Below are 144,179 nucleotides of genomic sequence, written 5' to 3'. Positions count from 1 at the left end.
TCCTCCTCCACACTCCATATCCCAATATACCACTGATCCTCCGCCACACTCCATATCCCAATATACCACTGATCCTCCTCCACCACACTCCATATTCCAATATACCACTGAACCTCCTCCACCACACTCCATATCCCAATATACCACTGATCCTCCGCCACACTCCATTTCCCAATATACCACTGATCCTCCTCCACCACACTCCATATCCCAATCTACCTCTGAACCTCCTCCACCACACTCCATATCCCAATATACCACTGATCCTCCGCCACACTCCATATCCCAATATACCACTGATCCTCCTCCACCACACTCCATTCCCAATATACCACTGATCCTCCGCCACACTCCATATCCCAATGTACCACTGATCCTCCTCCTCCACACTCCATTTCCCAATATACCACTGAACCTCCTCCTCCACACTCCATATCCCAATATACCACTGATCCTCCTCCTCCACACTCCATATCCGAATATACCACTGAACCTCCTCCTCCACACTCCATATCCCAATATACCACTGATCCTCCTCCTCCACACTCCATATCCCAATATACCACTGAACCTCCTCCTGCACACTCCATTTCCCAATATACCACTGATCCTCCTCCACCACACTCCATTTCCCAATATACCACTGATCCCCCTCCTCTACACTCCATATCCCAATATTCCACTGATCCTCCTCCACACTCCATATCCCAATATACCACTGATCCTCCGCCACACTCCATATCCCAATATACCACTGATCCTCCTCCACCACACTCCATATTCCAATATACCACTGAACCTCCTCCACCACACTCCATATCCCAATATACCACTGATCCTCCGCCACACTCCATTTCCCAATATACCACTGATCCTACTCCACCACACTCCATATCCCAATCTACCACTGATCCTCCTCCACCACACTCCATATCCCAATATACCACTGATCCTCCGCCACACTTCATATCCCAATATACCACTGATCCTCCTCCACCACACTCCATATTCCTATATACCACTGATCCTCCTCCACACTCCATATCCCAATATACCACTGATCCTCCTCCTCCACACTCCATATCCCAATATACCACTGATCCTCCTCCACCACACTCCATATCCCAATATACCACTGATCCTCCGCCACACTCCATATCCCAATGTACCACTGATCCTCCTCCTCCACACTCCATATCCCAATATACCACTGATCCTCCTCCTCCACACTCCATATCCCAATATACCACTGAACCTCCTCCTCCACACTCCATATCCCAATATACCACTGATCCTCCTCCTGCACTCTCCATATCCCAATATACCACTGAACCTCCTCCTCCACACTCCATATCCCAATATACAACTGATCCTCCTCCTCCACACTCCATATCCCAATATACCACTGAACCTCCTCCTCCACACACCATTTCCCAATATACCACTGATCCTCCTCCACCACACTCCATTTCCCAATATAACACTGATCCCCCTCCTCTACACTCCATATCCCAATATACCACTGATCCTCCTCCACACTCCATATCCCAATATACCACTGATCCTCCGCCACACTCCATATTCCAATATACCACTGATCCTCCTCCACCACACTCCATATTCCAATATACCATGAACCTCCTCCACCACACTCCATATCCCAATATACCACTGATCCTCCGCCACACTCCATATCCCAATGTACCACTGATCCTCCTCCTCCACACTCCATTTCCCAATATACCACTGATCCTCCTCCACCACACTCCATATCCCAATCTACCACTGAACCTCCTCCACCACACTCCATATCCCAATATACCACTGATCCTCCCCCACCACACTCCATATTCCAATATACCACTGATCCTCCTCCACACTCCATATCCCAATATACCACTGATCCTCCTCCACCACACTCCATATTCCAATATACCACTGATCCTCCACCACACTCCATATCCCAATATACCACTGATCCTCTGCCACACTCCATATCCCAATATACCACTGATCCTCCACCACACTCCATATCCCAATATACCACTGAACCTCCTCCTCCACACTCCATATCCCAATATTCCACTGATTCTCCTCCTCCACACTCCATATCCCAATACACCACTGATCCTCCGCCACACTCCATATCCCAATATACCACTGATCCTCCTCCACCACACTCCATATCCCAATATACCACTGAACATTCTCCTCCACACTCAATATCCCAATACACTACTGATCCTCCTCCACCACACTCCATATCCCAATATACCACTGAACCTCCTCCTCCACACTCCATATCCCAATATACCACTGAACCTCCTCCTCCACACACCATATTCCAATATACCACTTATCCTCCTCCACACTCCATATCCCAATATACCACTGATCCTCCTCCACCACACTCCATATCCCAATATACCACTGAACCTCCTCCACACTCCATATCCCAATATACCACTGATCCTCCTCCACCACACTCCATATCCCAATATACCACTGATCCTCCGCCACACTCCATATCCCAATATACCACTGATCCTCCTCCACCACACTCCATATTCCAATATACCACTGATCCTCCACCACACTCCATATCCCAATATACCACTGATCCTCCGCCACACTCCATATCCCAATATACCACTGATCCTCCACCACACTCCATATCCCAATATACCACTGAACCTCCTCCTCCACACTCCATATCCCAATATTCCACTGATTCTCCTGCTCCACTCTCCATATCCCAATATACCACTGATCCTCCGCCACACTCCATATCCCAATATACCACTGATTCTCCTCCTCCACACTCCATATCCCAATATACCACTGATCCTCCTCCTCCACACTCCATATCCCAATATACCACTGATCCTCCTCCACCACACTCCATATCCCAATATACCACTGATCCTCCGCCACACTCCATATCCCAATGTACCACTGATCCACCTCCTCCACACTCCATATCCCAATATACCACTGATCCTCCTCCTCCACACTCCATATCCCAATATACCACTGAACCTCCTCCTCCACACTCCATATCCCAATATACCACTGATCCTCCTCCTGCACTCTCCATATCCCAATATACCACTGAACCTCCTCCTCCACACTCCATATCCCAATATACAACTGATCCTCCTCCTCCACACTCCATATCCCAATATACCACTGAACCTCCTCCTCCACACACCATTTCCCAATATACCACTGATCCTCCTCCACCACACTCCATTTCCCAATATAACACTGATCCCCCTCCTCTACACTCCATATCCCAATATACCACTGATCCTCCTCCACACTCCATATCCCAATATACCACTGATCCTCCGCCACACTCCATATTCCAATATACCACTGATCCTCCTCCACCACACTCCATAGCCCAATATACCACTGAACCTCCTCCTCCACACTCCATATCCCAATATACCACTGAACCTCCTCCTCCACACACCATATTCCAATATACCACTTATCCTACTCCACACTCCATATCCCAATATACCACTGATCCTCCTCCACCACACTCCATATCCCAATATACCACTGAACCTCCTCCACACTCCATATCCCAATATACCACTGATCCTCCTCCACACTCCATATCCCAATATACCACTGATCCTCCGCCACACTCCATATCCCAATATACCACTGAACCTCCTCCTCCACACTCCATATCCCAATATATCACTGATTCTCCTCCTCCACACTCAATATCCCAATATACCACTGAACCTCCTCCTCCACACTCCATATCCCAATATACCACTGATCCTCCTCCACACTCCATATCCCAATATACCACTGATCCTCCGCCACACTCCATATCCCAATGTACCACTGATCCTCCTCCTCCACACTCCATTTCCCAATATACCACTGATCCTCCTCCACCACACTCCATATCCCAATCTACCACTGAACCTCCTCCACCACACTCCATATCCCAATATACCACTGATCCTCCCCCACCACACTCCATATTCCAATATACCACTGATCCTCCTCCACACTCCATATCCCAATATATCACTGATTCTCCTCCTCCACACTCAATATCCCAATATACCACTGAACCTCCTCCTCCACACTCCATATCCCAATATACCACTGATCCTCCTCCACACTCCATATCCCAATATACCACTGATCCTCCGCCACACTCCATATCCCAATGTACCACTGATCCTCCTCCTCCACACTCCATTTCCCAATATACCACTGATCCTCCTCCACCACACTCCATATCCCAATCTACCACTGAACCTCCTCCACCACACTCCATATCCCAATATACCACTGATCCTCCCCCACCACACTCCATATTCCAATATACCACTGATCCTCCTCCACACTCCATATCCCAATATACCACTGATCCTCCTCCTCCACACTCCATATCCCAATATACCACTGATCCTCCGCCGCACTCCATATCCCAATATACCACTGATCCTCCGCCACACTCCATATCCCAATGTACCACTGATCCTCCTCCTCCACACTCCATTTCCCAATATACCACTGATCCTCCTCCACCACACTCCATATCCCAATCTACCACTGAACCTCCTCCACCACACTCCCTATCCCAATATACCACTGATCCTCCCCCAGCACACTCCATATTCCAATATACCACTGATCCTCCGCCACACTCCATATCCCAATATACCACTGATCCTCCTCCACCACACTCCATATTCCAATATACCACTGATCCTCCACCACAATCCATATCCCAATATACCACTGATCCTCCGCCACACTCCATATCCCAATATACCACTGATCCTCCACCACACTCCATATCCCAATATACCACTGAACCTCCTCCTCCACACTCCATATCCCAATATTCCACTGATTCTCCTCCTCCACACTCCATATCCCAATATACCACTGATCCTCCGCCACACTCCATATCCCAATATACCACTGATCCTCCTCCACCACACTCCATATCCCAATATACCACTGATCCTCCGCCACACTCCATATCCCAATATACCACTGATCCTCCACCACACTCCATATCCCAATATACCACTGAACCTCCTCCTCCACACTCCATATCCCAATATACCACTGATTCTCCTGCTCCACTCTCCATATCCCAATATACCACTGATCCTCCGCCACACTCCATATCCCAATATACCACTGATTCTCCTCCTCCACACTCCATATCCCAATATACCACTGATCCTCCTCCTCCACACTCCATATCCCAATATACCACTGATCCTCCTCCACCACACTCCATATCCCAATATACCACTGATCCTCCGCCACACTCCATATCCCAATGTACCACTGATCCACCTCCTCCACACTCCATATCCCAATATACCACTGATCCTCCTCCTCCACACTCCATATCCCAATATACCACTGAACCTCCTCCTCCACACTCCATATCCCAATATACCACTGATCCTCCTCCTGCACTCTCCATATCCCAATATACCACTGATCCTCCTCCTCCACACTCCATATCCCAATATACAACTGATCCTCCTCCTCCACACTCCATATCCCAATATACCACTGAACCTCCTCCTCCACACACCATTTCCCAATATACCACTGATCCTCCTCCACCACACTCCATTTCCCAATATAACACTGATCCCCCTCCTCTACACTCCATATCCCAATATACCACTGATCCTCCTCCACACTCCATATCCCAATATACCACTGATCCTCCGCCACACTCCATATTCCAATATACCACTGATCCTCCTCCACCACACTCCATAGCCCAATATACCACTGAACCTCCTCCTCCACACTCCATATCCCAATATACCACTGAACCTCCTCCTCCACACACCATATTCCAATATACCACTTATCCTACTCCACACTCCATATCCCAATATACCACTGATCCTCCTCCACCACACTCCATATCCCAATATACCACTGAACCTCCTCCACACTCCATATCCCAATATACCACTGATCCTCCTCCACACTCCATATCCCAATATACCACTGATCCTCCGCCACACTCCATATCCCAATATACCACTGAACCTCCTCCTCCACACTCCATATCCCAATATATCACTGATTCTCCTCCTCCACACTCAATATCCCAATATACCACTGAACCTCCTCCTCCACACTCCATATCCCAATATACCACTGATCCTCCTCCACACTCCATATCCCAATATACCACTGATCCTCCGCCACACTCCATATCCCAATGTACCACTGATCCTCCTCCTCCACACTCCATTTCCCAATATACCACTGATCCTCCTCCACCACACTCCATATCCCAATCTACCACTGAACCTCCTCCACCACACTCCATATCCCAATATACCACTGATCCTCCCCCACCACACTCCATATTCCAATATACCACTGATCCTCCTCCACACTCCATATCCCAATATATCACTGATTCTCCTCCTCCACACTCAATATCCCAATATACCACTGAACCTCCTCCTCCACACTCCATATCCCAATATACCACTGATCCTCCTCCACACTCCATATCCCAATATACCACTGATCCTCCGCCACACTCCATATCCCAATGTACCACTGATCCTCCTCCTCCACACTCCATTTCCCAATATACCACTGATCCTCCTCCACCACACTCCATATCCCAATCTACCACTGAACCTCCTCCACCACACTCCATATCCCAATATACCACTGATCCTCCCCCACCACACTCCATATTCCAATATACCACTGATCCTCCTCCACACTCCATATCCCAATATACCACTGAACCTCCTCCTCCACACTCCATATCCCAATGTACCACTGATCCTCCTCCTCCACACTCCATATCCCAATATACCACTGAACCTCCTCCTGCATACTCCATTTCCCAATATACCACTGATCCTCCTCCACCACACTCCATTTCCCAATATACCACTGATCCCCCTCCTCTACACTCCATATCCCAATATACCACTGATCCTCCTCCACACTCCATATCCCAATATACCACTGATCCTCCTCCACACTCCATATCCCAATATACCACAGATCCTCCGCCACACTCCATATCCCAATATACCACTGATCCTCCTCCACCACACTCCATATTCCAATATACCACTGAACCTCCTCCACCACACTCCATATCCCAATATACCACTGATCCTCCGCCACACTCCATATCCCAATGTACCACTGATCCTCCTCCTCCACACTCCATTTCCCAACATACCACTGATCCTCCTCCACCACACTCCATATCCCAATCTACCACTGAACCTCCTCCACCACACTCCATATCCCAATATACCACTGATCCTCCCCCACCACACTCCATATTCCAATATACCACTGATCCTCCTCCACACTCCATATCCCAATATACCACTGATCCTCCTCCTCCACACTCCATATCCCAATATACCACTGATCCTCCGCCGCACTCCATATCCCAATATACCACTGATCCTACGCCACACTCCATATCCCAATGTACCACTGATCCTCCTCCTCCACGCTCCATTTCCCAATATACCACTGATCCTCCTCCACCACACTCCATATCCCAATCTACCACTGAACCTCCTCCACCACACTCCCTATCCCAATATACCACTGATCCTCCCCCAGCACACTCCATATTCCAATATACCACTGATCCTCCGCCACACTCCATATCCCAATATACCACTGATCCTCCACCACACTCCATATCGCAATATACCACTGATCCTCCTGCACCACACTCCATATCCCAATATACCACTGAACCTCCTCCACCACACTCCATATCCCAATATACCACTGATTCTCCTCCACACTCCATTTCCCAATATACCACTGATCCTCCACCACACTCCATATCGCAATATACCACTGATCCTCCTCCACCACACTCCATATCCCAATATACCACTGAACCTCCTCCACCACACTCCATATCCCAATATACCACTGATCCTCCTCCATACTTCATATCCCAATATACCACTGATCTTCCACCACACTCCATATCCCAATATACCACTGATCCTCCGCCACACTCCATATCCCAATTTACCACTGATCCTCCGTCACACTCCATATCCCAATATACCACTGATCCTCCTCCACACTCCATTTCCAAATATACCACCGATCCTCCTCCACCACACTCCATTTCCCAATATACCACTGATCCTCCTCCACCACACTCCATTTCCCAATATACCACTGATCCTCCTCCACCACACTCCATTTCCCAATACACCACTGATCCTCCACCACACTCCATATCCCAATATACCACTGATCCTCCTCCACCACACTCCATATCCCAATATACCACTGATCCTCCTCCTCCACACTCCATATCCCAATATACCACTGATCCTCCTCCACCACACTCCATATTCCAATATACCACTGATCCTCCTCCACACTCCATTTCCCAATATACCACTGATACTCCTCCACACTCCATATCCCAATATACCACTGATCCTCCTCCACACTCCATATCCCAATATACCACTGATCCTCCGCCACACTCCATATCCCAATATACCACTGATCCTCCTCCACACTCCATATCCCAATATACCACTGAACCTCCTCCACACTCCATATCCCGATATACCACTGATCCTCCTCCACACTCCATATACCAATATACCACTGAACCTCCTCCACCACACTCCATTTCCCAATATACCACTGAACCTCCTCCTCCACACTCCATATCCCAATATACCACTGATCCTCCTCCACACTCCATATCCCAATATACCACTGATCCTCCTCCACCACACTCCATTTCCCAATATACCACTGATCCTCCTCCACAATCCATATCCCAATATACCACTGATCCTCCTCCACCACATTCCATTTCCCAATATACCACTGAACCTCCTCCTCCACACTCCATATCCCAATATACCACTGATCCTCCGCCACACTCCATATCCCAATGTACCACTGTCCTCCTCCTCCACACTCCATTTCCCAATATACCACTGAACCTCCTCCTCCACACTCCATATCCCAATATACCACTGATCCTCCTCCTCCACACTCCATATCCCAATATACCACTGAACCTCCTCCTCCACACTCCATATCCCAATATACCACTGATCCTCCTCCTCCACACTCCATATCCCAATATACCACTGAACCTCCTCCTGCACACTCCATTTCCCAATATACCACTGATCCTCCTCCACCACACTCCATTTCCCAATATACCACTGATCCCCCTCCTCTACACTCCATATCCCAATATACCACTGATCCTCCTCCACACTCCATATCCCAATATACCACTGATCCTCCTCCACACTCCATATCCCAATATACCACTGATCCTCCGCCACACTCCATATCCCAATATACCACTGATCCTCCTCCACCACACTCCATATTCCAATATACCACTGAACCTCCTCCACCACACTCCATATCCCAATATACCACTGATCCTCCGCCACACTCCATATCCCAATGTACCACTGATCCTCCTCCTCCACACTCCATTTCCCAATATACCACTGATCCTCCTCCACCACACTCCATATCCCAATCTACCACTGAACCTCCTCCACCACACTCCATATCCCAATATACCACTGATCCTCCCCCACCACACTCCATATTCCAATATACCACTGATCCTCCTCCACACTCCATATCCCAATATACCACTGATCCTCCTCCTCCACACTCCATATCCCAATATACCACTGATCCTCCGCCGCACTCCATATCCCAATATACCACTGATCCACCGCCACACTCCATATCCCAATGTACCACTGATCCTCCTCCTCCACACTCCATTTCCCAATATACCACTGATCCTCCTCCACCACACTCCATATCCCAATCTACCACTGAACCTCCTCCACCACACTCCCTATCCCAATATACCACTGATCCTCCCCCAGCACACTCCATATTCCAATATACCACTGATCCTCCGCCACACTCCATATCCCAATATACCACTGATCCTCCTCCACCACACTCCATATTCCAATATACCACTGATCCTCCACCACAATCCATATCCCAATATACCACTGGTCCTCCGCCACACTCCATATCCCAATATACCACTGATCCTCCACCACACTCCATATCCCAATATACCACTGAACCTCCTCCTCCACACTCCATATCCCAATATTCCACTGATTCTCCTCCTCCACACTCCATATCCCAATATACCACTGATCCTCCGCCACACTCCATATCCCAATATACCACTGATCCTCCTCCACCACACTCCATATCCCAATATACAACTGAACCTTCTCCTCCACACTCAATATCCCAATATACTACTGATCCTCCTCCACCACACTCCATATCCCAATATACCACTGAACCTCCTCCTCCACACTCCATATCCCAATATACCACTGAACCTCCTCCTCCACACACCATATTCCAATATACCACTGATCCTCCTCCACACTCCATATCCCAATATACCACTGATCCTCCTCCACCACACTCCATATCCCAATACACCACTGAACCTCCTCCACACTCCATATCCCAATATACCACTGATCCTCCTCCACACTCCATATCCCAATATACCACTGATCCTCCGCCACACTCCATATCCCAATATACCACTGAACCTCCTCCTCCACACTCCATATCCCAATATACCACTGATTCTCCTCCTCCACACTCCATATCCCAATATACCACTGAACCTCCTCCTCCACACTCCATATCCCAATATACCACTGATCCTCCTCCACCACACTCGATATCCCAATATACCACTGATCCTCCTCCTCCACACTCCATATCCCAATGTACCACTGATCCTCCACCACACTCCATATCGCAATATACCACTGATCCTCCTCCACCAAACTCCATATCCCAATATACCACTGAACCTCCTCCACCACACTCCATATCCCAATATACCACTGATCCTCCTCCATACTTCATATCCCAATATACCACTGATCTTCCACCACACTCCATATCCCAATATACCACTGATCCTCCGCCACACTCCATATCCCAATTTACCACTGATCCTCCGCCACACTCCATATCCCAATATACCACTGATCCTCCTCCACACTCCATTTCCCAATATACCACCGATCCTCCTCCACCACACTCCATTTCCCAATATACCACTGATCCTCCTCCACCACACTCCATTTCCCAATATACCACTGATCCTCCTCCACCACACTCCATTTCCCAATACACCACTGATCCTCCACCACACTCCATATCCCAATATACCACTGATCCTCCTCCACCACACTCCATATCCCAATATACCACTGATCCTCCTCCTCCACACTCCATATCCCAATATACCACTGATCCTCCTCCACCACACTCCATATTCCAATATACCACTGATCCTCCTCCACACTCCATTTCCCAATATACCACTGATCCTCCTCCACACTCCATATCCCAATATACCACTGATCCTCCTCCACACTCCATATCCCAATATACCACTGATCCTCCGCCACACTCCATATCCCAATATACCACTGATCCTCCTCCAAACTCCATATCCCAATATACCACTGAACCTCCTCCACACTCCATATCCCGATATACCACTGATCCTCCTCCACAATCCATATACCAATATACCACTGAACCTCCTCCACCACACTCCATTTCCCAATATACCACTGAACCTCCTCCTCCACACTCCATATCCCAATATACCACTGATCCTCCTCCACACTCCATATCCCAATATACCACTGATCCTCCTCCACCACACTCCATTTCCCAATATACCACTGATCCCCCTCCTCTACACTCCATATCCCAATATTCCACTGATCCTCCTCCACACTCCATATCCCAATATACCACTGATCCTCCGCCGCACTCCATATCCCAATATACCACTGATCCTCCTCCACCACACTCCATATTCCAATATACCACTGAACCTCCTCCACCACTCTCCATATCCCAATATACCACTGATCCTCCGCCACACTCCATTTCCCAATATACCACTGATCCTCCTCCACCACACTCCATTTCCAAATACACCACTGATCCTCCACCACACTCCATATCCCAATATACCACTGATCCTCCTCCACCACACTCCATATCCCAATATACCACTGATCCTCCTCCTCCACACTCCATATCCCAATATACCACTGATCCTCCTCCACCACACTCCATATTCCAATATACCACTGATCCTCCTCCACACTCCATTTCCCAATATACCACTGATCCTCCTCCACACTCCATATCCCAATATACCACTGAACCTCCTCCACACTCCATATCCCGATATACCACTGATCCTCCTCCACAATCCATATACCAATATACCACTGAACCTCCTCCACCACACTCCATTTCCCAATATACCACTGAACCTCCTCCTCCACACTCCATATCCCAATATACCACTGATCCTCCTCCACACTCCATATCCCAATATACCACTGATCCTCCTCCACCACACTCCATTTCCCAATATACCACTGATCCTCCTCCACACTCCATATCCCAATATACCACTGATCCTCCTCCACCACATTCCATTTCCCAATATACCACTGAACCTCCTCCTCCACACTCCATATCCCAATATACCACTGATCCTCCGCCACACTCCATATCCCAATGTACCACTGATCCTCCTCCTCCACACTCCATTTCCCAATATACCACTGAACCTCCTCCTCCACACTCCATATCCCAATATACCACTGATCCTCCTCCTCCACACTCCATATCCCAATATACCACTGATCCTCCTCCACCACACTCCATATTCCAATATACCACTGATCCTCCTCCACACTCCATTTCCCAATATACCACTGATCCTCCTCCACACTCCATATCCCAATATACCACTGATCCTCCTCCACACTCCATATCCCAATATACCACTGATCCTCCGCCACACTCCATATCCCAATGTACCACTGATCCTCCTCCTCCACACTCCATTTCCCAATATACCACTGATCCTCCTCCACCACACTCCATATCCCAATCTACCACAGAACCTCCTCCACCACACTCCATATCCCAATATACCACTGATCCTCCCCCACCACACTCCATATCCCAATATACCACTGATCCTCCTCCACACTCCATATCCCAATATACCACTGATCCTCCGCCACACTCCATATCCCAATATACCACTGATCCTCCTCCACACTCCATATCCCAATATACCACTGAACCTCCTCCACACTCCATATCCCGATATACCACTGATCCTCCTCCACAATCCATATACCAATATACCACTGAACCTCCTCCACCACACTCCATTTCCCAATATACCACTGAACCTCCTCCTCCACACTCCATATCCCAATATACCACTGATCCTCCTCCACACTCCATATCCCAATATACCACTGATCCTCCTCCACCACACTCCATTTCCCAATATACCACTGATCCTCCTCCACACTCCATATCCCAATATACCACTGATCCTCCTCCACCACATTCCATTTCCCAATATACCACTGAACCTCCTCCTCCACACTCCATATCCCAATATACCACTGATCCTCCGCCACACTCCATATCCCAATGTACCACTGATCCTCCTCCTCCACACTCCATTTCCCAATATACCACTGAACCTCCTCCTCCACACTCCATATCCCAATATACCACTGATCCTCCTCCTCCACACTCCATATCCCAATATACCACTGAACCTCCTCCTCCACACTCCATATCCCAATATACCACTGATCCTCCTCCTCCACACTCCATATCCCAATATACCACTGAACCTCCTCCTGCGCACTCCATTTCCCAATATACCACTGATCCTCCTCCACCACACTCCATTTCCCAATATACCACTGATCCCCCTCCTCTACACTCCATATCCCAATATACCACTGATCCTCCTCCACACTCCATATCCCAATATACCACTGATCCTCCGCCACACTCCATATCCCAATATACCACTGATCCTCCTCCACCACACTCCATATTCCAATATACCACTGAACCTCCTCCACCACACTCCATATCCCAATATACCACTGATCCTCCGCCACACTCCATTTCCCAATATACTACTGATCCTCCTCCACCACACTCCATATCCCAATCTACCACTGAACCTCCTCCACCACACTCAATATCCCAATATACCACTGATCCTCCGCCACACTCCATATCCCAATATACCACTGATCCTCCTCCACCACACTCCATATCCCAATATACCACTGATCCTCCGCCACACTCCATATCCCAATGTACCACTGATCCTCCTCCTCCACACTCCATTTCCCAATATACCACTGAACCTCCTCCTCCACACTCCATATCCCAATATACCACTGATCCTCCTCCTCCACACTCCATATCCGAATATACCACTGAACCTCCTCCTCCACACTCCATATCCCAATATACCACTGATCCTCCTCCTCCACACTCCATATCCCAATATACCACTGAACCTCCTCCTGCACACTCCATTTCCCAATATACCACTGATCCTCCTCCACCACACTCCATTTCCCAATATACCACTGATCCCCCTCCTCTACACTCCATATCCCAATATTCCACTGATCCTCCTCCACACTCCATATCCCAATATACCACTGATCCTCCGCCGCACTCCATATCCCAATATACCACTGATCCTCCTCCACCACACTCCATATTCCAATATACCACTGAACCTCCTCCACCACTCTCCATATCCCAATATACCACTGATCCTCCGCCACACTCCATTTCCCAATATACCACTGATCCTCCTCCACCACACTCCATTTCCAAATACACCACTGATCCTCCACCACACTCCATATCCCAATATACCACTGATCCTCCTCCACCACACTCCATATCCCAATATACCACTGATCCTCCTCCTCCACACTCCATATCCCAATATACCACTGATCCTCCTCCACCACACTCCATATTCCAATATACCACTGATCCTCCTCCACACTCCATTTCCCAATATACCACTGATCCTCCTCCACACTCCATATCCCAATATACCACTGAACCTCCTCCACACTCCATATCCCGATATACCACTGATCCTCCTCCACAATCCATATACCAATATACCACTGAACCTCCTCCACCACACTCCATTTCCCAATATACCACTGAACCTCCTCCACCACACTCCATATCCCAATATACCACTGATCCTCCTCCACACTCCATATCCCAATATACCACTGATCCTCCTCCACCACACTCCATTTCCCAATATACCACTGATCCTCCTCCACACTCCATATCCCAATATACCACTGATCCTCCTCCACCACATTCCATTTCCCAATATACCACTGAACCTCCTCCTCCACACTCCATATCCCAATATACCACTGATCCTCCGCCACACTCCATATCCCAATGTACCACTGATCCTCCTCCTCCACACTCCATTTCCCAATATACCACTGAACCTCCTCCTCCACACTCCATATCCCAATATACCACTGATCCTCCTCCTCCACACTCCATATCCCAATATACCACTGAACCTCCTCCTCCACACTCCATATCCCAATATACCACTGATCCTCCTCCTCCACACTCCATATTCCAATATACCACTGAACCTCCTCCTGCACACTCCATTTCCCAATATACCACTGATCCTCCTCCACCACACTCCATTTCCCAATATACCACTGATCCCCCTCCTCTACACTCCATATTCCAATATACCACTGATCCTCCTCCACACTCCATATCCCAATATACCACTGATCCTCCGCCACACTCCATATCCCAATATACCACTGATCCTCCTCCACCACACTCCATATTCCAATATACCACTGAACCTCCTCCACCACACTCCATATCCCAATATACCACTGATCCTCCGCCACACTCCATTTCCCAATATACTACTGATCCTCCGCCACCACACTCCATATCCCAATCTACCACTGAACCTCCTCCACCACACTCCATATCCCAATATACCACTGATCCTCCGCCACACTCCATATCCCAATATACCACTGATCCTCCTCCACCACACTCCATATCCCAATATACCACTGATCCTCCGCCAGACTCCATATCCCAATGTACCACTGATCCTCCTCCTCCACACTCCATTTCCCAATATACCACTGAACCTCCTCCTCCACACTCCATATCCCAATATACCACTGAACCTCCTCCACCACACTCCATTTCCCAATATACCACTGAACCTCCTCCACCACACTCCATATCCCAATATACCACTGATCCTCCTCCACACTCCATATCCCAATATACCACTGATCCTCCTCCACCACACTCCATTTCCCAATATACCACTGATCCTCCTCCACACTCCATATCCCAATATACCACTGATCCTCCTCCACCACATTCCATTTCCCAATATACCACTGAACCTCCTCCTCCACACTCCATATCCCAATATACCACTGATCCTCCGCCACACTCCATATCCCAATGTACCACTGATCCTCCTCCTCCACACTCCATTTCCCAATATACCACTGAACCTCCTCCTCCACACTCCATATCCCAATATACCACTGATCCTCCTCCTCCACACTCCATATCCCAATATACCACTGAACCTCCTCCTCCACACTCCATATCCCAATATACCACTGATCCTCCTCCTCCACACTCCATATCCCAATATACCACTGAACCTCCTCCTGCACACTCCATTTCCCAATATACCACTGATCCTCCTCCACCACACTCCATTTCCCAATATACCACTGATCCCCCTCCTCTACACTCCATATTCCAATATACCACTGATCCTCCTCCACACTCCATATCCCAATATACCACTGATCCTCCGCCACACTCCATATCCCAATATACCACTGATCCTCCTCCACCACACTCCATATTCCAATATACCACTGAACCTCCTCCACCACACTCCATATCCCAATATACCACTGATCCTCCGCCACACTCCATTTCCCAATATACTACTGATCCTCCGCCACCACACTCCATATCCCAATCTACCACTGAACCTCCTCCACCACACTCCATATCCCAATATACCACTGATCCTCCGCCACACTCCATATCCCAATATACCACTGATCCTCCTCCACCACACTCCATATCCCAATATACCACTGATCCTCCGCCACACTCCATATCCCAATGTACCACTGATCCTCCTCCTCCACACTCCATTTCCCAATATACCACTGAACCTCCTCCTCCACACTCCATATCCCAATATACCACTGATCCTCCTCCTCCACACTCCATATCCGAATATACCACTGAACCTCCTCCTCCACACTCCATATCCCAATATACCACTGATCCTCCTCCTCCACACTCCATATCCCAATATACCACTGAACCTCCTCCTGCACACTCCATTTCCCAATATACCACTGATCCTCCTCCACCACACTCCATTTCCCAATATACCACTGATCCCCCTCCTCTACACTCCATATCCCAATATTCCACTGATCCTCCTCCACACTCCATATCCCAATATACCACTGATCCTCCGCCACACTCCATATCCCAATATACCACTGATCCTCCTCCACCACACTCCATTTCCCAATATACCACTGATCCTCCTCCACCACACTCCATTTCCCAATACACCACTGATCCTCCACCACACTCCATATCCCAATATACCACTGATCCTCCTCCACCACACTCCATATCCCAATATACCACTGATCCTCCTCCTCCACACTCCATATCCCAATATACCACTGATCCTCCTCCACCACACTCCATATTCCAATATACCACTGATCCTCCTCCACACTCCATTTCCCAATATACCACTGATCCTCCTCCACACTCCATATCCCAATATACCACTGATCCTCCTCCTCCACACTCCATATCCCAATATACCACTGATCCTCCGCCACACTCCATATCCCAATATACCACTGATCCTCCTCCACACTCCATATCCCAATATACCACTGAACCTCCTCCACACTCCATATCCCGATATACCACTGATCCTCCTCCACACTCCATATACCAATATACCACTGAACCTCCTCCACCACACTCCATTTCCAAATATACCACTAAACCTCCTCCTCCACACTCCATATCCCAATATACCACTGATCCTCCTCCACACTCCATATCCCAATATACCACTGATCCTCCTCCACCACACTCCATTTCCCAATATACCACTGAACCTCCTCCTCCACACTCCATATCCCAATATACCACTGATCCTCCTCCTCCACACTCCATATCCCAATATACAACTGAACCTCCTCCTCCACACTCCATGTCCCAATATACCACTGATCCTCCTCCTCCACACTCCATATCCCAATATACCACTGAACCTCCTCCTGCACACTCCATTTCCCAATATACCACTGATCCTCCTCCACCACACTCCATTTCCCAATATACCACTGATCCCCCTCCTCTACACTCCATATCCCAATATACCACTGATCCTCCTCCACACTCCATATCCCAATATACCACTGATCCTCCGCCACACTCCATATCCCAATATACCACTGATCCTCCTCCACCACACTCCATATTCCAATATACCACTGAACCTCCTCCACCACACTCCATATCCCAATATACCACTGATCCTCCGCCACACTCCATTTCCCAATATACCACTGATCCTCCTCCACCACACTCCATATCCCAATCTACCACTGAACCTCCTCCACCACACTCCATATCCCAATATACCACTGATCCTCCGCCACACTCCATATCCCAATATACCACTGATCCTCCTCCACCACACTCCATATCCCAATATACCACTGATCCTCCGCCACACTCCATATCCCAATGTACCACTGATCCTCCTCCTCCACACTCCATTTCCCAATATACCACTGAACCTCCTCCTCCACACTCCATATCCCAATATACCACTGATCCTCCTCCTCCACACTCCATATCCGAATATACCACTGAACCTCCTCCTCCACACTCCATATCCCAATATACCACTGATCCTCCTCCTCCACACTCCATATCCCAATATACCACTGAACCTCCTCCTGCACACTCCATTTCCCAATATACCACTGATCCTCCTCCACCACACTCCATTTCCCAATATACCACTGATCCCCCTCCTCTACACTCCATATCCCAATATTCCACTGATCCTCCTCCACACTCCATATCCCAATATACCACTGATCCTCCGCCACACTCCATATCCCAATATACCACTGATCCTCCTCCACCACACTCCATATTCCAATATACCACTGAACCTCCTCCACAACACTCCATATCCCAATATACCACTGATCCTCCGCCACACTCCATTTCCCAATATACCACTGATCCTCCTCCACCACACTCCATATCCCAATCTACCACTGAACCTCCTCCACCACACTCCATATCCCAATATACCACTGATCCTCCGCCACACTCCATATCCCAATATACCACTGATCCTCCTCCACCACACTCCATATTCCAATATACCACTGATCCTCCACCACACTCCATATCCCAATATACCACTGATCCTCCGCCACACTCCATATCCCAATATACCACTGATCCTCCACCACACTCCATATCCCAATATACCACTGAACCGCCTCCTCCACACTCCATATCCCAATATTCCACTGATTCTCCTCCTCCACTCTCCATATCCCAATATACTACTGATCCTCCGCCACACTCCATATCCCAATATACCACTGATTCTCCTCCTCCACACTCCATATCCCAATATACCACTGATCCTCCTCCTCCACACTCCATATCCCCATATACCACTGATCCTCCTCCACCACACTCCATTTCCCAATATACCACTGAACCTCCTCCTCCACACTCCATATCCCAATATACCACTGAACCTCCTCCTCCACACTCCATATCCCAATATACCACTGATCCTCCTCCTACACACTCCATATACCAATATACCACTGATCCTCCTCCACCACACTCTTTTTCCCAATATACCACTGAACCTCCTCCTCCACACTCCATATCCCAATATACCACTGATCCTCCTCCTCCACTCTCCATTTCCCATTATATCACTGATCCTCCTCCTCCACACTCCATATCCCAATATACCACTGAACCTCCTCCTCCACAATCCATATCCCAATATACCACTGATCCTCCTCCTCCACACTCCATATCCCAATATACCACTGATCCTCCTCCACACTGCATATCCCAATATACCACTGATCCTCCTCAACACTCCATATCCCAATATACCACTGATCCTCCTCCACCACACTCCATATCCCAATATACCACTGATCCTCCTCCACACTCCATATCCCAATATACCACTGATCCTCCTCCACACTGCATATCCCAATGTACCACAGATCCTCCTCCTCCACACTCCATCCCAATATACCACTGATCCTCCTCCACCACACTCCATTTCCCAATATACCACTGAACCTCCTCCTCCACACTCCATATCCCAATATACCACTGATCCTCCTCCTCCACACTCCATATCCCAATATACCACTGATCCTCCTCCTCCACACTCCATATCCCAATATACACTGAACTTCCTCCTCCACACTCCATATCCCAATATACCACTGATCCTCCTCCTCCACACTCCATATCCCAATATATCACTGATCCTCCTCCTCCACACTCCATATCCCAATATACCACTGAACCTCCTCCTCCACACTCCATATCCCAATATACCACTGAACCTCCTCCTCCACACTCCATATCCCAAGATACCACTGATCCTCCTCCTCCACACTCCATATCCCAATATACCACTGAACCTCCTCCTGCACACTCCATTTCCCAATATACCACTGATCCTCCTCCACCACACTCCATTTCCCAATATACCACTGATCCCCCTTCTCTACACTCCATATCCCAATATTCCACTGATCCTCCTCCACACTCCATATCCCAATATACCACTGATCCTCCGCCACACTCCATATCCCAATATACCACTGATCCTCCACCACACTCCATATCCCAATATACCAGAACCGCCTCCTCCACACTCCATATCCCAATATTCCACTGATTCTCCTCCTCCACTCTCCATATCCCAATATACCACTGATCCTCCGCCACACTCCATATCCCAATATACCACTGATTCTCCTCCTCCACACTCCATATCCCAATATACCACTGATCCTCCTCCTCCACACTCCATATCCCCATATACCACTGATCCTCCTCCACCACACTCCATTTCCCAATATACCACTGAACCTCTTCCTCCACACTCCATATCCCAATATACCACTGAACCTCCTCCTCCACACTCCATATCCCAATATACCACTGATCCTCCTCCTCCACACTCCATATACCAATATACCACTGATCCTCCTCCACCACACTCTTTTTCCCAATATACCACTGAACCTCCTCCTCCACACTCCATATCCCAATATACCACTGATCCTCCTCCTCCACACTCCATTTCCCATTATATCACTGATCCTCCTCCTCCACACTCCATATCCCAATATACCACTGAACCTCCTCCTCCACAATCCATATCCCAATATACCACTGATCCTCCTCCTCCACACTCCATATCCCAATATACCACTGATCCTCCTCCACACTGCATATCCCAATATACCACTGATCCTCCTCAACACTCCATATCCCAATATACCACTGATCCTCCTCCACCACACTCCATATCCCAATATACCACTGATCCTCCTCCACACTCCATATCCGAATATACCACTGATCCTCCTCCTCCACACTCCATAACCCAATGTACCACTGATCCTCCTCCTCCACACTCCATCCCAATATACCACTGATCCTCCTCCACCACACTCCATTTCCCAATATACCACTGAACCTCCTCCTCCACACTCCATATCCCAATATACCACTGATCCTCCTCCTCCACACTCCATATCCCAATATACCACTGATCCTCCTCCACCACACTCCATTTCCCAATATACCACTGAACCTCCTCCTCCACACTCCATATCCCAATATACCACTGAACCTCCTCCTCCACACTCCATATCCCAATATACCACTGATCCTCCTCCTCCACACTCCATATCCCAATATACCGCTGATCCTCCTCCACACTCCATATCCCAATATACCACTGATCCTCCTCCACACTCCATATCCCAATATACCACTGATCCTCCTCCACCACACTCCATATCCCAATATACCACTGATCCTCCTCCACACTCCATATCCCAATATACCACTGATCCTCCTCCCCCACACTCCATATCCCAATATACCGCAGATCCTCCTCCACACTCCATATCCCAATATACCACTGATCCTCCTCCACCACACTGCATATCCCAATATACCACTGATCCTCCTCCTCCACACTCCATATCCCAATATACCACTGATCCTCCTCCACCACACTCCATATTCCAATATACCACTGATCCTCCTCCACACTCCATTTCCCAATATACCACTGATCCTCCTCCACACTCCATATCCCAATATACCACTGATCCTCCACCACACTCCATATCCCAATATACCACTGATCCTCCGCCACACTCCATATCCCAATATACCACTGATCCTCCACCACACTCCATATCCCAATATACCACTGAACCTCCTCCTCCACACTCCATATCCCAATATACCACTGATCCTCCTCCACACTCCATATCCCAATATACCACTGATCCTCCTCCACCACACTCCATTTCCCAATATACCAGTGATCCTCCTCCACCACACTCCATTTCCCAATATACCACTGAACCTCCTCCTCCACACTCCATATCCCAATATACCACTGAACCTCCTCCTCCACACTCCATATCCCAATATACCACTGATCCTCCTCCTCCACACTCCATATCCCAATATACCACTGATCCTCCTCCTCCACACTCCATATCCCAATATACCACTGAACCTCCTCCTCCACACTCCATATCCCAATATACCACTGATCCTCCTCCTGCACTCTCCATATCCCAATATACCACTGAACCTCCTCCTCCACACTCCATTTCCCAATATACCACTGATCCTCCTCCACCACACCCCATTTCCCAATATACCACTGATCCCCCTCCTCTACACTCCATATCCCAATATACCACTGATACTCCTCCACACTCCATATCCCAATATACCACTGATCTTCCGCCACACTCCATATTCCAATATACCACTGATCCTCCTCCACCACACTCCATATTCCAATATACCACTGATCCTCCTCCTCCACACTCCATTTCCCAATATACCACTGATCCTCCTCCACCACACTCCATATCCCAATCTACCACTGAACCTCCTCCACCACACTCCATATCCCAATATACCACTGATCCTCCCCCACCACACTCCATATTCCAATATATCACTGATCCTCCGCCACACTCCATATCCCAATATACCACTGATCCTCCTCCACCACACTCCATATTCCAATATGCCACTGATCCTCCACCACACTCCATATCCCAATATACCACTGATCCTCCGCCACACTCCATATCCCAATATACCACTGATCCTCCACCACACTCCATATCCCAATATACCACTGAACCTCCTCCTCCACACTCCATATCCCAATATTCCACTGATTCTCCTCCTCCACACTCCATATCCCAATATACCACTGATCCTCCGCCACACTCCATATCCCAATATACCACTGATTCTCCTCCTCCACACTCCATATCCCAATATACCACTGATCCTCCTCCACCACACTCCATTTCCCAATATACCACTGAACCTCCTCCTCCACACTCCATATCCCAATATACCACTGATCCTCCTCCACACTCCATATCCCAATATACCACTGATCCTCCTCCACCACACTCCATTTCCCAATATACCACTGATCCTCCTGCACACTCCATATCCCAATATACCACTGATCCTCCTCCACACTCCATATCCCAATATACCACTGATCCTCCTCCACCACACTCCATTTCCCAATATACCACTGATCCTCCTCCACCACACTCCATTTCCCAATATACCACTGATCCCCCTTCTCTACACTCCATATCCCAATATTCCACTGATCCTCCTCCACACTCCATATCCCAATATACCACTGATCCTCCGCCACACTCCATATCCCAATATACCACTGATCCTCCTCCACCACACTCCATATTCCAATATACCACTGAACCTCCTCCACCACACTCCATATCCCAATATACCACTGATCCTCCGCCACACTCCATTTCCCAATATACCACTGATCCTCCTCCACCACACTCCATATCCCAATCTACCACTGAACCTCCTCCACCACACTCCATATCCCAATATACCACTGATCCTCCGCCACACTCCATATCCCAATATACCACTGATCCTCCTCCACCACACTCCATATTCCAATATACCACTGATCCTCCACCACACTCCATATCCCAATATACCACTGATCCTCCGCCACACTCCATATCCCAATATACCACTGATCCTCCACCACACTCCATATCCCAATATACCAGAACCGCCTCCTCCACACTCCATATCCCAATATTCCACTGATTCTCCTCCTCCACTCTCCATATCCCAATATACCACTGATCCTCCGCCACACTCCATATCCCAATATACCACTGATTCTCCTCCTCCACACTCCATATCCCAATATACCACTGATCCTCCTCCTCCACACTCCATATCCCCATATACCACTGATCCTCCTCCACCACACTCCATTTCCCAATATACCACTGAACCTCCTCCTCCACACTCCATATCCCAATATACCACTGAACCTCCTCCTCCACACTCCATATCCCAATATACCACTGATCCTCCTCCTCCACACTCCATATACCAATATACCACTGATCCTCCTCCACCACACTCTTTTTCCCAATATACCACTGAACCTCCTCCTCCACACTCCATATCCCAATATACCACTGATCCTCCTCCTCCACACTCCATTTCTCATTATATCACTGATCCTCCTCCTCCACACTCCATATCCCAATATACCACTGAACCTCCTCCTCCACAATCCATATCCCAATATACCACTGATCCTCCTCCTCCACACTCCATATCCCAATATACCACTGATCCTCCTCCACACTGCATATCCCAATATACCACTGATCCTCCTCAACACTCCATATCCCAATATACCACTGATCCTCCTCCACCACACTCCATATCCCAATATACCACTGATCCTCCTCCACACTCCATATCCGAATATACCACTGATCCTCCTCCTCCACACTCCATAACCCAATGTACCACTGATCCTCCTCCTCCACACTCCATCCCAATATACCACTGATCCTCCTCCACCACACTCCATTTCCCAATATACCACTGAACCTCCTCCTCCACACTCCATATCCCAATATACCACTGATCCTCCTCCTCCACACTCCATATCCCAATATATCACTGATCCTCCTCCACCACACTCCATTTCCCAATATACCACTGAACCTCCTCCTCCACACTCCATATCCCAATATACCACTGAACCTCCTCCTCCACACTCCATATCCCAATATACCACTGATCCTCCTCCTCCACACTCCATATCCCAATATACCGCTGATCCTCCTCCACACTCCATATCCCAATATACCACTGATCCTCCTCCACACTCCATATCCCAATATACCACTGATCCTCCTCCACCACACTCCATATCCCAATATACCACTGATCCTCCTCCACACTCCATATCCCAATATACCACTGATCCTCCTCCCCCACACTCCATATCCCAATATACCGCTGATCCTCCTCCACACTCCATATCCCAATATACCACTGATCCTCCTCCACCACACTGCATATCCCAATATACCACTGATCCTCCTCCTCCACACTCCATATCCCAATATACCACTGATCCTCCTCCACCACACTCCATATTCCAATATACCACTGATCCTCCTCCACACTCCATTTCCCAATATACCACTGATCCTCCTCCACACTCCATATCCCAATATACCACTGATCCTCCTCCACACTCCATATCCCAATATACCACTGAACCTCCTCCACACTCCATATCCTGATATACCACTGATCCTCCTCCACACTCCATATCCCAATATACCACTGATCCTCCTCCACCACACTCCATTTCCCAATATACCACTGAACCTCCTCCTCCACACTCCATATCCCAATATACCACTGATCCTCCTCCACACTCCATATCCCAATATACCACTGATCCTCCTCCACCACACTCCATTTCCCAATATACCACTGATCCTCCTCCACACTCCATATCCCAATATACCACTGATCCTCCTCCACACTCCATATCCCAATATACCACTGATCCCCCTCCTCTACACTCCATATCCCAATATACCACTGATACTCCTCCACACTCCATATCCCAATATACCACTGATCTTCCGCCACACTCCATATTCCAATATACCACTGATCCTCCTCCACCACACTCCATATTCCAATATACCACTGATCCTCCTCCTCCACACTCCATTTCCCAATATACCACTGATCCTCCTCCACCACACTCCATATCCCAATCTACCACTGAACCTCCTCCACCACACTCCATATCCCAATATACCACTGATCCTCCCCCACCACACTCCATATTCCAATATACCACTGATCCTCCGCCACACTCCATATCCCAATATACCACTGATCCTCCTCCACCACACTCCATATTCCAATATACCACTGATCCTCCACCACACTCCATATCCCAATATACCACTGATCCTCCGCCACACTCCATATCCCAATATACCACTGATCCTCCACCACACTCCATATCCCAATATACCACTGAACCTCCTCCTCCACACTCCATATCCCAATATTCCACTGATTCTCCTCCTCCACACTCCATATCCCAATATACCACTGATCCTCCGCCACACTCCATATCCCAATATACCACTGATTCTCCTCCTCCACACTCCATATCCCAATATACCACTGATCCTCCTCCACCACACTCCATTTCCCAATATACCACTGAACCTCCTCCTCCACACTCCATATCCCAATATACCACTGATCCTCCTCCACACTCCATATCCCAATATACCACTGATCCTCCTCCACCACACTCCATTTCCCAATATACCACTGATCCTCCTCCACACTCCATATCCCAATATACCACTGATCCTCCTCCACACTCCATATCCCAATATACCACTGATCCTCCTCCACCACACTCCATTTCCCAATATACCAGTGATCCTCCTCCACCACACTCCATTTCCCAATATACCACTGAACCTCCTCCTCCACTCTCCATATCCCAATATACCACTGAACCTCCTCCTCCACACTCCATATCCCAATATACCACTGATCCTCCTCCTCCACACTCCATATCCCAATATACCACTGATCCTCCTCCTCCACACTCCATATCCCAATATACCACTGAACCTCCTCCTCCACACTCCATATCCCAATATACCACTGATCCTCCTCCTGCACTCTCCATATCCCAATATACCACTGAACCTCCTCCTCCACACTCCATTTCCCAATATACCACTGATCCTCCACCACCACACTCCATTTCCCAATATACCACTGATCCCCCTCCTCTACACTCCATATCCCAATATACCACTGATACTCCTCCACACTCCATATCCCAATATACCACTGATCTTCCGCCACACTCCATATTCCAATATACCACTGATCCTCCTCCACCACACTCCATATTCCAATATACCACTGATCCTCCTCCTCCACACTCCATTTCCCAATATACCACTGATCCTCCTCCACCGCACTCCATATCCCAATCTACCACTGAACCTCCTCCACCACACTCCATATCCCAATATACCACTGATCCTCCCCCACCACACTCCATATTCCAATATACCACTGATCCTCCGCCACACTCCATATCCCAATATACCACTGATCCTCCTCCACCACACTCCATATTCCAATATACCACTGATCCTCCACCACACTCCATATCCCAATATACCACTGATCCTCCGCCACACTCCATATCCCAATATACCACTGATCCTCCACCACACTCCATATCCCAATATACCACTGAACCTCCTCCTCCACACTCCATATCCCAATATTCCACTGATTCTCCTCCTCCACACTCCATATCCCAATATACCACTGATCCTCCGCCACACTCCATATCCCAATATACCACTGATTCTCCTCCTCCACACTCCATATCCCAATATACCACTGATCCTCCTCCTCCACACTCCATATCCCAATATACCACTGATCCTCCTCCACCACACTCCATTTCCCAATATACCACTGAACCTCCTCCTCCACACTCCATATTCCAATATACCACTGATCCTCCTCCTCCACACTCCATTTCCCAATATACCACTGAACCTCCTCCTCCACACTCCATAGCCCAATATACCACTGAACCTCCTCCTCCACACTCCATATCCCAATATACCACTGATCCTCCTCCTCCACACTCCATTTCCCTTTATATCACTGATCCTCCTCCTCCACACTCCATATCCCAATATACCACTGAACCTCCTCCACACTCCATATCCCAATATACCACTGATCCTCCTCCACACTCCATATCCCAATATACCACTGATCCTCCTCCACCACACTCCATATCCCAATATACCACTGATCCTCCTCCACACTCCATATCCCAATATACCACTGATCCTCCTCCTCCACACTCCATATCCCAATATACCACTGATCCTCCTCCTCCACACTCCATCCCAATATACCACTGATCCTCCTCCACCACACTCCATTTCCAAATATACCACTGAACCTCCTCCTCCACACTCCATATCCCAATATACCACTGATCCTCCTCCTCCACACTCCATATCCCAATATACCACTGATCCTCCTCCTCCACACACCATATCCCAATATACACTGAACCTCCTCCTCCACACTCCATATCCCAATATACCACTGATCCTCCTCCTCCACACTCCATATCCCAATATATCACTGATCCTCCTCCTCCACACTCCATATCCCAATATACCACTGAACCTCCTCCTCCACACTCCATATCCCAATATACCACTGATCCTCCTCCACACTCCATATCCCAATATACCACTGATCTTCCTCCACCACACTCCATATCCCAATATACCACTAATCCTCCTCCACACTCCATATCCCAATATACCACTGATCCTCCTCCTCCACACTCCATATCCCAATATACCGCTGATCCTCCTCCACCACACTCCATTTCCCAATATACCACTGATCCTCCTCCTCCACACTCCATTTCCCATTATATCACTGATCCTCCTCCTCCACACTCCATATCCCAATACACCACTGAACCTCCTCCTCCACAATCCATATCCCAATATACCACTGATCCTCCTCCTCCACACTCCATATCCCAATATACCACTGATCCTCCTCCACACTCCACATCCCAATATACCACTGATCCTCCTCCACACTCCATATCCCAATATACCACTGATCCTCCTCCACCACACTCCATATCCCAATATACCACTGATCCTCCTCCACACTCCATATCCCAATATACCACTGATCCTCCTCCTCCACACTCCATATCCCAATATACCACTGATCCTCCTCCTCCACACTCCATCCCAATATACCACTGATCCTCCTCCACCACACTCCATTTCCAAATATACCACTGAACCTCCTCCTCCACACTCCATATCCCAATATACCACTGATCCTCCTCCTCCACACTCCATATCCCAATATACACTGAACCTCCTCCTCCACACTCCATATCCCAATATACCACTGATCCTCCTCCTCCACACTCCATATCCCAATATACCGCTGATCCTCCTCCACACTCCATATCCCAATATACCACTGATCCTCCTCCACACTCCATATCCCAAAATACCACTGATCCTCCTCCACCACACTCCATATCCCAATATACCACTGATCCTCCTCCACCCTCCATATCCCAATATACCACTGATCCTCCTCCTCCACACTCCATATCCCAATATACCGCTGATCCTCCTCCACACTCCATATCCCAATATATCACTGATCCTCCTCCTCCACACTCCATATCCCAATATACCACTGAACCTCCACCACACTCCATATCCCAATATACCACTGATCCTCCTCCTCCACACTCCATATCCCAATATACCACTGATCCTCCTCCACCACACTCCATTTCCCAATATACCACTGATCCTCCTCCTCCACACTCCATTTCCCATTATATCACTGATCCTCCTCCTCCACACTCCATATCCCAATATACCACTGAACCTCCTCCTCCACAATCCATATCCCAATATACCACTGATCCTCCTCCTCCTCCACACTCCATATCCCAATATACCACTGATCCTCCTCCACACTCCATATCCCAATATACCACTGATCCTCCTCCACACTCCATATCCCAATATACCACTGATCCTCCTCCACCACACTCCATATCCCAATATACCACTGATCCTCCTCCACACTCCATATCCCAATATACCACTGATCCTCCTCCTCCACACTCCATATCCCAATATACCACTGATCCTCCTCCTCCACACTCCATCCCAATATACCACTGATCCTCCTCCACCACACTCCATTTCCAAATATACCACTGAACCTCCTCCTCCACACTCCATATCCCAATATACCACTGATCCTCCTCCTCCACACTCCATATCCCAATATACCACTGATCCTCCTCCTCCACACCATATCCCAATATACACTGAACCTCCTCCTCCACACTCCATATCCCAATATACCACTGATCCTCCTCCTCCACACTCCATATCCCAATATATCACTGATCCTCCTCCTCCACACTCCATATCCCAATATACCACTGAACCTCCTCCTCCACACTCCATATCCCAATATACCACTGATCCTCCTCCACGCTCCATATCCCAATATACCGCTGATCCTCCTCCACACTCCATATCCCAATATACCACTGATCCTCCTCCACACTCCATATCCCAATATACCACTGATCCTCCTCCACCACACTCCATATCCCAATATACCACTGATCCTCCTCCACACTCCATATCCCAATATACCACTGATCCTCCTCCTCCACACTCCATATCCCAATATACCGCTGATCCTCCTCCACACTCCATATCCCAATATACCACTGATCCTCCTCCACCACACTCCATATCCCAATATACCACTGATCCTCCTCCACACTCCATATCCCAATATATCACTGATCCTCCTCCTCCACACTCCATATCCCAATATACCACTGAACCTCCACCACACTCCATATCCCAATATACCACTGATCCTCCTCCTCCACACTCCATATCCCAATATACCACTGATCCTCCTCCACCACACTGCATTTCCCAATATACCACTGATCCTCCTCCACCACACTCCATATCCCAATATACCACTGATCCTCCTCCTCCACACTCCATATCCCAATATACCACTGATCTTCCTCCACCACACTCCATATCCCAATATACCACTGAACCTCCTCCTCCACACTCCATATCCCAATATACCACTGATCCTCCTCCTCCACACTCCATATCCCAATATACCACTGATCCTCCTCCACACTCCATATCCCAATATACCACTGAACCTCCTCCTCCACTCTCCATATCCCAATATACCACTGATCCTCCTCCACCACACTCCATATCCCAATATACCACTGATCCTCCTCCACATTCCATATCCCAATATACCACTGATCCTCCTCCACACTCCATATCCCAATATACCACTGATCCTCCTCCACACTCCATATCCCAATATACCACTGATCCTCCTCCACACTCCATATCCCAATATACCACTGATCCTCCTCCACACTCCATATCCCAATATACCACTGATCCTCCTCCACACTCCATATCCCAATATACCACTGATCCTCCTCCACACTCCATATCCCAATATACCACTGATCCTCCTCCACACTCCACATCCCAACATTCCTTTGTTCCTCCATATCCTGCCATTTACTATGCATTTCTTTGTCCAAATACATCACCCCACACTGTCAGGGATGAAATCCCGGTGACCACTCACTGTCCAGCTGAACAGACCTTCTGTATCTTGCTAACACACACAAAATGCTGGAGGGTCTCAGCATGTCAGGCAGCGTCTATGGAGGGGAATCTCCTGATATTTGTCCTGATGAAGGGTCTCAGCACAGGATGTAGGCTGCATCGATGCTACCTGACCTGCTGAGTTCCTCCAGCATTTTGTGACAGTTGCTCTAGATTTCTCGCAACTGCCAAATCTCGTTTATTATCCGTCTGAACCTGTCCAGGAACAGCACCCTGGCTGCCAAGTTTTCCATCGCCTGCCTCTAGATCAAGAGATGCTGGGAATCTCGCTGACACACTCAAAATGCTGGAGGAACACTACTTAGGTGCTGCCTGGCATACCGAGTTCCTCCTCTGATCTCTATGTGTCACTGGTCTTTTGCCCATTGCTGACTTACGAACAGATAGCCCACACAGAGGCGTCAGGACCAGAAACCTGCTGTGACCTGGGATTGCCCCGAACAGGAGCAAAACATCGCCAGTGTTGAAAATCCAACTTAAACTGCAAGGGGCTGGAAATCATCAAGTTTTGAGATTGTTTCATGTCACTTCCAGTGCACAGGTGCAAAGGAGGATGAAACCATTGTCACTCCCAATCCAACACAGCAGAAAAACACAACAAGTTAAAGAACATAATAATAAAACAGCACAATAAATATAGATACAGGAGACAGCTTATATATAACAATTACAGCACGGAAACAAGCCATCTCGGCCCATCTAGTCCGTGCCAAATGCTTACTCTCACTTAGTCCCACTGACCTGCACTCAGCCCTTAACCCTCCATTCCTTTCCTGTCCATATACCTATCAATTTTTGTTTTAAGTGATAATATCGAACCTGCCTCTACCACTTCTACTGGAAGCTCGTTCCACACAGCTCCCACTCTCTGAGTAAAGAAGTTCCCCCTTATGTTACCCCTAAACCTTTGCCCCCTAACTCTCAATTCATGTCCTCTTGTTTGAATCTCCCCTACTCTCAATGGAAAAAGCCTATCCACATCAACTCTATCTATCTCCCTCACAATTTTAAATACCTCTATCAAGTCCCCCCTCAACCTTCTACGCTCCAATGAATAGAGACCTAACTTGTTCAGCCTTTCTCTGTAACTTAGGTGCTGAAACCCAGGTAACATTCTAGTAAATCTTCTCTGTACTCTCTCTATTGTGTTGACATCTTTCCTATAATTCAGTAACCAGAACTGTACACAATACTCCAAATTTGGCCTCACCAATGCCTTGTACAATTTTAACATTACATCCCAACTCCTATACTCAATGCTCTGATTTATAAAGGCCAGCATACCAAAAGCTTTCTTCACCACCCTATCCACATGAAATTCCACCTTCAGGGAACTATGCACCATTATTCCTGGATCACTCTGTTCTACTGCATTCCTCAATGCCCTACCATTTACCATGTAGGTCCTATTTTGATTAGTCTTACCAAAATGTAGCACCTCACATTTATCAGCATTAAACTCCATCTGCCATCTTTCAGTCCACTCTTCTAACTGACCTAAATCTCTTTGCAAGCTTTGAAAACCTACTTCATTATCCACAATGCGACCTACCTTAGTATCATCTGCATACTTACTAACCCAATTTACCACCCCATCATCCAGATCATTAATGTATATGACAAACAACATTGGATCCAGTACAGATCCCTGAGGCACACCACTGGTCACCGGCCTCCAACCTGACAAACAGTAATCCACCACTACTCTCTGGCATCTTCCATCTAGCCACTGTTGAATCCATTTTACTACTTCAATATTAATACCTAATGACTGAACCTTCCTGACTAACGTTCCATGTGGAACCTTGTCAAAGGCCTTACTGAAGTCCATATAGACAACATCCACTGCCTTACTCTCGTCAACTTTCCTAGAAACCGCTTCAAAAAATTCAATAAGATTTGTCAAACATGACCTTCCATGCACAAATCCATGGTGACTGTCCCTAATCAGACCCTGTCTATCCAGATAATTATATATATCATCTCTAAGAATACTTTCCATTAATTTACCCACCACTAATGTCAAACTTACAGGCTGATAATTGCTAAGTTTACTCTTAGAACCCTTTTTAAACAATGGAACCACATGAGCAATATGCCAATCCTCCGGCACCATCCCCATTTCTAATGACATTTGGAATATTTCTGTCAGAGCCCCTGCTATTTCTACACTAACTTCCCTCAAGGTCCTAGGGAATATCTTGTCAGGACCCGGAGACTTATCCACTTTTATATGCTTTAAAAGTGCCAGTACTTCCTCTTCTTAAATCGTCCTAGTTTCCATAACTGCCCTACTTTTTTCCCTTACCTTACACAATTCAATAACCTTCTCCTTAGTGAATACCAAAGAAAATAAATCGTTCAAAATCTCCCCCATCTCTTTTGGCTCCACACATAGCTGTCCACTCTGATTCCCTAAGGGACCAATTTTATCCCTCACTATCCTTTTGCTATTAATATAACTGTAGAAACCCAAAGATTGGGTATCTACGAAAACTGTAGATATACAGAGATTAATTGTATGTCAAGGCTCTACATAAGGTGATTCTGACAGGAAATGATAAAGTAGTGGTGGTTGGGGGTGTGGAAGGTAGGGTTAGTGGGTGGAGATGTTGATCAGCCTTACTGCTTGGGGAAAGTAACTGTTTTTGAGTCTGGTGGTCCTGGTGTGGATGCTACGTAGCTTCCTCCCTGATGGGAGTGGGACAAACAGTCCGGAGCAGAGTGGGTGGGATCATTCACAATGTTACTGGTCTGATGATATGGTTACTGACTTCACTGTAAATTTCAATGTACTTTCAAGATTCAAGATTGTTTCATTTCACTTCCTGTACACAAATGTAAAGGAGAACGAAATCATTGTTACTCTAGATCTGAAAAAAAAAGATAAAGAACACAATAATTGTTCTTAAAAACTCAAAAAATATGAATACATAAGATAGCTTACATAAGTAGATTTATTGTATGTCCATAAAGTGACTCTGGGCTTTACATAAGGTGTCTGATGAAAAATAATAAAGTAGTGGTGGGTTAGTGGGTGGAGGTGTTGATCAGCCTTACTGCTTGAGGGAAGTAACAAGTGACTCACTCATGGCTGGTCTATTCCCCTTCTAAAGAATCTGCATTTTGTATCTGCTGTCTTCTCTATTCCCGGTCAGACCATCAATCCTCATTGGAGCAGGAAAGTGGATTCAACCAGTGGAAAGCAGCTAAAAGGATTAGCGTTCATGGAAATGCCAAGAATCATTGGGATTGCTTCACACAGTGGAAAGAAATGGAAAGAAATTTAGCTGGAAACAGAGGAGTTATTGACACGGTGTTTCAGTCACAGATTGAGAAGGAAAAGCAGAAGTGACGTGATATCTTGACAAGAATCCTTCACTGCATAAAATTCCTTGTGACTCAGAACCTGGCTTTGTGAGGACACAGGGAGTCACTTCAGCTAGACGATGATTCCAATGTGGGAAATTTCCTTGGCTTACTGTAACTACTGGCCATCTTTGACCCTGTCATAAAAGAACACCTGACTCATTTGGAAAGTCATCCTGGATCCACACCTTATCTTTCACCGGGTGTCCAGAACAAATTCATCCACATGATGGCATCCACTGTTCGCCAGAGTTTACTGAGAAGCATTTGTAAAGCCAAGTACTATGGTCTCATGTTCAACTGGACTCCTGATCAGGCACACCGTGAGCAGATGTCAGAGGTAGTGAGGTATGTGGAAGCTGATTTTGAGAGGAAAACAGTCCGTGTTAGAGAGTCTTTCCTTGGTTTATCCAGGTAAGCCAGAAGATGCTGAGAGCTTGGTTGAAGACATCTTGAAACAGCTAGAGAAGGACAAAATGAAGCTACAAGGTTGTTGGTCACAGCGCTATGACATCGCTGCTGTGATGGCTGGATACAGAAGTGGTGTTTATCAAAGAATAAGTGAGAAAAACAACCTGGCAGTGTTTGTGAATTGCGACAATCACTCACTCAACTTGCTGGGTGTACATGCAGCCAAGCAGGATACAATGATGGTCACGTTTTTTTGGAACCATCAAAGCTCTCTATGTGTTTTTCTCTCGTTCTACACAGCGCTGGGAAAAACTTGAAATCGCTGTGCCTGTGGTTGTTAAGTCAGAGTCCGAAACCAGGTGGAGTGCAAGGACAGAAACTGTGAAGCCCGTCAACAAGTACCTTGAGGAGATGCTTCAAGTTCTCCAGGACATGATAGAAAATGAAAACGAGACCAGTGAAACAAGAAGTGATGGAAGGCAGCTGTACAACCGCATGTTGAGTTAGGATTTTCTGATTTTGCTAGGATTTTGGAACAAAGTACTCATTTGCATTGACCGTATTCAAAAGAGGCTGCAGGATCCTAGCATGAACTTCCACGATGCTGTCCTGGATTTGAAAGACCTCCAAGATCATTCTTATGATGAAAGAAAAGTGTTGGTCAGTGAGTCACTCGAAGAAGGAGTCGGTCTCTGTCAAGAATGGAATATTGAAGTTGAAAGACGCCAGAAACGAAAGAAATGAATGGCGTGATGAGAACTCGAGAGACGCTGGGTTAACAGCTAAGGTGGAAATGGAAAGAGTTATGAAGAGAACACTCGACCGTCTTCACAGAGAAATGAACGAAAGGTTCACTCGTTTGCACGACACTGACACCACGTTTAGGTTCCTTCTCGATGTCGAGGGACTGTGTTACGGCGCCAACAGTAACCACCTAAAGAAGAAGTGTGAAAATGTGGGCGAATTGTACAGCTCTGATGTTGATGGACAGCAGCTGTATGAAGAAATTCTGGATTGCAGAATGTTGCTAACAAGGCGGGTCAACATGAAAATATTAAGACCTGAAGAGCTTCTTGAATTTATTGTTCAGTATGAAGATGAGAGCGTCTTCCCCAATCTTCACATTGCTGTTCAGATAATGCTCACCATCGCAGTTTCCATCACCAGCTGTGAGAGATCATTCAGCAAGTTAAAACTAATATTTTCGTATTTGAGAGCCTCCGTGGGTCAAGGCAGACTCTGTGATCTTGCTCTGCCAAGTGTAGAAAGAGGAGAAACTGAAAAAGCTGATTTTGTTCACATCATAGACCAATTTGCATCAGTGAAAGCAGGGAAGGTGCAGTTATAATTTTCATGTAGTGCTATAATTTGTTAATTAAAAGATCAATGAGCTTGACTTGTATTTTTGAGCTGATACTATGTAAAGTTATCTAAAAGATGGGTGTCAGATGTTTGGACAGGGGCGTAATTTCAGTGCTTGCCGTAGGCGCTATTTTCTGTAGATACGCCCCTGGTTGTCACAGTGCAGTTTCGGTACCACACAGTAATGCAGCTTGTTAGGGTGTTGGCTACTCTACATCTGTAGAATGGCGTGAGCATAGACGTGCAAAGTCCAGCTCAGAAAGTAGAGGCACTGGTGAGTGCCCTTGACTGTGTAGGATGTGATCTGGGACACGTGTGATGTGTACTCCCAGGTCAGGCAGCATCTGTGGGAATCCGGATCAGATTTAACACCTCTGGCACATCTCATGAAATTTGTTGTTTTGCAGCAGCAGTACATTGCAGTAATGACAGCTCTCGGCCTGAAACATCCTCTGCAAAGACTCTGCCTGCCTGCTGAGCTTCTCCAGCATCTTGTGTGTGACGCTCTGGGTTTCCTGCATCTGCAGAACCTTGTGTTTATAAATAAAAAGTCACTATAACTAATAATGAGAAATATTTTTAAAAATGGGTGGTGCAAAAAGTGACCAATATATTGGGGCGTTGTTCGCGGAGGAGGGGAAGAAGCTGCCCCTGAAGTGTTGAGTGTGTGTCTTCAGGCTCCCTGACGGTGGCAATGAGAAGAGGGCACGTCCGGGGCGTTGGCTCCCCGGTGACGGATGTTACCGTTTGAGGCATCACTTGTGCACACTTGATCAGATCTGAGAGCTGAGAAGCCACGAGTGATCTCAGTTGCAGAGAAGGAGGTGTGGAGAGAATGCTCATCATATCATGGTTGTTATGGCAACAATTACTTTAGAAACCAGCATTTGGAGGTGGAAGAGGAAAGACAGAATCACAAGCCCTTAGCCCAGAAAGAGGCCCTTCGGGCCAACCAGTCCATGTTTGCATTTGGCCCATTCCCCTCTGAACCCTTCCTGTCCATGGACCTGTCGAATGCTGGTATCATACCTGCCTCGACCTCTTTCTCATTCCATTGAGCCTTCTCCCACTGTGTGAAAAATTGCCCCTTAGGTTCAAAGTAAATTTATTATCCAAGTACACGTACGTCTCCATATACGATCCAAGATTCGCTTTCTTGTGGGAATTCACAGTAAATTCAAGAACCATAATAAAATCAGTGGAAGCCTACACCAAACAGGATGGAAAAAAATCACAACATGCAACAAAAGATAACAGACAGACAAAATATAAAAGAAATAATAAATAAATAAATAAACAAACAGATACATAGATAGATAAATAAGCAATAACTAGAGAACATGAGATACAGAACCTTTGGAAGTGAGTCCATAAATTGTAGGAGCAGTTCAGGATGAGTGAAGTTGAATGAAGTTATTCCCTCTGGTTCAAGAGCCTGATGCTTGAGGTGTAATAGCTGTTCCTGAACCTGGTGGTGTGGGACCTGATGCTTGAGGTGTAATAGCTGTTCCTGAACCTGGTGGTGTGGGACCTGATGCTTGAGGTGTAATAACTGTTCCTGAACCTGGTGGTGTGGGACCTGATGCTTGAGGTGTAATAACTGTTCCTGAACCTGGTGGTGTGGGACCTGATGCTTGAGGTGTAATAACTGTTCCTGAACCTGGTGGTGTGGGACCTGATGGGTGAGGGGTAATAACTGCTCCTGAACCTGGTGGTGTGGGACCTGAAGCTTGAGGTGTAATAACTGCTCCTGTACCTGGTGGTGTGGGACCTGAAGCTTGAGGTGTAATAACTGCTCCTGAACCTGGTGGTGTGGGACCTGATGGGTGAGGGGTAATAACTGCTCCTGAACCTGGTGGTGTGGGACCTGATGGGTGAGGGGTAATAACTGCTCCTGAACCTGGTGGTGTGGGACCTGATGGGTGAGGGGTAATAACTGCTCCTGAACCTGGTGGTGTGGGACCTGAAGCTTGAGGTGTAATAACTGCTCCTGAACCTGGTGGTGTGGGACCTGATGCTTGAGGTGTAATAACTGCTCCTGAACCTGGTGGTGTGGGACCTGATGGTTGAGGGGTAATAACTGCTCCTGAACCTGGTGGTGTGGGACCTGAAGCTTGAGGTGTAATAACTGTTCCTGAACCTGGTGGTGTGGGACCTGATGCTTGAGGTGTAATAACTGCTCCTGAACCTGGTGGTGTGGGACCTGATGGTTGAGGGGTAATAACTGCTCCTGAACCTGGTGGTGTGGGACCTGATGCTTGAGGGGTAATAACTGCTCCTGAACCTGGTGGTGTGGGACCTGATGGGTGAGGGGTAATAACTGCTCCTGAACCTGGTGGTGTGGGACCTGATGGGTGAGGGGTAATAACTGCTCCTGAACCTGGTGGTGTGGGACCTGATGGGTGAGGGGTAATAACTGCTCCTGAACCTGGTGGTGTGGGACCTGAAGCTTGAGGTGTAATAACTGCTCCTGAACCTGGTGGTGTGGGACCTGATGCTTGAGGTGTAATAACTGCTCCTGAACCTGGTGGTGTGGGACCTGATGGTTGAGGGGTAATAACTGCTCCTGAACCTGGTGGTGTGGGACCTGAAGCTTGAGGTGTAATAACTGTTCCTGAACCTGGTGGTGTGGGACCTGATGCTTGAGGGGTAATAACTGTTCCTGAACCTGGTGGTGTGGGACCTGATGCTTGAGGGGTAATAACTGTTCCTGAACCTGGTGGTGTGGGACCCGATGCTTGAGGGGTAATAACTGTTCCTGAACCTGGTGGTGTGGGACCCGATGCTTGAGGGGTAATAACTGTTCCTGGACCCGGTGGTGTGGGACCTGATGCTTGAGGGGTAATAACTGTTCCTGGACCCGGTGGTGTGGGACCTGATGCTTGAGGGGTAATAACTGTTCCTGAACCTGGTGGTGTGGGACCTGATGCTTGAGGTGTAATAACTGTTCCTGAACCTGGTGGTGTGGGACCTGATGCTTGAGGTGTAATAACTGTTCCTGAACCTGGTGGTGTGGGACCTGATGGGTGAGGGGTAATAACTGCTCCTGAACCTGGTGGTGTGGGACCTGAAGCTTGAGGTGTAATAACTGCTCCTGAACCTGGTGGTGTGGGACCTGATGCTTGAGGTGTAATAACTGCTCCTGAACCTGGTGGTGTGGGACCTGATGGGTGAGGGGTAATAACTGCTCCTGAACCTGGTGGTGTGGGACCTGATGGGTGAGGGGTAATAACTGCTCCTGAACCTGGTGGTGTGGGACCTGATGGGTGAGGGGTAATAACTGCTCCTGAACCTGGTGGTGTGGGACCTGAAGCTTGAGGTGTAATAACTGCTCCTGAACCTGGTGGTGTGGGACCTGATGCTTGAGGTGTAATAACTGCTCCTGAACCTGGTGGTGTGGGACCTGATGCTTGAGGGGTAATAACTGCTCCTGAACCTGGTGGTGTGGGACCTGATGCTTGAGGGGTAATAACTGCTCCTGAACCTGGTGGTGTGGGACCTGATGGGTGAGGGGTAATAACTGCTCCTGAACCTGGTGGTGTGGGACCTGATGGGTGAGGGGTAATAACTGCTCCTGAACCTGGTGGTGTGGGACCTGATGGGTGAGGGGTAATAACTGTTCCTGAACCTGGTGGTGTGGGACCTGAAGCTTGAGGTGTAATAACTGCTCCTGAACCTGGTGGTGTGGGACCTGATGCTTGAGGGGTAATAACTGTTCCTGAACCTGGTGGTGTGGGACCTGATGCTTGAGGGGTAATAACTGTTCCTGAACCTGGTGGTGTGGGACCCGATGCTTGAGGGGTAATAACTGTTCCTGAACCTGGTGGTGTGGGACCCGATGCTTGAGGGGTAATAACTGTTCCTGGACCCGGTGGTGTGGGACCTGATGCTTGAGGGGTAATAACTGTTCCTGGACCCGGTGGTGTGGGACCTGATGCTTGAGGGGTAATAACTGTTCCTGAACCTGGTGGTGTGGGACCTGATGCTTGAGGTGTAATAACTGTTCCTGAACCTGGTGGTGTGGGACCTGATGCTTGAGGTGTAATAACTGTTCCTGAACCTGGTGGTGTGGGACCTGATGGGTGAGGGGTAATAACTGCTCCTGAACCTGGTGGTGTGGGACCTGAAGCTTGAGGTGTAATAACTGCTCCTGAACCTGGTGGTGTGGGACCTGATGCTTGAGGTGTAATAACTGCTCCTGAACCTGGTGGTGTGGGACCTGATGGGTGAGGGGTAATAACTGCTCCTGAACCTGGTGGTGTGGGACCTGATGGGTGAGGGGTAATAACTGCTCCTGAACCTGGTGGTGTGGGACCTGATGGGTGAGGGGTAATAACTGCTCCTGAACCTGGTGGTGTGGGACCTGAAGCTTGAGGTGTAATAACTGCTCCTGAACCTGGTGGTGTGGGACCTGATGCTTGAGGTGTAATAACTGCTCCTGAACCTGGTGGTGTGGGACCTGATGCTTGAGGGGTAATAACTGCTCCTGAACCTGGTGGTGTGGGACCTGATGCTTGAGGGGTAATAACTGCTCCTGAACCTGGTGGTGTGGGACCTGATGGGTGAGGGGTAATAACTGCTCCTGAACCTGGTGGTGTGGGACCTGATGGGTGAGGGGTAATAACTGCTCCTGAACCTGGTGGTGTGGGACCTGATGGGTGAGGGGTAATAACTGTTCCTGAACCTGGTGGTGTGGGACCTGAAGCTTGAGGTGTAATAACTGCTCCTGAACCTGGTGGTGTGGGACCTGATGCTTGAGGTGTAATAACTGCTCCTGAACCTGGTGGTGTGGGACCTGATGGTTGAGGGGTAATAACTGCTCCTGAACCTGGTGGTGTGGGACCTGAAGCTTGAGGTGTAATAACTGTTCCTGAACCTGGTGGTGTGGGACCTGATGCTTGAGGGGTAATAACTGTTCCTGAACCTGGTGGTGTGGGACCTGATGCTTGAGGGGTAATAACTGTTCCTGAACCTGGTGGTGTGGGACCCGATGCTTGAGGGGTAATAACTGTTCCTGAACCTGGTGGTGTGGGACCCGATGCTTGAGGGGTAATAACTGTTCCTGGACCCGGTGGTGTGGGACCTGATGCTTGAGGGGTAATAACTGTTCCTGGACCCGGTGGTGTGGGACCTGATGCTTGAGGGGTAATAACTGTTCCTGAACCTGGTGGTGTGGGACCTGATGATTGAGGTGTAATAACTGCTCCTGAACCTGGTGGTGTGGGACCTGATGGGTGAGGGGTAATAACTGTTCCTGAACCTGGTGGTGTGGGACCTGATGGGTGAGGGGTAATAACTGCTCCTGAACCTGGTGGTGTGGGACCTGAAGCTTGAGGTGTAATAACTGCTCCTGAACCTGGTGGTGTGGGACCTGATGCTTGAGGTGTAATAACTGCTCCTGAACCTGGTGGTGTGGGACCTGATGGGTGAGGGGTAATAACTGCTCCTGAACCTGGTGGTGTGGGACCTGATGGGTGAGGGGTAATAACTGCTCCTGAACCTGGTGGTGTGGGACCTGATGGGTGAGGGGTAATAACTGCTCCTGAACCTGGTGGTGTGGGACCTGAAGCTTGAGGTGTAATAACTGCTCCTGAACCTGGTGGTGTGGGACCTGATGCTTGAGGTGTAATAACTGCTCCTGAACCTGGTGGTGTGGGACCTGATGGTTGAGGGGTAATAACTGCTCCTGAACCTGGTGGTGTGGGACCTGATGCTTGAGGGGTAATAACTGCTCCTGAACCTGGTGGTGTGGGACCTGATGGGTGAGGGGTAATAACTGCTCCTGAACCTGGTGGTGTGGGACCTGATGGGTGAGGGGTAATAAATGCTCCTGAACCTGGTGGTGTGGGACCTGATGGGTGAGGGGTAATAACTGCTCCTGAACCTGGTGGTGTGGGACCTGAAGCTTGAGGTGTAATAACTGCTCCTGAACCTGGTGGTGTGGGACCTGATGCTTGAGGTGTAATAACTGCTCCTGAACCTGGTGGTGTGGGACCTGATGGTTGAGGGGTAATAACTGCTCCTGAACCTGGTGGTGTGGGACCTGATGGTTGAGGGGTAATAACTGCTCCTGAACCTGGTGGTGTGGGACCTGATGCTTGAGGGGTAATAACTGCTCCTGAACCTGGTGGTGTGGGACCTGATGGGTGAGGGGTAATAACTGCTCCTGAACCTGGTGGTGTGGGACCTGAAGCTTGAGGTGTAATAACTGCTCCTGAACCTGGTGGTGTGGGACCTGATGCTTGAGGTGTAATAACTGCTCCTGAACCTGGTGGTGTGGGACCTGATGGTTGAGGGGTAATAACTGCTCCTGAACCTGGTGGTGTGGGACCTGAAGCTTGAGGTGTAATAACTGTTCCTGAACCTGGTGGTGTGGGACCTGATGCTTGAGGGGTAATAACTGTTCCGGAACCTGGTGGTGTGGGACCTGATGCTTGAGGGGTAATAACTGTTCCTGAACCTGGTGGTGTGGGACCCGATGCTTGAGGGGTAATAACTGTTCCTGAACCTGGTGGTGTGGGACCCGATGCTTGAGGGGTAATAACTGTTCCTGGACCCGGTGGTGTGGGACCTGATGCTTGAGGGGTAATAACTGTTCCTGGACCCGGTGGTGTGGGACCTGATGCTTGAGGGGTAATAACTGTTCCTGAACCTGGTGGTGTGGGACCTGATGCTTGAGGTGTAATAACTGTTCCTGAACCTGGTGGTGTGGGACCTGATGCTTGAGGTGTAATAACTGTTCCTGAACCTGGTGGTGTGGGACCTGATGGGTGAGGGGTAATAACTGCTCCTGAACCTGGTGGTGTGGGACCTGAAGCTTGAGGTGTAATAACTGCTCCTGAACCTGGTGGTGTGGGACCTGATGCTTGAGGTGTAATAACTGCTCCTGAACCTGGTGGTGTGGGACCTGATGGGTGAGGGGTAATAACTGCTCCTGAACCTGGTGGTGTGGGACCTGATGGGTGAGGGGTAATAACTGCTCCTGAACCTGGTGGTGTGGGACCTGATGGGTGAGGGGTGATAACTGCTCCTGAACCTGGTGGTGTGGGACCTGAAGCTTGAGGTGTAATAACTGCTCCTGAACCTGGTGGTGTGGGACCTGATGCTTGAGGTGTAATAACTGCTCCTGAACCTGGTGGTGTGGGACCTGATGGTTGAGGGGTAATAACTGCTCCTGAACCTGGTGGTGTGGGACCTGATGCTTGAGGGGTAATAACTGCTCCTGAACCTGGTGGTGTGGGACCTGATGGGTGAGGGGTAATAACTGCTCCTGAACCTGGTGGTGTGGGACCTGATGGGTGAGGGGTAATAACTGCTCCTGAACCTGGTGGTGTGGGACCTGATGGGTGAGGGGTAATAACTGTTCCTGAACCTGGTGGTGTGGGACCTGAAGCTTGAGGTGTAATAACTGCTCCTGAACCTGGTGGTGTGGGACCTGATGCTTGAGGTGTAATAACTGCTCCTGAACCTGGTGGTGTGGGACCTGATGGTTGAGGGGTAATAACTGCTCCTGAACCTGGTGGTGTGGGACCTGAAGCTTGAGGTGTAATAACTGTTCCTGAACCTGGTGGTGTGGGACCTGATGCTTGAGGGGTAATAACTGTTCCTGAACCTGGTGGTGTGGGACCTGATGCTTGAGGGGTAATAACTGTTCCTGAACCTGGTGGTGTGGGACCCGATGCTTGAGGGGTAATAACTGTTCCTGAACCTGGTGGTGTGGGACCCGATGCTTGAGGGGTAATAACTGTTCCTGGACCCGGTGGTGTGGGACCTGATGCTTGAGGGGTAATAACTGTTCCTGGACCCGGTGGTGTGGGACCTGATGCTTGAGGGGTAATAACTGTTCCTGAACCTGGTGGTGTGGGACCTGATGATTGAGGTGTAATAACTGCTCCTGAACCTGGTGGTGTGGGACCTGATGGGTGAGGGGTAATAACTGTTCCTGAACCTGGTGGTGTGGGACCTGATGGGTGAGGGGTAATAACTGCTCCTGAACCTGGTGGTGTGGGACCTGAAGCTTGAGGTGTAATAACTGCTCCTGAACCTGGTGGTGTGGGACCTGATGCTTGAGGTGTAATAACTGCTCCTGAACCTGGTGGTGTGGGACCTGATGGGTGAGGGGTAATAACTGCTCCTGAACCTGGTGGTGTGGGACCTGATGGGTGAGGGGTAATAACTGCTCCTGAACCTGGTGGTGTGGGACCTGATGGGTGAGGGGTAATAACTGCTCCTGAACCTGGTGGTGTGGGACCTGAAGCTTGAGGTGTAATAACTGCTCCTGAACCTGGTGGTGTGGGACCTGATGCTTGAGGTGTAATAACTGCTCCTGAACCTGGTGGTGTGGGACCTGATGGTTGAGGGGTAATAACTGCTCCTGAACCTGGTGGTGTGGGACCTGATGTTTGAGGGGTAATAACTGCTCCTGAACCTGGTGGTGTGGGACCTGATGGGTGAGGGGTAATAACTGCTCCTGAACCTGGTGGTGTGGGACCTGATGGGTGAGGGGTAATAAATGCTCCTGAACCTGGTGGTGTGGGACCTGATGGGTGAGGGGTAATAACTGCTCCTGAACCTGGTGGTGTGGGACCTGAAGCTTGAGGTGTAATAACTGCTCCTGAACCTGGTGGTGTGGGACCTGATGCTTGAGGTGTAATAACTGCTCCTGAACCTGGTGGTGTGGGACCTGATGGTTGAGGGGTAATAACTGCTCCTGAACCTGGTGGTGTGGGACCTGATGGTTGAGGGGTAATAACTGCTCCTGAACCTGGTGGTGTGGGACCTGATGCTTGAGGGGTAATAACTGCTCCTGAACCTGGTGGTGTGGGACCTGATGGGTGAGGGGTAATAACTGCTCCTGAACCTGGTGGTGTGGGACCTGATGGGTGAGGGGTAATAACTGCTCCTGAACCTGGTGGTGTGGGACCTGATGGGTGAGGGGTAATAACTGCTCCTGAACCTGGTGGTGTGGGACCTGATGGGTGAGGGGTAATAACTGCTCCTGAACCTGGTGGTGTGGGACCTGATGGGTGAGGGGTAATAACTGCTCCTGAACCTGGTGGTGTGGGACCTGAAGCTTGAGGTGTAATAACTGCTCCTGAACCTGGTGGTGTGGGACCTGATGCTTGAGGTGTAATAACTGTTCCTGAACCTGGTGGTGTGGGACCTGATGCTTGAGGGGTAATAACTGTTCCTGAACCTGGTGGTGTGGGACCTGATGCTTGAGGAGTAATAACTGTTCCTGAACCTGGTGGTGTGGGACCCGATGCTTGAGGGGTAATAACTGTTCCTGAACCTGGTGGTGTGGGACCCGATGCTTGAGGGGTAATAACTGCTCCTGGACCCGGTGGTGTGGGACCTGATGCTTGAGGGGTAATAACTGTTCCTGGACCCAGTGGTGTGGGACCTGATGCTTGAGGGGTAATAACTGTTCCAGAACCTGGTGGTGTGGGACCTGATGCTTGAGGTGTAATAACTGCTCCTGAACCTGGTGGTGTGGGACCTGATGGGTGAGGGGTAATAACTGTTCCTGAACCTGGTGGTGTGGGACCTGATGGGTGAGGGGTAATAACTGCTCCTGAACCTGGTGGTGTGGGACCTGAAGCTTGAGGTGTAATAACTGCTCCTGAACCTGGTGGTGTGGGACCTGATGCTTGAGGGGTAATAACTGTTCCTGAACCTGGTGGTGTGGGACCTGATGCTTGAGGTGTAATAACTGCTCCTGAACCTGGTGGTGTGGGACCTGATGGGTGAGGGGTAATAACTGTTCCTGAACCTGGTGGTGTGGGACCCGATGCTTGAGGGGTAATAACTGTTCCTGAATCTGGTGGTGTGGGACCTGATGGTTGAGGGTAATTACTGTTCCTGAACCTGGTGGTGTGGGACCTGATGCTTGAGGGGTAATAACTGTTCCTGGACCCGGTGGTGTGGGACCTGATGCTTGAGGGGTAATAACTGTTCCTGAACCTGGTGGTGTGGGACCTGATGCTTGAGGTGTAATAACTGTTCCTGAACCTGGTGGTGTGGGACCTGATGCTTGAGGTGTAATAACTGTTCCTGAACCTGGTGGTGTGGGACCTGATGGGTGAGGGGTAATAACTGCTCCTGAACCTGGTGGTGTGGGACCTGAAGCTTGAGGTGTAATAACTGCTCCTGAACCTGGTGGTGTGGGACCTGATGCTTGAGGGGTAATAACTGTTCCTGAACCTGGTGGTGTGGGACCTGATGCTTGAGGTGTAATAACTGCTCCTGAACCTGGTGGTGTGGGACCTGATGGGTGAGGGGTAATAACTGTTCCTGAACCTGGTGGTGTGGGACCCGATGCTTGAGGGGTAATAACTGTTCCTGAACCTGGTGGTGTGGGACCCGATGCTTGAGGGGTAATAACTGTTCCTGGACCCGGTGGTGTGGGACCTGATGCTTGAGGGGTAATAACTGTTCCTGGACCCGGTGGTGTGGGACCTGATGCTTGAGGGGTAATAACTGTTCCTGAACCTGGTGGTGTGGGACCTGATGCTTGAGGTGTAATAACTGTTCCTGAACCTGGTGGTGTGGGACCTGATGCTTGAGGTGTAATAACTGTTCCTGAACCTGGTGGTGTGGGACCTGATGGGTGAGGGGTAATAACTGCTCCTGAACCTGGTGGTGTGGGACCTGAAGCTTGAGGTGTAATAACTGCTCCTGAACCTGGTGGTGTGGGACCTGATGCTTGAGGTGTAATAACTGCTCCTGAACCTGGTGGTGTGGGACCTGATGGGTGAGGGGTAATAACTGCTCCTGAACCTGGTGGTGTGGGACCTGATGGGTGAGGGGTAATAACTGCTCCTGAACCTGGTGGTGTGGGACCTGATGGGTGAGGGGTAATAACTGCTCCTGAACCTGGTGGTGTGGGACCTGAAGCTTGAGGTGTAATAACTGCTCCTGAACCTGGTGGTGTGGGACCTGATGCTTGAGGTGTAATAACTGCTCCTGAACCTGGTGGTGTGGGACCTGATGGTTGAGGGGTAATAACTGCTCCTGAACCTGGTGGTGTGGGACCTGATGCTTGAGGGGTAATAACTGCTCCTGAACCTGGTGGTGTGGGACCTGATGGGTGAGGGGTAATAACTGCTCCTGAACCTGGTGGTGTGGGACCTGATGGGTGAGGGGTAATAACTGCTCCTGAACCTGGTGGTGTGGGACCTGATGGGTGAGGGGTAATAACTGTTCCTGAATCTGGTGGTGTGGGACCTGAAGCTTGAGGTGTAATAACTGCTCCTGAACCTGGTGATGTGGGACCTGATGCTTGAGGTGTAATAACTGCTCCTGAACCTGGTGGTGTGGGACCTGATGGTTGAGGGGTAATAACTGCTCCTGAACCTGGTGGTGTGGGACCTGAAGCTTGAGGTGTAATAACTGTTCCTGAACCTGGTGGTGTGGGACCTGATGCTTGAGGGGTAATAACTGTTCCTGAACCTGGTGGTGTGGGACCTGATGCTTGAGGGGTAATAACTGTTCCTGAACCTGGTGGTGTGGGACCCGATGCTTGAGGGGTAATAACTGTTCCTGAACCTGGTGGTGTGGGACCCGATGCTTGAGGGGTAATAACTGTTCCTGGACCCGGTGGTGTGGGACCTGATGCTTGAGGGGTAATAACTGTTCCTGGACCCGGTGGTGTGGGACCTGATGCTTGAGGGGTAATAACTGTTCCTGAACCTGGTGGTGTGGGACCTGATGATTGAGGTGTAATAACTGCTCCTGAACCTGGTGGTGTGGGACCTGATGGGTGAGGGGTAATAACTGTTCCTGAACCTGGTGGTGTGGGACCTGATGGGTGAGGGGTAATAACTGCTCCTGAACCTGGTGGTGTGGGACCTGAAGCTTGAGGTGTAATAACTGCTCCTGAACCTGGTGGTGTGGGACCTGATGCTTGAGGTGTAATAACTGCTCCTGAACCTGGTGGTGTGGGACCTGATGGGTGAGGGGTAATAACTGCTCCTGAACCTGGTGGTGTGGGACCTGATGGGTGAGGGGTAATAACTGCTCCTGAACCTGGTGGTGTGGGACCTGATGGGTGAGGGGTAATAACTGCTCCTGAACCTGGTGGTGTGGGACCTGATGGGTGAGGGGTAATAACTGCTCCTGAACCTGGTGGTGTGGGACCTGATGGGTGAGGGGTAATAACTGCTCCTGAACCTGGTGGTGTGGGACCTGAAGCTTGAGGTGTAATAACTGCTCCTGAACCTGGTGGTGTGGGACCTGATGCTTGAGGTGTAATAACTGTTCCTGAACCTGGTGGTGTGGGACCTGATGCTTGAGGGGTAATAACTGTTCCTGAACCTGGTGGTGTGGGACCTGATGCTTGAGGAGTAATAACTGTTCCTGAACCTGGTGGTGTGGGACCCGATGCTTGAGGGGTAATAACTGTTCCTGAACCTGGTGGTGTGGGACCCGATGCTTGAGGGGTAATAACTGTTCCTGGACCCGGTGGTGTGGGACCTGATGCTTGAGGGGTAATAACTGTTCCTGGACCCAGTGGTGTGGGACCTGATGCTTGAGGTGTAATAACTGCTCCTGAACCTGGTGGTGTGGGACCTGATGGGTGAGGGGTAATAACTGTTCCTGAACCTGGTGGTGTGGGACCTGATGGGTGAGGGGTAATAACTGCTCCTGAACCTGGTGGTGTGGGACCTGAAGCTTGAGGTGTAATAACTGCTCCTGAACCTGGTGGTGTGGGACCTGATGCTTGAGGGGTAATAACTGTTCCTGGACCCAGTGGTGTGGGACCTGATGCTTGAGGGGTAATAACTGTTCCTGAACCTGGTGGTGTGGGACCTGATGCTTGAGGTGTAATAACTGCTCCTGAACCTGGTGGTGTGGGACCTGATGGGTGAGGGGTAATAACTGTTCCTGAACCTGGTGGTGTGTGACCTGATGGGTGAGGGGTAATAACTGCTCCTGAACCTGGTGGTGTGGGACCTGAAGCTTGAGGTGTAATAACTGCTCCTGAACCTGGTGGTGTGGGACCTGATGCTTGAGGTGTAATAACTGCTCCTGAACCTGGTGGTGTGGGACCTGATGGGTGAGGGGTAATAACTGCTCCTGAACCTGGTGGTGTGGGACCTGATGGGTGAGGGGTAATAACTGCTCCTGAACCTGGTGGTGTGGGACCTGATGGGTGAGGGGTAATAACTGCTCCTGAACCTGGTGGTGTGGGACCTGAAGCTTGAGGTGTAATAACTGCTCCTGAACCTGGTGGTGTGGGACCTGATGCTTGAGGTGTAATAACTGCTCCTGAACCTGGTGGTGTGGGACCTGATGGTTGAGGGGTAATAACTGCTCCTGAACCTGGTGGTGTGGGACCTGATGCTTGAGGGGTAATAACTGCTCCTGAACCTGGTGGTGTGGGACCTGATGGGTGAGGGGTAATAACTGCTCCTGAACCTGGTGGTGTGGGACCTGATGGGTGAGGGGTAATAACTGCTCCTGAACCTGGTGGTGTGGGACCTGATGGGTGAGGGGTAATAACTGTTCCTGAACCTGGTGGTGTGGGACCTGATGCTTGAGGTGTAATAACTGCTCCTGAACCTGGTGGTGTGGGACCTGATGCTTGAGGTGTAATAACTGCTCCTGAACCTGGTGGTGTGGGACCTGATGGTTGAGGGGTAATAACTGCTCCTGAACCTGGTGGTGTGGGACCTGATGCTTGAGGGGTAATAACTGCTCCTGAACCTGGTGGTGTGGGACCTGATGGGTGAGGGGTAATAACTGCTCCTGAACCTGGTGGTGTGGGACCTGATGGGTGAGGGGTAATAACTGCTCCTGAACCTGGTGGTGTGGGACCTGATGGGTGAGGGGTAATAACTGTTCCTGAACCTGGTGGTGTGGGACCTGAAGCTTGAGGTGTAATAACTGCTCCTGAACCTGGTGGTGTGGGACCTGATGGGTGAGGGGTAATAACTGCTCCTGAACCTGGTGGTGTGGGACCTGATGGGTGAGGGGTAATAACTGCTCCTGAACCTGGTGGTGTGGGACCTGATGGGTGAGGGGTAATAACTGCTCCTGAACCTGGTGCTGTGGGACCTGAAGCTTGAGGTGTAATAACTGCTCCTGAACCTGGTGGTGTGGGACCTGATGCTTGAGGTGTAATAACTGCTCCTGAACCCGGTGGTGTGGGACCTGATGCTTGAGGGGTAATAACTGTTCCTGGACCCGGTGGTGTGGGACCTGATGGTTGAGGGGTAATAACTGTTCCTGAACCCGGTGGTGTGGGACCTGATGCTTGAGGGGTAATAACTGTTCCTGAATCTGGTGGTGTGGGACCTGATGCTTGTGGGGTAATAACTGTTCCTGGACCCGGTGGTGTGGGACCTGATGCTTGAGGGGTAATAACTGTTCCTGAACCTGGTGGTGTGGGACCTGATGCTTGAGGGGTAATAACTGTTCCTGAACCTGGTGGTGTGAGTCCTGAGGCTCCTGATGGCAGCAGTGAGAAGAGCGCATGTCCTGGGAGCTGGGATCCCTGATAACGGATGCTGCTTTCCTGTGGATGCGCTCAGTGGTGGGGAGGGCTTTACCCATGATGGACTGGGCCATATCTATTACTTTTTGAGAACGTTTAAAAGTGTTTTTTAAACCTTTCCCCTCTCACTTTAATTGTGCCTTCTATTTCTTGGTTTCCTTTCCCGGGGAAAAAGACTGACGAGTCAGCCCATCAATGCCATCACTCGCCATGATCCTGTAAGTGACCTGGGCAATTTCAGCATTGTTCTCCTTGTTGCAGAATCAGTTTTATCACACCGTTTGATACGGTGTGAAACTTGTTTTACAGCAGCAGTACAGGACAAAGACACAACCACTACAAATTCCAAAATAAATCAATAACACAAAAATAAGGAAGTGTTCATGGACTGTGCAGAAATCTGATGGGGGACGGGAAGAAGCTGTTCTTGAATCACTGAGTGTGTGTCTTCAGACTCCTCTACCCTGATGGTGGCAATGAGAGGAGGACATGGCCTGGGTGATGGGGTCTCAGTGACGGATGCTGCCTTTTTGAGGCATCAGCTTTCGACGATGTCCTTGTTGCCGAGCTGGCTGAATTCACGACCCTCCTCAGCTTTTCCCAGTCCTGTGCACTGGAGCCTGCGATTGACAGTGATGCAGTCAGTCACAATGTTCTCCACAGTACGTCTGTAGAAATTTGCTCGAGGTGTAATGTTTAAGAGGAACATGAGGGGAAACTTCTTCACTCAGAGGGTGGTGAGAGTGTTGAACAAGCTGCCTGCTCAATTGGTGGATGCCGGTTGAATTTCAGCATTTAAGAAAAGTTTGGATGTGTACGTGGATGGGAGGGGTATGGTCCAGGTGCAAATTTGCAGAATGCGTTTGGCAGACACTAGATAGGCCGAAAGGCCTGATTCAGGGCTGTAGTGCTCTATGACTCAGTGTTTGGTGACTTATCAAACCTCCTCAAACTCTGAGTGAGGTATTGCTGCTGTCTTCAGGATTTCGTCAATATGTTGGGCCCAGGGTCGATCCTCTGAAGCCTCACCGGAATGGGCAATGACATCGACACTTGTGGGCTGCCCCTGCGGTTGTGTTGGTTGTTAACACAAATGAGCATTTCTCTGTGTGTTTCAATGTCCACATGGTAAATAAATCTGAAATGACCTGAAGAGGTGATCAGAATTGAACTCAGTACCCCAGCTGAGGCTAGACTAATGTTTTATAAACGTTCAGTGTGACCGCTTGCATCCCGGCCTCTGTTGGTAAAGCCCAGAATTAAGTACAGCTGATTAACTGTTTTCACAACCTGGCCTGCCATTATTATTGATTTTTACACACACATTTTACCCCCGAGGTCTGTCTGTTCCTGCACCCCTTCATTCTGTATCGCCTCTTCTCATTCCTCTTGCCAAAGTGCATCAGTCTGAATTCATCTGCAGTTACTTTATTTTCCACACGACTGTCTGTTTCTGTTAATAACCTGCTGCAGTTTATCAGTCTGTCACAGTTCATAGTGCGACACGATTAGAAACTGTGGTGTGCTCACCGTCTTGGTCAGTAATACGGAGTGCAAGAAACAATTTCTCTAATCGCGAACAGCAGACAGCACCAGCACTCACCTTCCTCTGGTCTGGAAACAAACCACTCACCCTCAACAGCACAGCCTCGGAACAAAGGGACGTCCCTTCAGAATAGAGACGAGAGGAATTCCTTTAGCCAGAGGGTGGTGAATCTGTGGAATTCATCGCCACAGACCACTGTGGAGGCCAAATCATTGGGTATATTTAAAGCAGAGATTGAGAGGTTCCTGATTGATAAGGGGGCTTAAGGGTAACAGGGAAAATGAGATTGAAAAATCCATCAATCACGATTGAATGATAGAGCAAAGTCGATGGGTTGAACGAACTAATTCTGCTGCCTGTTACTGAGTCAATGCATTGAATATCCTTTCTACACCACACAGACCAACCCTTACAGCTTACCCTGTCATGTGGCATTTTATCAGCCTCCACTCTATTACCCCCATCAGCTCGATCAGTATCTCACCAACAAACCACATGCCAGCAACCTCGAACCGCATCTACATGCTGCATCCTGGGGACCACGCATACAGATCCCCAAAGCTGCCTGCACGATGGCATGGTGTTCCTTTCACACAGAGGCGAGGCCGACGCTGCGCTGAACTTCGTTAGTCAGGGTCTGAGTCCAAGACCACACGGTAATGTTGCAGCCCTGGGTTAGACCACATGGAGTATTGTGTTCAGTTCTGGTCACCTCATTATAGGAAGCACGTGGAAGCTTTAGAGAGGGTGCAGAGGAGATTCACAAGGATGCTGCCTGGATTAGAGAGGGTGCAGAGGAGATTTACCAGGATGCTGCCTGGATTAGAGAGGGTGCAGAGGAGATTCACCAGGATGCTGCCTGGATTAGAGAGGGTGCAGAGGAGATTCACCAGGATGCTGTCTGGATTAGAGAGGGTGCAGAGGAGATTCACCAGGATGCTGCCTGGATTAGAGAGGGTGCAGAGGAGATTCACCAGGATGCTGTCTGGATTAGAGAGGGTGCAGAGGAGATTCACCAGGATGCTGCCTGGATTAAAGAGGGTGCAGAGGAGATTTACCAGGATGCTGCCTGGATTAGAGAGGGTGCAGAGGAGATTCACCAGGATGCTGCCTGGATTAGAGAGGGTGCAGAGGAGATTCACCAGGATGCTGCCTGGATTAGAGAGGGTGCAGAGGAGATTCACCAGGATGCTGCCCGGATTAGAGAGGGTGCAGAGGAGATTCACCAGGATGCTGCCCGGATTAGAGAGGGTGCAGAGGAGATTCACCAGGATGCTGCCCGGATTAGAGAGGGTGCAGAGGAGATTCACCAGGATGCTGCCTGGATTAGAGAGGGTGCAGAGGAGATTCACCAGGATGCTGCCTGGATTAGAGAGGGTGCAGAGGAGATTCACCAGGATGCTGCCCGGATTAGAGAGGGTGCAGAGGAGATTCACCAGGATGCTGCCCGGATTAGAGAGGGTGCAGAGGAGATTCACCAGGATGCTGCCCGGATTCGAGAGGGTGCAGAGGAGATTCACCAGGATGCTGCCTGGATTAGAGAGGGTGCAGAGGAGATTCACCAGGATGCTGCCTGGATTAGAGAGGGGGCAGAGGAGATTCACCAGGATGCTGCCTGGATTAGACAGGGTGCAGAGGAGATTCACCAGGATGCTGCCTGGATTAGAGAGGGTGCAGAGGAGATTCACCTGGATGCTGCCTGGATTAGAGAGGGTGCAGAGGAGATTCACCTGGATGCTGCCCGGATTCGAGATGGTGCAGAGGAGATTCACCAGGATGCTGTCTGGATTAGAGAGGGTGCAGAAGAGATTCACCAGGATGCTGCCTGGATCAGAGAGGGTGCAGAGGAGATTCACCAGGATGCTGCCTGGATTAGAGAGGGTGCAGAGGAGATTCACAAGGATGCTGCCTGGATTAGAGAGGGTGCAGAGGAGATTCACCAGGATGCTGTCTGGATCAGAGAGGGTGCAGAGGAGATTCACCAGGATGCTGCCTGGATTAGAGAGGGTGCAGAGGAGATTCACCAGGATGCTGTCTGGATTAGAGAGGGTGCAGAGGAGATTCACCAGGATGCTGCCCGGATTAGAGAGGGTGCAGAGGAGATTCACCAGGATGCTGTCTGGATTAGAGAGGGTGCAGAGGAGATTCACCAGGATGCTGCCCGGATTAGAGAGGGTGCAGAGGAGATTCACCAGGATGCTGCCCGGATTAGAGAGGGTGCAGAGGAGATTCGCCAGGATGCTGTCTGGATTAGAGAGGGTGCAGAGGAGATTCACCAGGATGCTGCCTGGATTAGAGAGGGTGCAGAGGAGATTCACCAGGATTAGAGAGGGTGCAGAGGAAATTCACCAGGATGCTGCCCGGATTAGAGAGGGTGCAGAGGAGATTCACCAGGATGCTGCCTGGATTAGAGAGGGTGCAGAGGAGATTCACCAGGATGCTGCCTGGATTAGAGAGGGTGCAGAGGAGATTCACCAGGATGCTGCCCGGATTTGAGAGGGTGCAGAGGAGATTCACCAGGATGCTGTCTGGATTAGAGAGGGTGCAGAGGAGATTCACCAGGATGCTGCCTGGATTAGAGAGGGTGCAGAGGAGATTCACCAGGATGCTGTCTGGATTAGAGAGGGTGCAGAGGAGATTCACCAGGATGCTGCCTGGATTAGAGAGGGTGCAGAGGAGATTCACCAGGATGCTGTCTGGATTAGAGAGGGTGCAGAGGAGATTCACCAGGATGCTGCCTGGATTAGAGAGGGTGCAGAGGAGATTCACCAGGATGCTGTCTGGATTAGAGAGGGTGCAGAGGAGATTCACCAGGATGCTGCCCGGATTAGAGAGGGTGCAGAGGAGATTCACCAGGATGCTGTCTGGATTAGAGAGGGTGCAGAGGAGATTCACCACGATGCTGTCTGGATTAGAGAGGGTGCAGAGGAGATTCACCAGGACGCTGCCTGGATTAGAGAGGGTGCAGAGGAGATTCACCAGGATGCTGTCTGGATTAGAGAGGGTGCAGAGGAGATTCACCAGGATGCTGCCCGGATTAGAGAGGGTGCAGAGGAGATTCACCAGGATGCTGTCTGGATTAGAGAGGGTGCAGAGGAGATTCACCAGGATGCTGCCCGGATTAGAGAGGGTGCAGAGGAGATTCACCAGGATGCTGTCTGGATTAGAGAGGGTGCAGAGGAGATTCACCAGGATGCTGCCTGGATTAGAGAGGGTGCAGAGGAGATTCACCAGGATGCTGTCTGGATTAGAGAGGGTGCAGAGGAGATTCACCAGGATGCTGTCTGGATTGGAGAGGGTGCAGAGGAGATTCACCAGGATGCTGCCTGGATTGGAGAGGGTGCAGAGGAGATTCACCAGGATGCCGCCTGGATTAGAGAGGGTGCAGAGGAGATTCACCAGGATTAGAGAGGGTGCAGAGGAAATTCACCAGGATGCTGCCCGGATTAGAGAGGGTGCAGAGGAGATTCACCAGGATGCTGCCTGGATTAGAGAGGGTGCAGAGGAGATTCACCAGGATGCTGCCTGGATTAGAGAGGGTGCAGAGGAGATTCACCAGGATGCTGCCCGGATTCGAGAGGGTGCAGAGGAGATTCACCAGGATGCTGTCTGGATTAGAGAGGGTGCAGAGGAGATTCACCAGGATGCTGCCTGGATTAGAGAGGGTGCAGAGGAGATTCACCAGGATGCTGCCTGGATTAGAGAGGGTGCAGAGGAGATTCACCAGGATGCTGCCCGGATTCGAGAGGGTGCAGAGGAGATTCACCAGGATGCTGTCTGGATTGGAGAGGGTGCAGAGGAGATTCACCAGGATGCTGTCTGGATTGGAGAGGGTGCAGAGGAGATTCACCAGGATGCTGCCTGGATTAGAGAGGGTGCAGAGGAGATTCACCAGGATGCTGCCCGGATTAGAGAGGGTGCAGAGGAGATTCACCAGGAAGCTGTCTGGATTAGAGAGGGTGCAGAGGAGATTTACCAGGATGCTGCCTGGATTAGAGAGGGTGCAGAGGAGATTTATCAGGATACTGCCTGGATTAGAGAGGGTGCAGAGGAGATTCACCAGGATACTGCCTGGATTAGAGAGGGTGCAGAGGAGATTCACCAGGATGCTGCCTGGATCAGAGAGGGTGCAGAGGAGATTCACCAGGATGCTGCCGGGTGAGAGAGGGTGCAGAGGAGATTCACCAGGATGCTGCCTGGATTAGAGAGGGTGCAGAAGAGATTTACCAGGATGCTGCCTGGATCAGAGAGGGTGCAGAGGAGATTCACCAGGATGCGGCCGGGTTAGAGAGGGTGCAGAGGAGATTCACCAGGATGCTGCCTGGATTAGAGAGGGTGCAGAGGAGATTCACCAGGATGCTGCCGGGATTAGAGAGGGTGCAAAGGAGATTCACCAAGATGCTGCCTGGATTAGAGAGGGTGCAGAGGAGATTCACCAGGATGCTGCCTGGATTAGAGAGGGTGCAGAGGAGATTCACCAGGATGCTGCCTGGATTAGAGAGGGTGCAGAGGAGATTCACCAGGATGCTGCCCGGATTCGAGAGGGTGCAGAGGAGATTCACCAGGATGCTGTCTGGATTGGAGAGGGTGCAGAGGAGATTCACCAGGATGCTGTCTGGATTGGAGAGGGTGCAGAGGAAATTCACCAGGATGCTGCCTGGATTAGAGAGGGTGCAGAGGAGATTCACCAGGATGCTGCCTGGATTAGAGAGGGTGCAGAGGAGATTCACCAGGATGCTGCCTGGATTAGAGAGGGTGCAGAGGAGATTCACCAGGATGCTGCCTGGATTAGAGAGGGTGCAGAGGAGATTCGCCAGGATGCTGCCTGGATTAGAGAGAGTGCAGAGGAGATTCGCCAGGATGCTGCCTGGATTAGAGAGGGTGCAGAGGAGATTCACCACGATGCTGCCCGGATTAGAGAGGGTGCAGAGGAGATTCACCAGGATGCTGTCTGGATTAGAGAGGGTGCAGAGGAGATTCACCAGGATGCTGCCCGGATTAGAGAGGGTGCAGAGGAGATTCACCAGGATGCTGTCTGGATTAGAGAGGGTGCAGAGGAGATTCACCAGGATGCTGCCTGGATTAGAGAGGGTGCAGAGGAGATTCACCAGGATGCTGTCTGGATTAGAGAGGGTGCAGAGGAGATTCACCAGGATGCTGTCTGGATTGGAGAGGGTGCAGAGGAGATTCACCAGGATGCTGCCTGGATTGGAGAGGGTGCAGAGGAGATTCACCAGGATGCTGCCTGGATTAGAGAGGGTGCAGAGGAGATTCACCAGGAAACTGCCTGGATTAGAGAGGGTGCAGAGGAGATTCACCAGGATGCTGCCTGGATTAGAGAGGGTGCAGAGGAGATTCACCAGGATGCTGCCTGGATTAGAGAGGGTGCAGAGGAGATTTACCAGGATGTTGTCTGGATTAGAGAGGGTGCAGAGGAGATTCACCAGGATGCTGCCTGGATTAGAGAGGGTGCAGAGGAGATTCACCAGGATGCTGCCTGGATTAGAGAGGGTGCAGAGGAGATTCACCGGGATGCTGCCTGGATTAGAGAGGGTGCAGAGGAGATTCACCGGGATGCTGCCTGGATTAGAGAGGGTGCAGAGGAGATTCGCCAGGATGCTGCCTGGATTAGAGAGAGTGCAGAGGAGATTCGCCAGGATGCTGCGTGGATTAGAGAGGGTGCAGAGGAGATTCGCCAGGATGCTGCCTGGATTAGAGAGGGTGCAGAGGAGATTCGCCAGGATGCTGCCTGGATTAGAGAGGGTGCAGAGGATATTCACCAGGACGCTGCCTGGATTAGAGAGGGTGCAGAGGAGATTCACCAGGACGCTGTCTGGATTAGAGAGGGTGCAGAGGAGATTCACCAGGATGCTGCCTGGATTAGAGAGGGTGCAGAGGAGATTTACCAGGATGCTGCCTGGATTAGAGAGGGTGCAGAGGAGATTTATCAGGATACTGCCTGGATTAGAGAGGGTGCAGAGGAGATTCACCAGGATGCTGCCGGGTGAGAGAGGGTGCAGAGGAGATTCACCAGGATGCTGCCTGGATTAGAGAGGGTGCAGAGGAGATTCACCAGGATGCTGCCTGGATTAGAGAGGGTGCAAAGGAGATTCACCAAGATGCTGCCTGGATTAGAGAGGGTGCAGAGGAGATTCACCAGGATGCTGCCTGGATTAGAGAGGGTGCAGAGGAGATTCAACAGGATGCTGCCCGGATTCGAGAGGGTGCAGAGGAGATTCACCAGGATGCTGTCTGGATTGGAGAGGGTGCAGAGGAGATTCACCAGGATGCTGTCTGGATTGGAGAGGGTGCAGAGGAGATTCACCAGGATGCTGCCTGGATTAGAGAGGGTGCAGAGGAGATTCACCAGGATGCTGCCTGGATTAGAGAGGGTGCAGAGGAGATTCACCAGGATGCTGCCTGGATTAGAGAGGGTGCAGAGGAGATTCACCAGGATGCTGCCTGGATTAGAGAGGGTGCAGAGGAGATTCGCCAGGATGCTGCCTGGAATAGAGAGGGTGCAGAGGAGATTCGCCAGGATGCTGCCTGGATTATTGAGGGTGCAGAGGAGATTCACCAGGATGCTGCTTGGAATAGAGAGGGTGCAGAGGAGATTCACCAGGACGCTGCCTGGATTAGAGAGGGTGCAGAGGAGATTTACCGGGATGCTGCCTGGATTAGAGAGGGTGCAGAGGAGATTTATCAGGATACTGCCTGGATTAGGGAGGGTGCAGAGGAGATTCACCAGGATGCTGCCTGGATTAGAGAGGGTGCAGAGGAGATTCACCAGGATGCTGCCGGGCTAGAGAGGGTGCAGAGGAGATTCACCAGGATGCTGCCTGTATTAGAGAGGGTGCAGAAGAGATTTACCAGGATGCTGCCTGGATTAGAGAGGGTGCAGAGGAGATTCACCAGGATGCTGCCTGGATCAGAGAGGGTGCAGAGGAGATTCGCCAGGATGCTGCCTGGATTAGAGAGGGTGCAGAGGATATTCACCAGGACGCTGCCTGGATTAGAGAGGGTGCAGAGGAGATTCACCAGGACGCTGTCTGGATTAGAGAGGGTGCAGAGGAGATTCACCAGGATGCTGCCTGGATTAGAGAGGGTGCAGAGGAGATTTACCAGGATCCTGCCTGGATTAGAGAGGGTGCAGAGGAGATTTATCAGGATACTGCCTGGATTAGAGAGGGTGCAGAGGAGATTCACCAGGATGCTGCCGGGTGAGAGAGGGTGCAGAGGCGATTCACCAGGATGCTGCCTGGATTAGAGAGGGTGCAGAAGAGATTTACCAGGATGCTGCCTGGATCAGAGAGGGTGCAGAGGAGATTCACCAGGATGCGGCCGGGTTAGAGAGGGTGCAGAGGAGATTCACCAGGATGCTGCCTGGATTAGAGAGGGTGCAGAGGAGATTCACCAGGATGCTGCCTGGATTAGAGAGGGTGCAAAGGAGATTCACCAAGATGCTGCCTGGATTAGAGAGGGTGCAGAGGAGATTCACCAGGACGCTGTCTGGATTAGAGAGGGTGCAGAGGAGATTCACCAGGATGCTGCCTGGATTAGAGAGGGTGCAGAGGAGATTCACCAGGATGCTGCCTGGATTAGAGAGGGTGCAGAGGAGATTCACCAGGATGCTGCCTGGATTAGAGAGGGTGCAGAGGAGATTCACCAGGATGCTGCCGGGCTAGAGAGGGTGCAGAGGAGATTCACCAGGATGCTGCCTGGATTAGAGAGGGTGCAGAAGAGATTTACCAGGATGCTGCCTGGATTAGAGAGGGTGCAGAGGAGATTCACCAGGATGCTGCCTGGATCAGAGAGGGTGCAGAGGAGATTCGCCAGGATGCTGCCTGGATTAGAGAGGGTGCAGAGGATATTCACCAGGACGCTGCCTGGATTAGAGAGGGTGCAGAGGAGATTCACCAGGACGCTGTCTGGATTAGAGAGGGTGCAGAGGAGATTCACCAGGATGCTGCCTGGATTAGAGAGGGTGCAGAGGAGATTTACCAGGATGCTGCCTGGATTAGAGAGGGTGCAGAGGAGATTTATCAGGATACTGCCTGGATTAGAGAGGGTGCAGAGGAGATTCACCAGGATGCTGCCGGGTGAGAGAGGGTGCAGAGGAGATTCACCAGGATGCTGCCTGGATTAGAGAGGGTGCAGAGGAGATTCACCAGGATGCTGCCTGGATTAGAGAGGGTGCAAAGGAGATTCACCAAGATGCTGCCTGGATTAGAGAGGGTGCAGAGGAGATTCACCAGGATGCTGCCTGGATTAGAGAGGGTGCAGAGGAGATTCAACAGGATGCTGCCCGGATTCGAGAGGGTGCAGAGGAGATTCACCAGGATGCTGTCTGGATTGGAGAGGGTGCAGAGGAGATTCACCAGGATGCTGTCTGGATTGGAGAGGGTGCAGAGGAGATTCACCAGGATGCTGCCTGGATTAGAGAGGGTGCAGAGGAGATTCACCAGGATGCTGCCTGGATTAGAGAGGGTGCAGAGGAGATTCACCAGGATGCTGCCTTGATTAGAGAGGGTGCAGAGGAGATTCACCAGGATGCTGCCTGGATTAGAGAGGGTGCAGAGGAGATTCGCCAGGATGCTGCCTGGAATAGAGAGGGTGCAGAGGAGATTCGCCAGGATGCTGCCTGGATTATTGAGGGTGCAGAGGAGATTCACCAGGATGCTGCCTGGAATAGAGAGGGTGCAGAGGAGATTCACCAGGACGCTGCCTGGATTAGAGAGGGTGCAGAGGAGATTTACCGGGATGCTGCCTGGATTAGAGAGGGTGCAGAGGAGATTTATCAGGATACTGCCTGGATTAGGGAGGGTGCAGAGGAGATTCACCAGGATGCTGCCTGGATTAGAGAGGGTGCAGAGGAGATTCACCAGGATGCTGCCGGGCTAGAGAGGGTGCAGAGGAGATTCACCAGGATGCTGCCTGGATTAGAGAGGGTGCAGAAGAGATTTACCAGGATGCTGCCTGGATTAGAGAGGGTGCAGAGGAGATTCACCAGGATGCTGCCTGGATCAGAGAGGGTGCAGAGGAGATTCGCCAGGATGCTGCCTGGATTAGAGAGGGTGCAGAGGATATTCACCAGGATGCTGCCGGGTGAGAGAGGGTGCAGAGGCGATTCACCAGGATGCTGCCTGGATTAGAGAGGGTGCAGAAGAGATTTACCAGGATGCTGCCTGGATCAGAGAGGGTGCAGAGGAGATTCACCAGGATGCGGCCGGGTTAGAGAGGGTGCAGAGGAGATTCACCAGGATGCTGCCTGGATTAGAGAGGGTGCAGAGGAGATTCACCAGGATGCTGCCTGGATTAGAGAGGGTGCAAAGGAGATTCACCAAGATGCTGCCTGGATTAGAGAGGGTGCAGAGGAGATTCACCAGGATGCTGTCTGGATTGGAGAGGGTGCAGAGGAGATTCACCAGGATGCTGCCTGGATTAGAGAGGGTGCAGAGGAGATTCACCAGGATGCTGCCTGGATTAGAGAGGGTGCAGAGGAGATTCACCAGGATGCTGCCTGGATTAGAGAGGGTGCAGAGGAGATTCACCAGGATGCTGCCTGGATTAGAGAGGGTGCAGAGGAGATTCGCCAGGATGCTGCCTGGAATAGAGAGGGTGCAGAGGAGATTCGCCAGGATGCTGCCTGGATTAGAGAGGGTGCAGAGGAGATTCACCAGGATGCTGCCTGGAATAGAGAGGGTGCAGAGGAGATTCACCAGGACGCTGCCTGGATTAGAGAGGGTGCAGAGGAGATTTACCAGGATGCTGCCTGGATTAGAGAGGGTGCAGAGGAGATTTACCGGGATGCTGCCTGGATTAGAGAGGGTGCAGAGGAGATTTATCAGGATACTGCCTGGATTAGGGAGAGTGCAGAGGAGATTCACCAGGATGCTGCCTGGATTAGAGAGGGTGCAGAGGAGATTCACCAGGATGCTGCCGGGCTAGAGAGGGTGCAGAGGAGATTCACCAGGATGCTGCCTGGATTAGAGAGGGTGCAGAAGAGATTTACCAGGATGCTGCCTGGATTAGAGAGGGTGCAGAGGAGATTCACCAGGATGCTGCCTGGATCAGAGAGGGTGCAGAGGAGATTCACCAGGATGCTGCCGGGTTAGAGAGGGTGCAGAGGAGATTCACCAGGATGCTGCCTGGATTAGAGAGGGTGCAGAGGAGATTCACCAGGATGCTGCCTGGATCAGAGAGGATGCAAAGGAGATTCACCAAGATGCTGCCTGGATTAGAGAGGGTGCAGAGGAGATTCACCAGGATGCTGCCTGGATCAGAGAGGATGCAAAGGAGATTCACCAGGATGCTGCATGGATTAGAGAGGGTGCAGGGGAGATTAGCCGGGATGCTGCCTGGATTAGAGAGGGTGCAGAGGAGATTCACCAGGATGCTGCCTGGATTAGAGAGGGTGCAAAGGAGATTCACCAAGATGCTGCCTGGATTAGAGAGGGTGCAGAGGAGATTCACCAGGATGCTGCCTGGATTAGAGAGGGTGCAGAGGAGATTCACCAGGAGGCTGCCTGGATTAGAGAGGGTGCAGAGGAGATTCACCAGGATGCTGCCCGGATTCGAGAGGGTGCAGAGGAGATTCACCAGGATGCTGTCTGGATTGGAGAGGGTGCAGAGGAGATTCACCAGGATGCTGTCTGGATTGGAGAGGGTGCAGAGGAGATTCACCAGGATGCTGCCTGGATTAGAGAGGGTGCAGAGGAGATTCACCAGGATGCTGCCTGGATTAGAGAGGGTGCAGAGGAGATTCACCAGGATGCTGCCTGGATTAGAGAGGGTGCAGAGGAGATTCACCAGGATGCTGCCTGGATTAGAGAGGGTGCAGAGGAGATTCGCCAGGATGCTGCCTGGATTAGAGAGAGTGCAGAGGAGATTCGCCAGGATGCTGCCTGGATTAGAGAGGGTGCAGAGGAGATTCACCAGGATGCTGCCCGGATTAGAGAGGGTGCAGAGGAGATTCACCAGGATGCTGCCTGGATTAGAGAGGGTGCAGAGGAGATTCACCAGGATGCTGCCCGGATTAGAGAGGGTGCAGAGGAGATTCACCAGGATGCTGTCTGGATTAGAGAGGGTGCAGAGGTGATTCACCAGGATGCTGCCCGGATTAGAGAGGGTGCAGAGGAGATTCACCAGGATGCTGTCTGGATTAGAGAGGGTGCAGAGGAGATTCACCAGGATGCTGCCTGGATTAGAGAGGGTGCAGAGGAGATTCACCAGGATGCTGTCTGGATTAGAGAGGGTGCAGAGGAGATTCACCAGGATGCTGTCTGGATTGGAGAGGGTGCAGAGGAGATTCACCAGGATGCTGCCTGGATTGGAGAGGGTGCAGAGGAGATTCACCAGGATGCTGCCTGGATTAGAGAGGGTGCAGAGGAGATTCACCAGGACACTGCCTGGATTAGAGAGGGTGCAGAGGAGATTCACCAGGATGCTGCCTGGATTAGAGAGGGTGCAGAGGAGATTCACCAGGATGCTGCCTGGATTAGAGAGGGTGCAGAGGAGATTTACCAGGATGTTGTCTGGATTAGAGAGGGTGCAGAGGAGATTCACCGGGATGCTGCCTGGATTAGAGAGGGTGCAGAGGAGATTCACCAGGATGCTGCCTGGATTAGAGAGGGTGCAGAGGAGATTCACCGGGATGCTGCCTGGATTAGAGAGGGTGCAGAGGAGATTCACCGGGATGCTGCCTGGATTAGAGAGGGTGCAGAGGAGATTCGCCAGGATGCTGCCTGGATTAGAGAGAGTGCAGAGGAGATTCGCCAGGATGCTGCGTGGATTAGAGAGGGTGCAGAGGAGATTCGCCAGGATGCTGCCTGGATTAGAGAGGGTGCAGAGGAGATTCGCCAGGATGCTGCCTGGATTAGAGAGGGTGCAGAGGATATTCACCAGGACGCTGCCTGGATTGGAGAGGGTGCAGAGGAGATTCACCAGGACGCTGTCTGGATTAGAGAGGGTGCAGAGGAGATTCACCAGGATGCTGCCTGGATTAGAGAGGGTGCAGAGGAGATTTACCAGGATGCTGCCTGGATTAGAGAGGGTGCAGAGGAGATTTATCAGGATACTGCCTGGATTAGAGAGGGTGCAGAGGAGATTCACCAGGATACTGCCTGGATTAGAGAGGGTGCAGAGGAGATTCACCAGGATGCTGCCTGGATCAGAGAGGGTGCAGAGGAGATTCACCAGGATGCTGCCGGGTGAGAGAGGGTGCAGAGGAGATTCACCAGGACGCTGCCTGGATTAGAGAGGGTGCAGAGGAGATTTACCAGGATGCTGCCTGGATTAGAGAGGGTGCAGAGGAGATTTACCGGGATGCTGCCTGGATTAGAGAGGGTGCAGAGGAGATTTATCAGGATACTGCCTGGATTAGGGAGAGTGCAGAGGAGATTCACCAGGATGCTGCCTGGATTAGAGAGGGTGCAGAGGAGATTCACCAGGATGCTGCCGGGCTAGAGAGGGTGCAGAGGAGATTCACCAGGATGCTGCCTGGATTAGAGAGGGTGCAGAAGAGATTTACCAGGATGCTGCCTGGATTAGAGAGGGTGCAGAGGAGATTCACCAGGATGCTGCCTGGATCAGAGAGGGTGCAGAGGAGATTCACCAGGATGCTGCCGGGTTAGAGAGGGTGCAGAGGAGATTCACCAGGATGCTGCCTGGATTAGAGAGGGTGCAGAGGAGATTCACCAGGATGCTGCCTGGATCAGAGAGGATGCAAAGGAGATTCACCAAGATGCTGCCTGGATTAGAGAGGGTGCAGAGGAGATTCACCAGGATGCTGCCTGGATCAGAGAGGATGCAAAGGAGATTCACCAGGATGCTGCATGGATTAGAGAGGGTGCAGGGGAGATTAGCCGGGATGCTGCCTGGATTAGAGAGGGTGCAGAGGAGATTCACCAGGATGCTGCCTGGATTAGAGAGGGTGCAAAGGAGATTCACCAAGATGCTGCCTGGATTAGAGAGGGTGCAGAGGAGATTCACCAGGATGCTGCCTGGATTAGAGAGGGTGCAGAGGAGATTCACCAGGAGGCTGCCTGGATTAGAGAGGGTGCAGAGGAGATTCACCAGGATGCTGCCCGGATTCGAGAGGGTGCAGAGGAGATTCACCAGGATGCTGTCTGGATTGGAGAGGGTGCAGAGGAGATTCACCAGGATGCTGTCTGGATTGGAGAGGGTGCAGAGGAGATTCACCAGGATGCTGCCTGGATTAGAGAGGGTGCAGAGGAGATTCACCAGGATGCTGCCTGGATTAGAGAGGGTGCAGAGGAGATTCACCAGGATGCTGCCTGGATTAGAGAGGGTGCAGAGGAGATTCACCAGGATGCTGCCTGGATTAGAGAGGGTGCAGAGGAGATTCGCCAGGATGCTGCCTGGATTAGAGAGAGTGCAGAGGAGATTCGCCAGGATGCTGCCTGGATTAGAGAGGGTGCAGAGGAGATTCACCAGGATGCTGCCCGGATTAGAGAGGGTGCAGAGGAGATTCACCAGGATGCTGCCTGGATTAGAGAGGGTGCAGAGGAGATTCACCAGGATGCTGCCCGGATTAGAGAGGGTGCAGAGGAGATTCACCAGGATGCTGTCTGGATTAGAGAGGGTGCAGAGGAGATTCGCCAGGATGCTGCCTGGATTAGAGAGGGTGCAGAGGATATTCACCAGGACGCTGCCTGGATTGGAGAGGGTGCAGAGGAGATTCACCAGGACGCTGTCTGGATTAGAGAGGGTGCAGAGGAGATTCACCAGGATGCTGCCTGGATTAGAGAGGGTGCAGAGGAGATTTACCAGGATGCTGCCTGGATTAGAGAGGGTGCAGAGGAGATTTATCAGGATACTGCCTGGATTAGAGAGGGTGCAGAGGAGATTCACCAGGATACTGCCTGGATTAGAGAGGGTGCAGAGGAGATTCACCAGGATGCTGCCTGGATCAGAGAGGGTGCAGAGGAGATTCACCAGGATGCTGCCGGGTGAGAGAGGGTGCAGAGGAGATTCACCAGGATGCTGCCTGGATTAGAGAGGGTGCAGAAGAGATTTACCAGGATGCTGCCTGGATCAGAGAGGGTGCAGAGGAGATTCACCAGGATGCGGCCGGGTTAGAGAGGGTGCAGAGGAGATTCACCAGGATGCTGCCTGGATTAGAGAGGGTGCAGAGGAGATTCACCAGGATGCTGCCTGGATTAGAGAGGGTGCAAAGGAGATTCACCAAGATGCTGCCTGGATTAGAGAGGGTGCAGAGGAGATTCACCAGGATGCTGCCTGGATTAGAGAGGGTGCAGAGGAGATTCACCAGGATGCTGCCCGGATTCGAGAGGGTGCAGAGGAGATTCACCAGGATGCTGTCTGGATTGGAGAGGGTGCAGAGGAGATTCACCAGGATGCTGTCTGGATTGGAGAGGGTGCAGAGGAGATTCACCAGGATGCTGCCTGGATTAGAGAGGGTGCAGAGGAGATTCACCAGGATGCTGCCTGGATTAGAGAGGGTGCAGAGGAGATTCACCAGGATGCTGCCTGGATTAGAGAGGGTGCAGAGGAGATTCACCAGGATGCTGCCTGGATTAGAGAGGGTGCAGAGGAGATTCGCCAGGATGCTGCCTGGATTAGAGAGAGTGCAGAGGAGATTCGCCAGGATGCTGCCTGGATTAGAGAGGGTGCAGAGGAGATTCGCCAGGATGCTGCCTGGATTAGAGAGGGTGCAGAGGAGATTCGCCAGGATGCTGCCTGGATTAGAGAGGGTGCAGAGGAGATTCACCAGGACGCTGCCTGGATTAGAGAGGGTGCAGAGGAGATTCACCAGGACGCTGCCTGGATTAGAGAGGGTGCAGAGGAGATTTACCAGGATGCTGCCTGGATTAGAGAGGGTGCAGAGGAGATTTACCGGGATGCTGCCTGGATTAGAGAGGGTGCAGAGGAGATTTATCAGGATACTGCCTGGATTAGGGAGGGTGCAGAGGAGATTCACCAGGATGCTGCCTGGATTAGAGAGGGTGCAGAGGAGATTCACCAGGATGCTGCCGGGCTAGAGAGGGTGCAGAGGAGATTCACCAGGATGCTGCCTGGATTAGAGAGGGTGCAGAAGAGATTTACCAGGATGCTGCCTGGATTAGAGAGGGTGCAGAGGAGATTCACCAGGATGCTGCCTGGATCAGAGAGGGTGCAGAGGAGATTCACCAGGATGCTGCCGGGTTAGAGAGGGTGCAGAGGAGATTCACCAGGATGCTGCCTGGATTAGAGAGGGTGCAGAGGAGATTCACCAGGATGCTGCCTGGATCAGAGAGGATGCAAAGGAGATTCACCAAGATGCTGCCTGGATTAGAGAGGGTGCAGAGGAGATTCACCAGGATGCTGCCTGGATCAGAGAGGATGCAAAGGAGATTCACCAGGATGCTGCATGGATTAGAGAGGGTGCAGAGGAGATTCGCCGGGATGCTGCCTGGATTAGAGAGGGTGCAGAGGAGATTCACCAGGATGCTGCCTGGATTAGAGAGGGTGCAGAGGAGATTTACCAGGATGCTGCCGGGTTAGAGAGGGTGCAGAGGAGATTCACCGGGATGCTGCCTGGATTAGAGAGGGTGTCTTATGAGGAGAGGTTGAGCGAGCTGGGGCTTTTCTCTTTGGAGTGAAGGAGCATGAGAGGTGACTTGATAAAGTGTACAAGATGATATATAGATCATGGACAGCCAGGGACATTTTCCCAGGGCAGAAATGGCTAATAGAAGGGGGCATGATTTTGAGGTGACTGGAGGAAAGAATAGAGAGGATGTCAGAGATAGGATTTTACCAAGAGGGTGGTGAATGTGTGGAACACCTTGTTGGGGTGGTGGTACAGACAGATACTTTAGGGACATTTAAGAGACTCTTAGATAGGCACATGTATGATAGGAAAATGGAGGTTTTTGAGAGAAGGGTTAGACTGATCTTGGAGTAGGTTAAAGGGTTGGCACAACATTGTGGGCCGAAGGGCCTGCTCTCTGCTGTAGATTCAGATTTATTTATCACGTGCGCATTGAAACGCAAAGTGACAGGCATCGTTTGTGTCAACAACCAACACAACCTAAGGATGTGCTGGGGGCAGCCCACAAGCGTCTCCACACATTCCAATGCCAGATATGCTCCCTTCACCGCACCGTGGGAGCACCTTCACCGTTTGGCCTGTAATGTTGTAGTAAGACAATCCAATCCCTGTGCCCCAAGGCTACACCCACGTGGTTTGTTGCCTCCCGGGTTCCAGGGTCTGGGACTCTGACTGGGTGCATGACATCCTGGTACGAGAGGGAAAGCAACCAGAAGTCGTGATACATGTTGGGACCAACGGCATAGGCAGGAAGAGGGATGAGGTCCTGAAGTGTGAGTTTTGGGAACTAGGCAGAAGGCTGAAGAACAGGACCTCAAGGGTGGCGTTCTCAGGATTGCTGCCAGTGCTACGTGATAGTGATGGTAAGAATTGGAGGAAATGGCAGTTGAATGCGTGGCTGAGGAGTTGGTGCAGGGGGCAGGGTTTTAGATTTTTGGATCATTGGGATCTCTTCTGGGGAAGGTGGGACCTGTACAGATTGGATGGGTTGCACCTGAACTCAAAGGGGAGCAATATCCTTGCAGGTAGGTTTGCTAGCATGGTTCAGGAGGGTTTAAACTAATTTGCAAGGGGGATGGGACCCGGAGCGATAGAGCAGTGGAAGAATTGCATGGAGTAAAGCCAAATCTAACATATAGAGAGGCTTTGAGGAAAGAGAAGCAGAATAAGGGGCATAAAGGTAGTAAGGTAGAAGGGCTAATGTGTGTGTACTTCAATGCAAGAAGCATCAGGAACAAAGGTGATGAACTGAGAGCTTGGATACATACATGGAATTATGATGAGATGATTTACTAGGATGTTACCTGGGTTTCAGCACTTAAGTTACAGAGAAAGGTTGAACAAGTTAGGTCTCTATTCATTGGAGCGTAGAAGGTTGAGGGGGATTTGATCGAGGTATTTAAAATTTTGAGAGGGATAGATAGAGTTGACGTGAATAGGCTGTTTCCATTGAGAGTAGGGGAGATTCAAATGAGAGGACATGATTTGAGAGTTAGGGGGCAGAAGTTTAAGGGAAACACGAGGGGGTATTTCTTTACTCAGAGAGTGATAGCTGTGTGGAATGAGCTTCCTGTAGAAGTAGTAGAGGCCAGTTCAGTTGTGTCATTTAAGGTAAAATTGGATAGGTATATGGACAGGAAAGGAGTGAAGGGTTATGGGCTGAGTGCGGGTAGGTGGGACTAGGTGAGATTAAGAGTTCGGCACGGACTAGGAAGGCCGAGATGGCCTGTTTCCATGCTGTGATTGTTATATGGTTATATGATGTAGTGGCCATTACAGAGACTTGGATGGCACCAGGGCAGGAATGGATTCTCAATATTCCTGGATTTCAGTGCTTTAAAAGGGATAGAGGGGGGGGGAGCGGAGGTGGAGTGGCATTACTGGTCAGGGATACTATTACAGCTGCAGAAAGGGTGGGTAATGCAGCAGGATCCTCTTTTGATTCAGTATGGGTGGAAGTCAGGAACAGGAAGGGAGCAGTTACTCTATTGGGGGGTATTCTATAGGCCCCCTAGTAGCAGCAGAGATACCGAGGAGCAGATTGGGAGGCAGATTTTGGAAAGGTGCAAAAATAACAGGGTTGTTATCATGGGTGACTTTAACTTCCCTAATATTGATTGACACCTGATTAGTCACAATGGTTTAGTTGGGGCAGAGTTTGTTAAGTGTGTCACAGATCTGTCAGTGGGTGAGCATCTGGGGGACAGTGATCACCGCTCTCTGACCTTTAACATTATGATGGAAAAGGATAGAATCAGAAAGGACAGGAAAATTTTTAATTGGGGAAGGACAAATTATGAAGTTATAAGGCTAGAACTTGTGGGTGTGAATTGGGATGATGTTTTTGCAGGGAAATGTACTATGGACATGTGCTTAATGTTTAGGGATCTCTTACAGGATGTTAGGGATAAATTTGTCCCAATAGGAAGATAAAGAATGGTAGGGTGAAGGAACCATGGGTGACAAGTGAGGTGGAAAATCTAGTCAGGTGGAAGAAGGCAGCATACATGAGGTTTAGGAAGCAAGGATCAGATGGGTCTATTGAGGAATATAGGGTAGCAAGAAAGAAGCTTAAGAAGGGGCTGAGAAGAGTAAGAAGGGGGCATGAGAAGGCCTTGGTGAGTAGGGTAAAGGAAAACCCCAAGGCATTCTTCAATTATGTGAAGAACAAAACGATGACAGGAGGAAGATAGGACTGATTAGAGATAAAGGTGGGAAAATGTACCTGGAGGCTGTGGAAATGAGTGAGGTCCTCAATGAATACTTCACTTCGGTATTCACCAATGAGAGGGAACTTGATGACGGTGAGGACAATATGAGTGAGGTTGATGTTCTGGAGCATGTTGATATTAAGAGAGAGGAGGTGTTGGAGTTGTTAAAATACATTAGGATGGATAAGTCCCTGGGGCCTGACAGAATATTCCCCAGGCTGCTCCACAAGGCGAGGGAAGAGATTGCTGAGCCTCTGGCTAGGATCTTTATGTCCTCGTTGTCCATGGGAATGGTACCGGAGGATTGGACGGAGGCGAATGTTGACCCCTTGTTCAAAAAAGGTAGTAGGGATAGTCTGGGTAATTATAGACCAGTGAGCCTTACGTCTGTGTTGGGAAAGCTGTTGGAAAAGATTCTTAGAGATAGGATCTATGGGCATTTAGAGAATCATGGTCTGATCAGGGACAAGCAGCATGGCTCTGTGAAGGGCAGATCGTGTCTAACAAGCCTGATAGAGTTCTTTGAGGAGGTGACTGTGTGCAGTTTTGGGCTCCTTATTTAAGACAGGATGTGCTGACATTGGAGAGGGTTCAGAGAAGACTCACTAGAATGATTCCAGGAATGAGAGGGTTGACATATGAGGAACGTTTGACCGCTCTTGGACTGTACTCCTTGGAGTTTAGAAGAATGAGGGGGGACCTCATAGAAACATTACGAATGTTGAAAGGCATGGACAGAGTGGATGTGGCAAAGTTGTTTCCCATGGTGGGGGAGTCTAGTACGAGAGGACATGACTTGAGGATTGCAGGGCGCCCATTCAGAACAGAGATGCAAAAAAAATTTTTTAGCCAGAGGCTGGTGAATCTGTGGAATTTGTTGCCACGAGTGGCAGTGCAGGCCAAGTCACTGGGTGTATTTAAGGCAGAGATTGATAGGTATCTGAGTAGTCAGGGCATCAAAGGATATGGTGAGAAGGTGGGGGAATGGGACTAACGTGAAGATTGGATCAGCTCATGATGAAATGGTGGAGCAGACTTGATGGGCCAAATGGCCGACTTCTGCTCCTTTGTCTTATGGTGACCAGGTATATAGATGAGGGTAGTGCAGTTGATGTGATCTACATGAATTTTAGTAAGGCATTTGACAAGGTTCCACATGGTAGGCTTATTCAGAAAGTCAAAATCATGGAATTCCCTCCCAAACAGCACTGTGGGTGTACCTACACCTCAGGGACTGCAGCGGTTCAAGAAGGCAGCACATCACCACCTTCTCAAGGGCAAATGATGAGGGTAGTGCAGTGGATGTAATCTACATGGATTTTAGTAAGGCATTTGACAAGGTTCCACACAGTAGGCTTTTTCAGAAAGTCAGAAGGCATGGGATCCAGGGAAGTTTGGCCAGGTGGATTCAGAATTGGCTTGCCTGCAGAAGGCAGAGGGTTGTGGTGGAGGGAGTACATTCAGATTGGAGGGTTGTGACTAGTGGTGTCCCACAAGGATCTGTTCTGGGACCTCTACTTTTTGTGATTTTTATTAACGACCTGGATGTGGGAGTAGAAGGGTGGGTTGGCAAGTTTGCAGATGACATAAAGGTTGGTGGTGTTGTAGATAGTGTAGAGGATTTTCGAAGATTGCAGAGAGACATTGATAGGATGTAGAAGTGGGCTAAGAAGTGGCAGATGGAGTTCAACCCAGAGAAGTGTGAGGTGGTACATTTTGGTAGGACAAACTCCAAGGCAGAGTACAAAGTAAATGGCAGGATACTTAGTAGTGTGGAGGAGCAGAGGGATCTGGGGGTACATGTCCATAGATATCTGAAAGTTGCCTCACAGGTAGATAGGGTAGTTAAGAAAGCTTATGGGGTGTTAGCTTTCATAAGTCGAGCGATAGAGTTTCAGAGTCGCAAAGTAATGATGCAGCTTTATAAAATTCTGGTTAAGCCATACTTGGAGTACTGTGTCCAGTTCTGGTTGCCTCTCTATAGGAAGGATGTGGAAGCATTGGAAAGGGTATAGAGGAGATTTACCAGGATGCTGCCTGGTTCAGAGAGTATGGATTATGATCAGAGACTAAGGGAGCTAGGGCTTTACTCTTTGGAGAGAAGGAGGATGAGAGGAGACATGATAGAGGTGTACAAGATATTAAGAGGAATAGACAGAGTGGACAGCCAGCGCCTCTTCCCCAGGGCACCACTGCTCAGTACAAGAGGGCATGGATTTAAGGTAAGGGGAGGGAAGTTCAAGGGGGATATTAGAGGAAGGTTTTTTACTCAGAGAGTGGTTGGTGCGTGGAATGCACTGCCTGAGTCAGTGGTGGAGGCAGATACACTAGTGAAGTTTAAGAGACTACTAGACAGGTATATAGAGGAACTTAAGGTGGGGGGGGTTATATGGGAGGCAGGGTTTAAGGGTCAGCACATTTTGGGCTGGAGGGCCTGTACTATGCTGTACTATTCTATGTTCTATGTACTTAATAATGGGGAACAAACGAGGGGATGTTGCTGCCCTGTGGTGGAGTTCATTCTGCTGGGCTGTACTGGACTGTATTCACATCCATTGAATCAGAATCAGAATCAGGCTTGAGTTTTATATTGAGGTACAGGCCTTTCAAACTGAATCTCCTAGCAACCCGACAACCCCAATTTAACCCCAGCTTACAATTTACAACAACCAATTAACCCTCCGATACATCTTTGGACTGTGGAAGGAAACTCGATCCCTGGGGGAAACCCACACATTCCATGGGGAGGACATACAGACTCCTAACAGAGAATTCCAGGATTGAACTCCGAATTCCAACATCCCGTGCTAAACGCTACGCTACCGTAGTGCCGGAGTTTAATACCACCAGCAAGTGTTGTGAAATTTGTTGTTTTGCTGTATGACATCACCATTAAGTGTCGTGTCATATGACATCATCAATATGTGCGGTGTCATATGACACCTTTGAGGATATAACGAGCGCAGTGGATAGAGGGGAAGAGATGGACGTTATTTACCGGGATTTCCAGAAGGTGTTCGACAAGGTGCCACATAAAAGATTTATCCATAATATAAGGATGGATAGAGTTGGGGTGATGTATTATCATGGATAGGGGATTGGTTAACCCGTAGAAAGCAGAGAGTTGGGATACATGGCTGTTACTCTGGTTGGCAATTAGTGGTGAGCGGTGTATTGCAGGGGTCAGTGTGGGGCCCGCAACTGAACACAATATACATTAACGATCTGGAAGAGGGGACCGAGTGCGGTGTATCGAAGTTTGCTGATGACACTAAATTGAGCAGAAAAGCAGAACGTGCAGAAGATGCGGAGAGTCTGCAGAGAGATATAGATAGGTTAGGTGAGTGGGCAAGGCTCTGGCAGCTGGAATACAATGTTGGTCAATGTGAGATCATCCACTTTGGAAGAGTAGATTATTACTTAAATGGTAAAAAGATTGCAGCCTACTGCTGTGCAGAGGGATTTGGGAGTGTTTCTGCATGAATCACAAAAGGTTGTTTTATAGGTACAGTAGGCTACTAAATAGGCAGATGGGATGTTGCCTTCATTGCTAGAGGGATTGAATTTAACAGCAGGGAGGTTATGCTGCAACTGTACAGGGTTTTGGTGAGGCTGCACCTGGAGTACTGTGTGCAGTTCTGGTCTCATTACTTGAGGAAGGATATACTGGCTTTGGAGGCAGTGCAGAGGAGGTTCACCAGGTTGATTCCAGAGACGCAGGGGTTAGACTATGAGGAGAGATTGAGTCGCCTGGGACAGTACTCACTGGAATTCAGGAGAATGAGAGGAGATCTTCTAGAAACATATAAAATTATGAAAGGGATAGATAAGATAGAGGCAGGAAAATTGTATCCACTGGTAGGTGAGACTAGAACTAGGGAACATTGTCTCAAGATTCAGCGGAGTAGATTTAGGATGGAGATGAGGAGGAACTGCTTTTCCCAGAGTGGTGAATCTGTGGAATTCTCTGCCAGTGGAGGCTGCCTCAGTAAATAGATTTAAGTCAAAGCTGGAAAGATTCTTGCATAGTTGGGGATTTAAGGGTTATGGGAAAAAGGCAGGTAGATGGAGCTGAGTTATGGACAGATCAGCCATGATCTTATTGAATGGCAGAGCAGGTTCGATGGGCCAGATGGTCGACTCCTGCTCCCATTTCTTATGTTATCATCACCATTCTGTGCTGTGTAGTCTGAAATCGCACACCCCTCCCCTGGCACTCTTTCTCTGCCACCTGTCCCACACCCCTCCCACGGTGCTCCACCCTCACCACACCCAGCACCCTGTGCTCCCACCAGATTTACAAACTTGCTCTCCGCTGCACGTTGGGAGAAGTGGGAGTGGAGAGGGGAGAGGGGAGAGGAGAGATTTAGATAAGTAACATAAATATTCAGGTAGTGTACATGGGTTCAATGTCCATTCAGAAATCTGATGGTGGAAGGGCAGGAGCTGTGGGTCTTCAGGATCCCTACAGACTGGCTGACTTTACAACGGAGTGAGTTTTGCAGTGTGCTGTTTACTAATGCAATCCTGTCTGGATGGTATCAGCTTCTCCCTCAGCAGAACACACACTCACACTCTCACACACACACACTCTCACACACACACACACATACTCACACACACACACACACACAGTCACACACACACACACACACACACACACACACACACTCACACTCTCTCACACACACACACTCTCACACACACACACACATACTCACACACACACACTCACACACAGTCACACACACACACACACACACACACACACACACACACACACACACACACACACACACACACACACGTTGTAGAAGTGAGCAGCAGGTGATAATTACACTCATTATGAATCTGGAGAGGTTTAATTAGGCTTGAAGCTTGGCTTCTGGACATCTCAGCCCACCGCTACCAAACAATTTATCCACTGGACTTACAGACTCAAACAGCAGAGAAACAAGCCCAACTCACCCACTGGTGTGCGTTTGGTCCACATCTCTCTAAACCTTTCCTTTAAACACTGGCAGTTGGCTACGTGCCCATAGCAGGGCAGGGCAATGTAACACTCTACAGTACTGGCAATTGCGGTTCGATTCCCAATGCTGACTGTAAGGACTGGGTACAGTCTCCCTGTGACCGCGGGGTGTTCCGGTTTCCTCCCACGTTCCAAAGACATAGGGATGAACGTTGGTAAGTTGTGGGCATGCTATGTGGCACCAGACACAGAGAGCATGGCAATCCCATCACATCCTCGGACTGTGCTGGTCATTGACACAAACAAAATCTTTCACTGTGTGTTTCGATGTACAAACATTTGTACATGTGACAAATAATGCTGATCTTTCACCACCTTTCGTGTGGAAAAACACTCCCTCCGATCCAACTTAAATCTTTCTCCTCTCAGCTTAATGTCTTCTAGTTTTAGACTCTCCTACCCTGGGGGAAGGACTCCGACCGGCTTCTTTATTTATGCCCCTCATGATGTTATAAACCCCTTTATTGTCACCCCTCAGCCTCCAGAGGAAACGATCCACGCCAGTCCAGCCTCTCCTGATAACTCAGGCCCTGCAGTCCGCTGCCATGGTAACACAGTGGTTAGCATGGCACTATTACAGTTCGTGGGGTCAGAGTTCAGAGTTCAATCCCGGCATCCTGTACATCCTCCCTGTGCTCCGGTTTCCTCCCGCAGAAACAGTAGGTCAACTGGTCAGTGTAAATTGTCCTGTGATTAGGCTGGGTTTAAACTGGAGGTTGCTGGGCTGGAAAGGCCCGTTCTGTGCTGTATCCCTGTCCACCCTCCTCACCTTCTCAGTAAACCCGGCAGCATAATGAAAGCCCCCACCCACCCCAGACATTCTCTCGTCTCCCCCCTCCCATCCAGCAGGAGATAGAAAGCCTGAAGGCACGTCCCACCAGGCTCAAGGACACTGATTATCGAATTTCCCCGAGAATGATAAGATGGAGTCTTGACCTCACCTTCTACCTCTTTATGATCTTGCACCTTATTGTCTGCCTGCGCTGGACTTTCTCTATAACACTTTATCCTGCATTCTGCACTCCTGTAAAACTGTCATCCCCTTGATCTCAGTTCCCAGGATGAGGCTTTCCTTTCCAGGACAGCAGCAATGTCCTCCTCCTTCGAGGAACTGCGTTTCCCCTTCCTCCACCGCTGACGCTGTCCTCACCCACATCGCCTCCATTTCCAGAAGATCCGCCCTCATCCCATCTTCCCGCTGCCTTTACAGGGATAGAGTTCCTTTTGGCCTCACCTTGCCTCCCCATCTAACACACCCTCTGCAACTTCCTCCATCTCAAACTGGATCCTACCACCAAACATATCTTTACCTCCTCCACCACCCAACTCTCTAGTTTATTCTACAGTATGCTTTTCACTTCATCTCGGTACCTGAGGCAATAATGAACCAATTCCAACCTTCCCCTCTCATTCCTGAGCCAGGGTCTCAGGCATCATCCATCTACACACACTGCTCGGCCTCCAGTGGGTCTGAAGAAACAGTGTGAAATAGGATCTTCCAGCCTCAGTAACCCCCCCGACACCACCCAGATTTTACCCCCTTCTAACCACGGGACAAATTACTAACTGTGTGGAAAGGGAGCGGGTGGAGAAACCCCTTGCATTTCACAGGGAGGGTGCACAAGCTCCTCGGGGACGGTGCTGGGACTGGACTCTGAAGTCCGATGCCCTGAGCTGTAATGACATTGCTAATCACTTCGCTCCCGTGGCAACAGGCCCGCAGAGGCTGGACAGTCATGGGCTGGTTCCTCTGGAACAAAGGCACCGGCGGGGTTTATAAAATCCTGGGGGACACAGATAGGGTGAATGGTCACGGCTTTTCCCCCCGGGTCATCATCGGCATTCCCATGACGTGGGTGATCATGGTCTTCCATTGTCTGTAGTACTTTATTCCCTGAGCGGAGGAGAATGAAGAGAGATTTGATAGGGGTATACAACATCATGAGGGGTATAGGTAGGGGAAATACAAGCAGGCTTTTCCCACTGAGGGTGGAAGCGATGAGAACTCAAGGTCAGGGTTAAGGGTGAAAGGTGAAACATTTAAAGGGAACACGAGGGGGAACTTCTTCACTCAGAGGGAGGTGTGAGTGTGGAACGAGCTGCCAGTGGAAGTGGTGGATTTTAGAGAAATTTGGACAGGTATGGAGGGTACAAGGTGATGGGATTGGGTGGATTAACAGTTCGGCATGGACGAGGTAGACAGAAAGCCCTGTTCCTGTGCTGTAGTGGTCTATGACTCCTGTGTTTCTGTGCAGTGTTGGGGGTTAGACTAAGTCTACAACTGGCTCAGGTGCAGAGGCTGCAGAGGCCAGTGGGTCCCAGCACAGCATTAACCATCGCCAACTGGAGAGATTCTATTTATTACACAGCCCTGAGGAGGTGAGCCAACTTCGCAGAACACTGCCCTCCTGGTGAGTGTTCCCAGGGAGCTGGTGGGGACAGGGTCTCTGCCAGTGATGGAGGCGATACCCAGCTGCAGCCTGCCAGTGGGAGGGGATGTTGTCGGGAAGGAACAGATGTTCAGGGACAATCTCTTCACATCTGTCTCACCTTTCCCTCATCAGTTCTGGCTCCTGTGTCAACTGCCCCCTGCAGTTTTCAGACCTCCCCCCAACAAGGGGAATAGCTCCTTCCCATCTGCAGCTGTTAGACCACTCACACCTCTGCTGTCCAGAGAACCAGAGACACCCCCCCGCCCCCAATTCAATCACAGATCTAATGCTTCTCAACCCTTCGGTAATTCTGGAAAATCTCTTCATTATCCTGTCCAGAGCCTCACTATATTTCCCAAACTGTGACCTAGAGTGGGAAACATCTCCAGCTGTGGCCCACAGTGGGAAACATCTCCAGCTGTGACCAAGAGTGGGAAACTTCTCCAGCTGTGACCCTGAGTGGGAAACATCTTCAGCTGTGGCCCAGTGGGAAACATCTCCAGCTGTGACCCAGAGTGGGAAACATCTCCAGCTGTGACCCAGTGGGAAACATCTCCAGCTGTGGCCCAGAGTGGGAAACATCTCCAGCTGTGACCCAGAGTGGGAAACATCTCCAGCTGTGGCCCAGAGTGGGAAACATCTCCAGCTGTGACTCAGAGTGGGAAACATCTCCAGCTGTGACCCAGTGGGAAACATCTCCAGCTGTGGCCCAGAGTGGGAAACATCTCCAGCTGTGACCCAGAGTGGGAAACATCTCCAGCTGTGGCCCAGAGTGGGAAACATCTCCAGCTGTGACCCAGAGTGGGAAACATCTCCAGCTGTGACCCAGAGTGGGAAACATCTCCAGCTGTGGCCCAGTGGGAAACATCTCCAGCTGTGACCCAGAGTGGGAAACATCTCCAGCTGTGACCCAGTGGGAAACCTCTCCAGCTGTGACCCAGAGTGGGAAACATCTCCAGCTGTGACCCAGAGTGGGAAACATCTCCAGCTGTGACCCAGTGGGAAACAACTCCAGCTGTGACCCAGAGTGGGAAACATCTCCAGCTGTGGCCCAGAGTGGGAAACATCTCCAGCTGTGACCCAGTGGGAAACATCTCCAGCTGTGGCCCAGAGTGGGAAACATCTCCAGCTGTGGCCCAGAGTGGGAAACATCTCCAGCTGAGACCCAGAGGGTGAAACATCTCCAGCTGTGGCCCAGAGTGGGAAACATCTCCAGCTGTGACCCAGTGGGAAACATCTCCAGCTGTGGCCCAGAGTGGGAAACATCTCCAGCTGTGACCCAGAGTGGGAAACATCTCCAGCTGTGACCCAGAGTGGGGAAACATCTCCAGCTGTGGCCCAGAGTGGGAAACATCTCCAGCTGTGACCCAGAGTGGGGAAACATCTCCAGCTGTGGCCCAGAGTGGGAAACATCTCCAGCTGTGACCCAGAGTGGGAAACATCTCCAGCTGTGACCCAGAGTGGGAAACATCTCCAGCTGTGACCCAGAGTGGGAAACATCTCCAGCTGTGACCCAGAGTGGGAAACATCTCCAGCTGTGACCCAGAGTGGGGAAACATCTCCAGCTGTGGCCCAGAGTGGGAAACATCTCCAGCTGTGACCCAGAGTGGGAAACATCTCCAGCTGTGACCCAGAGTGGGAAACATCTCCAGCTGTGACCCAGAGTGGGAAACATCTCCAGCTGTGACCCAGAGTGGGAAACATCTCCAGCTGTGGCCCAGAGTGGGAAACATCTCCAGCTGTGGCCCAGAGTGGGAAACATCTCCAGCTGTGACCCAGTGGGAAACATCTCCAGCTGTGGCCCAGAGTGGGAAACATCTCCAGCTGTGGCCCAGAGTGGGAAACATCTCCAGCTGAGACCCAGAGGGTGAAACATCTCCAGCTGTGACCCAGAGTGGGAAACATCTCCAGCTGTGACCCAGAGTGGGGAAACATCTCCAGCTGTGACCCAGAGTGGGAAACATCTCCAGCTGTGGCCCAGAGTGGGAAACATCTCCAGCTGTGGCCCAGAGTGGGAAACATCTCCAGCTGTGGCCCAGAGTGGGAAACATCTCCAGCTGTGACCCAGACTGGGAAACATCTCCAGCTGTGGCCCAGAGTGGGAAACATCTCCAGCTGTGACCCAGAGTGGGAAACATCTCCAGCTGTGACCCAGAGTGGGAAACATCTCCAGCTGTGACCCAGTGGGAAACATCTCCAGCTGTGGCCCAGAGTGGGAAACATCTCCAGCTGTGACCCAGAGTGGGAAACATCTCCAGCTGTGGCCCAGAGTGGGAATCATCTCCAGCTGTGACCCAGAGTGGGAAACATCTCCAGCTGTGACCCAGAGTGGGAAACATCTCCAGCTGTGGCCCAGAGTGGGAAACATCTCCAGCTTTGGCCCAGTGGGAAACATCTCCAGCTGTGACCCAGCGTGGGAAACATCTCCAGCTGTGACCCAGTGGGAAACATCTCCAGCTGTGGCCCAGAGTGGGAAACTTCTCCAGCTGTGACCCAGTGGGAAACATCTCCAGCTGTGGCCCAGTGGGAAACATATCCAGCTGTGGCCCAGAGTGGGAAACTTCTCCAGCTGTGGCCCAGAGTGGGAAACATCTCCAGCTGAGACCCAGAGGGTGAAACATCTCCAGCTGTGGCCCAGAGTGGGAAACATCTCCTGATGTGGCCCAGTGGGAAACATCTCCAGCTGTGGCCCAGAGTGGGAAACATCTCCTGATGTGGCCCAGAGTGGGAAACATCTCCAGCTGTGGCCCAGAGTGGGAAACATCTCCAGCTGTGACTCAGAGTGGGAAACATCTCCAGCTGTGACCCAGTGGGAAACATCTCCAGCTGTGGCCCAGAGTGGGAAACATCTCCAGCTGTGACCCAGAGTGGGAAACATCTCCAGCTGTGGCCCAGAGTGGGAAACATCTCCAGCTGTGACCCAGAGTGGGAAACATCTCCAGCTGTGGCCCAGAGTGGGAAACATCTCCAGCTGTGACCCAGAGTGGGAAACATCTCCAGCTGTGGCCCAGAGTGGGAAACATCTCCAGCTGTGACCCAGAGTGGGAAACATCTCCAGCTGTGACCCAGCGTGGGAAACATCTCCAGCTGTGACCCAGTGGGAAACATCTCCAGCTGTGGCCCAGAGTGGGAAACTTCTCCAGCTGTGACCCAGTGGGAAACATCTCCAGCTGTGGCCCAGTGGGAAACATCTCCAGCTGTGGCCCAGAGTGGGAAACTTCTCCAGCTGTGGCCCAGAGTGGGAAACATCTCCAGCTGAGACCCAGAGGGTGAAACATCTCCAGCTGTGGCCCAGAGTGGGAAACATCTCCTGATGTGGCCCAGTGGGAAACATCTCCAGCTGTGGCCCAGAGTGGGAAACATCTCCTGATGTGGCCCAGAGTGGGAAACATCTCCAGCTGTGGCCCAGAGTGGGAAACATCTCCAGCTGTGGCCCAGAGTGGGAAACATCTCCAGCTGTGACCCAGTGGGAAACATCTCCAGCTGTGACCCAGAGTGGGAAACATCTCCAGCTGTGGCCCAGAGTGGGAAACATCTCCAGCTGTGGCCCAGAGTGGGAAACATCTCCAGCTGTGGCCCAGAGTGGGAAACATCTCCAGCTGTGGCCCAGAGTGGGAAACATCTCCAGCTGTGGCCCAGAGTGGGAAACATCTCCAGCTGTGACCCAGAGTGGGAAACATCTCCAGCTGTGGCCCAGAGTGGGAAACATCTCCAGCTGTGACCCAGAGTGGGAAACATCTCCAGCTGTGACCCAGAGTGGGAAACATCTCCAGCTGTGACCCAGTGGGAAACATCTCCAGCTGTGGCCCAGAGTGGGAAACATCTCCAGCTGTGACCCAGAGTGGGAAACATCTCCAGCTGTGGCCCAGAGTGGGAATCATCTCCAGCTGTGACCCAGAGTGGGAAACATCTCCAGCTGTGACCCAGAGTGGGAAACATCTCCAGCTGTGGCCCAGAGTGGGAAACATCTCCAGCTTTGGCCCAGTGGGAAACATCTCCAGCTGTGACCCAGCGTGGGAAACATCTCCAGCTGTGACCCAGTGGGAAACATCTCCAGCTGTGGCCCAGAGTGGGAAACTTCTCCAGCTGTGACCCAGTGGGAAACATCTCCAGCTGTGGCCCAGTGGGAAACATCTCCAGCTGTGGCCCAGAGTGGGAAACATCTCCAGCTGTGACCCAGTGGGAAACATCTCCAGCTGTGGCCCAGAGTGGGAAACATCTCCAGCTGTGACCCACCTAGTTCCAGGAACAGTCCCCCTGACTGCTTTGCCCCAGGCCTCTGTGCCTTGGTTCGAGTACCTCACGTCCCATGGTTTTTACTCACTCTGTCCCCACTCTGCCCAGACACCCATACTGAGCTCAGGATGTCCACCCAGTTCTCTTTGAATTTGTCCCTGTGGATGCATCACCCCTCCCAACCCCCTGCCTTGCCTGTCAGCAGAATATCTCTGTGCCACTCGTACCCCTCCCTGTCCACCAGGTATCCCATCTCCTGGAAGTTCCCCAAATGTCAGTATCATCTGTACATTTGGGCGTAATAGAGCTGTCATTAATAATAGCCATGGTCCTGGGCCCTCCTTCCAGTCTCAGGCACGATCTCCAGACTGATTAATTCTGCTGCTGTCTTCTGCTTAACGAATTCCACAGATTCACCGTCCTCAGGCTAAAGAAATCCTCATCTCTGTCCCTGCTGGAAAACTGCCACAAAACCAATTTCACAACAGATTGCAGTGATAATAAATCTGATTCTGAATCGTCTGAACACGTTATTCTGCAATTGGCTTCCTATGTGCTACCTCAATGCACTGTATGACAACACTATCCATCACCCGTGCCTGTGGTAATCCCACACGGGTACACATTTGTTCCTGCGCGTTGGAATATGTGACAAGGAGAGGGGAGACAGAGAGACAGAGGGAGAGGGAGAGAGAGAGAGAGTGAGAGAACAAGAGAAACAGGGAGGGAAGAGGTAGAGAGCTAGATGGTTATAGAGGGAGAGGCAGAGAGCTAGAAAATGAATCTCTCGGGTATCTGTGCATGGCTACGACAGGACACGGGAGGCTGCTCCCTGTACATCACAGTGACTGTGTTAACAACCAATCCCCTCCACCCCTTCCTCCTCCTAACCTGCTCCCTTGTATACTCAAGGCACGGCTCAACAAGCAGCAGGCTTATTCTGCTCCCGAGACAGAGTTTGCAGGAATTTCACTGAGAACTGACCACGGCTTGCTCACTCTGTTGAGGCAGGAAGTATGTGAGGGTAACACTTTTCGGTCCCCGATCACTGATTCCTGCCGCTGTCTGTAAGGAGGTGGTACAGTAATTCTCCCTGTGACCACGTGGGTTACCTCCAGATGCCCTCATTTCCTCCCACATTCCACAGCCGTTTCGGCTGGGTTAGTGAGTTGTGGGCTTGCTGTTTTAGCGGCACTTCCAGGTTCCCCCCAGCACATCCGTGGTGTTGGTGGCTGATGCAAACGATACATTTCACTGTGTTTCCATGGATTTGTGACAATAAAACTCATCTGTAAGATCATTATCTCTTTAATAAAATGCAGCCAATGCCTCACAACTTCCATAAGCACAGCGACAGCACACGGATACCATGCAGAGTGGAGGCCATGCAGACGGACCTTTCTGCCCCCACCCCACCCACAATCCCTCCCATAGCACCAGGACGAAGCTGCCAAAGCAGCAACGGTGTGCAGGATGTCACCGTAAAGAGGCCGTTCCACTATCCGGGTAGGTTTGCTGAACAGACGCTGGGAGTGGGCAGAGCAGAGGGGAGGGTGACCCAGAGGGGGTTTCTGCCGAACCGCTGTCGCCGTCTGACACCAGCAAGGATTGAACTTATCTCGGGCCATGAACAATGTCCCGTCTCGACCTGTGAACCCCAGCTCCTGAAAGGGAGCACATTATCTCCCCCTTCACACCCTCATCCCTCCCTGGCACCTCAGAAACCCGGCACAGCCCCCTGGAGGGGCGAGTGGGCATTGAGGGATGACTTTTAGCCTGGATCACTGCCCAGTGGTCAGTGGGGAGCTGAGCGGGTCGGACAGTGTATGTGGGGGGAGTGGGGGTGTGGATAGGAAGTCGACAGCTCGGGTGGAGGCTCTCTCTTCAAGAGGACGTGTAGTGTCGAGAAGCCACTGACCACTGAGCCCTGGCACCAGAATGAGTGGACACCCAGCACTCTGCCGGTCAGTGATGGAAAGGTCACAGGTCACCCAATGTTTTGATGTATCTGTGATAAATAAGTCCAGGTTTGAATTTCTCCCCACAGACGCTGCCTGGCCCACAGGTCGGGTGGTCTGCCCACTGACCAGTGGGGACCATCGACAGCCGAGACTCTGTCTGGGGCAGGAAAGCAACCCGCGAGGCAGTACGATGCTGCCTGGATGGCGGTGCCCCTGCTGGATCACCGGGTGTGCACCGTCACCCTGGTCAGGTGACAACAAATCCGGGGCCTGCACGTCCGTGTCATGGGGGAGTGCAGAGCAGTCTGGGGGCTCCTGGTGTTGGGAACCTGGGGACACACCCTGTGGTGGGTCGCAGTCAAAGGACCCACAATCCAGCCAAGTACAAGGACTGTCAGCCTCTCCCTCATCCTGGCCATTCAACCCACTCTCATCCACAGCGCTGAGAACCCGCGGCACAGGACCTGGATGGAGGCTGATCCCTGCGATCGCCACGAGGCGCAGGGAACAGGCCTGCAGTAGCCACGAAAGATAGCATAGCAACCGTACACCAATCAGAGAGCACAACACCGTCACCAGGGAAACGACAAATGCAAAAGCCGGGTTTGGCCTGGTGCTGTCAGTAAGCGGACAAGCTTGTCAGGGTATAACAGCTACAGTCAGCAGGAGACCCAGGAACAGGCGGAACCAGTTACAGTGAACTTCCACTACAATTAGCCTGTTACAGTCAGCCTTTGGTTACAAATGATATCAATTACAGTTAGTCCCAGCCACAGTCAGCTCTAGCTACAGGCAGACCCATCTAGTGAACCAAAGCTGCAAATGAGCGCAGCTACAGTCAAACCTCCATTACAGTCAACCCCAGCCACAGTGGTTCTTGGTTACAATCGTTATCAATTACGCTTATTCCCAGCCAGTCAGTTCGTGGTACAGTCAGCCCTGGGTACAGGCAAACCCATCTAGCCACATCTGACCCAGCTACAGTCAGAACCAGCAACGGTCAGAATCTGGCAACAGCAAGCAGGAATCGTACTCTGACAACGTCACTGAGGCGGGACCCCGAGGTAACAGTGGCACTGTGAGTGGTGGTCAGTTGCTGGCCATGCTGACCCAAGGGGCAGTGTCCCAGTAAGGTGGGAGTTGGGGCAGGGGCAAGGAGCAGTCAATGGGACCCCCTCACCACCCCCATGCACAGGATTGTGGAGATCTCTAAACTACAGTGTTCACAAACCCAGCATGCCACACCCACCCAGAGTCCATCACCCCAACTTGCCAAGGACGGGAGAGACTCAACCCATCTGATCAGCTGAGATCTCCTGACTGAGAAACACTGGGAGTGAGGGAGAGAGAGTCACACTGTGGGAGGGGGGTACAGAGGGAGGGTCACACTGTGGGAGGGGAGGTACTGAGGGAGGGTCACACTGTGGGAGGGGTGGTACTGAGGGAGAGTCACACTGTGGGAGGGGTGGTACTGAGGGAGGGTCACATTCTGGGTGGGGCGGTACTGAGGGAGGGTCACACTGTGGGGGTGGTGGTACCAACGGAGGGTCGCACTGTGGGAGGGGTGTACCAAGGGAGGGTCACACTGTGGGAGGTGTGGTACTGAGGGAGGGTCACACTGTGGAGGGGAGGTACTGAGGGAGGGTCACACTGTGGGAGGGGTGGTACTGAGGGAGAGTCACACTGTGGGAGGGGTGGTACTGAGGGAGGGTCACATTCTGGGTGGGGCGGTACTGAGGGAGGGTCACACTGTGGGGGTGGTGGTACCAACGGAGGGTCGCACTGTGGGAGGGGTGTACCAAGGGAGGGTCACACTGTGGGAGGTGTGGTACTGAGGGAGGGTCACACTGTGGAGGGGCGATACTGAGGGAGGGTCACACTGTAGGAGGAGTGGTGCTGAGGGAGGGTCACACTGTGGGAGGAGTGGTACTGAGGGTGGGACATAGTGTGGGAGGAGTGGGACTGAGTGAGGGACACACTGTGGGAGGGGTAGTTACTGAGTGGGAGGTGGTAATGAGGGAGAGTCACAGTGTGGGAGGGGTGGTTACTGAGTGGGAGGTGGTACTGAGGGAGGGTCACACTGTGGGAGGGGTGTACCGAGGGAGGGTCACAATGTGGGAGGGGTGGTACTGAGGGAGAGTCACACTGTGGGAGGGGCGGTACTGAGGGAGGGTCACACTGTGGGAGGGGGCCGTGAGAGGGTCACACTGTGGGAGGGGCAATACTGAGGGAGGGTCACACTGTGGGAGGTGTGATACTGAGGGAGAGTCATACTGAGGGAAGGTCACAGTGTGGGAGGGGTGGTACTGAGGGAGTGTCACTGGGAGGGGTGGTACTGAGGGAGGGTCACACTGTGGAGGGGTGATACTGAGGGAGGGTCACACTGTAGGAGGAGTGGTGCTCAGGGAGGGCCACACTGTGGGAGGGGTCGAGCTGAGGGAGGGTCACACTGTGGAGGGGTGATACTGAGGGAGGGTCACTGTAGGAGGGGTGGTGCTGAGGGAGGGTCACACTGTAGGAGGAGTGGTGCTGAGGGAGGTTCACACTGTGGGAGGGGTCGTGCTGAGGGAGGGTCACACTGTGGAGGGGTGGTACTGAGGGAGGGTCACACTGTGGGAGGGTGGTACTGAGGGAGGGTCACACTGTGGGAGGGTGGTACTGAGGGAGGGTCACACTGTGGGGGGGTGGTACTGAGGGAGGGTCACATTGTGGGAGGGGTGGTACCGAGGGAGGGTCACACTGTGCGATGGGTGGTACTGAGGGTGTGTCACACTGTTGGAGGAGTGGTACTGAGTGAGGGTCACACTGTGGGAGGGGTGGTACTGAGGGAGGGTCACACTGTGGGAGGGGCGGTACTGAGGGAGGGTCACTGTGGGAGTGGTGGTACTGAGGGGGGTCACTGTGGGAGGGGTGGTACTGAGGGAGGGTCACACTGTGGGAGGGGTGGTGCTCAGGGAGGGTCACACTGTGGGAGGGGTCGTGCTGAGGGAGGGTCACACTGTGGAGGGGTGATACTGAGGGAGGGTCACTGTAGGAGGGGTGGTGCTGAGGGAGGGTCACACTGTAGGAGGAGTGGTGCTGAGGGAGGGTCACACTGGGAGGAGTGGTGCTGAGGGAGGGTCACACTGTGGGAGGGGTGGTACTGAGTGAGGGACACACTGTGGAGGGGTGGTACTGAGAGAGGGTCGCACTGTGGGAGGGGTGTTACTGAGGGTGTGTCACACTGTGGGAGGGGTGGTACTGAGTGAGGGACACACTGTGGAGGGGTGGTACTGAGAGAGGGTCGCACTGTGGGAGGGGTGTTACTGAGGGAGGGTCACACTGTGGGAGGGGTTGTACTGTGGGAGTGTTGGGGCCACATTGTGAACAGTTATTATATTGAGATCCTGTCTGCTGTGATGGAATCGGGTATACTTTTACCCACAATTGAAGAGAACCCCTGATTATAAATGTGGTTTATGGGATCGCACTGTGCAGCTCCAGGGAGCTGGTGAATTCGAGGTGGAGAGACCCCTGACCTCTGGGCCCAAGCAGGAAGCTTGCATCGCAGGGGCAGGTGGTTCTGGAGAATGTCTCAGTGAGTGCGGGCGAGGGTGAGTGGGAAGGGTAAAGAGAGGGGAGGTGGGGAGGGAAAAGTGAGGAAACGAAAGGAGAGGGATATGAGGGTAGAGGTAGAATGCTGGGTCCGTATGGGGGCAACGGGAGGGGGCTCACTGAAGGACAGGATAGGTCAGGGGTTTGCGTGGGCCCCAGTCACAGGGCTCCCACGGTGCTGACGGTGGTGTAGCTGAACTTGGAAAGGGAGGTGCCCGTGGTGCCAGGCTCGTCCTCGGGCGCCCGGAGGGTGCGGAGGGGAGCGAGGCAGCGGCCAAGAGTGGAGAGGAAAGCCTGGCGGAAACGGCGGTTCATGAAGCAGTAGACGAGGGGGTTGACGCAGGCTGAGGTGTAGGACAGCAGGTGGATGAAGGAGATGGGCGGGCCGGACAGCAGCCGCACGGCAGTGGCCCGGTCGAAGGCCCGCCACGTGTTGACGCTGTAGATGGGCAGCCAGCAGATGAAGAACATGGCGACGATCACCATCAGCATCCGGATCACCCGCTTCTTGCCCTCCAGCTTGGCCTCGGAGTTGGTGCAGCGTACGCGGTCCACTCGAGCCGGGGCGCTGGGTGCCTGTAGCGACATCTCCACCGAGGCCCGCCGCTTGCCGAGCTGCAGGTAGCAGCCATCGCCACCCCCGTCGCCCTCCTCCTCCGAGCGGCCCAGCCAGGTGCTGCTGCCGTTCGCCGCGGCTGCAAGATCAACACTCTCATTGGTTACTGTAGCTGGACTGACACATGCCCCTTCCAATCGTGGTCCAGCTCCCCGGGACTGACCCACCCACAAGGCCAGGTGGGTTGAGGAAGTGAGGCGAACCAGATTACTGATCCCGAGGAGAAAGGGAGACAGCGCGACAGTGAGGGAGCGAGGGTGGAGTGATGGGGCTCACTCAGGGCTGAGGGTAGTTTGAGATAGGGGTCAGGATGCCACCCTGAGATAGGGCAACCAGGCAGGGTCCCAGCCCAAGATCAGGCATCGGGCAGGGTACTAGCATGAGATTGAAGGCAACGAGAAATTGAGAAGGTCCTATACTGGATCAGGGCCAGGGACAGGGTCACAGCCTGAGATCAGGGGCAGGGTCACAGTCTGAGATCAGGGGCAGGGTCCCAGTCTGAGATCAGGGGCAGGATCACAGCCTGAGATCAGGGTCAGGGGCAGGGTCACAGTCTGAGATCAGGGGCAGGGTCACAGTCTGAGATCAGGGGCAGGGTCACAGTCTGAGATCAGGGGCAGGGTCCCAGTCTGAGATCAGGGGCAGGATCACAGCCTGAGATCAGGGTCAGGGGCAGGGTCACAGTCTGAGATCAGGGGCAGGGTCACAGTCTGAGATCAGGGGCTGGGTCACAGTCTGAGATCAGGGTCAGGGTCACAGTCTGAGATCAGGGGCAGGGTCACAGTCTGAGATCAGGGCCAAGGGTCAGGGTCACAGCCTGAGATCAGGGTCAGGGTCCCAGTCTGAGATCAGGGGCTGGGTTCCAGTCTGAGATCAGGGGCAGGATCACAGTCTGAGATCAGGGGCAGGATCACAGTCTGAGATCAGGGGCAGGATCACAGCCTGAGATCAGGGTCAGGGTCACAGTCTGAGATCAAGGGCAGGGTCTCAGTCTGAGATCAGTGGCAGGGTCACAGTCTGAGATCAGGGCCAAGGGGCAGGGTCACAGCCTGAGATCAGGGGCAGGGTCCCAGTCTGAGATCAGGGGCAGGATCACAGTCTGAGATCAGGGTCAGGGTCCCAGTCTGAGATCAGGGCCAGGGTCACAGACTGAGATCAGGGTCAGGGTCACAGCCTGAGATCAGGGTCAGGGTCCCAGTCTGAGATCAGGGGCTGGGTCACAGTCTGAGATCAGGGGCAGGGTCACAGCCTGAGATCAGGGTCAGGGTCCCAGTCTGAGATCAGGGCCAGGGTCACAGACTGAGATCAGGGTCAGGGTCACAGCCTGAGATCAGGGTCAGGGTCCCAGTCTGAGATCAGGGGCTGGGTCACAGTCTGAGATCAGGGGCAGGGTCCCAGTCTGAGATCAGGGGCTGGGTCACAGTCTGAGATCAGGGGCAGGGTCACAGTCTGAGATCAGGGGCAGGGTCACAGTCTGAGATCAGGGGCTGGGTCACAGTCTGAGATCAGGGGCAGGGTCACAGTCTGAGATCAGGGCCAAGGGGCTGGGTCACAGTCTGAGATCAGGGGCAGGGTCACAGTCTGAGATCAGGGTCAGGGTCCCAGTCTGAGATCAGGGGCTGGGTCACAGTCTGAGATCAGGGGCTGGGGCAGGGTCACAGTCTGAGATCAGGGGCAGGGTCCCAGTCTGAGATCAGGGGCTGGGTCACAGTCTGAGATCAGGGGCAGGGTCACAGTCTGAGATCAGGGGCTGGGTCACAGTCTGAGATCAGGGGCAGGGTCACAGTCTGAGATCAGGGGCTGGGTCACAGTCTGAGATCAAGGGCTGGGTCCCAGTCTGAGATCAGGGTCAGGGTCACAGCCTGAGATCAGGGTCAGGGTCACAGACTGAGATCAGGGCCGGGGTCAGTCTGAGATCAGGGCTGGGGTCACAGTCTGAGATCAGGGCCAAGGGGCAGGATCACAGTCTGAGATCAGGGCCAAGGGGCATGGTCACAGACTGAGATCAGGGCCAGGGTCAGGATCACAGTCTGAGATCAGGGGCTGGGGCAGGGTCCCAGTCTGAGATCAGGGGCAGGGGCAGGGTCCCAGTCTGAGATCAGGGGCAGGGTCACAGTCTGAGATCAGGGCCAAGGGGCAGGGTCACAGTCTGAGATCAGGGCCAAGGGGCAGGGTCACACACTGAGATCAGGGGCAGGGTCACAGTCTGAGATCAGGGCCAAGGGGCAGGGTCACAGACTGAGATCAGGGGCAGGGTCACAGTCTGAAATCACGGTCAGGGTCACAGTTCGAGTTCAGGGGCAAGGGTAGGGTCACAGTCTGAGATCAGGGGCAGGGGTAGGGTCACAGTCTGAGATCAGGGTCAGGGTCACAGTCTGAGATCAGGGCCAGGGTCACAGTCTGAGATCAGGGGTAGGGTCACAGTCTGAGATCAGGGGCAGGGGTAGGGTCACAGTCTGAGATCAGGGCCAGGGGCGGGGTCACAGTCTGAGATCAGGGCCAGGGGCAGGTTCCCAGTCTGAGATCAGGGGCTGGGGCAGGGTCACAGTCTGAGATCAGGGTCAGGGTCCCAGTCTGAGATCAGGGGCTGGGTCACAGTCTGAGATCAGGGGCAGGGGCAGGGTCCCAGTCTGAGATCAGGGGCAGGGTCACAGTCTGAGATCAGGGCCAAGGGGCAGGGTCACAGACTGAGATCAGGGGCAGGGTCACAGTCTGAAATCACGGTCAGGGTCACAGTTCGAGTTCAGGGGCAAGGGTAGGGTCACAGTCTGAGATCAGGGGCAGGGGTAGGGTCACAGTCTGAGATCAGGGTCAGGGTCACAGTCTGAGATCAGGGTCAGGGTCACAGTCTGAGATCAGGGGCAGGGGTAGGGTCACAGTCTGAGATCAGGGCCAGGGTCACAGTCTGAGATCAGGGGCTGGGTCACAGTCTGAGATCAGGGCCAGGGTCACAGTCTGAGATCAGGGGCAGGGTCACAGTCTGAGATCAGGGTCAGGGTCCCAGTCTGAGATCAGGGGCTGGGTCACAGTCTGAGATCAGGGGCTGGGGCAGGGTCACAGTCTGAGATCAGGGGCAGGGTCCCAGTCTGAGATCAGGGGCTGGGTCACAGTCTGAGATCAGGGGCAGGGTCACAGTCTGAGATCAGGGGCTGGGTCACAGAGATCAGGGGCTGGGTCACAGTCTGAGATCAGGGGCAGGGTCACAGTCTGAGATCAGGGGCTGGGTCACAGTCTGAGATCAGGGGCTGGGTCACAGTCTGAGATCAGGGTCAGGGTCACAGCCTGAGATCAGGGTCAGGGTCACAGACTGAGATCAGGGCCGGGGTCAGTCTGAGATCAGGGCTGGGGTCACAGTCTGAGATCAGGGCCAAGGGGCAGGATCACAGTCTGAGATCAGGGCCAAGGGGCATGGTCACAGACTATCAGGGCCAGGGTCAGGATCACAGTCTGAGATCAGGGGCTGGGGCAGGGTCCCAGTCTGAGATCAGGGGCAGGGGCAGGGTCCCAGTCTGAGATCAGGGGCAGGGTCACAGTCTGAGATCAGGGCCAAGGGGCAGGGTCACAGTCTGAGATCAGGGCCAAGGGGCAGGGTCACACACTGAGATCAGGGGCAGGGTCACAGTCTGAGATCAGGGCCAAGGGGCAGGGTCACAGACTGAGATCAGGGGCAGGGTCACAGTCTGAAATCACGGTCAGGGTCACAGTTCGAGTTCAGGGGCAAGGGTAGGGTCACAGTCTATCAGGGGCAGGGGTAGGGTCACAGTCTGAGATCAGGGTCAGGGTCACAGTCTGAGATCAGGGCCAGGGTCACAGTCTGAGATCAGGGGTAGGGTCACAGTCTGAGATCAGGGGCAGGGGTAGGGTCACAGTCTGAGATCAGGGCCAGGGGCGGGGTCACAGTCTGAGATCAGGGCCAGGGGCAGGTTCCCAGTCTGAGATCAGGGGCTGGGGCAGGGTCACAGTCTGAGATCAGGGTCAGGGTCCCAGTCTGAGATCAGGGGCTGGGTCACAGTCTGAGATCAGGGGCAGGGGCAGGGTCCCAGTCTGAGATCAGGGGCAGGGTCACAGTCTGAGATCAGGGCCAAGGGGCAGGGTCACAGACTGAGATCAGGGGCAGGGTCACAGTCTGAAATCACGGTCAGGGTCACAGTTCGAGTTCAGGGGCAAGGGTAGGGTCACAGTCTGAGATCAGGGGCAGGGGTAGGGTCACAGTCTGAGATCAGGGTCAGGGTCACAGTCTGAGATCAGGGCCAGGGTCACAGTCTGAGATCAGGGGCAGGGTCACAGTCTGAGATCAGGGGCAGGGTCACAGTCTGAGATCAGGGGCTGGGTCACAGTCTGAGATCAGGGGCTGGGTCACAGTCTGAGATCAGGGGCTGGGTCACAGTCTGAGATCAGGGGCAGGGTCACAGTCTGAGATCAGGATCAGGGTCCCAGTCTGAGATCAGGGGCTGGGTCACAGTCTGAGATCAGGGGCTGGGTCACAGTCTGAGATCAGGGGCAGGGTCCCAGTCTGAGATCAGGGCCAAGGGGTAGGGTCACAGTCTGAGATCAGGGCCAGGGTCACAGTCTGAGATCAGGGTCAGGGTCACAGTCTGAGATCAGGGGCAGGGGTAGGGTCACAGTCTGAGATCAGGGCCAGGGTCACAGTCTGAGATCAGGGGCTGGGTCACAGTCTGAGATCAGGGCCAGGGTCACAGTCTGAGATCAGGGGCAGGGTCACAGTCTGAGATCAGGGGCTGGGTCCCAGTCTATCAGGGCCAGGGGCGGGGTCACAGTCTGAGATCAGTGGCAGGGTCACAGACTGAGATCAGGGTCAGGGTCCCAGTCTGAGATCAGGGGCAGGGTCACAGTCTGAGATCAGGGGCTGGGTTCCAGTCTGAGATCAGTGGCAGGGTCACAGTCTGAGATCAGTGGCAGGGTCTCAGTCTGAGATCAGTGGCAGGGTCACAGTCTGAGATCAGTGGCAGGGTCACAGACTGAGATCAGGGCCAGGGACAGGGTCACAGTCTGAGATCAGTGGCAGGATCACAGTCTGAGATCAGGGCCAGGGACAGGGTCACAGTCTGAGATCAGGGCCAGGGTCACAGTCTGAGATCAGGGGCTGGGTCACAGTCTGAGATCAGGGCCAGGGTCACAGTCTGAGATCAGGGGCAGGGTCACAGTCTGAGATCAGGGGCTGGGTCCCAGTCTATCAGGGCCAGGGGCGGGGTCACAGTCTGAGATCAGTGGCAGGGTCACAGTCTGAGATCAGGGGCTGGGTCCCAGTCTATCAGGGCCAGGGGCGGGGTCACAATCTGAGATCAGGGGCAGGGTCACAGTCTGAGATCAGGGGCTGGGTCCCAGTCTATCAGGGCCAGGGGCGGGGTCACAGTCTGAGATCAGGGTCAGGGTCCCAGTCTGAGATCAGGGGCAGGGTCACAGACTGAGATCAGGGTCAGGGTCCCAGTCTGAGATCAGGGGCAGGGTCACAGTCTGAGATCAGGGGCTGGATTCCAGTCTGAGATCAGTGGCAGGGTCACAGTCTGAGATCAGTGGCAGGGTCTCAGTCTGAGATCAGTGGCAGGGTCACAGTCTGAGATCAGTGGCAGGGTCACAGACTGAGATCAGGGCCAGGGACAGGGTCACAGTCTGAGATCAGTGGCAGGGTCACAGACTGAGATCAGGGCCAGGGACAGGGTCACAGTCTGAGATCAGTGGCAGGATCACAGTCTGAGATCAGGGCCAGGGACAGGGTCACAGTCTGAGATCAGGGGCTGGGTCCCAGTCTGAGATCAGTGGCAGGGTCACAGACTGAGATCAGGGTCAGGGTCCCAGTCTGAGATCAGGGGCAGGGTCACAGTCTGAGATCAGGGGCTGGGTTCCAGTCTGAGATCAGTGGCAGGGTCACAGTCTGAGATCAGTGGCAGGGTCTCAGTCTGAGATCAGTGGCAGGGTCACAGACTGAGATCAGTGGCTGGGTCACAGTCTGAGATCAGTGGCAGGGTCACAGACTGAGATCAGGGCCAGGGACAGGGTCACAGTCTGAGATCAGTGGCAGGGTCACAGACTGAGATCAGGGTCAGGGTCCCAGTCTGAGATCAGGGGCAGGGTCACAGTCTGAGATCAGGGGCTGGGTTCCAGTCTGAGATCAGTGGCAGGGTCACAGTCTGAGATCAGTGGCAGTGTCTCAGTCTGAGATCAGTGGCAGTGTCTCAGTCTGAGATCAGTGGCAGGGTCACAGACTGAGATCAGTGACTGGGTCACAGTCTGAGATCAGTGGCAGGGTCACAGACTGAGATCAGTGGCTGGGTCACAGTCTGAGATCAGTGGCAGGGTCACAGACTGAGATCAGTGGCAGGGTCACAGACTGAGATCAGTGGCTGGGTCACAGTCTGAGATCAGTGGCAGGGTCACAGACTGAGATCAGTGGCTGGGTCACAGTCTGAGATCAGGGGCAGGGTCCCAGTCTGAGATCAGGGTCAGGGTCACAGTCTGAGATCAGTGGCAGGGTCATGTCTGATTTATTATCCCCTCAACCCTTGCTCCCCACAGAGGGAGGTGGGCCAAGTGGAGAGTTGCTGGAAATCTGGAGATAGGAAAGATAATCTGATCAGCAGCAACAGGCTGGGCTGAATGGCCTTTTCCCATGGAGAATGAATCATTTGACCTTGAGGGGGCCCACTGTTGCCTGGGTTTCACAACAGTTGGAAGAGTTGGTGGAACTGGACCCAGTGAGTCTGTGAGTTCACTGGGGGCTGGGGGCCTGGAGATGAGGAGATGACCTGTCCTGTTGGAGGACAGTCTGTGTGGGTGGGAAAGGGGTTTGCTCTGCTCTGCTGTTGTGCCTGCGTGTGTTGCTATATTAGTACCGCTTGTGGACTGCATCCTTGGGTTGTGTTGGTTGTTAATACTAATGACACATTTTATAGAACATAGAACACTACGGCACAGTGTACACCTTTAGGCCCATGAAATTATGATGATCTTTTAACCTACTCCAAGACCAATCTCACCCAGTAGTCCTTAACCTGGGTTCCAAGGACAGCTCGGGTGTCTGTGGATTAGATTCCAGGAGGTCCATGAACTTGGATGGGAAAAAATTTACATCTGTATTCTCACTGACCCCAAACTGAAATTTAGCAATTCCTTCCATTATGAATGTAGGTAACAAACCACAGTAGTACTTTAACTGTATTTCAGTATAATTGTTTTCTTTATAAACCAATTGTTTATATATATTTAAATACATTAATCTGAGAAGAGGTCCATAGGCTGCTCCAGATTGGCATAATAAAGGTTAAGAGCCCCAGATCTAACCTGTCCCTCTGGCATTGCCCTCCATTTTTCTATCATCCATATGCCTAACTAAGAGTTTATGAAATGCCCCTAATGTACCTGCCTCGACCATCACCCCGGCAGTGTGTTCCACACACCCATCACTCTCTGTGTGAAAAAACTAACTCTGACATCTCCCCAGTACTTTCCTCCAATCAGTTAAAGATTTTGTCCCCTTGTATTAATCATTTCCACCCTGGGAGAAAATGGCTGACTGTCCACTTTATCTATGCCTCTTATCGTCTTGTGCACCCTCTATCTCTGGATGTTTTGATGTACCTCTGATAAATAAATCTCAATCAGAATTGGAACGTTTCCCACAAAATGACAAACCGAGTTCGCACCCTCGTTGTTACCTGGATCGAGGGTTTGCCCCTAGTAGAGACACACCTGACCCTTACCCTTTGCCTCCTCCCTCTGGCTCATTTCAAAACGGATTCCCCTGTAGAGCTCGCATGAGATCAGTCCGTAGGCCACGACCATCACCACTCCCGGCAGGAAGAACAGGACCAGGAGGAGGAAGACATACCTTCAAGGAGCAGTGAAAGGACTGTCAGCACCTGAACCACCCAGTGCAGATCACCAACACCACACTCCTACTATACCTGAATCAGGTGTAGTCAGCACCTGAACCACCCAGTGCAGATCACCAACACCACACTCCTACTATACCTGAATCAGGTGTAGTCAGCACCTGAACCACCCAGTGCAGATCACCAACACCACACTCCTACTATACCTGAATCAGGTGTAGTCAGCACCTGAACCACCCAGTGCAGATCACCAACACCACACTCCTACTACACCTGAATCAGGTGTAGTCAGCACCTGAACCACCCTGTGCAGATCACCAACACCACACTCCTACTACACCTGAATCAGGTGTAGTCAGCACCTGAACCACCCAGTGCAGATCACCAACACCACACTCCTACTATACCTGAATCAGGTGTAGTCAGCACCTGAACCACCCAGTGCAGATCACCAACACCACACTCCTACTACACCTGAATCAGGTGTAGTCAGCACCTGAACCACCCAGTGCAGATCACCAACACCACACTCCTACTATACCTGAATCAGGTGTAGTCAGCACCTGAACCACCCAGTGCAGATCACCAACACCACACTCCTACTACACCTGAATCAGGTGTAGTCAGCACCTGAACCACCCAGTGCAGATCACCAACACCACACTTTGGTGTTAACTTCCTGCTGAAGGGTCTCGGCCCAAAAGGTCAATTGTACTTTTTGCCATAGATGCTGCCTGGCCTGCTGAGTTCCTCCAGCGTTTTGTGTGTGTTGTGACATATGAGGAGCATTTGATGGCTCTGGCTCTGTACTTGCTGGAGTTTAGAAAAATGAGGGGGGGGGGGATCTCATTGAATCCTATCGAATATGGATAGAGTGGATGTGGAGAGGATATTTCTCTTAGTGAGGGAGTTTAGAACCAGAGGACACAGCCTCAGAATAGAGAGATGTCCATTTAGAACAGAGATGAGGAGGAATTTCTTTAGCCAGAGGGTGGTGAATCTGTGGAATTCACTGCCAAGACAGGCAGTGGAGGCCAAGTCATTGGATATATTTAAAGTGGAGGATTTTAAAATAGTTTAAAATTTATTTGTTTATGGGATGTGGGCATTGCCAGATAAGCCAACACTTACTGTCCATCCTCATTTGCCCTTGAGAACTTTGGTCTGCTGCTGCAGTGCGTCATGCAGATAGTACACACTGCTGCAAACGTTCACTGATGGTGGGGGGATTGGATGCTTGTGGAATGGGCTGCCTTGTTCTGGATGGTGTCGAGCTTCTTGAGTGTTGATGGAGCTGCACTCATCCAGGTGAGTGGTGAGTATTCCATTACACTCCTGATCTGAGCCCTGTAGATGGTGAACAGGCTTTGGGGTGTCAGGGGGTGAGTTACGACCTGTAGTATTCCTAGCCTTTGACCTGCTCTGGTAGCCACGGTGTTTATATGGCTAGACCAGTTCAGTTTCCTGTCAATGGTAACCCCCAGGATGTTGATGGTAGGGGATTCAGTGACGGTGATGCCACTGAATGTCAAGGGACGATGGTTAGAGCCTCTCTTGTTGGAGATGATCATTGTCCGGCACTTGTGTGGCTAGACTGCTACTTGCCACTTGTCAGCCCAAGCCTGGGTATTGTCCAGGGCCTGCTGCATTTGGGTATGAATTGCTTCACTATGTCAGGAGTCACGAATGGTGTAGAACATTGTGCAGTCATCTGTGAACGTCCCCACTTCTGACCTTATGAAGGAAGGAAGATCATTGATGAAGCAGCTGAGAGTGGTTGGTCCTAGGACACTTCCCTGAGGAACTCCTGCAGTGATGACCTGAGGGTGAGATGACTGAGCCTCCAGCCACCACAACCATCTTCCTTTGTGTCAGGTATGATTCTATTTCCCCCTAATTCCCATTGACTCCATTTTAGCTAGGGCACCTTGATGCCATACTTGGGTCAAATGCTGCTTTGATGTTGAGGCTATCACTCTCACCTCACCTCTGGTATTTTGCTCTTTGGACCACGATTGGACCGAGGAGGTGATGAGGTCAGGAGCTGAGTGGCCCTGATGGAACATCCGTAGGCAGGTTATTGACCAGTGGGTGCTGCGTGACAGCTCTGTTAATGACCCCTTCCATTACTTGGCTGATGACTGATAGGGGCAGTAATTGGCTGGGTTGGGCTCGTCCTGTTTCACATTGCCGTTTAGATGCCAATGTTGTAACTGTACTGGAACAGTTTTGGCTAGTGATGCAGCAAGTTGTGGAGCACAAGTCTTCAGGACTCTTACCCAGATTTTGTCTGGGCCCAGAGCCTTTGCAGTATCCAGTGCTTTCAGATTGGCTGCATACTGACATCGGGGATGCTGGGGACTTCTGGAGGAGGCTGAGCTAGATCATCTACTTCTAACTGAAGATTGTTGCAAATGCCTCAGTCTTACCTTTTGTACAGGTGTGCGGGGCTCCTCCATCATTGAGGATGGGATATTTGTGGGGCCTCCTCCAGTGAGTTGTTTAATTGTCCACCACCATTCATGGCTGGATGTGGCAGGACTACAGAGCCTAGATCTGAACTGTGGGTTGTGGGACCACTCAGCTCTGTCTATTACTTGCTGCTTATGGTGTTTGGCATGCAAGGAGTCCTGTATGGCTTCACCAGGGTGATGCCTCATTGACATAAGCCTGGTGTTGTTCTCAGCACGCCCTCCTGCACTCTTCATCGAACCAGGGTTGATCCTCTGACCTGATGGGAATATTAGATATGCCAGGTCATGTGTTGCAGATTGTAGCTGAGTACAATTCTGCTGATGATGGCCCATAGCTCCTCATGGATGCCCAGACTTGGCTGCTAGATCTGTTCAAAATCTATCCCATTTAGCACAGTGGTAATGCCACACAATACGGTGGAGGGTTTCTCCAATGTGGAGACGGGATTTATTCTCCACAAACACTGCGCGGTGGTCACTTCTACAAACGTTTGTACTAATGCTGTCATGGACAGATGCTTCCGTGGCAGGCAGGTTGCTGAGAATGAGATCGTGTATTTTTCCTCTCTTTGGTTCCCTGACCGCCTGCTGTAGTCCCAGTCTAGTAGCTCTGTTCAGTAGGACCCGACCAGCTCGGTCCGTGGTGGTATGACCAGGCCTGTCTTGGTGATGGGCATTGAAGTCCCCACCCAGACTACATTCTGTGCCCTTGCCACCCTCAATGTCTCCTCCAAGAGCTGCTCAACATGGAGAAGTACTGATTCAGCAGCTGAGGGAGGATGGTACGTGGTAATCAGCAGGCCGTTTCCTTGCCCATGTGTAATCTGGTGCCAAGAGTCAGGGCAAGTCCCTCTCTACACCACGTCTGCTAGATCTGTCCTGCCGGTGAGACGGTACGTACCCAGGAATGGTGATGGTGGAGTTCGTAATGTTCACTGTAGAGTACGATTCTGTCAGGACAACTATGTCAGTCTGTCGCTCAACTAGTCCCCAGGTGTTAGTACGGAGGAGTCTGCAGGGCTGGTTTCGCCGTTGCCGTTTCCAGAGCCTGGGTCGATGCCGGGTTGTCCATCTGGTTTTATTCCTTATTATTTTCTTTTTAGTGGTTGGATACAAGTGAATGGCTTGCTAGGCCACTTCAGAGGGCACTTTAGAGTTGCTGTGGGTCTGGAGTGATGTACGGGCCAGACCAGGTAAGGAAGGCAGGGCTCCTCCCCCCGGACATTAAAGGTTGGTCGGTTCTTGATTATCATGCTGTGAAAGGTTACGGGAAGAAGGCAGGAGAACGGGGTTGAGAGAGAAATGGATCAGCCTTGATGAAATGGCATAACAGACTTGCTTAATTCTGCTTTATTGTCTCATGGTCACCCAGGGGTGCAGTGAGGACAATCAGCTGACAACCAGCATCAGAACTGCTACCCTCCCTCACCCCAGAGAGCCTGTGGTCTCGGAAGGTGAGAGGGGAAGGGAGGGGAGTGGGTTAGGGTTGCAGTTCAGGAACGGGTGACCAAGTGTTGGGCAGGGCAGAAGATGTGGTGCTGCGGCGACAAAACCATCAGACATAGAAGCCATTCGGTCCATCAAGTCTACTCTGCCATTCCATCATGGCTGTTGGGAACCATTAACATCCTTGGGTGTGTTGGTGTTAGCGTAAATGATCCAATTCATATATAGTAAAACCTTAGTACTTGCACCTTATTATTTGTTAATTTAGTTCAGGCAATATTACTTTGTTTGTGAGTTATATGTCATGTGTTATGCCCCTTAGGCCATAAGACAAAGGAGCAGAATTAGGCCATTCAGCCCATCCAGTCTGCCCCACCATTCCATCATGGCTGATCCTGGATCCCACACATCTGGCTTCTCGCCACATTCTTTGATGCCCTTACCAATCAGGAAACTATCAACTTCCGCCTTAAATATACGCACGGACTTGGCCTCCACCACAGTCTGTGGCAGAGCATTCCACAGATTCACCACTCTCTGCCTAAAAAATTTCCTCCTTATCTCTGTTATAAAGGGTCATCCTTTAATTCTGAGGCTGTGCCCTCTAGTTCTGGATACCCCCAGCAGAAGAAACGCCCTCTCCACATCCACCCTATCTAGTCCTTTCAACATTCAGTACGTTCCAGTGAGATCCCCACACATTCTTCTGAATTCCAGTGAGTACAGGTCCAAAACTGCCAAAAGTTCCTCACATGTTAACCCCTTCACTCCCAGAATCATCCTCATGAACCTCCTCTGGACTCTCCAATGACAACACAACCTTTCTGAAATATGGGGCCCAAAACTGTTGACAATACTCCAAGTATGGCTGACTAATGTCTTATAAAGCCTCAGCATTATCTCCTTGCTTTTATATTCTATTCCCCTTGAAATAAATGCCAACATTGCATATAACTTCTTCACCATAGACTCAACCTGTAAGTTAACCTTCTGGGAGTCTGGCACAAGGACTCCTAAGTCCCTCTGCACCTCTTATGTTTGAACCTTCTCCCCATTTAGTTAATAATCTGCACTATTGTCCCTTTACCAAAATGCATTATCATACATTTCCCAACACTGTATTCCATCTGCCACTTTTTTGCCCGTTCTTCCAATTTGTCTAAGTCCTGCTGCAATCACATCGCTTCCTCAGCACTACCTACCCCTCCACCTATCTTCATATCATCCACAAACTTTGCCACAAAGCCATCAAATCCATTATCTAAATCACTGACAAACAATGTGAAAAGTAGCAGTCCCAATACTGACCCGAGGAATACCACTAGTCACTGGCAGACAACCAGAAAAGCCCCCTTTATTCCCACTTGCTGCCTCCTGCCTGTCAGCCATTCCTCTATCCATGCCGGTATCTTTCCTGTAACACCATAGGATTTTATCTTGTTAAGCAGCTTTATGTGTGGCACTTTATTAAACGCCTTCTGAAAATCCAAATAAATGCCATCCACTGCCTCTCCTCTGTCCACCCTGCTTGTTACTTCCTGGAAAAACTCTATTATTCAGGCAAGATTTCCCTTTACAGAAACCATGGTGACTTTGACTTATTTTATCAGTAATCCCCAAGTACCTCGAAACTTCATCCTTAATAATGAACTCCAACACTTTCCCAACCACTGACTGGCCTATAATTACCTTGCTTTTACCTCCCCCTATCTTTTTGAAGAGTGGAGTGACATTTGCGATCTTCCAGTCCTCTGGGACCATGCCAGAATCAAGTGATTCTTGAAAGATCATGACCAATGCATCCAGCAACCTCTCTCAGGACTCTGGGATGTAATCCATTTGGTCTAGGTGACTTATCCACCTTAAGAGCTTTGAGTTTGTCTAGCACTTTTCCCTTTGTAATCGCAATGGTACTCACTCCTGCTCCCTGACACTCATAGACCTTTGGAACACTGCTGGTGTCTTCAACAGTGAAAGACAGATGCAAAGTTCATCTGCCATTTCTTTGTCCCCCATCACTACCTCACCAGCATCCAATATCAACTCACCTCCCTTTTACTCTTTGTATAGCTGAAAAAGCTTCTAGTATCCTGCTTTATATTATCGGCTGGTTTGCCCTCATATTCCATCACTTCCCTTCTTATTGCTTTTTTAGTTGCCTTTTGTAGGATTTTAAAAGTTTCCCAATCATCCAACTTCCCACTCACTTTTGCTACCTTACCTGCCCTTTGAAGCCACGGTTGCCTAGCCCTGCCATTTGAGAACAACTTCTTCTGTGGGACCTATCTATCCTGTGCCTTGTGCACTATCTCCAGAAACTACAGCCACCTCTGATCTGCCGTCATCCCCGCCAGCATCCTCCTCCGATCCACCTGGGCAAGCTCCTCTCTCATGCCTGTGAAATTGCCTTTATTGTGATACTGATACATGTGAGTTATGCTTCTCCCTCTCAACTGCAGTATGAATTCAATCATGTTATGATCACTGTCTCCTAAGGGTTCCTTTACATTAAGCTCACTAATAAGATCTGGGTTATTTCACAACTCCCAATCTAAGATAGCTTTTCCTCAGATAGGCTCAGTACAAGCTGCTCTAAAAAGCCATTTTGTAGGCCTTCAACAAATTCCCTCTCTTGTGATCCGACACCAACCAGATTTTCCTAATCCCCTTGCATATTGAAGTCCTGCGTTACAATTGTGTCATTGTCTTTATCACATGCTTTTTCCAACTCCCTTTGCAACCTCAACCCCACATCTTGGCTACTATTTGAAGGCCTGTATGATTCCCGTGATAATTTTTTTTAACCTTGCAGTTTCTTAACTTCAGCCACAAAGATTCAACATTCTCTGACCCTATGTCACCTCTTTTTAAAGATGTAATTCCATCTCTTACCAACAGAACCGAACTGCTGCCTATGCCTTCCTGTCTGTCCTTTCGATACAAAGTATATCCTTCGATGTTAAATTCCCAACTATGGCTTTCTTTCAGCCACAACTCAGTGAGGCCCACAATGTCATACCGACCAATCTCTATATGCACCACAAATTCGTCCACCTTATTCCGAATGCTACATGCATTTAAATACAGAAACTTCAATCCTGGACTCTTTGTCCTTTTGAATTCTGCCTCTGTAGTACAATTTAACTCTGCTCTGTCTGTATTTGAACCCAATCATTGGCTTGTCTTTCCCTACATTCATGTTACACCCATCATCTACTTGTAGACTTGCTGGCTCACCCTCCGCTCTGTCATTCTTGGTCCGGAGGAATGTTGTTCCATTGAGTGGTGTACAAGTGTATGACAATAAATTGAGCTTGAATGTGAAGTTGAAGTTGAATGTGTACATGTGATAAATAAATTAATCTGAGCCTCTCGACCCCATTCTCCCGCCTTCTCCCCGTAACCATTGACGCCTTGACTGACCTACAAACTATCAAACTCAGCTTCAAATATACCCAGTGATTTGGCCTCTACAGGGGCCTGTGGCAATGAACTCCACAGGTTCACCACTCTCTGGCTAAATAAATTCCTCCTCACCTCTGTTCTAAAGGGATGTCTCTCTATTCTGAGGCTGTGTCCTCTGGCCTGCGACTTTCCCACCACAGGAAACATCCTCTCCACATCCAGTCTATCTGTGTCCTCTGGTCCTAGACTCCCCCCACTATAGGAAACATCCTCTCCACATCCACTCTGTCTGTGTCCTCTGGTCCGAGACTCCCCCACTATAGGAAACATCCTCTCCACATCCACTCTATCTGTGTCCTCTGGTCCTAGACTCCCCCACTATAGGAAACATCCTCTCCACATCCACTCTATCAGTGCCCTCTGGTCCTAGACTCCCCCACTATAGGAAACATCCTCTCCACATCCACTCTGTGTCCTCTGGTCCTAGACTCCCCCACTATAGGAAACATCCTCTCCACATCCACTCTATCTGTGTCCTCTGGTCCTAGACTCCCCCACTATTGGAAACATCCTCTCCACATCCACTCTATCTGTGTCCTCTGGTCCTAGACTCCCCCACTATAGGAAACATCCTCTCCACATCCACTCTATCTGTGTCCTCTGGTCCTAGACTCTCGCACTATAGGAAACATCCTCTCCACATCCACTCTATCTGTGTCCTCTGGTCCTAGACTCCCCCACTATAGGAAACATCCTCTCCACATCCACTCTATCTGTGTCCTCCGGTCCTAGACTCCCCCACTATAGGAAACATCCTCTCCACATCCACTCTATCTGTGTCCTCTGGTCCTGGACTCCCCCACTATAGGAAACATCCTCTCCACATCCACTCTATCTGTGTCCTCTGGTCCTAGACTCTCGCACTATAGGAAACATCCTCTCCACATCCACTCTATCTGTGTCCTCTGGTCCTAGACTCCCCCACTATAGGAAACATCCTCTCCACATCCACTCTATCTCTGTCCTCTGGCCTGCGACTTTCCCACCACAGGAAACATCCTCTCCACATCCAGTCTATCTAGGCCTTTCAGTATTCAATAGGTTTCCAAGTGCAGTCTGAACAGTGCTTTTTAACCTATTTCTTCTTCTTCGAGCTAGTACAGGCCCAAAGCAACCAAATACTCTTTGAATGTTAACCCTTTCATTCTTGGAATCATTCTCATGCACCTTCTCTGCCAGCACATCCCCAAACGGCTCAGCAGTCTCATGCAGGTTCAGCATTAATCCTTGCTTTTGTATTCTGAACAATTCTATACTCTGACAAGCAGAGACCTCCTCTCTCCCTGTTAACCCTTCCTACTCCCCATACTGTTAACCCTTTCCACTTCCTGTACCATTAACCATTCCCATGTCCCTGTCCCGTTAACCCTTCCCACTCCCTGTACCGTTACCCCTTACCACTCCCCATACAATTAATCATTCCCACTCCCCATACCGTTAACCCTTCCCACTCCCGTACTGTTAACCCTTCCCACTTCCCGTACTGTTAACCCTTCCCACTCCCTGTACTGTTAACCCTTCCCACTCCCCGTACCGTTAAGCCTTCCCACTCCCCGTACCGTTAATCCTTCCCACTCCCCGTACCGTTAAGCCTTCCCACTCCCCGTACCGTTAAGCCTTCCCACTCCCCATACCGTTAACCCTTTCCACTCCCGTACTGTTAGGCCTTCCCACTCCCCGTACTGTTAACCCTTCCCACTCCCCATACTGTTAACCCTTCCCACCCCCGTACTGTTAACCCTTCCCACTCCCTGTACTGTTAACCCTTCCCACTCCCTGTACTGTTAACCCTTCCCACTCCCCGTACCGTTAACCCTTCCCACTCCCTATACTGTTAACCCCTGTCACTTTGCTTCCTACCAGGCACGATGCACAGCTTCGCTGGGCCATTTGAGCGTGCAGATGTGTGCAGTGGAGTTGTCCGCCCGTTGGAAAGGTTTCAACCTGTTGTAGATGGGGTAAGGGGTCATGATAACGATGGACAGCAGCCAGGTTACTGCGATGACCCTATAGGCATGGGAGCGAGTCTGCCACAGCCTGGCTTTTAGCGGGTTACAGATCGCACTGTAGCGTTCGATGGCGATGGCTACCAGGCTGAAGGTGGATACACTGACCGAGATTCCTGCAAGCAACGACCTGTGTTAGTCCCAGTGAAAACTGAGCCAAACAACTCCCCCCCCCCCCCACCCAGTCTGCAACACATGGTCTCTGGGAGCCCTGAGATCAATGGACACATATACAACCCCCAGACACAGACGCAGACGATTAGAGGCCAAAGTCCTGACACAGATACAGACCCAGGCATGAATACAGACACAGACGTGGATGGGACACAGACTCAGATCCAGGCACAGACATGAACCCAAATGCAGACACAAACAAAACACCAGATGTGGACACAGACGCAGACACAGATGTGGACCTAGGTGATTGCAGACTGAAGTCCAGATGTGAATACAGACACAAACACCCAGCAGATGACACAGATACAGACCCAGACATGAATACAGACACAGACATGGATGGGACACAGACACAGACGTGAACCCAGATGCAGACACAAACAAAAACCCTGATATGGACACAGACACAAATGTGGACCTAGGTGATCGCAGACTGAAGTCCAGATGTGAATACAGACACAGAGATGGGTGCAGACACAAACAACCAGCAGACGACACAGACCCAGACATGGACAGCGGCGGGGACCCCGATCATAAAGGCCCAAACGTGGATACGGACGCAGACACAGACACAGTCGCAGATGCAAACGCAGACGAGCAGACAGTCAGGCAAGGAGTGGGCGTGCCCTCGCCATCTCTCACCCATGAAGTAGGCGGTGAGCTTGCACATGGAGGGTCCGAAGATGAAGTTCCCCAGCAGGTTGGGAATCAGTGTGAAGGGCATACAGACAACCGACACCATCAGGTCACTGAGGGCCAGCGACAGCAGGAAGGAGTTAGTCACCGTGCGCAGACGCTTGTTCACCACCAAGACCAGGATCACCAGGGCGTTCCCGAAAACGCTCAGCAGGAATATGACAGAGTAAAGCAGGATGCGGATGGAATATTCCAGATCTGCAGGGGGAGAGAGAGACTGGGATAACAGAGAATCTGCTTAATATCCGACACCGGGGAGAATCCTCCCCCAGAGTGCGATGCTCCCACAATGTGACACTCACTCAGTATCACCCTCCCACAGTGTGACCCTCCCTCAGTACTACCCCTCCCACAGTGTGACTCTCCCTCAGTACCACCTCCCCCACAGTGCGACCCCCTTCAGTACCACCCTCCCTCAGTACCATCCCTCCCACAGTGTGACTCTCCCTCAGTACCATCCCTCCCACAGTGTGACCCCCCTGAGTACCATCCCTCCCACAGTGTGACCCTCCCTCAGTACCCCCCTCCCACAGTGTGACCCTCCCCCAGTACCACCCCTCCCACAGTGTGACCCTCAGTACCACCCCTCCCACAGTGTGACCCTCCCTCAGTACCACCCCTCCCACAGTGTGACCCTCCCTCAGTACCACCCCTCCCACAGTGTGACCCCCCTGAGTACCATCCCTCCCACAGTGTGACCCTCCCTCAGTACCACCCCTCACACAGTGACCCCCCTCAGCATCCCTCCTCCCACAGTGTGACCCCCCTCAGTACCATCCCTCCCACAGTGACCCTCCCTCAGTACCACCCCTCCCACAGTGTGACTCTCCCTCAGTACCACCCCTCCCACAGTGTGACCCCCCTGAGTACCATCCCTCCCACAGTGACTCTCCCTCAGTACCACCCCTCACACAGTGACCCCCCTCAGTACCATCCCTCCCACAGTGTGACCCTCCCTCAGTACCACCCCTCCCACAGTGTGACTCTCCCTCAGTACCACCCCTCCCACAGTGTGACCCTCCCTCAGTTCCACCCCCCCACAGTGACCCCCCTCAGTACCATCCCTCCCAGTGTGACCCCCCTCACTACCACCCCTCCCACAGTGTGACCCTCCCTCAGTACCTCCCCTCTCACAGTGTGACTCTCCCTCAGTACTACCCCTCCCACAGTGTGACCACCCCTCAGTACCACCCTTCCCACAGTGTGACCCTCCCTCAGTACCTCCCCTCCCACAGTGTGACCCTCCCTCAGTACCACCCCTCCCACAGTGTGACCCCCCTCAGTACCATCCCTCCCACAGTGTGACCCCCCCCTCAGTACCATCCCTCCCACAGTGTGACCCCCCTCAGTACCACCCCTCCCACAGTGTGACCCCCCTCAGTACCACCCCTCCCACAGTGTGATCCTCCCTCAGTACCTCCCCTCCCAGTGTGACCCCCCTCAGTACCACCCCTCCCACAGTGTGACCCCCCTCAGTACCACCCCTCCCACAGTGTGACCGTCCCTCAGTACCACCCCTCCCACAGTGTGACCCTCCCTCAGTACCACCCCTCCCACAGTGTGACCCTCCCTCAGTACCACCCCTCCCACAGTGTGATCCTTCCTTGCAACAATGTGATCTCCCTTCAATTTTGTGGCATTATTGAGTGCCTCGAAGGACAGGCCTACTCTCCCTCCCATTGGTCACACCGTCGAAACCGAACCAAATACTCCGCCACCTTGTGTGGGGTGTGAGGTGACTGACCCAATGGAGAACTGGCCATTCAGTCCAGTGTCAGTAGGGAAGAGCCGCTCTCTGCACTCCCTGATCCTCTTACCCTCCTTGCTGAAATGTTTCTCCTGGTGGCTGTTCACAGGAAAACCTCACACCCCTTCTGATACCCCTGCCGATATTCACTGCCTCTCCTGGGTAAACAACTCTGCCTTCCGAATCTCCTGCCGAAGTGGACGTCGTAATCGTACAAGATTCTGCAGGTACTGGACTCCTTGACCAACACACAGAACCTCTTTTATCCACTGCTGTCGAAAGGAGGTCCAGGAGCACCAGGACTAGGACTGCCAGGCTGAGTAACAGCTTCTTCCCTCAGGCTGGGAGACTAATGAATACCCTGTCGCCACCGAGGTCTCGTCACTAGGCCAAGCCAGCTGCTTAATGTTTACTGTGCACTAGATGCTATTTCAATTATGTTTTAATTAACTTATTAACTTATTTAGAGTAATAAGTTGATAAGACTGGGAGACTGTTTCGCTGAACACCTACGCTCTGTCCGCCAGAGAAAGCAGGATCTCCCAGTGGCCACACATTTTAATTCCATGTCCCATTCACATTCTGATATGTCTATCCATGGCCTCCTCTACTGTCAAGATGAAGCCACACTCAGGTTGGAGGAACAACACCTTATATACTGGCTGGGTAGCCTCCAACCTGATGGCATGAACATTGACTTCTCTAACTTCCATTAATGCCCCTCCTCCCCTTCTTACCCAATCCCTCTCCTTCTCCTATCATTTCAGGTCTCCCCACCCCCCTCCCACTTTCAAATCTCTTACTATCCCTTTTATCAGTTAGTCCTGATGAAGGGTCTCGGCCCGAACCGTCGACTGTGCTTCTCCCTATAGATGCTGCCTGGCCTGCTGTGTTCCACCAGCATTTTGTGTGTTGTTGTTTGAATTTCCAGCATCTGCAGATTTCCTCATGTTTGCAATATCTATGGTAGTATTTTGTTTTTGTGCTGTGTGTGATATATGTTTTGTGGGTGCGCGTTGTTTTGTGTTGTGTGTGATATATGTTTTGTGCTGTGTGTGATATATGTTTTGTGGGTGCGCATTGTTTTGTGCTGTGTGTGATATATGTTTTGTGGGTGCACATTGTTTTGTGTTGTGTGTGATATATGTTTTGTGCTGTGTGTGATATATGTTTTGTGGGTGCGCATTGTTTTGTGCTGTGTGTGATATATGTTTTGTGGGTGCACATTGTTTTGTGCTGTGTGTGATACAGGTTTGTGGGTGCACGTTGTTTTGTGCTGTGTGTGATATATGTTTTGTGGGTGCGCGTTGTTTTGTGCTGTGTGTGATATGTGTTTTGTGGGTGCGCGTTGTTTTGTGCTGTGTGTGATATATGTTTTGTGGGTGCGCGTTGTTTTGTGCTGTGTGTGATACATGGTTTGTGGGTGCACGTTGTTTTGTGCTGTGTGTGATATATGTTTTGTGGGTGTGCGTTGTTTTGTGCTGTGTGTGATACATGGTTTGTGCTGTGTGTGATATATGTTTTGTGCCGTGTGTGATATTTGTTTTGTGGGTGCGCGTTGTTTTGTGCTGTGTGTGATATATGTTTTGGGGTGCGCGTTGTTTTGTGCTGTGTGTGATATATGTTTTGTGGGTGCGCGTTGTTTTGTGCTGTGTGTGATATATGTTTCGTGGGTGCGCGTTGTTTTGTGCTGTGTGTGATATATGTTTGGTGGGTGCGCGTTGTTTTGTGCTGTGTGTGATATATGTTTTGTGGGTGCGCGTTGTTTTGTGCTGTGTGATACATGGTTTGTGAGTGCGCGTTGTTTTGTGCTGTGTGTGATATATGTTTTGTGGGTGCGCGTTGTTTTGTGCTGTGTGTGATACATGGTTTGTGGGTGCGCGTTGTTTTGTGCCGTGTGTGATATATGTTTTGGGGGTGTGCGTTGTTTTGTGCTGTGTGTGATACATGGTTTGTGAGTGCGCGTCGTTTTGTGCTGTGTGTGATATATGTTTTGTGGCTGCGCGTTGTTTTGTGCTGTGTGTGATACATGGTTTGTGGGTGCGCATTGTTTTGTGCTGTGTGTGATATATGTTTTGTGGGTGCGCGTCGTTTTGTGCTGTGTGTGATATATGTTTTGTGGGTGCGCTTTGTTTTGTGCTGTGTGTGATACATGGTTTGTGGGTGCGCATTGTTTTGTGCTGTGTGTGATATATGTTTTGTGGGTGCGCATTGTTTTGTGCTGTGTGTGATATATGTTTTGTGCTGTGTGTGATATATGTTTTGTGGGTGCGCATTGTTTTGTGCTGTGTGTGATATATGTTTTGTGGGTGCACATTGTTTTGTGCTGTGTGTGATACAGGTTTGTGGGTGCACGTTGTTTTGTGCTGTGTGTGATATATGTTTTGTGGGTGCGCGTTGTTTTGTGCTGTGTGTGATACATGGTTTGTGGGTGCACGTTGTTTTGTGCTGTGTGTGATATATGTTTTGTGGGTGTGCGTTGTTTTGTGCTGTGTGTGATACATGGTTTGTGGGTGCGCGTTGTTTTGTGCTGTGTGTGATATATGTTTTGGGGTGTGCGTTGTTTTGTGCTGTGTGTGATATATGTTTTGTGGGTGCGCGTTGTTTTGTGTTGTGTGTGATATATGTTTTGTGCTGTGTGTGATATATGTTTTGTGCCGTGTGTGATATTTGTTTTGTGGGTGCGCGTTGTTTTGTGCTGTGTGTGATATATGTTTTGGGGTGCGCGATGTTTTGTGCTGTGTGTGATATATGTTTTGTGGGTGCGCGTTGTTTTGTGCTGTGTGTGATATATGTTTCGTGGGTGCGCGTTGTTTTGTGCTGTGTGTGATATATGTTTGGTGGGTGCGCGTTGTTTTGTGCTGTGTGTGATATATGTTTTGTGGGTGCGCGTTGTTTTGTGCTGTGTGTGATACATGGTTTGTGAGTGCGCGTTGTTTTGTGCTGTGTGTGATATATGTTTTGTGGGTGCGCGTTGTTTTGTGCTGTGTGTGATACATGGTTTGTGGGTGCGCGTTGTTTTGTGCCGTGTGTGATATATGTTTTGGGGGTGTGCGTTGTTTTGTGCTGTGTGTGATACATGGTTTGTGAGTGCGCGTCGTTTTGTGCTGTGTGTGATATATGTTTTGTGGGTGCGCGTTGTTTTGTGCTGTGTGTGTTACATGGTTTGTGGGTGCGCATTGTTTTGTGCTGTGTGTGATATATGTTTTGTGGGTGCGCGTTGTTTTGTGCTGTGTGTGATATATGTTTTGTGGGTGCGCGTTGTTTTGTGCTGTGTGTAATATATGTTTTGTGCGTGCCTGTTGTTTTGTGCTGTGTGTGATATATGTTTTGTGGGTGCGCGTTGTTTTGTGCTGTGTGTGATATATGTTTTGGGGTGCGCGTTGTTTTGTGCTGTGTGTGATATATGTTTTGTGGGTGCGCGTTGTTTTGTGCTGTGTGTGATATATGTTTCGTGGGTGCGCGTTGTTTTGTGCTGTGTGTGATATATGTTTGGTGGGTGCGCGTTGTTTTGTGCTGTGTGTGATATATGTTTTGTGGGTGCGCGTTGTTTTGTGCTGTGTGTGATACATGGTTTGTGAGTGCGCGTTGTTTTGTGCTGTGTGTGATATATGTTTTGTGGGTGCGCGTTGTTTTGTGCTGTGTGTGATACATGGTTTGTGGGTGCGCGTTGTTTTGTGCCGTGTGTGATATATGTTTTGGGGGTGTGCGTTGTTTTGTGCTGTGTGTGATACATGGTTTGTGAGTGCGCGTCGTTTTGTGCTGTGTGTGATATATGTTTTGCGGGTGCGCGTTGTTTTGTGCTGTGTGTGATACATGGTTTGTGGGTGCGCATTGTTTTGTGCTGTGTGTGATATATGTTTTGTGGGTGCGCGTCGTTTTGTGCTGTGTGTGATATATGTTTTGTGGGTGCGCTTTGTTTTGTGCTGTGTGTGATACATGGTTTGTGGGTGCGCATTGTTTTGTGCTGTGTGTGATATATGTTTTGTGGGTGCGCATTGTTTTGTGCTGTGTGTGATATATGTTTTGTGCTGTGTGTGATATATGTTTTGTGGGTGCGCATTGTTTTGTGCTGTGTGTGATATATGTTTTGTGGGTGCACATTGTTTTGTGCTGTGTGTGATACAGGTTTGTGGGTGCACGTTGTTTTGTGCTGTGTGTGATATATGTTTTGTGGGTGCGCGTTGTTTTGTGCTGTGTGTGATATGTGTTTTGTGGGTGCGCGTTGTTTTGTGCTGTGTGTGATATATGTTTTGGGGTGTGCGTTGTTTTGTGCTGTGTGTGATATATGTTTTGTGCTGTGTGTGATATATGTTTTGTGCCGTGTGTGATATTTGTTTTGTGGGTGCGCGTTGTTTTGTGCTGTGTGTGATATATGTTTTGGGGTGCGCGTTGTTTTGTGCTGTGTGTGATATATGTTTTGTGGGTGCGCGTTGTTTTGTGCTGTGTGTGATATATGTTTCGTGGGTGCGCGTTGTTTTGTGCTGTGTGTGATATATGTTTGGTGGGTGCGCGTTGTTTTGTGCTGTGTGTGATATATGTTTTGTGGGTGCGCGTTGTTTTGTGCTGTGTGTGATACATGGTTTGTGAGTGCGCGTTGTTTTGTGCTGTGTGTGATATATGTTTTGTGGGTGCGCGTTGTTTTGTGCTGTGTGTGATACATGGTTTGTGGGTGCGCGTTGTTTTGTGCCGTGTGTGATATATGTTTTGGGGGTGTGCGTTGTTTTGTGCTGTGTGTGATACATGGTTTGTGAGTGCGCGTCGTTTTGTGCTGTGTGTGATATATGTTTTGTGGGTGCGCGTTGTTTTGTGCTGTGTGTGATACATGGTTTGTGGGTGCGCATTGTTTTGTGCTGTGTGTGATATATGTTTTGTGGGTGCGCGTCGTTTTGTGCTGTGTGTGATATATGTTTTGTGGGTGCGCTTTGTTTTGTGCTGTGTGTGATATATGTTTTGTGGGTGCGCGTTGTTTTGTGCTGTGTGTGATATATGTTTTGTGGGTGCGCGTTGTTTTGTGCTGTGTGTGATATATGTTTTGTGGGTGCGCGTTGTTTTGTGCTGTGTGTGATATATGTTTTGTGGGTGCTCGTTGTTTTGTGCCGTGTGTGATACATGGTTTGTGGGTGCGCGTTGTTTTGTGCTGTGTGTGATATATGTTTTGTGGGTGCGCGTTGTTTTGTGCTGTGTGTGATACATGGTTTGTGGGTGTGCGTCGTTTTGTGCTGTGTGTGATATATGTTTTGTGGGTGAGCGTTGTTTTGTGCTGTGTGTGATATATGTTTTGTGGGTGCGCGTTGTTTTGTGCTGTGTGTGATATATGTTTTGTGGGTGTGCGTTGTTTTGTGCTGTGTGTGATATATGTTTTGTGCGTGCCTGTTGTTTTGTGCTGTGTGTGATATATGTTTTGTGGGTGCGCGTTGTTTTGTGCTGTGTGTGATACATGGTTTGTGGGTGCGCGTTGTTTTGTGCTGTGTGTGATATATGTTTTGTGGGTGCGCGTTGTTTTGTGCTGTGTGTGATATATGTTTTGTGGGTGCGCGTTGTTTTGTGCTGTGTGTAATATATGTTTTGTGCGTGCCTGTTGTTTTGTGCTGTGTGTGATATATGTTTTGTGGGTGCGCGTTGTTTTGTGCTGTGTGTGATACATGGTTTGTGGGTGCGCGTTGTTTTGTGCTGTGTGTGATATATGTTTTGTGGGTGCGCGTTGTTTTGTGCTGTGTGTGATATATGTTTTGTGGGTGCGCGTTGTTTTGTGCTGTGTGTGATATATGTTTTGTGGGTGTGCGTTGTTTTGTGCTGTGTGTGATATATGGTTTGTGGGTGCGCGTTGTTTTGTGCTGTGTGTGATATATGTTTTGTGGGTGCGAGTTGTTTTGTGCTGTGTGTGATATATGGTTTGTGGGTGCGCGTTGTTTTGTGCTGTGTGTGATGTATGTTTTGTGGGTGCGCGTTGTTTTGTGCTGTGTGTGATATATGTTTTGTGCTGTGTGTGATATATGTTTTGTGCTGTGTGTGATATATGTTTTGTGCTGTGTGTGATGTATGTTTTGTGGGTGCGCGTTGTTTTGTGCTGTGTGTGATATATGTTTTGTGCTGTGTGTGATATATGTTTTGTGCTGTGTGTGATATATGTCAGATGCCAATAAGCTCAAACTTGACATGCTGGAAGAACTCAGCAGGTTGGGCAGCTTTTCTGGAGAAGATGCAATTGTCAACTTGGGTCGAGACCCTTCGTCAGGACAGGAAAGGAAGGGGGAAGAAACTATTTTCCCCTCACCTTCTCATTCTGGCCTCTGTCCCCTGAAGAAGGGCCTCATCGTTAAAGATTAGCTTTATTTGTCACGTATGTTGAAACACATGGTGAAATGTGTCACTCTTCAATGAGCAACTCCGGTCAAGGATCGTACTGGGGCAGCCGGCAAGTGTCCCTGCAGTCCTGGTGCTAACACAGCATGCCCACGACTAACTAAACTTAACTGGTACGTCTTTGGACTGTGGGAGGAAACTGGAGCACCCAGAGGAAACCCACGCACTCATGGGAAGAACAAACACCGTACAGACGGCAGAGGGAATTGAACCCAGCTGCTGGTGCTGTAAAACGCTGTGCTGACTGCTATGCTTTCGTGCCGCTGATATGATCAGCTCTCGCTATTCCTCCCCTCCATCACAATCTGGTTTAACCCTTCAGGATCCATTGCATCTTCCCTTCACTCTCCCCCTCATAGTTTTCAATCCAGCTGAGTTTCACAAATGATCCCAGGAATGAAAGGGTTAACACATGAGGAGCGTTTGATGGCTCTGGGCCTGCACTCACTGGAGTTTACAGAACAGAGGGTGGGGGGGGCATCTCATTGAAATCTATCGAATATTTAAACGCCTAGATAGAGTTTCCTATATTGGGAGAGCCAAAGACCAGAGGACACAGCCTCAGAATAGAGGGACGTCCCTTTAAAACAGAGATGAGAAAGAATTTCTTTATCCAGAGGGTGGTGAATCTGTGGAATTCACTGCCACCGACATCAGTGGAGGCCAAGTCAATGGGTATATTTAAGGCAGAGGTTGATATTTTCTTGATTGTTCAGGGCATGAAGGATTTCAGGGAAAAAGCAGAAGATTGGGGCTGAGAGGGAAAATAAATCAGCCAGGTGGAGTAGACTCGATGGGTGGAATGGCCTCATTCTGTTCCTATTCCTTATGGCCATAGAGAAAGTGCAGTGCAGGTAAACGATAATATGCAGGATCATAACGAGGAAATTGTGAGGTCCAGGGGACTGTTTGATCGTCTGGTAGCAGCGGGGCAGAACTTCTTGAGCCTGGCGATAGGTGCCTTCTGCCTGAGGGGGAGAAGACAGCAAATCCAGGGTAGGGCGTGGACTGCTTTACTGAGGCAGGGAGAATATAGACACTTCGTTAACTCCTCAAAAAAAAATGCAAATGAAATTGGTCAGAGCTCTGTCCTTGACAAAGGCCGTTACTGACAAGTCACAGCCTTTTCCCAATATCTTCTCTGCTTCTTGCGCTAGGTTCTCAGGTCGATAGCAGTTTTCCCTGCTACATTCCTGAACAGGGTGACATTCCGGTACCTGCCCTGGTCAGTGACTCCACTGGAGACCCAGCAACATCTTCCTGTGCCCTCGGGAACAGGCTGGTGAAACCCCGGCTGCCCTCGGCATGTAAACCTGCCAGGGCGCTGACCAGCTCACCGAGAGGCTTGCACTGCACTCACTAGTGACAATGTTCACTGCCAACCAGCAGCAGTTTACCTGCATCATATAGATTGTCCCTGATATCTCAACTCTGTCCTTGGTATATTTAAAACACAGCTTATGATTTATCTTCATACATTTATAAAATAACTTTGGATTTCACTGTCCATGACCATTCTTTGCTCCTCTGTGGTCAGAAGTATGTGGAAGCATTCAAAGGAGTGTAGAGGAGATTTACCAGGATTAGAGAGATAGACTTGCTGGGGTTCAAGAGAATCAGGGTGGAATCACGTTGAAGCCTAGCTAGGATGTTTCCACCAGTGGGGTTGAGAGGGATAATGTCAGTGACGATTGAATGGTGGAGAAGACTCAATGGGCCAAATGGCCTAATTCTGCTCCTATGTCTGATGCTTTTCTCTTTGGAGTGGAGAACAATGAGAGGTGACTTGATTGAGGTGTACAAGATGATAAGAGGCATAGATAGAGTGGACAGCCAGAGACTTTTTCCCAGGGTGGAAATGGCTAACATGAAGGGTATAATTTTAAGGAGACTGGGGGAAAGTATAGGGGGATATCACAGGTAGATTTTCTACACAGAGAGTGGTTCAAATCTAGAGCACACACAAATAGCTGGAGGAACTCAAGATGGAGGAAGGGTCTCAGTGTGAAACATCAACTGTTTATTCATTTCTATAGATGCTACCTATCCTGCAGAGTTCCTCCAGCAATTGTGTGTGTCATGGGAGGAACTCAGCAGGTCAAGTAGCATCTTTGGGGAGGAAACCCTTCACCAAACCTGACAGGTTAACTATTCTGAAAACCCCCACAGATGTTGTTTGAGCCATTGGGTTCCTCCAGCAACGTGTGTGGCTACAGTCTCCCTCAGTTGTGTCTCCTCAGTACACTCATCACCCTCTGCACTGGGCTTCTGTACTGAGGGGGGGTCACACTGTGGGAGGGGTGGTACTGTGGGGGGTCACACTGTGGGAGGGGTGGTACTGAGGGAGGGTCACACTGTGAGGGGTGGTACTGAGGGAGGGTCACACTGTGGGAGGGGAGGTACTGTGGGAGGGGCGGTACTGAAGGAGGGTCACACTGAGGGAGGGTCACACTGTGGGGGGTCACACTGTGGGAAGGGTGGTACTGAGGGAGGGTCACACTGTGGGAGGGGCACACTGTGGGGGGTCACATTGTGGGGGGGGTCACACTGTGGGAGGGGTGGTACTGAGGGAGGGTCACACTGTGGGAGGGGCACACTGTGGGGGGGTCACACTGTGGGAGGGATGTACTGAGGGAGGGTCACTGTGGGAGGGGTGGTACTGAGGGAGGGTCGCACTGTGGGAGGGGTGGTACTGAGGGAGGATCACACTGTGGGAGGGGTGGTACTGAGGGAGGGTCACACTGTGGGAGGGGTGGTACTGAAGGAGGGTCACACTGTGGGAGGGGTGGTACTGAGGGAGGGTCACACTGTGGGAGGGGCGGTACTGAGGGAGGGTCACACTGTGGGAGGGGTGGTACTGAGTGAGGGTCACACTGTGGGAGGGGAGGTACTGAAGGAGGGTCACACTGAGGGACGGGCGGTACTGAAGGAGGGTCACACTGTGGGAGGGGTGGTACTGAGGGAGGGTCGCACTGTGGGAGGGGTGGTACTGAGGGAGGATCACACTGTGGGAGGGGTGGTACTGAGGGAGGGTCACACTGTGGGAGGGGTGGTACTGAGGGAGGGTCACACTGAGGGAGGGATGGTACTGAGGGAGGGTCACACTGTGGGAGGGGTGGTACTGAAGGAGGGTCACACTGGGAGGGGTGGTACTGAGGGAGGGTCACACTGTGGGAGGGGTGGTACTGAAGGAGGGTCACACTGGGAGGGGTGGTACTGAGGGAGGGTCACACTGTGGGAGGGGTGGTACTGAGGGAGAGTCACACTGTGGGAGGGGTGGTACTGAGGGAGGGTCACACTGTGGAGCGATGGTATTGAGGTTAAAGCCAGCCTTTGTCTGTGGATTTTAAATTTCCTCCTCGTATTGCTGCCTTCTACCATCCCAGAATGAGATGTGTTGAACATGGAGGAAACAGTCTTGGGTAGAGTCAGGTCGTTTGGCCCACTATGTTGTGCTGTACTGATGAAGCCATGCTGGGAACAGTTTCAGAGTTTACCACTGACGTGATTTGGTAAAGGACCGATGCGAAGGATACTTGGGATGTTCTCTGTCGCATTAGGAGAGTTTAACTTGGAACAGGAAGTTCCCACACGACCATAAGACATAGGAACAGAACGAGGCCATTCGAGCCATTAAGTCACTCAGCCATTCCACCTTTGCTAATTTATTACCCCTCTCAATGCCATTCTCCTGTCTTCACCCCATAACATTTGATGCCCTCATTCATCAAGAACCTATCAACCTCCACCTTAAATATACCAAATGTAATGACTTCCACAGATTCACCACCTTCTGGCTAAAGAAATTCTTCCTCATCTCTGTTCTAAAAGGATACACCTCTATTCTGATGCTGTGCCCTCTGCTCCTAGACTCTCACATCGTAGGAAACATCCTCTCTACATCCATTCTGCCTCGGCCTTTCAATACTCAGCAGACCAAGGTAACACGCCTGAACAACTGGCGTCCTGTCACACTCACCTCAATAGTAAACAAATGCTTTGAGAGGCTGGTCAAGGATTACATCTGCAGCTTGCTACCACCAAACTGGACCTCCTACAATTCCCTACCGACACAACCGATCAACAGACGATGCAATAACCACAGCTCTACACACCGTCCTTATACATCTAGAGAAGAAGGATGCTTTTGTGAGAATGCTGTTCTTGGACTACAGTTCAGCATTCAACACCATAATTCCATCCAGGCTTGCCGAGAAGCTCAGAGACCTCGGCCTTCACCCTGCCTTGTGTAGCTGGATCCTCGACTTCCTGTCAGATCGCCTGCAGGTTATCAGAGTGGGCTCCCTCACCTCCACCCCTCTGACTCTCAATACAGGAGCTCCTCAGGACTGTGTACTGAGTCCCCTCCTTTACTCCCTGTATACCCATGACTGTGTCACCATCCACAGCTCCAGTTTGCTAATTAAACTTGCTGACAACACTACATTGATTGGCCTAATATCAAACAATAACAAGGTGGCCTACAGGGAAGAAGTCATCTCTTTGACACAGTGGATTCAAGAAAACAACCTTTCCCTCAATGTCGTAAAAACAAAGGAGCCGGTTGAGGATACAGGTAGAATGGAGACAGGTTAACCTCTAATGGCATCAATAGATCTGGGATTGAGAGGGTGAACAGCTTCAAGTTCCTCGGCATCCACATCACTGAGGACCTCACGTGGTCTGTACACACCAGCTGTGTGGTGAAAAAGGCACAACAGCACCTCTTTCACCTCAGACAGTTGAGGAAGTTTGGTATGGGCCTCCAAGTCCTAAGAACTTTCTACAGGGGCACAATTGAGAGCATCCTGACTGACTGCATCACTGCCTGGCATGGGAACTGTACCTCCTTTAATCGAAGGATTCTGCAGAGAGTGGTGCAGACAGCCCAGTGCATCTGTAGTTGTGAACTTCCCATGATTCAGGACATTTGCAAGGACAGGTGTGTAAAAAGAGCCTGAAGAATCATTGAGGAATCGAGTCACCCCAAACACAAACTGTTCCAGCTGCTACCATCCAGGAAATGGTACCACAGCAAAACAGCCAGGACCAACAGGCTCTGGGACAGCTTCTTCCACCAGGCCATCAGACTGATTAACTCACCCTGATTTGAGTGTATTTCTATGTTACACTGACTGTTCTATTTATTATAAATTGCACATTGCACATTTAGATGGAGACATAATGTAAGGATTTTTACTCCTCATGTATATGAAGGATGTAAGAAATAAAGTAAATTCAATTCAATGAGACTCCCTGTCATTCTTCTGAACTCCAGTGAGTACAGGCCCAGAGCCATCAAACACTGCTCAGAATATTAACCTCTCATTTCTGAGATCATTCGAGATCGTAATGTACTTTGGTGGAAGGAATAAACAGGCAGACTATTATTTAGATGGAGGGAAAATTCAAAATGCAGAGATGCAAAGGGACTTGGGAGTCCTTGTGCAAGATACCCTAAAGGTTAACCTCCAGGTTGAGTCAGTTGTGAAGAAGGTGAATGCTATGTTGGCATTCATTTCTAGAGGTATAGAATATAAGAGCAGGGATGTGATGTTGAGTCTCTATAAGGCACTCATGAGACCACTCTTTGAGTATTGTGTGCAGTTTTGGGCTCCTTACTTTAGAAAGGATATACTGACATTGGAGAGGGTTTAGAGAAGATTCACGAGAATGATTCCAGGAATGAAAGTGTTACTGTATGAGGAATGTCTGGCAGCTCTTGGGCTGTATTCCCCGGTGTTCAGGAGAATGAGGGGGGATCTCATAGAAACATTCAGAATGTTAAAAGGCCTGAACAAATTGGATATGGCAAAGTTATTTCCCGTGGTAGGGGAGACCACGACAAGAGGTCACAACTTCTGGATCGAAGGACGTCCATTTAGAACAGAGATGCAGAGAAATTACTTTAGTCAGAGGCTGGTAAATCTGTGGAATTTGTTGCCATGAGTGGCTGTGGAGGCCAAGTCATTGGGTGTATTAAAGGCAGAGATAGATAGGTCCTTGATTAGCCAGGATCAAAGGGTATGGGGAGAAGGCAGGGGAGTGGGGATGACTGGAAGAATTGGATCAGCCCATGATTGAATGGTGGAGCTGACAATGGGCCAAATGGCCTACTTCAGCTCCTATATCCCATGGTCTTATCATTCGCATGAACCTCCTCTGCACCCTTTCCAATGCTTTGCACATCCTTTCTTGGATAAGGGTTCTCTGTACTCTCTGCTCTGACAAGAGGCTTACAGAGGGTCAGCATTACATCCCATTTGATTTCCTCACCACTGACTCAACCTGCAAGTTAATCTTTAGGAAATCCTACAGTAGGGCTCCAAGTCCCTCTGCACCCCTGATTTTTAAGTTTTCTTCCGGTATAGAAAATAGTCTGCACCCTTTTTCCTACTGAAGTGAGGACCATACACATCCGTGCACTCTATTCCATCTGCCACTGCTTTGTCCATGCTCCTCATCTGTCTCAGGCCTTCTGTAGCCTTTCTGCTTCCTCAAAACTCCCTGCCCCTTCACCTATCTTATCACCATCTACAAACATGGCCACAAAGCCATCAATTCTCAGAGTCAGAGTTGGAGGCTTTTTCCCAGGGCTGAAATGGTTGCCACAAGAGGACACAGGTTTAAGGTGCTGGGAAGTAGGTACAGAGGAGATGTCTCTGTAGATGTCTCACTCAGAGAGTGGTGAGTGCGTGGAATGGGCTGCCAGCAACGGTGGTGGAGGCGGATACGATAGGGTCTTTTAAGAGACTTTTGGATAGGTACATGGAGCTTAGAAAAGTAGAGGGCTATGGGTAATGCTAGGTAATTTCTAAGGTAGGGACATGTTCGGCACAACTTTGTGGGCCGAAGGTTTTCTATGTTTCTAATTCTGTCATCCAAATCATTCACATATAAGAAGAATCAGTCCCAACATAGGCCTTTGTGGAACACCATAAGTCACCAGCCGCCAACCAGAAAAATCCCCTTTTATTCCCACTCTTTGCCTCCTGCCACTCAGCCACTCAGTCAATCCCTGCTGGTATCTTTCTGAAATGGTCTCGTGTGAACTGTTTCCTGGGTGGTGGGAGCGGGAGAGAGTACTAGATGAGGGGTCAGATCACTCCCTGAAGCTGGTGGAAGAAGTTGAAGAGGCTGTATAAACAAGGTGGAACGGGAGGAACATCTAGAGGACCTCGTCCAACCCCATTCCGCTCCGAAGGAAGGTGTTGGGGCACTGGGGTGGGATTACTGGAGGTTCTGGGGCAGAGGATGTGTTTGTTGGGGGGAGGGGAGATGGGAGAGGCTGTGGAGGATTAATGGAGGGAGTTTTAACATCCAAACTCCCCCGCTTTCTGCCCCAGAGAGGCCATTACTGGTCAAAGAGAGAGACAGTTAGGATGGAGTGAGAAAGTGCTGAGGGGGAGAGGAGGGGAGGGGAGCATAGAGCAAGTGAACGTCACTCCCCTGTCGCGTAACATCGGCAGCAGGATGTCAGGCAGGTCTGGTTCCAGTGGGAGGTGGGAAGGAGAGGGATGTCAAAGAGGGAGGGGCAGAGGGAAGAGGTTCAAAGGGATTAGAGGACAAGGAGGGAGATGGGGAGATGGTGGGAGACGTGTTAGTGAGGCTGGGAGACTTGGAGGAAGAGGGTGGGAGAATGGGGAAGAGTGTAGTGGGTGGGAGACATGTTAGTGAGGCTGGGAGACTGGAGGAAGAGGGTGGGAGAATGGGGAAGAGGGTGGGAGAATGGGGAAGAGTGTAGTGGGTGGGAGACTGGAGGAAGAGGGTGGGAGAATGGGGAAGAGGGTGGGAGAATGGGGAAGAGTGTAGTGGGTGGGAGACTGGGGGAGAGGGTGGGAGACGGGGAGAGGATGGGAGATGGGGGAAGAGGTTAGGAAAATGGGGTAAGAAGGTGGGAGAATGGGGTAAGAGGGTGGGAGAATGGGGAAGAGTGCAGTGGGTGGGAGACTGGGGAAGAGCGCAGTGGGTGGGAGACTGGGGGAGAGGGTGGGAGACTGGGGAAGAGTGTAGTGGGTGGGAGACTGGGGAGAGGGTGGGAGATGGGGAAGAGAGTGGGAGATGGGGAAGAGGGTGGGAGATGGGGAAGAGGGTGGGAGACTGGGGGAGAGGGTGGGAGACGGGGAGAGGATGGGAGATGGGGGAAGAGGTTAGGAAAATGGGGTAAGAAGGTGGGAGAATGGGGTAAGAGGGTGGGAGACTGGGGAAGAGCACAGTGGGTGGGAGACTGGGGGAGAGGGTGGGAGAATGGGGAAGAGGGTGGGAGAATGGGGAAGAGTGTAGTGGGTGGGAGACTGGGGGAGAGGGTGGGAGACGGGGAGAGGATGGGAGATGGGGGAAGAGGTTAGGAAAATGGGGTAAGAAGGTGGGAGAATGGGGTAAGAGGGTGGGAGAATGGGGAAGAGTGTAGTGGGTGGGAGACATGTTAGTGAGGCTGGGAGACTGGAGGAAGAGGGTGGGAGAATGGGGAAGAGGGTGGGAGAATGGGGAAGAGTGTAGTGGGTGGGAGACTGGAGGAAGAGGGTGGGAGAATGGGGAAGAGGGTGGGAGAATGGGGAAGAGTGTAGTGGGTGGGAGACTGGGGGAGAGGGTGGGAGACGGGGAGAGGATGGGAGATGGGGGAAGAGGTTAGGAAAATGGGGTAAGAAGGTGGGAGAATGGGGTAAGAGGGTGGGAGAATGGGGAAGAGTGCAGTGGGTGGGAGACTGGGGAAGAGCGCAGTGGGTGGGAGACTGGGGGAGAGGGTGGGAGACTGGGGAAGAGTGTAGTGGGTGGGAGACTGGGGAGAGGGTGGGAGATGGGGAAGAGAGTGGGAGATGGGGAAGAGGGTGGGAGATGGGGAAGAGGGTGGGAGACTGGGGGAGAGGGTGGGAGAATGGGGTAAGAGGGTGGGAGACTGGGGAAGAGGGTGGGAGATGGGGTAAGAGGGTGGGAGAATGGGGAAGAGTGTAGTGGGTGGGAGATGGGTTAAGAGGGTGGGAGACAGGGAAGAGGGTGGGAGACTGGGGGAGGGTGGGAGACTGGGGAAAAGGGTGGGAGACGGGGAAGAGGATGGGAGAATGGGGAAGAGTGTAGTGGGTGGGAGACTGGGGAAGAGTGTAGTGGGTGGGAGATGGGTTAAGAGGGTGGGAGACAGGGAAGAGGGTGGGAGACTGGGGGAGGGTGGGAGACAGGGAAGAGGATGGGAGAATGGGGAAGAGTGCAGTGTGAGATAGACTGGGTAAGAGTGCAGTGTGAGATAGACTGGGGGAGAGGGTGGGAGACTGGGGGAGAGGGTGAGAGACGGGAGAAGAGGGTGGGAGACTGGGGGAGGGTGGGAGACTGGGGGAGGGTGGGAGACAGGGAAGAGGGTGGGAGACTGGGAAGAGGGTGGGAGACTGGGGGAGGGTGGGAGACTGGGGGAGGGTGGGAGACAGGGAAGAGGATGGGAGACTGGGGAAGAGTGTAGTGGGTGGGAGATGGGTTAAGAGGGTGGGAGACAGGGAAGAGGGTGGGAGACTGGGGGAGGGTGGGAGACAGGGATGGGAGAATGGGGAAGAGTGCAGTGTGAGATAGACTGGGGAAGAGTGCAGTGTGAGATAGACTGGGGGAGAGGGTGGGAGACTGGGGGAGAGGGTGAGAGACGGGAGAAGAGGGTGGGAGACTGGGGAAAAGGGTGGGAGACGGGGAAGAGGATGGAAGAATGGGGAAGAGTGTAGTGGGTGGGAGACTGGGGAAGTGCAGTGTGAGATAGACTGGGGAAGAGTGCAGTGTGAGATAGACTGGGGGAGAGGGTGGGAGACTGGGGGAGAGGGTGGGAGACTGGGGGAGAGGGTGAGAGACTGGGGGAGAGGGTGGGAGACTGGGGGAGAGGGTGAGAGACGGGAGAAGAGGGTGGGAGACTGGGGGAGGGTGGGAGACTGGGGAAAAGGGTGGGAGACGGGGAAGAGGATGGGAGAATGGGGAAGAGTGTAGTGGGTGGGAGACTGGGGAAGAGTGCAGTGTGAGATAGACTGGGGAAGAGTGCAGTGTGAGATAGACTGGGGGAGAGGGTGGGAGACTGGGGGAGAGGGTGAGAGACTGGGGGAGAGGGTGGGAGACTGGGGGAGAGGGTGAGAGACGGGAGAAGAGGGTGGGGGAATGGGGAAGAGTTTAGTGGATGGGAGACTGGGGGAGAGGGTGGGAGATGTGTGGGAGAGGCTTGATGGGCTGACTGGCCTCTGCCCTCCTGAAACAGCGACCCCCTCCAGTTGTTGACCCCACATTGGGATCTTGCTGTGCTTGGGATTCTGGACCGCACGGAGAATGGTTTCCTGTTCAAAAACGGGGAGATGGGACCCTCACCTTCTTTTCCCACCCCAGTCCCATTCCCCCGAACCTTGCCCTCTCCCCGGGGCATTGCCACCCAATGCCTCACCCCGGGGGGTCTCGCCAACTCCCACCCCTCTCTAATTGCTCTTCTCTCACCCTTTCCTTCCCCTCCTTTCCAATTACCCTCCTCCCTCTATTTCCCTCTCTCCTTCCCGTCGTTCGGTCTCCACATGCCACAGATCCGCACTTCTCGCTCTGTCCCTCCATTTCCCTCCCTTCTCGCTCTGTCCCTCCATTTCCCTCCCTTCTCGCTCTGTCCCTCCATTTCCCTCCCTTCTCGCTCTGTCCCTCCACTTCCCTCCCTTCTCCCTCTGTCCCTCCATTTCCCTCCCTTCTCCCTCTGTCCCTCCACTTCCCTCCCATGCTCACCTCTTCTCCCCGGGCGACTCTCTCCTCTCCGCGATTCCGAGCACGATTCATCCGTCAGCTCCGACTGATTCACACACAGACTCCGCAGGAATCGGCTCGCGTTCTCTTCCATGGCCGAACCGGACCTTCTCTCGGTTCCCGGTTCCAGGTCCAATATCTCAGTCCCGTCTCCCTGTTTCCTGTTCGATATTCCGGTCCCGTCTCCCGATCGCTCCGTACTGGCAACACCTCAACTGCAATAATAGAGAATACCAACAGAGAGAGCGAGAGAGAGAGGGACCCTCCCCCAGACTCAGACTCTCCCTCCGACACTCCCCCAGACACTCCACGACCCGCCCACAGTCTCAGACTCTCTGTCAGACCCTCCCCCAGACTCAGACTCTCCCTCCGACACTCCCCCAGACACGCCCCGTCTCAGACACTCCCTGACCCTCCCCCAGACACTCCCCGACCCGCCCACAGTCTCAGACTCTCTGTCAGACCCGCCCCCAGTCTCAGACTCTCCCTCCGACACTCCCCCAGACCCTCCCCCAGACTCAGACACTCCCCGACCCGCCCACAGTCTCAGACACGCCCGTCTCAGACTCTCTGTCAGACCCTCCCCCAGTCTCAGACTCTCCCTCCGACACTCCCCCAGACACTCCCCCAGTCTCAGACCCTCCCCCAGACTCAGACACTCCCCGACCCGCCCACAGTCTCAGACACGCCCGTCTCAGACTCTCTGTCAGACCCTCCCCCAGTCTCAGACTCTCCCTCCGACACTCCCCCAGACACTCCCCCAGTTTCAGACTCTTCCTCCGACACTCCCCCCCAGACACGCCCCCAGTCTCAAACACTCCTCGACCCTCCCCCAGTCTCAGACTCTCTGTCAGACCCTCCCCCAGTCTCAGACTCTCTCTCCGACACTTCCCCAGACTCGCCGCGTCTCAGACTCTCTGTCAGAGCCTCCCACAGTCTCAGAAACTCCCTCCGACACTCCCCCAGACCAGCCCCCAGTCTCAGACACTCCCCGACCCTCCCCCACTCAGAAACTCCCTCCGACACTCCCCCAGACCCGCCCCCAGTCTCAGACACTCCCCGACCCTCCCCCAGTCTCAGAAACTCCCTCCGACACTCCCCCAGACCCGCCCCCAGTCTCAGACACTCCCCGACCCTCCCCCAGTCTCAGACTCTCCCGCCGACACTCCCCCAGACCCGCCCCCAGTCTCAGACACTCCCCGACCCTCCCCCAGTCTCAGACTCTCCCTCCGACACTCCCCCAGACCCTCCCCCAGTCTCAGACACGCCCGTCTCAGACTCTCTGTCAGACCCTCCCCCAGTCTCAGACTCTCCCGCCGACACTCCCCCAGACCCGCCCCCAGTCTCAGACACTCCCCAACCCGCCCACAGTTTCAGTCTCTCTGTCAGAACCTCCCCCAGTCTCAGACTCTCCCTCCGACACTCCCCCAGACACGCCCCGTCTCAGACACTCCCTGACCCTCCCCCAGACACTCCCCGACCCGCCCACAGTCTCAGACTCTCTGTCAGACCCTCCCCCAGTCTCAGACTCTTCCTCCGACACTCCCCCCAGACACGCCCCCAGTCTCAGACACTCCCCGACCCTCCCCCAGTCTCAGACTCTCTGTCAGACCCTCCCCCAATCTCAGACTCTCCTCCGACACTCCCCCAGACACGCCCCGTCTCAGACACTCCCTGACCCTCCCGCAGACACTCCCCGACCCGCCCACAGTCTCAGACTCTCTGTCAGACCCTCCCCCAGTCTCAGACTCTCCCGCCGACACTCCCCCAGACCCGCCCCCAGTCTCAGACACTCCCCAACCCGCCCACAGTTTCAGTCTCTCTATCAGAACCTCCCCCAGTCTCAGACTCTCCCTCCGACACTCCCCCAGACACGCCCCGTCTCAGACACTCCCTGACCCTCCCCCAGACACTCCCCGACCCGCCCACAGTCTCAGACTCTCTGTCAGACCCTCCCCCAGTCTCAGACTCTTCCTCCGACACTCCCCCCAGACACGCCCCCAGTCTCAGACACTCCCCGACCCTCCCCCAGTCTCAGACTCTCTGTCAGACCCTCCCCCAATCTCAGACTCTCCTCCGACACTCCCCCAGACACGCCCCGTCTCAGACACTCCCTGACCCTCCCGCAGACACTCCCCGACCCGCCCACAGTCTCAGACTCTCTGTCAGACCCTCCCCCAGTCTCAGACTCTCCCTCCGACACTACCCCGACCCGCCCCCAGTCTCAGACACTCCCCAACCCGCCCACAGTTTCAGTCTCTCTGTCAGACCCTCCCCCAGTCTCAGACACTCCCTGACCCGCCCACAGTCTCAGACCCGCCCACAGTCTCACACTCTCTCAGACCCGCCCCCCAGTCTCAGACACTCCCCGACCCGCCCACAGTCTCAGACACGCCCGTCTCAGACTCTCTGTCAGACCCTCCCCCAGTCTCTGACTCTCTGTCAGACCCTCCCCCAGACTCAGACTCTCCCTCCGACACTCCCCCAGACACTCCCCGACCCGCCCACAGTCTCAGACTCTCACAGACCCGCCCCCAGTCTCAGACTCTCTGTCAGACCCTCCCCAATCTCAGACTCTCCTTCCGACACTCCCCCAGACACGCCCCGTCTCAGACACTCCCTGACCCTCCCCCAGACACTCCCCGACCCGCCCACAGTCTCAGACTCTCTGTCAGACGCTCCCCCACTCAGACTCTCTGTCAGACCCTCCCCCAGTCTCAGACTCTCCCTCCGACACTCCCCCAATCTCAGACTCTCTGTCAGACCCTCCCCCAATCTCAGTCTTTCTCTCTCAGACCCTCCCCGTCTCAGACTCTCCCTCCGACACTACCCCGACCCGCCCCCAGTCTCAGACACTCCCTGACCCGCCCACAGTCTCAGACCCGCCCCCAAGCTCAGTCTCTCTCAGACCCTCCCCAGACACGCCCCGTCCCAGACACTCCCCGACCCGCCCACAGTCTCAGACACGCCCCAGTCAGACTCTCTCTCAGACCCTCCCCCAGACTCAGACTCTCCCTCCGACACGCCCCCAGACACGCCCCCAGTCTCAGACTCTCTCTCTCCGACCCGCCCACATACTCAGACTCTCTCAGACCTGCCCCCAGTCTCAGACACTCCCTGACCCGACCACAGTCTCAGACACTCCCCGACCCGCCCACAGTCTCAGACTCTCTGTCAGACCCGCCCCCAGTCTCAGTCTCTCTCTCAGACACTCCCCGACCCGCCCACAGTCTCAGACTCTCTGTCAGACCCGCCCCCAGTCTCAGACTCTCCCTCCGACACTCCCCCAGACACTCCCCCAGTCTCAGACTCTCCCTCCGACACTCCCCCAGACCCTCCCCCAGACTCAGACACTCCCCGACCCGCCCACAGTCTCAGACACGCCCGTCTCAGACTCTCTGTCAGACCCTCCCCCAGTCTCAGACTCTCCCTCCGACACTCCCCCAGACACTCCCCCAGTCTCAGACCCTCCCCCAGACTCAGACACTCCCCGACCCGCCCACAGTCTCAGACACGCCCGTCTCAGACTCTCTGTCAGACCCTCCCCCAGTCTCAGACTCTCCCTCCGACACTCCCCCAGACACTCCCCCAGTTTCAGACTCTTCCTCCGACACTCCCCCCCAGACACGCCCCCAGTCTCAAACACTCCTCGACCCTCCCCCAGTCTCAGACTCTCTGTCAGACCCTCCCCCAGTCTCAGACTCTCTCTCCGACACTTCCCCAGACTCGCCGCGTCTCAGACTCTCTGTCAGAGCCTCCCCCAGTCTCAGAAACTCCCTCCGACACTCCCCCAGACCCGCCCCCAGTCTCAGACACTCCCCGACCCTCCCCCACTCAGAAACTCCCTCCGACACTCCCCCAGACCCGCCCCCAGTCTCAGACACTCCCCGACCCTCCCCCAGTCTCAGAAACTCCCTCCGACACTCCCCCACACCCGCCCCCAGTCTCAGACACTCCCCGACCCTCCCCCAGTCTCAGACTCTCCCGCCGACACTCCCCCAGACCCGCCCCCAGTCTCAGACACTCCCCAACCCGCCCACAGTTTCAGTCTCTCTGTCAGACCCTCCCCCAGTCTCAGACACTCCCCGACCCTCCCCCAGTCTCAGACTCTCCCTCCGACACTCCCCCAGACCCTCCCCCAGTCTCAGACTCTCCCTCCGACACTCCCCCAGACCCTCCCCCAGTCTCAGACACGCCCGTCTCAGACTCTCTGTCAGACCCTCCCCCAGTCTCAGACTCTCCCGCCGACACTCCCCCAGACCCGCCCCCAGTCTCAGACACTCCCCAACCCGCCCACAGTTTCAGTCTCTCTGTCAGACCCTCCCCCAGTCTCAGACTCTCCCTCCGACACTCCCCCAGACACGCCCCGTCTCACACTCCCTGACCCTCCCCCAGACACTCCCCGACCCGCCCACAGTCTCAGAGTCTCTGTCAGACCCTCCCCCAGTCTCAGACTCTTCCTCCGACACTCCCCCCAGACACGCCCCCAGTCTCAGACACTCCCCGACCCTCCCCCAGTCTCAGACTCTCTGTCAGACCCTCCCCCAGTCTCAGACTCTTCCTCCGACACTCCCCCCAGACACGCCCCCAGTCTCAGACACTCCCCGACCCTCCCCCAGTCTCAGACTCTCTGTCAGACCCTCCCCCAGTCTCAGACTCTCTGTCAGACCCTCCCCCAATCTCAGACTTCTCTCCGACACTCCCCCAGACACGCCCCGTCTCAGACACTCCCTGACCCTCCCGCAGACACTCCCCGACCCGCCCACAGTCTCAGACTCTCTGTCAGACCCTCCCCCAGTCTCAGACTCTCCCTCCGACAGTCCGCCAATCTCAGACTCTCTGTCAGACCCTCCACCAATCTTAGTCTTTCTCTCTCAGACCCTCCCCCAGTCTCAGACTCTCCCTCCGACACTACCCCGACCCGCCCCCAGTCTCAGACACTCCCCAACCCGCCCACAGTTTCAGTCTCTCTGTCAGACCCTCCCCCAGTCTCAGACACTCCCTGACCCGCCCACAGTCTCAGACACTCTCAGACCCGCCCACAGTCTCACACTCTCTCAGACCCGCCCCCCAGTCTCAGACACTCCCCGACCCGCCCACAGTCTCAGACACGCCCGTCTCAGACTCTCTGTCAGACCCTCCCCCAGTCTCAGACTCTCACAGACCCGCCCCCAGTCTCAGACTCTCTGTCAGACCCTCCCCAATCTCAGACTCTCCTTCCGACACTCCCCCAGACACGCCCCGTCTCAGACACTCCCTGACCCTCCCCCAGACAATCCCCGACCCGCCCACAGTCTCAGACTCTCTGTCAGACCCTCCCCCACTCAGACTCTCTGTCAGACCCTCCCCCAGTCTCAGACTCTCCCTCCGACACTCCCCCAATCTCAGACTCTCAGTCAGACCCTCCCCCAATCTCAGTCTTTCTCTCTCAGACCCTCCCCGTCTCAGACTCTCCCTCCGACACTACCCCGACCCGCCCCCAGTCTCAGACACTCCCTGACCCGCCCACAGTCTCAGACCCGCCCCCAAGCTCAGTCTCTCTCTGACCCTCCCCCAGAAACGCCCCGTCTCAGACACTCCCCGACCCACCCACAGTTTCAGTCTCTCTCAGACCCTCCCCAGACACGCCCCGTCCCAGACACTCCCCGACCCGCCCACAGTCTCAGACACGCCCCAGTCTCAGACTCTCTCTCAGACCCTCCCCCAGACTCAGACTCTCCCTCCGACACTCCCCCAGACACGCCCCCAGTCTCAGACTCTCTCTCTCTCCGACCCGCCCACATACTCAGACTCTCTCAGACCTGCCCCAAGTCTCAGACACTCCCTGACCCGACCACAGTCTCAGACACTCCCCGACCCGCCCACAGTCTCAGACTCTCTGTCAGACCCGCCCCCAGTCTCAGTCTCTCTCTCAGACACTCCCCGACTCGCCCACAGTCTCAGACTCTCTGTCAGACCCTCCCCCAGACTCAGACACTCCCCGACCCGCCCACAGTCTCAGACGTGCCCTTCTCAAACTCTCTGTCAGACCCTCCCCCAGTCTCAGACTCTCCCTACGACCCTCCCCCAGACCCTCCCCCAGACTCAGACACTCCCCGACCCTCCCCCAGTCTCAGACTCTCCCTCCGACACTCCCCCAGACCCTCCCCCAGTCTCAGACTCTCCCTCCGACACTCCCCCAGACCCTCCCCCAGTCTCAGACACGCTCGTCTCAGACTCTCTGTCAGACCCTCCCCCAGTCTCAGACTCTCCCGCCGACACTCCCCCAGACCCGCCCCCAGTCTCAGACACTCCCCAACCCGCCCACAGTTTCAGTCTCTCTGTCAGACCCTCCCCCAGTCTCAGACTCTCCCTCCGACACTCCCCCAGACACGCCCCGTCTCAGACACTCCCTGACCCTCCCCCAGACACTCCCCGACCCGCCCACAGTCTCAGACTCTCTGTCAGACCCTCCCCCAGTCTCAGACTCTTCCTCCGACACTCCCCCCAGACACGCCCCCAGTCTCAGACACTCCCCGACCCTCCCCCAGTCTCAGACTCTCTGTCAGACCCTCCCCCAATCTCAGACTCTCCTCCGACACTCCCCCAGACACGCCCCGTCTCAGACACTCCCTGACCCTCCCGCAGACACTCCCCGACCCGTCCACAGTCTCAGACTCTCTGTCAGACCCTCCCCCAGTCTCAGACTCTCCCTCCGACACTCCGCCAATCTCAGACTCTCTGTCAGACCCTCCACCAATCTTAGTCTTTCTCTCTCAGACCCTCCCCCAGTCTCAGACTCTCCCTCCGACACTACCCCGACCCGCCCCCAGTCTCAGACACTCCCCAACCCGCCCACAGTTTCAGTCTCTCTGTCAGACCCTCCCCCAGTCTCAGACACTCCCTGACCCGCCCACAGTCTCAGACACTCTCAGACCCGCCCACAGTCTCACACTCTCTCAGACCCGCCCCCCAGTCTCAGACACTCCCTGACCCGCCCACAGTCTCAGACACGCCCGTCTCAGACTCTCTGTCAGACCTCCCCCAGTCTCAGACTCTCCCTCCGACACTCCCCCAGACCCTCCCCCAGACTCAGACACTCCCCGACCCGCCCACAGTCTCAGACACGCCCGTCTCAGACTCTCTGTCAGACCCTCCCCCAGTCTCTGACTCTCTGTCAGACCCTCCCCCAGACTCAGACTCTCCCTCCGACACTCCCCCAGACACTCCCCGACCCGCCCATAGTCTCAGACTCTCACAGACCCGCCCCCGGTCTCAGACTCTCTGTCAGACCCTCCCCAATCTCAGACTCTCCTTCCGACACTCCCCCAGACACGCCCCGTCTCAGACACTCCCTGACCCTCCCCCAGACACTCCCCGACCCGCCCACAGTCTCAGACTCTCTGTCAGACCCTCCCCCACTCAGACTCTCTGTCAGACCCTCCCCCAGTCTCAGACTCTCCCTCCGACACTCCCCCAATCTCAGACTCTCTGTCAGACCCTCCCCCAATCTCAGTCTTTCTCTCTCAGACCCTCCCCGTCTCAGACTCTCCCTCCGACACTACCCCGACCCGCCCCCAGTCTCAGACACTCCCTGACCCGCCCACAGTCTCAGACCCGCCCCCAAGCTCAGTCTCTCTCTGACCCTCCCCCAGAAACGCCCCGTCTCAGACACTCCCCGACCCACCCACAGTTTCAGTCTCTCTCAGACCCTCCCCAGACACGCCCCGTCCCAGACACTCCCCGACCCGCCCACAGTCTCAGACACGCCCCAGTCTCAGACTCTCTCTCAGACCCTCCCCCAGACTCAGACTCTCCCTCCGACACTCCCCCAGACACGCCCCCAGTCTCAGACTCTCTCTCTCCGACCCGCCCACATACTCAGACTCTCTCAGACCTGCCCCCAGTCTCAGACACTCCCTGACCCGACCACAGTCTCAGACACTCCCCGACCCGCCCACAGTCTCAGACTCTCTGTCAGACCCGCCCCCAGTCTCAGTCTCTCTCTCAGACACTCCCCGACCCGCCCACAGTCTCAGACTCAATGTCAGACCCTCCCCCAGACTCAGACACTCCCCGACCCGCCCACAGTCTCAGACGTGCCCGTCTCAAACTCTCTGTCAGACCCTCCCCCAGTCTCAGACTCTCTGTCAGACCCGCCCCCAGTCTCAGTCTCTCTCTCAGACACTCCCCGACCCGCCCACAGTCTCAGACACGCCCGTCTCAGACTCTCTGTCAGACCCGGCCCCAGTCTCAGACACTCCCTGACCCGACCACAGTCTCAGACACTCCCCGACCCGCCCACAGTCTCAGACTCTCTGTCAGACCCGCCCCCAGTCTCAGTCTCTCTCTCAGACCCTCCCCGTCTCAGACACTCCCCGACCCGCCCACAGTCTCAGACTCTCTGTCAGACCCTCCCCCAGACTCAGACACTCCCCGACCCGCCCACAGTCTCAGACACGCCCGTCTCAGACTCTCTGTCAGACCCGCCCCCAGTCTCAGACACTCCCTGACCCGACCACAGTCTCAGACACTCCCCGACCCGCCCACAGTCTCAGACTCTCTGTCAGACCCTCCCCCAGACTCAGACACTCCCCGACCCGCCCACAGTCTCAGACGTGCCCGTCTCAAACTCTCTGTCAGACCCTCCCCCAGTCTCAGACTCTCCCTCCGACCCTCCCCCAGACTCAGACACTCCCCGACCCGCCCACAGTCTCAGACACGCCCGTCTCAGACTCTCTGTCAGACCCGCCCCCAGTCTCAGACACTCCCTGACCCGACCACAGTCTCAGACACTCCCCGACCCGCCCACAGTCTCAGACTCTCTGTCAGACCCGCCCCCAGTCTCAGTCTCTCTCTCAGACCCTCCCCGTCTCAGACACTCCCCGACCCGCCCACAGTCTCAGACTCTCTGTCAGACCCTCCCCCAGACTCAGACACTCCCCGACCCGCCCACAGTCTCAGACGTGCCCGTCTCAAACTCTCTGTCAGACCCTCCCCCAGTCTCAGACTCTCCCTCCAACACTCCCCCAGACACGCCTCAGTCTCAGACACTCCCCGACACGCCCACACTCAGACTCTCTCAGACCCTCCCCAATCTCAGACTCTCCCTCCGACACTCCCCCAGACACGCCCCCAGTCTCAGACTCTCCCTCCGACCCTCCCCAGACCCTCCCCCAGACTCAGACACTCCCCGACCCGCCCACAGTCTCAGACACGCCCGTCTCAGACTCTCTTTCAGACCCTCCCCCAGTCTCAGACTCTCCCTCCAACACTCCCCCAGACACGCCTCAGTCTCAGACACTCCACGACCCGCCCACACAGACTCTCTCAGACCCTCCCCAATCTCAGACCCTCCCTCCGACACTCTCCCAGGCACGCCCCGTCTCAGACACTCCCCGACCCTCCCCCAGTCTCAGACACTCCCTGACCCACCCCCAGTCTCAGACACTCCCTGACCCTCCCCCAGACACTGCCCGACCCGCCCACAGTCTCAGACTCTCTGTCAGACCCTCCCCCAGTCTCAGACTCTCCCTCCGACACTCCCCCAGACACTCCCCCAATCTCAGACTCTCTGTCAGACCCTCCCCCAGTCTCAGATTCTCCCTCCGACACTCCCCCAGACCCGCCCCCAGTCTCAGTCTCTCTCTCAGACCCTCCCCCAATCTCAGTCTCTCTCTCTCAGACACTCCCCCAGTCTCAGACTCTCCCCGACCCACCCACAGTTTCAGACACGCCCCAGACTCAGACTCTCCCTCCGATACTCCACCAGACACGCCCCCAGTCTCAGACTCTCTCAGACCCGCCCCCAGTCTCAGACACTCCCTGACCCGCCCACAGTCTCAGACTCTCTGTCAGACCCGCCCCTAGTCTCAGACACTCCCTGACCTGCTCACAGTCTCAGACATGCCCGTCTCAGACTCTCTGTCAGACCCTCCCCCAGTCTCAGACTCTCCATCCAACACTCCCCCAGACACCCCCCAGTCTCAGACTCTTCCTCCGACACTCCCCCAGACCCAGCCACTCCCCGACCCTCCCCCAGTCTCAGACACTCCCCGACCCTCCCCCACTCAGAAACTCCCTCCGACACTCCCCCAGACCCGCCCCCAGTCTCAGACACTCCCCGACCCTCTCCCAGTCTCAGAAACTCCCTCCGACACTCCCCCAGACCCGCCCCCAGTCTCAGACACTCCCCGACCCTCCCCCATTCTCAGACACTCCCTCCGACACTCCCCCAGACACGCCCCGTCTCAGACACTCCCCGACCCTCCCCCAGACACTCCCCGACCCGCCCACAGTCTCAAACTCTCTGTCAGACCCGCCCCCAGTCTCAGAAACTCCCTCCGACACTCCCCCAGACCCGCCCCCAGTCTCAGAAACTCCCCGACCCTCCCCCAGTCTCAGACTCTCCCGCCGACACTCCCCCAGACCCGCCCCCAGTCTCAGACACGCCCGTCTCAGACTCTCTGTCAGACCTCCCCCAGTCTCAGACTCTCCCTCCGACACTCCCCCAGACCCTCCCCCAGACTCAGACACTCCCCGACCCGCCCACAGTCAGACACGCCCGTCTCAGACTCTGTCAGACCCTCCCCCAGTCTCTGACAGACCCTCCCCCAGACTCAGACTCTCCCTCCGACACTCCCCCAGACACTCCCCGACCCGCCCACAGTCTCAGACTCTCACAGACCCGCCCCCAGTCTCAGACTCTCTGTCAGACCCTCCCCAATCTCAGACTCTCCTTCCGACACTCCCCCAGACACGCCCCGTCTCAGACACTCCCTGACCCTCCCCCAGACACTCCCCGACCCGCCCACAGTCTCAGACTCTCTGTCAGACCCTCCCCCACTCAGACTCTCTGTCAGACCCTCCCCCAGTCTCAGACTCTCCCTCCGACACTCCCCCAATCTCAGACTCTCTGTCAGACCCTCCCCCAATCTCAGTCTTTCTCTCTCAGACCCTCCCCGTCTCAGACTCTCCCTCCGACACTACCCCGACCCGCCCCCAGTCTCAGACACTCCCTGACCCGCCCACAGTCTCAGACCCGCCCCCAAGCTCAGTCTCTCTCTGACCCTCCCCCAGAAACGCCCCGTCTCAGACACTCCCCGACCCACCCACAGTTTCAGTCTCTCTCAGACCCTCCCCAGACACGCCCCGTCCCAGACACTCCCCGACCCGCCCACAGTCTCAGACACGCCCCAGTCTCAGACTCTCTCTCAGACCCTCCCCCAGACTCAGACTCTCCCTCCGACACTCCCCCAGACACGCCCCCAGTCTCAGACTCTCTCTCTCCGACCCGCCCACATACTCAGACTCTCTCAGACCTGCCCCCAGTCTCAGACACTCCCTGACCCGACCACAGTCTCAGACACTCCCCGACCCGCCCACAGTCTCAGACTCTCTGTCAGACCCGCCCCCAGTCTCAGTCTCTCTCTCAGACACTCCCCGACCCGCCCACAGTCTCAGACTCTCTGTCAGACCCTCCCCCAGACTCAGACACTCCCCGACCCGCCCACAGTCTCAGACGTGCCCGTCTCAAACTCTCTGTCAGACCCTCCCCCAGTCTCAGACTCTCCCTCCGACCCTCCCCCAGACTCAGACACACCCCGACCCGCCCACAGTCTCAGACACGCCCGTCTCAGACTCTCTGTCAGACCCGCCCCCAGTCTCAGACACTCCCTGACCCGACCACAGTCTCAGACACTCCCCGACCCGCCCACAGTCTCAGACTCTCTGTCAGACCCGCCCCCAGTCTCAGTCTCTCTCTCAGACCCTCCCCGTCTCAGACACTCCCCGACCCGCCCACAGTCTCAGACTCTCTGTCAGACCCTCCCCCAGACTCAGACACTCCCCGACCCGCCCACAGTCTCAGACGTGCCCGTCTCAAACTCTCTGTCAGACCCTCCCCCAGTCTCAGACTCTCCCTCCAACACTCCCCCAGACACGCCTCAGTCTCAGACACTCCCCGACACGCCCACACTCAGACTCTCTCAGACCCTCCCCAATCTCAGACTCTCCCTCCGACACTCCCCCAGACACGCCCCCAGTCTCAGACTCTCCCTCCGACCCTCCCCAGACCCTCCCCCAGACTCAGACACTCCCCGACCCGCCCACAGTCTCAGACACGCCCGTCTCAGACTCTCTTTCAGACCCTCCCCCAGTCTCAGACTCTCCCTCCAACACTCCCCCAGACACGCCTCAGTCTCAGACACTCCCCGACCCGCCCACACAGACTCTCTCAGACCCTCCCCAATCTCAGACTCTCCCTCCGACACTCTCCCAGACACGCCCCGTCTCAGACACTCCCCGACCCTCCCCCAGTCTCAGACACTCCCTGACCCACCCCCAGTCTCAGACACTCCCTGACCCTCCCCCAGACACTGCCCGACCCGCCCACAGTCTCAGACTCTCTGTCAGACCCTCCCCCAGTCTCAGACTCTCCCTCCGACACTCCCCCAGACACTCCCCCAATCTCAGTCTCTCTCTCTCAGACACTCCCCCAGTCTCAGACTCTCCCCGACCCACCCACAGTTTCAGACACGCCCCAGACTCAGACTCTCCCTCCGACACTCCACCAGACCCGCCCCCAGTCTCAGTCTCTCTCTCAGACCCTCCCCCAATCTCAGTCTCTCTTTCAGACCCTCCCCCAGTCTCAGACACTCCCCGACACGCCCACACTCAGACTCTCTCAGACCCTCCCCAATCTCAGACTCTCCCTCCGACACTCTCCCAGACACGCCCCGTCTCAGACACTCCCCGACCCTCCCCCAGTCTCAGACACTCCCTGACCCACCCCCAGTCTCAGACACTCCCTGACCCTCCCCCAGACACTGCCCGACCCGCCCACAGTCTCAGACTCTCTGTCAGACCCTCCCCCAGTCTCAGACTCTCCCTCCGACACTCCCCCAGACACTCCCCCAATCTCAGTCTCTCTCTCTCAGACACTCCCCCAGTCTCAGACTCTCCCCGACCCACCCACAGTTTCAGACACGCCCCAGACTCAGACTCTCCCTCCGACACTCCACCAGACACGCCCCCAGTCTCAGACTCTCTCAGACCCGCCCCCAGTCTCAGACACTCCCTGACCCGCCCACAGTCTCAGACTCTCTGTCAGACCCGCCCCTAGTCTCAGACACTCCCTGACCTGCTCACAGTCTCAGACATGCCCGTCTCAGACTCTCTGTCAGACCCTCCCCCAGTCTCAGACTCTCCATCCGACACTCCCCCAGACACTCCCCCAGTCTCAGACTCTCCCTCCGACACTCCCCCAGCCCCTCCCCCAGACTCAGACACTCCCCGACCCGCCCACAGTCTCAGACACGCCCGTCTCAGACTCCCTGTCAGACCCTCCCCCAGTTTCAGACTCTTCCTCCGACACTCCCCCAGACCCAGCCACTCCCCGACCCTCCCCCAGTCTCAGACACTCCCCGACCCTCCCCCACTCAGAAACTCCCTCCGACACTCCCCCAGACCCGCCCCCAGTCTCAGACACTCCCCGACCCTCCCCCAGTCTCAGAAACTCCCTCCGACACTCCCCCAGACCCGCCCCCAGTCTCAGACACTCCCCGACCCTCCCCCAGTCTCAGACTCTCCCTCCGACACTCCCCCCAGACACGCCCCCAGTCTCAGACACTCCCCGACCCTCCCCCAGTCTCAGACTCTCTGTCAGACCCTCCCCCAATCTCAGACTCTCCCTCCGACACTCCCCCAGACACGCCCCGTCTCAGACACTCCCCGACCCTCCCACAGACACTCCCCGACCCGCCCACAGTCTCAGACTCTCACAGACCCGCCCCCAGTCTCAGACTCTCTGTCAGACCCTCCCCAATCTCAGACTCTCCTTCCGACACTCCCCCAGACACGCCCCGTCTCAGACACTCCCTGACCCTCCCCCAGACACTCCCCGATCCGCCCACACTCAGACTCTCTGTCAGACCCTCCCCCACTCAGACTCTCTGTCAGACCTTCCCCCAGTCTCAGACTCTCCCTCCAACACTCCCCCAGACACGCCTCAGTCTCAGACACTCCCCGACACGCCCACACTCAGACTCTCTCAGACCCTCCCCAATCTCAGACTCTCCCTCCGACACTCCCCCAGACACGCCCCCAGTCTCAGACTCTCCCTCCGACCCTCCCCAGACCCTCCCCCAGACTCAGACACTCCCCGACCCGCCCACAGTCTCAGACACGCCCGTCTCAGACTCTCTTTCAGACCCTCCCCCAGTCTCAGACACTCCCTGACCCGCCCACAGTCTCAGACTCTCTGTCAGACCCGCCCCTAGTCTCAGACACTCCCTGACCTGCTCACAGTCTCAGACATGCCCGTCTCAGACTCTCTGTCAGACCCTCCCCCAGTCTCAGACTCTCCATCCGACACTCCCCCAGACACTCCCCCAGTCTCAGACTCTCCCTCCGACACTCCCCCAGACCCTCCCCCAGACTCAGACACTCCCCGACCCGCCCACAGTCTCAGACACGCCCGTCTCAGACTCCCTGTCAGACCCTCCCCCAGTTTCAGACTCTTCCTCCGACACTCCCCCAGACCCAGCCACTCCCCGACCCTCCCCCAGTCTCAGACACTCCCCGACCCTCCCCCACTCAGAAACTCCCTCCGACACTCCCCCAGACCCGCCCCCAGTCTCAGACACTCCCCGACCCTCCCCCAGTCTCAGAAACTCCCTCCGACACTCCCCCAGACCCGCCCCCAGTCTCAGACACTCCCCGACCCTCCCCCAGTCTCAGACTCTCCCGCCGACACTCCCCCAGACCCGCCCCCAGTCTCAGACACTCCCCAACACGCCCACAGTTTCAGTCTCTCTGTCAGACCCTCCCCCAGTCTCAGACACTCCCCGACCCTCCCCCAGTCTCAGACTCTCCCTCCGACACTCCCCCAGACCCTCCCCCAGTCTCAGACTCTCCCTCCAACACTCCCCCAGACCCTCCCCCAGTCTCAGACACGCCCGTCTCAGACTCTCTGTCAGACCCTCCCCCAGTCTCAGACTCTCCCGCCGACACTCCCCCAGACCCGCCCCCAGTCTCAGACACTCCCCAACCCGCCCACAGTTTCAGTCTCTCTGTCAGACCCTCCCCCAGTCTCAGACTCTCCCTCCGACACTCCCCCAGACACGCCCCGTCTCAGACACTCCCTGACCCTCCCCCAGACACTCCCCGACCCGCCCACAGTCTCAGACTCTCTGTCAGACCCTCCCCCAGTCTCAGACTCTTCCTCCGACACTCCCCCCAGACACGCCCCCAGTCTCAGACACTCCCCGACCCTCCCCCAGTCTCAGACTCTCTGTCAGACCCTCCCCCAATCTCAGACTCTCCTCCGACACTCCCCCAGACACGCCCCGTCTCAGACACTCCCTGACCCTCCCGCAGACACTCCCCGACCCGTCCACAGTCTCAGACTCTCTGTCAGACCCTCCCCCAGTCTCAGACTCTCCCTCCGACACTCCGCCAATCTCAGACTCTCTGTCAGACCCTCCACCAATCTTAGTCTTTCTCTCTCAGACCCTCCCCCAGTCTCAGACTCTCCCTCCGACACTACCCCGACCCGCCCCCAGTCTCAGACACTCCCCAACCCGCCCACAGTTTCAGTCTCTCTGTCAGACCCTCCCCCAGTCTCAGACACTCCCTGACCCGCCCACAGTCTCAGACACTCTCAGACCCGCCCACAGTCTCACACTCTCTCAGACCCGCCCCCCAGTCTCAGACACTCCCTGACCCGCCCACAGTCTCAGACACGCCCGTCTCAGACTCTCTGTCAGACCTCCCCCAGTCTCAGACTCTCCCTCCGACACTCCCCCAGACCCTCCCCCAGACTCAGACACTCCCCGACCCGCCCACAGTCTCAGACACGCCCGTCTCAGACTCTCTGTCAGACCCTCCCCCAGTCTCTGACTCTCTGTCAGACCCTCCCCCAGACTCAGACTCTCCCTCCGACACTCCCCCAGACACTCCCCGACCCGCCCATAGTCTCAGACTCTCACAGACCCGCCCCCGGTCTCAGACTCTCTGTCAGACCCTCCCCAATCTCAGACTCTCCTTCCGACACTCCCCCAGACACGCCCCGTCTCAGACACTCCCTGACCCTCCCCCAGACACTCCCCGACCCGCCCACAGTCTCAGACTCTCTGTCAGACCCTCCCCCACTCAGACTCTCTGTCAGACCCTCCCCCAGTCTCAGACTCTCCCTCCGACACTCCCCCAATCTCAGACTCTCTGTCAGACCCTCCCCCAATCTCAGTCTTTCTCTCTCAGACACTCCCCGTCTCAGACTCTCCCTCCGACACTACCCCGACCCTCCCCCAGACTCAGACACTCCCCGACCCGCCCACAGTCTCAGACACGCCCGTCTCAGACTCCCTGTCAGACCCTCCCCCAGTTTCAGACTCTTCCTCCGACACTCCCCCAGACCCAGCCACTCCCCGACCCTCCCCCAGTCTCAGACACTCCCCGACCCTCCCCCACTCAGAAACTCCCTCCGACACTCCCCCAGACCCGCCCCCAGTCTCAGACACTCCCCGACCCTCCCCCAGTCTCAGAAACTCCCTCCGACACTCCCCCAGACCCGCCCCCAGTCTCAGACACTCCCCGACCCTCCCCCAGTCTCAGACTCTCCCGCCGACACTCCCCCAGACCCGCCCCCAGTCTCAGACACTCCCCAACACGCCCACAGTTTCAGTCTCTCTGTCAGACCCTCCCCCAGTCTCAGACACTCCCCGACCCTCCCCCAGTCTCAGACTCTCCCTCCGACACTCCCCCAGACCCTCCCCCAGTCTCAGACTCTCCCTCCAACACTCCCCCAGACCCTCCCCCAGTCTCAGACACGCCCGTCTCAGACTCTCTGTCAGACCCTCCCCCAGTCTCAGACTCTCCCGCCGACACTCCCCCAGACCCGCCCCCAGTCTCAGACACTCCCCAACCCGCCCACAGTTTCAGTCTCTCTGTCAGACCCTCCCCCAGTCTCAGACTCTCCCTCCGACACTCCCCCAGACACGCCCCGTCTCAGACACTCCCTGACCCTCCCCCAGACACTCCCCGACCCGCCCACAGTCTCAGACTCTCTGTCAGACCCTCCCCCAGTCTCAGACTCTTCCTCCGACACTCCCCCCAGACACGCCCCCAGTCTCAGACACTCCCCGACCCTCCCCCAGTCTCAGACTCTCTGTCAGACCCTCCCCCAATCTCAGACTCTCCTCCGACACTCCCCCAGACACGCCCCGTCTCAGACACTCCCTGACCCTCCCGCAGACACTCCCCGACCCGTCCACAGTCTCAGACTCTCTGTCAGACCCTCCCCCAGTCTCAGACTCTCCCTCCGACACTCCGCCAATCTCAGACTCTCTGTCAGACCCTCCACCAATCTTAGTCTTTCTCTCTCAGACCCTCCCCCAGTCTCAGACTCTCCCTCCGACACTACCCCGACCCGCCCCCAGTCTCAGACACTCCCCAACCCGCCCACAGTTTCAGTCTCTCTGTCAGACCCTCCCCCAGTCTCAGACACTCCCTGACCCGCCCACAGTCTCAGACACTCTCAGACCCGCCCACAGTCTCACACTCTCTCAGACCCGCCCCCCAGTCTCAGACACTCCCTGACCCGCCCACAGTCTCAGACACGCCCGTCTCAGACTCTCTGTCAGACCTCCCCCAGTCTCAGACTCTCCCTCCGACACTCCCCCAGACCCTCCCCCAGACTCAGACACTCCCCGACCCGCCCACAGTCTCAGACACGCCCGTCTCAGACTCTCTGTCAGACCCTCCCCC

The 144,179-nt window shown here is 52.5% G+C and overlaps 1 protein-coding gene across 1 annotated transcript; it reads right to left on the bottom strand.

Annotated features, from left to right (window-relative positions):
• Positions 1 to 88,193: 88,193 nt before the first annotated feature.
• LOC132390705 (cholecystokinin receptor-like) lies at positions 88,194 to 126,637 on the bottom strand. Its single transcript, XM_059963262.1, has 5 exons — positions 126,417 to 126,637; positions 107,531 to 107,782; positions 106,566 to 106,827; positions 97,189 to 97,316; positions 88,194 to 89,549 (listed from the first exon to the last, which is right to left on the bottom strand). Exons 1-5 carry the CDS (start codon positions 126,526 to 126,528, stop codon positions 89,014 to 89,016), a joined length of 1,290 nt encoding a protein of 429 aa, XP_059819245.1. The 5' UTR covers positions 126,529 to 126,637; the 3' UTR covers positions 88,194 to 89,013.
• Positions 126,638 to 144,179: the final 17,542 nt, after the last annotated feature.

The sequence above is a fragment of the Hypanus sabinus genome, chromosome 3, assembly GCF_030144855.1.
Source record: "Hypanus sabinus isolate sHypSab1 chromosome 3, sHypSab1.hap1, whole genome shotgun sequence".
In the NCBI taxonomy this organism is placed as follows: domain Eukaryota; kingdom Metazoa; phylum Chordata; class Chondrichthyes; order Myliobatiformes; family Dasyatidae; genus Hypanus; species Hypanus sabinus.
The sequence above is the reverse complement of the archived record's forward strand: the minus strand, read 5'-3'. Positions and strand labels throughout refer to the sequence as shown.

What these genes read in the sequence shown, in the direction of transcription:
- LOC132390705 (XM_059963262.1), bottom strand. Translation starts at nt 126,528, where the DNA reads ATGGAAGAGAACGCGAGCCGATTCCTGCGGAGTCTGTGTGTGAATCAG. An exon ending in GAGTCGCCCGGGGAGAAGAG is followed by an intron (nt 107,783 to 126,416) that starts GTGAGCATGGGA and finishes CTCCCCCTGCAG; the next exon opens with ATCTGGAATATTCCATCCGC. An exon ending in CCAGAGGGAGGAGGCAAAGG is followed by an intron (nt 89,550 to 97,188) that starts GTAAGGGTCAGG and finishes TTGATCTTGCAG; the next exon opens with CCGCGGCGAACGGCAGCAGC.